We start from the raw sequence: 125898 nt of genomic DNA on the forward strand, positions 1-125898 counted from the left end.
ACGACTAAAATCCAAAACCAAACCTGTTTGAGTGGCGAGGTGCTGCCTGGTTGGGTTGAGTCAGTGCCCACGTTAGACGCCATGACTGCAGGTAACGGGTAAGATTATGTAAAGGAAGGCCGCAAATGAAAATTGTTGGAAAAGTCGTGTAATGTGACCTGGCCTTTAGAGGACAGCATTCCTTCATTGCCTCTCTCTCTCTTGGTGTCACCACTGTGCCCACATCAACATGTCACCATCTCCTTCCTCCAAAGCTACTCCTGTGACAGTTTCTAAATTTACACTTGTGGTGTTTTTATGACACATCCCTTCTTAAAGTAAGAGCTTTACATCTGAGGACACCCTGATGGCCAGTCTTCTTGTAGCCTTGTGCTGCCCAAACTCTTTAAACGGCTCGCATGTTTGCCCGGTGGCTCAAGGGTCCGTGTAGGATCAGGCCCTGCCCAAGCGTTTCTACTGCCCTGTGTGAAGCTGTAAATGACGTCAGTCCTTAAAACACAAATCTCTGACATTCAGATCCGCATTTCCTGCGTCCTCTTTGAGAATTTGAAAGCAATTTTGAATCCATCGTATCAGTGGGCTCGCTGTCTGGTGGTGAGAGGTAAACCACACAGATGACTGCTATGTTGTGTGAGAAGGTTTTCTATCATTTGCACTAATTTCTCAGATTCTTCACATAATAGAATAGAATCCATGCATTTTCCAACCCGCTGAATCCGAACACAGGGTCACAGGGGGTCTGCTGGAGCCAATCCCAGCCAACACAGGGCACAAGGCAGGAAACAATCCCGGGCAGGGTGCCAACCCACCGCAGGACACACACAAACACAAACACATCCACCCACACGGGACAATTTAGGATGGCCAATGCACCTAACCTGCATGTCTTTGGACTGTGGGAGGAAACCCACGTAGACACGGGGAGAACATGCAAACTCCCCACAGGGAGGACCCGGGAAGCGAACCCAGACAGGTCTCCTAACTGCGAGGCAGCAGCGCTACCCACTGCACCACCGTGCCGCCTAATAGAATATAATATAGTAATCTAAAACAGACAGAATATAAAGAGTGTCATGGATGCCAAGTCCGTAAAGGACATACTGTCCCGTTCAGCGATGAGGCAGAACTCCAGCCTCGCAGCATTTGTGTCCATCATGTGGTGAGGATTCACAACAGGCGCATAACAGAAGAAAATATCAATGCAGTTATGGTGGACGCTGGGGGGGGGTTGGGCATTACAGGTCCCTGATCCCGGACCCCACTAGACCCCTCACAGTTCAAACGAACCAATTAATTTTCAACATGACACCTTCTCGCCGGCTTTTCAGACACCGACGGTTCTCCTCTGCTGCACCTCCTCTTCAGGTGAGCTTTGTCCTTTTTCTCTCATAAGTCCAACTCTCCTCAGTGTGGTACAGCGGCTTCCTTCATGCGGTACTTGGGGGTACGTCTGGCCCCTACTGTAGTCCTAAAACTTGGACTCTTCCTCCCAGCAGGACCGCCAATTTGGACTGCAATTCCCATACTGCCCTGCGGGCTTACACATGGGAGGCCCACCAAAGTGATGTTGCCATGTGTGTCAGTCAGTCAGTCAGTCAGTCAGTCAGTCATTTTCCAACCTGCTACATCCTAACTACATGGTCACAGGGGTCTGCTGGAGCCAATCCCAGCCGGCACAGGACGCAAGGCAGGAACAAATCCCGGGCAGGGCGCCAGCCCACTGCAGTGCCATGTATGTGACCCTTTCAAACGTCCATCGTAAAGACCTCCTGGCCCTGCTCCGTGACCGCAAGTGTCCATCATCTGCATCAACCCAATGTCAAAATGAGATGAAGAGTATGGAGTTGAGTCCCGGTGTTCATGAAGTCCTGCACTGTACTGACTCCCCCCCGAGCCCCCCATTGCCATGCTTAGTGTCTGCCTTGTTTGTCTAAACGGCTGAGCTGGCCCTGATTATGATGTGAAGTTCCTGACTTATCCAAAGACGTGCCTCCCTTAGCCTGGAGTTGCTCACCATGTAGACATTTGTAGGACGAGCTGAACACGGTGGTGTTTGTGATGGAAAGGCGCTATATAAGGGCGCCCAGTGACCACCATCAACACAGACTCCATTTGTGACCATGAGATGTGAATACCGTTGCTTAGCTCTGCTTGCTGTTGTACCACAAGTTAACCATGAAATCCCCAATCCATGCCTTCACTCTGTTTGTATCCCAGCCTGGCGAAGCGACCAGAGTTCCGTTGGAGATCGGCCTGATGCTGCTGGTCTCCAGTGACCCCGCCCACCCTGGCGTTATTCAGCTGCTCGACTCCTTCTGCTGGTCTAGTAAAGTTGTGCTGGTCATGGAGCTGCTGGAGTCGTCCATGAGTCTCACGGACTACATGTTGAAGCAGGGTGGCTGTCTGATGGAGCGACAAGCAAACCTGATCTTCTCTGTGGTTGTGAACTCGGTGCAGTATATCCACTCCAAGGGGGTCTTTCACAGGGACATTAAGCCTGATAACATCCTGATTCAGTTGTCCACTGGGCAGGTCAAGTTGATAGACTTTGGTTGTGGTGCGTTGCTGCGCGAGGAGGAGTACACGAGCTATGCGGGTAAGGAAAGCAACACTTGTTTTTATAGCGCCTTTCATGATGAGCGAAGCAATGTAGGAGTCTGTCGTGGTCACGCAGTGCAGGGTGGGATTAAAGGACAAGTTGGGGGCTTTCCAAGGTGATGTTACTTCTGCACAGTCGTGGCGTTTATTAGTTCACCTCATGAAATTGTGTCCTAAAGTGAAGCATATTGCATACATTTTTAAAAAATCCTTCACCTGTCTTTGTTTTCTAATGGAGTCAATGGGTACTGGGGGGTCCCGTTGTGAAAAACGCCTTCAACTTTACCAGATGCCTCCAGTTTGAAGTGGCAAAGGCGTCAATTTAAGAAAATGTGCTTTCTGCGTTTCTGAGGCAGCAAAAGTAAAGTGGAGATGGCACAACGAATCAAATGCACCAGTTCAGCAGTGGGAGGAGTTACGACTGCAAACCGTCCAATCGCCAAGCTTGTCCTGCCTCTCCTGCTTTAGCGTCGTCGGCGGTTGTCTTCCATCATGGCTCATACTCACGGACTGATGCACGCGCTCCAATCTGGACTCTTCTTAACTAAACGGCGGCGGTTACATTCCATCCTGTCACTTTGAGAGTCACGCCAAGTGGCAGCGTGCTGGTCAGCGGTGCACACCAGCGTGTCATCGTACTTTACATACGTCACATTTACTGCACATCGCAAGTCATGTGCTCCCTCGACAAAACGACAAGCCTTAGCAAATGGGAAGGGGGGCACAAGCCGGACAGCGGATTGTTTAACGTGCGATGACATTTCTGAGGGTGTAAACTCACTGGCCCTAAAGCCTGTCAGTCCGTTAATACACGGGGAGACCCCTGGCAGACCCTGGCACTGTGCCAGTGGACCACCCTCACCTCGTCACTTGATTGTGTGCTAAGCATTCCTCCTGCCAGACCACCCAAGCACAGACCTGCGTCAGCAGCAGGCAATGAAATCATGAAATGAGCCCCCCGTATATCGTAAGGGCGACTTTTTTCAGTTATTGTTGCATTTCAGAGTCCGAGTTCTTGTTTTTTTGTCTTTTTTGTTAATTTTACTGTTTATTATTTTTGTATTCCCTATGCCTGTGCTGTATTCAATGTCATTTGTGGGTGGTCCCCCGAAGAGGCGGGGCCATCTGCTCATTACCATAAGAGGACCGCCCTCAGCCCTGTAAAGGAAGGGGCTACCCACAATTCCTTGCGGTTCATTTGTATGCGCTTGGGAGTTGGTGAGTATCTCGACTTGGGATTTTCTGTCCTTTATTTTGTGAATTTCTGGATTTCTTTTGACCTGAGTGCTCTGTTGTTTGTGTTTGCGACTTGTTTGCCTTCGATTGCTTTGCCTTTGCAGGCCCTCCCTGCTGTGCCTCTTTTGAGCTTCATTGTGTAAAAGAGAGGCTTTTTTGAAAATTAAATCTTTTATTTATGAAGGATTCCATGTTGCCCTTTGCCTGGGTTTTTGATGGGATTTCCCCCCCTCAAGTGAACATTTTTAGAGCTGTTTGGGACTTGCGTGCTTTGGGGCTCTTGGCCTTCATTACGATTGTGTTGTTGTCTCGAGCAGGCCATGACAATGTGTTTTAGCGCAGTCGTTCACCACTTGCCGCTGTCTTGTTGTTAAATTTGTAACTTCAAGGGGGACCGAAGTCCCCCATCCCTGCCAGTCTCCAGTCTAACATTAATCGAAATCGACTCTCGGGTTGAAACTCTGCTCACTGGATGCTCCCCTGACAAGGTCCTCCTAGAGTTTCTCACACTTCAACTGCTCCAAAGATGATAAAGGTGTGAAAACTGCTGGTCCGGACACCTAGGTGGCAACATTCAATGTCAATGACAGCGAGGAAGACGAGCAGCGAAGTGAAGAGCACAGCCGCTCCATTTTAAAATCACAACCGTGGTTTGCTTTTTACCTTCTTAAAATGACATGCTGGTGCTGTTTTTGCATGTGTGTGGAATCTCTTGATGCCGATCAGTACTCCGTAGCACTTCGGGATTGAAAAATTGACATATTCAGAAAGTTTTAAGGCTCTTCACAACGGGACCCCAGGAACCCATTCGCTAAATTATAAAACAGACTGCGCTTTCTGTTTACATTTGTAAAACGCAAAGCAGTGTGGCGTAGTGGGTAAGGAACTGGACCTCAAACCCTGAGGCTGTGGGTTCAAATCCTGCTGCTGGCACTGTGTGTGACCCTGAGCAAGTCACGTGACCTGCCTGGGCTCCAATCGGAAAACCGAAAGAAACGGAACCAATCCTAAATGTTGAAAATCACCTTAAATAAATCAAAAGTAAAATATGCTTCACTCTACAGCAGTTTCACGTGACAAACTGCTGTATGCAGTGACTGTGAAGAAAGAATTTTAATGTTTGAAGAATAGCAAACTTAACCTGCAGAGGTAGGAAAGACAGCAAATACCAGGAAAGTCAAAATCAGGCCTTGTGGGGCAAACACAAATGAACGAGCAGGAACAGCAAGAAGGCCGACATGAGAGAATCCAACAGTCAGGCATTCAGGGGACGCTCAGTAAGTGTGGAGTCGGAAGAGAGACGTGGGCTGGGGGCAACTCTCTGTGCCAGGGTGGGGTGTGGCAGGCGGTCTTTGATCTTCTGTAATACCTAAATCTGTTTGTCTTGTATAGCGCCTTTGATATCCTATCTATCTATGTCTAATCCTGCCAACTATGCTACCTATCTAGTTGGCAGGATTTGGTTGATAGATAGATAGATAGACAGATAAAAGGCACTATATCTATCTCTAATAGATAGGTAGCGTAGTTGGCAGGATTTGGTAGATAGATATCTATTATATAGTGCCTTTCATCTATCTATCTAATCCTGCCAACCACGCTACCTATCTAGTTGGCAGGATTTGGTAGATAGATAGATGAAAGGCACTATATAATATCTATCTATCTAATCCTGCCAACTAGATAGGTAGCGATGTTTGGTAGATAGATGAAAGGCACTATATAATATCTATCTAATCCTGCCAACTGCGCTACCTATCTAGTTGGCAGGATTTGGTTGATAGATAGATAGATAGATAGATAGATAGATAGATAGATAGATAGATAGATAGATAGATAGATAGATAGATAGATAGATAGATAGATAGATAGATAAAAGGCACTATATCTATCTCTAATAGATAGGTAACATAGTTGGCAGGATTTGGTAGATAGATATCTATTATATAGTGCCTTTCATCTATCTATCTAATCCTGCCAACATCGCTACCTATCTAGTTGGCAGGATTTGGCAGATAGATGAAAGGCACTATATAATATCTATCTAATCCTGCCAACTACGCTACCTATCTAGTTGGCATGATTTGGTAGATAGATGAAAGGCACTATATAATATCTATCTAATCCTGCCAACTACGCTACCTATCTAGTTGGCAGGATTTGGTAGATAGATAGATGAAAGGCACTATATAATATCTATCTAATCCTGCCAACTACACTACCTATCTAGTTGGCAGGATTTGGTAGATAGATGAAAGGCACTATATAATATCTATCTATCTCTAATAGATAGGTAGCGTAGTTGGCAGGATTTGGTAGATAGATATCTATTATATAGTGCCTTTCATCTATCTATCTATCTAATCCTGCCAACTACGCTACCTATCTAGTTGGCAGGATATGGTAAATAGATAGATCTTTATGAAAAGGCGCTATATAATAGATATCTATGTATTTATCGACTGATTGATCTATCTGAGCTCCTTCAGGTCACTTATGGTCTAACAGCTGACTGTCACCACTGTATGGCAGCGGAGATCTAGCAGTTTAGAATTCGAGCTCCTGAACTTCAGTGCGGACTCTTGGGTCCTTCTACTGTAAAGCGCCAGTCTTGATGCCCTTTTCGTTTCGATGAATGCCTTCCCTGTGTTTCCAGGTACCCTCCTGTATGCTCCTCCAGAGTGGTTTACTTTGAAGAGGTACCGGGCCGAGCCAGCGACTGTGTGGTCTTTGGGAGTGACGCTGTTTGAACTGGTGTATGGGACTGTGCCATTTCTGCAGGAGGAGGACGTTGTGAAAGGAAAGGTGACCTTCAGGAGTGGGGTCTCCACAGGTGAGAAGGGAATTGGTGTTAAAATCTCCTGTTGTCTGGATGTGCGTCGTGCTCTCTAAGGATGAGTGAGTTATTATAAGCCAGTAAGAGTAGGACATGTCACTGTTCACTGCTTATTGTCATTTCACACTGACACAGTTGAATAGGAAAGAATGAAATTGAGTTCCTATTGGATGTTGGTGCAAAATAGAAATTCAAGAGCACACAATAACATTAGCATTACGGGCAAACAACCAATGACGCGGCAGTAATGACCGAAACAAAGAAATCGGCCTGTGTGCTGTCTGGAACTCGGTGGTCCATCAGCCTGTGGCCATTCCTGAGTCCAGAAGGCAGCAGTTTGAAGAGGCCGTGATGAGGGTCAGGGGGCTCGAATGATGGAGTTTGCTCTGATGACGCACGTCTTGGTGGGCAGTGAAGTGCTGATGATGGACTCCCCGTGGTTTGTGTTTTTTTTTTTTTGTGGTAGAATCCAATGTCAGGATTAAGTGCTGCTGTATGTCAATAGACCCCCCCACCTCACCACCCCCCCAAGTTCATTTTCCCTCTGTGACTCCAGGCAATTGGATAGAGTGGCACAATGGGCAGGAGATGAGGTTGCACATCTATTCAGGAATTAATATTTAAAGATAAACAGAATGTGCCTTTACAGAGCAACCCACCTGCTGGTGCCACTTGCGCAGTGTCGGGTGGCACATCAGCTTGTAGTTACTGATCAGCTCTTCTTGGCCGGCTCATCGTCTGACTTTATTCAACTGTCCCCCTTAGTGGCCTGTCCTGGTCACATTTGCTAGGGTTGTAAATCTAAAGCCTTTGTCCCTGGGGTGGGGTGGGGTGGTTGGCTTATAAAATCTAAAGTGGTCCGGTGCACAAGCCTGGTCACCTGACCCCTAATTAAAGGTCTTCACTTACCTGGCAAGTCATAAATGTCCCCAAGGAAGAGCTGGCTCATGAAGCTTCCCTGCATTTTAAAATCGGGTAGTCAGATAATGACCAGAATATTTATATTGTTAATATTTTTTATTATTAGTCGATAGGCTTGTAATTCCCACCAATGCATTTTCTTTTGTAACTTTTGAACTGATCTAATTACTCAGAAGAAAAATACAACTGCAGCCTTCATAGTCGGTGCTTTGGATGTTTTATCCCGAAAGGCGGACCACCAGACGTGTATGCCATTGTTTCCATGTCGTCTGGCGTCACACGACACAGTTTGCAGGTGAAGGGGATGTCAAACCCGACAAGTGCAGTCGCCTGAGTGTGTCAGACTACACGACTGGGGATGTCTGCTTGTGTGACCAGGTGACATCTTTCTAGCAGTGTCTCCTTGTGTACAACACGAGATGTCCGACACACGAGCCCCCGAGGTCCTTGGCACCAGTGCCTCTTATTCCTCGTGCTGATTGGCTCTCGACTCTCGCACATCTCACACACGCACAGAGCCCGTCTACGACTTGAGACAAAAGCAGACCTGATTGATTTCGTGGGGGTGACTGGTCAGACTGAGTCACTCGGGATGTCCGACTGCACAACTGCCGGTCCTGTGAGTGCACCACCAGTGCCTCCCGACTTGCTAAGATGACGTAAATGAAGTCTGCGGCTGACAGTCGCTGGAAATGTCGTGTACTGTGACATGGCCTCGAGTCTTAGCTTACTCAGGCACTGAAGCTCAAACCTCCAGCCTCGGCTTTCCAGATTTAGAAATCTGTATGAAGGCTGACCGCCATGTGCAGCGTATCTTTACCAGGGAGCCCCCTTCCTCTGCAGATCTTGGTGTGGGGTAGAAGGGTGTCAGCCTAGGGGGCTTTAGGCTAAAACGGGTTACCGATGTGTTGGGGAGGCGTATGGGGGGGCTAGTCGAGGATTGTTTAAACTGGGTATGGAGGGGCAGGGAGTTTAGGACAGGCGATGCTTAGAACTGTACATGGAGGAACAAACAAGTGTAAAAACTAAAATGTGTATAATGTAAATTCTAATCCAACATTTAAATGTAAAAGTAAAATGAGGAACACATCAAAAACAGCTCGACCTAATGGTAGAAATATCAAAATGTGAGTTGGAGTTGTATGTAGACGAGCATAATTATGAACATATAGCAATAACGGAAACCTGGCTAAATAAGAAAGATGGCGCTGAGTAAAACATAGAGGGGTACACATTTATTAGGAAGGAAGGACAGAACAGAAAAGGAGGTGAGGTGGTTGTTGTTTATGTCACAGAGAATCTAAATGTAAGCCCCATCTTAGTGAGGACGTCTGGCTTCATCTGGAAAGGGAAAGAGGCCTTATTGTAGGAGTGTGTTACAGACCACCCAGTGCTTTTAGTAATATTAAAAGGGCAAGTTTAGAGGGGGATGTTCTAGTCGGGGGGGGGACTTTAACTATCGATAATCTCACAAATGGTGGATCACAAGAGCAGGAGTTTGTAGACGTAATCAGTGACTGTTGTTCAACTCCGTATGTTAAAGCACCAACACGGGGTGACGCCTGTCTGGATTTAGTGTCTCGTAATAATCAGGATAGAATTGGGGGTCTCGAGGTGTTTGGACCTCTAGGGTCACGTGACCATAATATAATCCAATTCTCAGTGTTTTGTAAGAGTGCAGATGCAAAGGCTAAAACTGTTAAGTTGAACTTTGGTGGGGCAAATTTTGAGCAGATGTGGCAAAGTCTAAGAAGGATGGACTGGGATAAGCTTTTAAATGTGGAGACAGTCGAGGAGCAGTGGAACAGGTTTAAAAATGTTTAAAATGTAATGCAGGACAGATACATACGTACATTTGGAATTAATAAGAAACTCTACAGTGGGTTAATAAAGAGTTAAAAAAAGAAGATTCAAAGGGAAAAACAGACAAATAAGGCGTATAACACTAATGACTCCAAAGTGAATCATAGGGCGTATGAGGGCAACCATTAAGAAGGATATCAGGGAGGCTAAAAGACAGTTGGAGAGGAATAGAGCAGAGAAGGAGAAAGACGACCTGAAGATCAGTAGAAGAAGAGACAAGGAGGAGGTGAAGTGCTTCAGGAATGGTAAAGGGGGATTAAAAGACACAGACAGTGAAATAGCGGAAGCCCTAAACTTACATTTCTCTGAGATGTTCACAAGTGAGCAAGTGGATAACCTCAGAGTGGTAACAGGGACTACTAAGGAGGTACTGAGGGATTTGGAAAGTGTAGAGAGAGAAGAGCTGCTCAGATTAAATAAGCTGAAATCAAACAAATCACCAGGACCAGATCATATTGACCCTCAAGTTCTTAAAGAGGCCAGCGAGTGCAGATAGAAACCCTTGGCACATATTTTTAGAAAGTCGCTGAAGAAATTCAGAAGGATTGAAAATATCATCCCATTATATAAAAAGGGTGACAGGGCAGATCAGAGCAACTACAGGCCAGTAAGCTTAGCATGAAACATGACAGGAAAATTAATGGAAGGAATTATTAAAGAGAAGATTGAGCAACACCTGGCAAGGACAGGACAGTCAGCGTGGGGTCAGAAGAGGGAGGTCGTGTTTCACTAACAGGCTGGAATTCTATGAGGAGGCAACAAAAGGAGACGACCAGAGTGGAGCAGGTGAGAGGATTGATGTGGACTTTCAGAAAGCATTTGATGAGGTGACACCTGAGAGGGTGGGCATCAAAGTAAAAGAAGTGGCAGCTCAGGGTGTGGAGTGTAGATGGGTGCAGAATTGGCTCAGACACAGGAAGCTGAGGGTGATGGTGTGAGGAACCTCATCAGAACTGGGCAATGTTAAGAGTGGTGACCAGCAGGGGGCAGTGCTGGGGCCGCTGCTGTTTATAATAAATATAAATGATTTAGATAGGAATATAAGGAACAAGCTGGTGAAGTTTTGTAGAAGATACCAAGATAGGTGGGTTAGCAGATAATTTGGAATCCATTATATCATCACAGAAGGACTTGGATAGCAGACAGGCTTGGACAATGACATTTAATGTCAAGAAATGTAAATGTAAAGAATTACACATAGGAATTAAAAATGTGAGGTTTGAATACACAATGGGGGGTCAGAAAATCGAGAGTCCACCTTATGAGAAGGATTGAGAAGTCATAGTGGACACTAAGCTATCTACTGCCAGACAGTTTTCAGAAGCCATTTAGAAGGCTAAAATAATGTCAGGTTATATAGCACCTTGATGTGTGGAGTACAAGTCACAGGAGGTTCTGCTCAGGCTTTATAACACACTGGTGAGGCCTCATCTGGAGTCCTGGGTGCAGTTTGGGTCTCCATAAAGACATAGCAGCACAAGAGAAGGTCCAGAACAGAACAACGCAAGGGGACGCCTGTCTGGATTTAGTATCTTGTAGTAATCAGGATAGGGTTGAGGGGACAGAGGTCCTGTTCAAGGGGACAGAAGTCCTGTTTGAGGGGACAGAGGTCCTGTTTCATCCTAAGATGAGTTCAGGAAGCTCAAGGTAGAGAAGCTGCTTTGCATGAATGTTTTTCCAGCTTCCCATAGTCCATCATGTCCCCGAGCCACTGCAGACTCCCAGGTGGCACTGGTTTTTCCAGTTGAGCAAAATTTGAGTACGATGGCAATTTGACAAAAGTGACTTCATCTGAAGGTTGGATTTCAAGCCTGGGATTGCATGTCTCCTGATAGTCCAGAGATCTCTGATATCCGCTGTCAGAGGAGAATCCGGAGTACATCTGAGCCGTCTGATTAGTGGGGAAATGTGCGTACAGTGCTGTGAAAAAGTTTTTGCCCCCTTTCAGATTTGGTCTCCATCCATCCCTTTTCTGTCTCCCTGCCACCTCCTCTGACTCCATTAGGAAGATGCCAAGGCTTTCCCAGACATGATCTCTCCACCTCCAGGTGGGACCTGTCTGAAACGGCTCCCCATGGGGATGTCCAGGTGGCCCCCTGAGCAGAAGGCCTCACCACCTGAGCTGCTTCCTTTCGCTGTGCCCTACTTTTGAGGTCCGTGTCCCTCATGCCATCACCAAGGCTGAGCCCAGGTGCCCTGTGATGGACGCTCATTTCAGCCGCTCATACCTGAGATCTCATTCTTCTGGTCAGAGTCTGCAGCTTGTGACCCCAGCGGTGAGGGCTGGCGTGCAGACTGACCGGTAAATCAAGAGTTTTGCCCTTTGTCTCGGCTCCTCCTTCACCACCACTGACTGATGCCAGGACTGTGGATGCTGCGCCAGTCTGCCAGTCCATCTGCCACCCCCTTTATTCTTCGCTCATGTCAGGACCCTGAGATCTTTAAACTGCTCCACTTGAGGCAGCACCTCATCCCAACCTGGAGAGGACCCTCAGAGGTGCTGACCCTCGTGCTGCCTGATTTGTGTTTATTTGTCAGCCCTTTGGACAAAATGGAATCCAATTGCTGTTTAATGAGCTCACGTCATAAAGTCACCCGGCCTCCGTGTAAAAGTAATTGCCCCCCAAAGTCACTCTCTGTCTCTCTCGAGCAGCAGCAGAGCCGAGTTCATTCATAAGTCACGTCCCCTGACTGCACACGGCCAGCCCTGGAGAATCAAAGACTCGACCCCTCACTCAGGTGGGCTTCAGTTTTTAAAAGCAGTCAAAGATTGCCCCTTAACCTCTCCTCGCCAGTTTATTCAATTTAAAACTCTCTGTGACCCCTGACCCACTCTGTGCTCTCCTGTGTGTTCTGCTCCTCCATTTTGTTTTTACACCTTATTTTACTTCTTTATTTGTTTTTTATTCTGCTGTTTCTCCTCCATCAACACAAACCCTGATCTCAGTAGAGCTGATCAGCTGCTGAGACCCTCCTGGCATCTCCAGTCCTGCTTGCTAAATGCCCGGGGGGCTCATTTTGGGACGGAATCCTTTCAGTCCCTCACATTCGTTTCTCTTCTCCATCCTTTGCTCTCTTTCTTTCTTTCTTTCTTTCTTTCTTTCTTTCGAGTGAGATGTTGTGTTTTTGCTGCTTTTACGTTTTCACCAGCGGCCTTCTCTTTAAGTTTCACACACGCGGCTCTCCCCTCTGGAGACCTGCAGACGCCGCCGTGTTGGGGGTCTTGACGCTGTTGTTGAGTTTTTGTTTCAAACCCGAGTCGCTAACAGAAACGACGAGCGCCGAGTCTTTCGTGGCCGAAGCTGCTGCACAATAAGAGACCCCCATTGCAGTCACCCAGTCAGCTGATGCCCGCTCTCCCCTCGTGTCTCCTTGGCAGAGTGTCAGGACCTGATCCAGCACTGCCTTCACGTGCAGCCCACCGAGCGCATCATGCTGGACTATCTGGAGTTTCACCGCTGGATGACCTGACGGTGCCCCCCGGAGGTGAGTGCCCCACCCTGCGCGCGTATCCTCCTCTCGGAGGCGGCACGTTGGCATGCTGCATGGGCAGTGTTGGGGTCGCCCCTGTCACGTCTGTCCCGTGTGTGTGGGCTCTTGATTTAAACGTCACGCCGTCCGCATTTGCTTTCTTTGGCCCTGCGTGATTTTTGTGCTCCTATTGAAGATCCCTCAGCCTGTCTGATGTCCCCGCGCTGTTTTTGGAGGGCACAACACTTTGTCCATCACGGCCGTCGTGTCCCCCGTCACAATCCCACTAACGCCCTGCACTGGCTGTGGGTTTCATTCGTAACTTCAGCTCCACTTCTGTTCTTGTCCCCAGTGCTGGACATTTGTCACTTGTCCGTGCTACTCGCTCCCGGGGGCTTTGGCATTTTGGGTGGCAATCTACCAGGGCATAAAATGTGAAGTCCACCTGGACGGGTGCCACATGTGTTGAAATTCACCGGGCATCGGTTTAGAGCTCGTTCGGCTGACAGATAAACACGTCAGTCACTCTGCCAGTTGATTTTCTGTTGTTGTGTTTAGTAAAATAAAAGAGACGGACGAGTTCTGTAAAAATCACATTTATTATTCAGTGGCTGAAATGAGCTTTGATCACAAATTAGAAAACGTCCACTCAACAACGGGTGACATCTGCAGAAGAGCGCCCCCTGTGGCCGGAGACGGGCACCACGCCACACACACGTGTTAGCAGCGGGCAGCTTCCTGTGTGGACTGAGAGTATTCGGGCCGATCTGGAAATGCCAACCTTCTGTTGAGGCGGTCGAGACCCCGATGGAGACGCCAGTGGGGTGACATTGGACGACATCTCATCTGCCGCCTTGAGTGAGTCCGTCCCTCCATCTTCTGCCCCAGTTACAGTATGTCATTCTGTGTGTAGGCCGTCATCGGCGCCAGTGGGATGACAGGTGCGAGGACTTTGGGGACCCTGCTCTCATCTGTTATCTCCGTTGTTGATGCCAGTTAAACTAAGGTGCCCACTTTTGGGGGTAGCTGGTGGGATTGTGGGAGCTGAACGCAGCTGGGTTAAGGTGAAGATTCCAACACAGGGCTCTGCGGCTGTGAGGCAGGAGCACTGCGCCCCCTACTGGCAGTCATGGGACTCATGGGGCGGGTTCGGCCCAAATCGGTTCTTTCAAAAGCGGTACGGACACTTGATGTGACACTCGGCGCGTGATGTTACCCTCTCAGTTAAACTGAGTTGTCGTTCACAGTGGGCACCGGAGTCTCTGCCATCCACCATTCCCTTCAGCACTGTTTCTGCAGCCTGGTCTTGTAGTTCACTGATAAATATGGAAGTGCCACCTTCCACTTGTCTCCCGGCCAATAATGAACCTCTGGTCTGGCAAAAGGAATTTCATACTGGGCATCAAAGTAGGCAAAGAGAGTGCAACCATGGGCTGATGCCACTGAGATGAGGATGTGCCTGTGGACAGAGAAGCAGAAGGTGAGGGGGTGGCGAGTGCTGACAGCCCGGGCATCTCCACTGTTTCACCTCCATTAACTTTTATTCATTCAGCTCAGCCATCTTCTTAAACCTGACCAGCACTGTGGGGCTGCTGGTGCCCATCTCAGCATGCACTGGGCACATGGTGGGGTGCCAGTCCATCACAGGGCAAAATATCAAACCATGAGGACAATCGGACAGCTCAATGGACAAACTGGGGGGAGCTTCCCAGTAAGTTGTGGGCAGATCTGGTGACCCTGAGATTTGATGTCACCTGCCTGAGCCACTGGGCACTGCCCTGTGTGCTTCTTTTGCTTGGCACATTTCTGGACTGTTGGTGCCAAGTCAGGATTTGTCTGAAGTGCCCGTGCAGCTCATTTGCACGTTGGACTCAGAGCACCTGGCACTGCTGCAGGTAGGCATGGACAGCACGGACTCCTGACCTCCTGTTCTGGGGGGCTTTGGACTCGAGGGTCCGCAGTGGGGGGACACATTAAAAAAAAAAATAAAAACTAGAATCGAAACTCAGCGTTGTAAATGAAAAGGGTTCAAATGATCAAAGAGTACATAAGGAGCTTAAGTTCCAAAATTTAGTACTGTGAAAAAGTATTTGCCCCTTCCTGGGATCTTCATCTTTATATTCACAAAGAATGGCTTCAGCCTTTTAGACAAAATACAATGTCAGACAAAAGGGACCAAAGTGAGCCCCATTCCTGGAGTGCCACCTGATACTTTCAAGGGTGAAGTTCTCTGATGGGCAGCAGGCCTGTGTGAAAAGGTAATTGCACCCTTGGCTCCTGAACGCGGCCAGCCCTGCTAACCTAAACCTCACCGTGAGGGGGACATCGTCAGCACAACAGCGGGACCAGCATGCCTGGCGGGAGACCTGTGATGAAGCATGGAGGTGCTGCTGGGACGGGCAGGTCCTGGTGAGGCCTAACTGAAGGACCCAGGAAGTGAGCAGATCATCCAGCCATCGGACGTTTGTGACATGAAGCTGAAACGTCTTTGGGTTATGTGGCAGGATGAGGAGCCGAAATGCAAAATCAAGCCGACAAGTCAGTGACGCGACCACCTCGGAGTCCTCACCTGAACGCCTTAGTGAGGGCCTGAGATGAGCGGCCGACACTCACAGACCTGCCGATGTGTCTGACTTGAGGCAAATCGGCAAAGAAGGGTCCACCATTTCTTAACAGTGAAATTAGTGAGAGTGGAAGGCCGACCTCAAAGCAGAGGAAGCGTTTAGCTGCTCTTAACGACGACTGCAGCCCCTTTATCAAGTATTGAAACTACGGGGGCAAGGACTTTTTCACACGGGTGATGGGGGTGCTGGATTACTCGTTCCTTGAATGAAGAAAGACTTGTGTGTCACTCGGGTCCCTTTTCACTAAGACTGCATTGTCTAAAGGCATTCATTGTGTCAAATCTGCAAGAACGGGGCCATCAGCAAGGGGGCAAATACTTTTTCACAACACGATTTTAAGTCCCAAGAGCTCAGCACTTCAACAAGAGGCGCACGCCTTTTCCATTTTTAGTCTAACGGACCTCATCTTGGGGACGTGTGCTGTGTTTGTCACTTAAGGGCGGGTCCCTGACCTCACGAGAGCTGTGAACGTCTACACTGTCTGTCACCGACGAGCTCTCAGTGGACGGTGGGCTTCGATCCCACTGCCATGGCCAGGTGACGTCATACCCTCGCTGTCAAAACGATCGTCTTTGCTCTTGATTTTTTTTTATTGTAGAAATCAACACTTGGGCACTAGGATGGGGCAGCAAAACTAAGTAATTGAGATGTGAGGGGGGCTCGGGGTACCTTGTGTGTGCCCCCCCCCCAAATAGTTTCTTTGGCTTTGGGTGACTCTTTGTATTTTGCTGTTAATGGTGATGGGAGTCATTTCTGTACCGGGTGCAAAGTCCAGTCACATTGTGCCAATTGGCGTGCAACAAGTCGCCAGTGCCACGACATTACAGCCTGACCTACAAAATGCCACCTTCCTTAACTGACCTTGAAATGATGGCATCTCTGCCAAGACCACCTTCTAGCATCTGAGCTCTAGCACTGATAGGGACCCTCAACACATCGTCACCGATTGTAACTCTGCCCACGTCGCCCCCTAGTGTCTGAACTCTGCCCATGTCGCCCCCTAGTGTCTGAACTCCATTATAAATTGGACCACATTGCCCTCTAAGTGTAAGTCTAACCACTTTGTCTGCCCCCTAATATCAGAACACTGTTGCCATGATATCGGACTTCATCGCCCCCTGGTGACTGAACTCCTTTACTAATGGTATCCTTGACTTCATCGCCCCCTAGTGTGTGAACTCCGCCCCTAATTGTAAGACTAACCACATGACTGGCCCTCTGATATCTCAACTCTCTCATCAATATATCTGACTTTATCGCCCCCTGGTGTCTGAACTCAGTTACTAATGGCATCCCTGGCTTCAGTGCCCCCTGGTGTCTGATCTATCATATCGTTTTATCAGGTCCTTATTTTCACACCGGTGAAGTCCAGTAACCCCCCCCCCCCCCCATTGCATGTGCGGACCCCAGGGGTCCTGTGAGTAGAACTTTCCATCCTGGACGTCCTCTGTACCTGAAGCCGCTTCATTCTGTAAGTTGATGGCAGAAGCAGACTGGGCCAGTGCTGACTGAAGTGGCGCTGCTGTGCCCGCCTGAAGTTATTCTTAGTTCTGCCCACCTGATGGCCGACATTTCTGTTTTTTTTTTTATCCCACAAGGAACCTCACTGCGCACTTATGAAGTGAATCCTCCGACAGTCCAAGCAGCGGGCGCTTAACTCGCCACAGCAGAGCCTTTTGAAGACTCCTAACGCTGAGAACCCAAATTGTTCTTTCTCTTCAGTGCCTGGGGGGGCCGGGGGGGCCGCTGACTGTCCTCTTTGATGCCACTTACTGCCTTAGTTAATTAGAAGGCCCGCCAAACATGCTGAAATGGTGACCCCCTTTTTGGGGCCAGTGGGGGGTCCGGAACCCACCCGTGTCACATCTTTGGGGTGGGACGGCGAGAAGGCCACACTCAGATGTTGACCCCGGGATTGGTGGGTCCAGGAGACGGCGGCGACACCCACCACTCGTCACAGTGACGTCAAGTGTGGAGATCATGTGATCGGCGTGAAGACACAAAAGTTCAAAAGAACCCCCAAAGCTACTCGACTAAAGGGCGACCACCGCCACGCGGACCACCCTAATCTGAGAAGGTGCTCACCAGAAGCTGTGCAGGTAGCAGAAGTTGATTCTCCTCCAGAAGCCACAAAGCAGGCGGTCGCTGAGCCAGCAGGAGATGGCCAAAGCCCACCAGGCGACGGTGGTGAAGGCGAGTCGCTGAATCTGAGGGTCTGTGCAGCTGTGAGAAGGAAAAGCAAAGAGAAGGTCAAACTGAGGGGTCCGCCAGCTCATGGTGGGGGGGGACATGGCCATCCAGGGGCCAACGCCGCGGCTCTGAGACTCCCACCTTTTCATTTCCTGGCAGAGGACGTACAAGATGTGCAGCGTGATGGAGTTGAGCGCGTAGGCATTGACGGTGGGCTTAGCGAAGGAGAAGACGGTGCTCAGGGTGGCCGTGAAGAAGACGAGCCCAGCAAAGGTACACCTAAAGTAGGGAAAGAAAGAACACATGGAGGAGTGAGGGGGGCATCAGACGAGCAGAGCTTGACGAGGAGACCACCACCGCTCTTCGACTGTGCCCACCCTCTTCATTTTGGCTTGTCTGGCCCCCTGCCTCACCCTCACCTTAAGCCTTTTGATGAACGCCCGTGGAAGTCTTGACGTTCATTTTTGGTTCTGCTCTTGTGTGGTGAAGCCCGAGCAGCGGGTCAACTACAGGGGTCTGGTGTCACGGGGGGCTTTGCCCACCTGGCCATTTCCTCCTCTTCTCTTGTGCCTCCTCCATTCAGTTCAGTTCTGCAGCTCCATGCCAGTTCAGCCCTTTACCTTGAGTGCCCCTCTGCTCGTGCCCACCCCTCTTTTTGCCCACCTTGTGTCTCCTCATCACAGGTCCATACGCACTTCACACCTACTGGACTTTCTTACCAGTGTCCCCCACTGTTGCTGTGTCCTCTCCTTTCTTTTTTGTAACTCCACACGTCCGTCTCCACATTCTCACGTCTGCCACATCCAGTTTTACTGCCCACTCCTCACTGCTCCACTCTGCCCATCCTGACTGGTCTTACTACTGTGAAGGACTGGCATTTGTATTTAAGTATTGGAACCATGGGGGCACTTACTTTTTCACATGTTTGTTCCTTGAATAATAAAAGTTGTGCTTTAAAAGCTGCTCTAATGCCAGCCATTGTGCCAAATCTGCACCTGTAGCAGATGGGGGCACTTACATTTTCACAGCATGCATGCCCGCCACTCCACTTTCTTCCTTTTGCTCATTTGGCAGATTTTTTTATTTTCATGCCACATACCTGCCAGTGTAGTCTGTGCCATAGAGGCGGTGAAGCTGCTGGGTCCCCCTGGCACGGACAGTGTGGGTAGAGTGTGGTGGGCACTGTAAGCTGACCTCCTGCCACCCCTCCATGTTCATTGTAGATCCTTTTAAATAAATCATCAGGTGGCGCCGTATCCACAATGGCATAGCTCAGGTACAGCACTGTCGCCTGGCTCTGGGATCAAGTCACTGTGCCCTGTTCTTGAACCACTAGGTTGGCAGATGCCAGGCTCTACCTGTTTGAACCTCTGCTGCCACGGCCGAGGCGTGACAAGGCGTTGCCTGCTGCTTGCTGTAAGATGATCTCCTTCATAGCCACAGCTATTGAGTTTCAGCGGGCATTGACCCGCCAACAAAGGCTGTCACACGGCACCTTGCGAAGACAAAGGGACACCTGACCCGGCGCGGCTTGTCAAATGTCTCAAGGGACCAGGGGATGAATCAAGTGGCGCAGGGTACAAGTTCAGCTCATTGGTTGGGGGCGCCGATGCCCGCATGCCAACACCCTGCCGGGATCGTCTGATCAAACGGGCACCCGCCGTCCATCCTCTGACTTGTTACTCCAGTTCAGGGTCACTGGGGGGGTTGGCAGCACTGGGTGCGAGACAAGCCTGGGCAGGGTAGCAGTTCACTGTGTGCCCCACCCACCTAATTCAGAGCCCCCGATGAACCACCGCCATGCAGGCCTTTGGGGTGCAGAAGGAAACCTGACAAGAAGGCGCCAAGCGCATGAAGTCCAGAGAGGCCACGCTTGGTCTGAACTGGGGGTCCGCACTGAGTTTTCATTCTCGCTAATCCCGATCCCTGACCTCATTTTCTGTGTTCCCCATTTTTAATCGTTTCTTACCGAGCAGCCCACCCTCTAGCTGGGGTCCGTTGACACCCGTGTTTGATGTTTCAGGACGGACGACTGCTGATCGGGAAGAGAAGATCGACGAGGTGGGGGACGAGTGGCAGAAGGGGCACAAAACGACGAGCCCACCAGGATCCGAGCCGAGCCCCCCACTCTGAAGCCTCCCCTTTGTGTTTAAAATTCAGTGAGCAGGAGGGGGGCACAACCACAAAAACAAGCCTTAAGGGTGCACCACTTTGGGGGGGGGTGGTCCTCCACGGGTGGTGCCATAAAGCCCCTCGGGCTCCTCACCTGTCCTTGATGAAGAATGGAAACCGGTGGCGTGGAAACCAGAGGGTGTAGCCGATGGCCAGGACCCAGAGGATGGACAGCTCGTCCAGCAGCTGCCCCATGTAGCTGAGGGTCATGTGGTAGTAGGCAGAGAAGACCCCTGTGAACATAAGAGAGACAAGCTGGCATTAGAATGACTGATTGGCAACACACGGACACCGGTGCCCAGCGGCTTAACACACACACGCACACAGAACTGGCTCAGAGCAACCACTGGGGGGCAACAGTGCCAGTCCACAGCCGAGCTTCTCCTCACTGTCTGACAAGATGGGCCAGGAAGATGGCAGCCATCCACAAAGAAAGGGGACACACCAGTCATACCATCATTCATTTTCAAAACCACTTAACGTGGTTCAGGGTCACAGGAAGTGCAGTGTCTACCCAGCAGTACCCTGAACGGAGTGCCAGCCCATCAGAGGGCACATTCTCTCACATCACACTGAGCCACCGTAACTGGACTGTAAGATGTGGCCCATAATCAGGCTGGACTTCGAACCCAGATCTCTCCAGTGGTGTGGCCACAGCACTAACCACTGTGCCACCCAACCTCCTCGTGATATCAGGAGTCACCAGGGGGCACTGCTGATACCCCAAATCTCACATGCCTGTGACCCCAGAGAACAAGTGGACAACATGGCTGGAGTTGTCCAAAGCGGCGGTGATAAAGAATTACCAACGATCATCATCATGAGCCACACCAGGTGCACGGCGTGGGTCCTCTCCTTGGCATACGGGTGCAGCAGGTACATCATGATGGGGGCAAAGATGAAGAAGCTGGCACTGCTGACCTGTGGAGAGATGACAGAACACCCACCATGGTGATCCGGGTTCAACCAGCACATGTGGGTGTGACGATCCTGACTGGACTTCAGCAGGACAACCGCCGCTCCCCAACTCCACCCACCCACCAGAGTGACGGCGGCCCCTTCTCACCGTGTTGTAGAATTCGGCCACTTCCTCAGAAAACTGGAAGTTGTCTTCACACCAGTCCACCTCGGAGCTCTGGTAGGCGAGGACACTCTCCATCTTTGTGAGTCCTGCAAGACACCAACCGCAGCAGACCCATGAAGTGGACAGCTGGCCACAGGTGACCACTCAACTCACTGACTTGGGCCGATGGGCTGACCGCCATGAAGACTCCTTCTACTGCCGCCTGTACCCGTAGTGGCACATCTGTGGTCACTTGTGTGTTTCTGATGGAGACCAAAGTGTGAGGTGCCCACTCATACTGACCCCTGTTGGCACAAGCTGATGTTTGAGCCCCTGGACATTGCCGGCCGGCGGTGGACAGCGTACCTCCAGAAAGTCACCTGACCACAGGGTAAAGCCATCAGTAAAGTCACCCTGGCCTCCTGGTCCCACCTCTGCAGGTCACTTCCATGGACGGAGTGGACCTTACGGGAGACACGGGGACTCCAGTGTAGCACCCCCTCTAGTGGACACTAATTTCCCTTCACCTGAAAAGCACAGCGGGGGGGGGGGGGGGATGGGGGGGAGAGAGACTCCTGCTGGCCACATTTGACCGTTGCACTTGGTGACTACCGATTCTGACATTGTACCCCCTGGTGCCCCTCATGGCACACTGCCAGCCTGCTCCTGGGTCTCCGTGCACTTTCATCGGTGCTGACGGCTTGTCGCCCCCTGGTGGCCCCACACTGTGCTGCTGAGTAGCATCTGCTCGTTTTGTATAAACTACCATGGGGGGCTTTCGCTACAGAAGGCGCTATATTAGACCGGGACTGTTCATCTAACAAGCCCCCCTACCCACCCATTCTGCTGGGTGCTCCTGTGATGGTGGAGATCTGGACAGGGTTGCACATTCGTCCCGGTAAGATGCTGCAGAAGAAACATTTCTATTGGAAAGACCAGCAATGTCCGTCGGACCGGCTGCTCGGGTGGCCGCGCTTACAGCTTTCATTTCCTAATTTGTCCCAAATAAAGGTGGACGAGAGGACTGGCGCAGACCCCCATCCCATACCTGGGGGGCACTTGCCTGTCGCCCGCAGCTTGATTTGTTCTGCTGGGGTGTTGTTACATCCATGATGGTTAGTATACAAGTCGAGCAAAATGAAAACCTTAAAAAAAAAAAAAAATACAACATGCGAGCTTTCGGTTATCGAGGGTTAGAAAGGCGATCGGCGCTCCGGCCATCTGCTTTGTGAACCGGTGGGGGGACCCGGCAGGTGACAACACCGGCAGGCGCCAGTCCAGGCGGGACATCTCCAAGCATCCCCCGTAAAAGGAAAGTCGTCCAAATCCACAAAGAGAAGGCCAGCCGGGGGTCCCACCCTGCCGACATGTTCAATTGTGGACACCAAAAGCAAAAAGGCGTGAGAGAAAGAGACGGAGACGGTAACGACGCACGAGAGCCGAAGAGCAGCAGAACCCTGAAGGTGCGCCCTCCACACCCCGTTAAACCTCCCCGTCGGACCCAAACCGCCGGCTGTCCCGGGACTCCCCGTGCGCCCCTCAGCCTTACCTGCGCCGCCCGCTCCCGGTGTGTAAGCCGCAGCAGCTTCAACAAAAGTGAGCGTCTCCTGGAAACGCCAGCGCGCGCACTCGTGCTACCTGCGACAAGAGGGGACTGTCACCAGCGCGGCGCTCTTAAGCACACTTGGCGTCCCAGCCAGTTTTTCTGGTTTCTTCACAGTAAAGAATCCGGCAGGACAACTTGATGTCCATTCACGAGGACCGGTTCAACGATCAAGCCGTTAATTAGGTGGGGACTGCTGCGCGGACGAGCGGGAAAGTAGACCTGAGGTGGTGGGCACCCTGGGACAGGTTGGGTTTGTTTTTTTTAAACCCACTCCAGATATTTCGATCGCACCAAAGCCAACCCCATAGACCACCACATCAATAAATACTAACAGTAGGGGGGTCAGTCCAAATGATCTGAGGCTGCCACAGTGAACTCCAGCATATTCTGGGCTCCATGTCTCAGGACACATTAGAGTAGCCCTCCTCCTGTTGGTGCCCCCCCCACCGTACATTTCAGAAGTCAGTCCAGTGGGCTCTCGCACAGCCAGCTGTGTGTACTGCCAACAGCACAAGCTGCCATTACAGCAGAGGGTACACTTCACACATTTAATACTCCAGTTAAACTCAGGCCTTGGTTGTTAGACAGATTGCAGGTGGATGGACATTCAGCTACAGAGAAACTGGCATTAGTTCCTTAACAGTCTCTGCTCACATAATTCTTTGAATATCCTCAGAGACCAGTCAAGACCCCACATCAAGATTAGGGCTACTTGCCCCCCCATTCATGACCATCTACCTCCATAAACCACCCTCTCTGAGGTTCCAGCCCAGTGTGAACACACATCCAAAGCAGCAGCGTCTTTACCATCTCCATCCACACACAAGCTGTTGTCCAGACTCCAAGTGAATTAAACTGACAAGTTAAAGAACACACACACACTGGAGCACCGAGGTCAGAGGACGCACCCCCTCAGAAAGGCCAAGAGCCACAATGCCAGGCCAATGACAGACAAAGGAGAAAAGATTCCAGTATTTATTGGTCTAGTCGTGTTGTACATTCCTCTAGTCTACATAAACTTCTAAATGTAATCATTTAAAAACAAAACCTGAAAAATTTATAAATACATGATCAAAAATATGTCTAAGCCTCAAAACTATACACAGGCTGAAGACTGGACCATGGCAACACAGGGCAAGTGCCCGCCGATCCCTCCATCCAGTGTCGGCAGTCCTCTAAAACAGCATTTAACCTGTCAATTTAAAAAACCCCACCACTCCAGAATACTCCTCTGTAAAAAGAGGCAAAATAAAAATAGCACTGGAGACCACCACAGAGTCCTATGTACATACATTTACAGCTGTTGTTAAAAAGGAAGTAAAATACTGTTGTGTGGAATGAAAGGCAGTCTCAATGCACAAACCCCAAATAGCTTACACGGAGGAGACGCGGCTCAAAGTGCTTCAAAACACACTGAAAGCTTTATGTTTATATAGAATCTAAAAAAGTCTCCTGGTTTAAATCAATTACCAGCAAACTAATGGAGTAGAAAAGAAAAAAGGTTATCACATTGAAAAAGCTTTGAACCAGGGGACCTGGTCACCCCAACAAGTCACAGGTAAACTGCAGACACTCCACAGCCACCCACATGCCCACGTCTGACAGTCCGGACAAGACTTCATTCATCATCCTCATCTTCATCCTCTTCTCCATCATCTTCTATGTCCCTTTTTCTTTTCTGACCATGAGCTGCATCTGGAATGAGGGGGGGGGGGGGGGGGGGGGGGGGGGGGGGGAGAAATTAACCATTTTGCCATCTCCACCTCAAATCAGCAGAACCCTCTTGAAATGTCCATTTTAAAAAACCGGTGGGGAGATGATAAACACAGAAAATGACCCTTCAATTACTGAGGCTCCTAGTTCATAGAAAATAGTTTAGTTTTAACCTCCTGCATCCCATAATCAAACCAAATCAGGAACACTAAAGACGTCTGCTATCCCAATATGTGATGGCACAGCTGCAGAAATGGCCTAAAGGAGATTCTCACTGCATGTTGCCAGTTGTGGTCCAGGGCCACAAGCCACAGTTTACAGCTTTAATTCAACAGTTAAAGTATCTGTGGAGATGGTAGGCAATTTACAAAGCTACTACTGATACTTACCATCTTCATCCTCATCATCCTCACTATCATCTTCATCCTCATCTTCTTCCTAAGATAGTTACAAGGATAGACATTTGCTTTCAAGCAGCTCATCTGCAGTCATGTGCACTTTTAGGTTAAATGCCAATTTACTACAGTTTAGTAAAAGCAAACCTTTAAAAAAAAAACTCACATCATCAACACCATCCTCCTCCTCTTCTGCATCCAGCTCATCCTCATTGACTCCATCTTCATCAAACTCCCCTTCATCTTCATCCTCTTCCTCCTCCTCTTCACAATCTTCTTCATCTTCATCTAAAAGTCACAATATTAAAATTTAAACCAAACTAAAATTGAAATCCATGCTACAGGTCACTTACTCCCAGGGGGCCTACCTTCATCAAAATCCTCATCAAGGCCATCTGGGTCAGAGTCTGGAGCCTCTTGATCATCTGCGTCAAAGCCATCCAAATAAGTGAGCTGAGGCAACAGTCCCAACACACTGTCACGATACTCCTGCAGCATGGTCACTTCACAGTTGAACAGATCCAGGCTACGTAGGTTGGGAAGTTTTTTCTATAGAATTAAAAAAGACCCACCATTAAACAGGACATACTGAAGCAACACGTACTGCACGAGTATCAAAGTTCTACAATAGAAAGGACAGAGTGCCAGATCTTCAGTTTGGAAGAAACCAGAATTAAAAAGCTCCACAATGGTCTAACCCCGACCAGGTCTGCAAATGCCAACTCAATGCTTTGCCTTATGGGTCTTAAAGGCTAATTCTAACATCCCTTTAAATGCCCCAAGAGGTCTCCACTGCAAATCCATTGTATTTCATTGATAATCTTATTATCCAGCAGTGATACCAGGTCTTTGCGCAGATGACACACTAGGGGTTTTAAGTCAAATTCTAAAAATTGCCATTAAAAAATGTCTGTTGTGGGTAAAATTAAAGTATATGGTAGCATTCAAAGTGTGCAGCAGTTTGCAAATGCAAAAAAAAAAAAAAAGCGGAAGAGAACATTTAGAATGTTAAATGTGAACAAACTACTCCATGCAGAAGAAAAATCCAGTAATGCCAAAGTTGGGTCAGAACTAAACTGTACAGGATGGAAGAAAAAGCTACTATATATTAAAAAGGTGTTAAAATGCTGAAAATGGAAAACCATTTCAGAAAGGTTAAATCTGACTCAAATGTGAACAAAAATCTTAATTTTAGAAGTATGGTGCAGAATTTTATACTGTATTGAGGATTTGTTCCGAATATTGTATCAACCCCCAACCTACCTGGAAAGGGGTCTCTTTCCCTACAAGGTTTTTTTTGGGGGGGGTTCCTTATCTTCCACAGTCAAGGCTGGGGGGCTGTCAAGAGGCAGGGCCTGTTAAAGCCCATTGCAGCACTTGTGTGATTTTGGGCTATACAAAAATAAATTGTATTGTAAAAAAACTAAGGTTAAAATCATGGGGCTAATCAAGCGTGGTAGATGCTAGTCCTTCTGGCAAAAAAGGTAAGATGCCACCAATGCAAAGGTTGCCACACCCCCCCCCCCCCCCATATTGGCTAGACATCAGTTACCCTACAATACTTTCTGAAGCTTCAATTGACAGCCAGTTCATCTCACCGAATATTTCTGAATTGTCAGGTCTTCTGTTGTACTGTTCCAGATGTTTATGCATCTTATTGTTAAACAGGTGTAAATGTAGCAAGGGCCAATGTATAATAAAGCTAAAGTCAGATGAGTCAGTTTTAAATTCACACATTTGTTCAAAGCATTTAAATTCAAAGTCCAAGTTTACACAAAGGTAGTTTTCACCTCTAGTTTGGGGTGGGAGGAGCCACACACCAAAATGTGCACACAAATGTTTGCTTTTCTAGGAGATGCCTTATTAGTCTTAAATGGTACTTAAGGTTTATAGTGAAAAAGGACGACAAGTAGTAACACTTTTGTATCAGATGCGGACATGTACATTTGCACAGTATGACAAAGCATGTGCAAAGAAGCCTTAAAGGGAATTTCATGCTGAAATAAATGACAACCTGACAGCAATATATCCACGTCTGAAAAGCAGATGTAACGCAATTTCTAGATTAACACAAGACACTAATTTAGTCGAGTGTCAACTTTAATATGCAAAGCATTATAAACGTGCAGAAATAAAATGACTGAAACAGTGGAGGAGTTATTCATCCAGTTTACCTATCCTCATGACAACTTGTTTGACATGTACAGGTCTTCAGATGCTAACAAGGCTATTTAGAAGGTCTCCATTAAAAACAAGCAGCTACAATAAATGGACAGCATAATAGCTATGCTAGAGTAAGAGGAGTGAAAACCAGGTCTTAAAATTACCAATGGATCCAATGTACTGAGATCTTTGATTTTGTTGCCACTGAGATTCAGATGAACCAGATTAGGAGTCTTCTCTGCAAGAACTTCCAAACCACCAGATATTCTGTTGTCACTCAATTCAAGCTGCAAGAAACAAAATACTTGGTAATTTTGTATAAATGTACACTGTACAGATGATTCAAGGCTGGGGTTTTTGTTTTAATTCAATTCAAAAAACCATCACACACCACAGCCCCAAACCTACCCAAGTGCCTACAGAGTGAGAAACAACTCTGTCCTGCCTAACTTGTTAAACATGCAGCTAGGCAACTTTTACTCCGGTATGTTAGCAATTTATACACTCCCATTAAAAAGCATTAATGTAAACTGTAGAGGGAGTTTGTCTTTGGTTTTCATTTGCATTGCAGTATGGCTGGTTGTGGGTGTGGCAATTCTACAAATTCACTCCAAGTGTTTGGATCATTGAAAGTTTAAGTATGACACTCACCTTTCTCAGTTTAGGGAGCTTAGGCAGGTTAGCCACAGACAACAGGTTCACATTGATCATACTAAGGAACTCTAAATTTTCAAAGTCTGCTGAAAGACCAACAATTTTCCCATCATCTGAACGGCAGTTATCCAACACAAGCTCTTTAACCTACAAAGCAAGAGACGACAAGTTAAAATGTTAATATACATCACACTAAACCTGCAAAGCAGATGATTAGTACTACTTAATCCCAAACCCTGACAATAACTCCAAGTCTTCAGTGTCCTAGGAAAATGCAAGACAAACCATTTTCAGGCCGATAAGTTTATTGTATCAGTATGCTGCTGCTGGAGAATGTGAATTTCCCATTGGGATTAATAAAGTATCCGAAACTACATCTTTTTCAGGTCAAAAACTCAACATGTTAATGACCATAAAGTTTACCACACAGCACAGGTTCAAGTGAATCAAACCACTTTAAAAAAAAACAGCAGTTATACTATGTCTTAGTAAAGCTAAGAAATACAACACAGGGAGACCATCAAGAGTACAAAACTACCAACAGGGTGAAACAAGTTAAGGGGTGGGGGGAGGGAGATAATCTACTGCCACATGTCACATAAGGAGGGGATTACAAGCACTGAAATACTGGGGACATTTCATTGTCAAGCACAATGAATGTTTAAAATGGACCTATACTGTGGAATACAAGATAAAATCCAGTACTGACCAACATTAAATTGCTGCATGACCCAACAGGAGTAAGGCTCCTCATCAAACATATTGATAGAACAGAATGGGTCACCTTTAGGACATTTGCCACCTAGCTTAGAGGAAAGGCCTATGGTGACCTTCCTGCAGAAACCAGAATCATACAGGGGGGGGAAAGAAAAAAAAACCCCCACTAAAGTTTTTACAATTATTGGAGGCTATGGTACTCAGGGTTGTCAAAGGAAGTTTTACTATGCAAGCTTTAAATAAAACCGATTGTTGCATAAGACTGGACAGAATGCACCATGCCCATCTTGCACATTGGTGCAGCCCCAATAAATTTAGACCAAGTAAATAAAGATCTCCACTGCGGAACACAAGGCATTCCTACAAGTCACTTTCCACAAAACACTCAATTTGTGGGAAACAGGACCTCAATGCGTCTTACATTTACCACAATCAGGAATAGCGAGTCACTAGTGTTCAAAATTGTCCGTTTTTACCTGCAATTTAATTACTCTTTAATATTGTTTTGTATCAGTATGCTGCCGCTGCTGGAGTATGTAAATTTCCCCTTGGGATTAATAAAGTATGTAGTGTTCAATCAAACAGGTTAATTATGTATATCATGCTTGAGTGTGTATGCGAAGTCTTGGTGTTTGAGAAGTCAGCTGTAGCCATGTTACACTTGAAGCAGAACTGCAGATACACCAAATACAGCTGGTACCCTCAAGTGAAGGTGCAGTGCGGGTTTCATTTGTACTCTGTAGATTTTGAAGTCAGAACATTAAAATACACCTGCGTGAAGGTAACAAAGGATTCCAGAATTAAACATTAAAGCAACGACTCACTTCAGGGCAGCGACTCTAAGCAGATTACCTTACTGAACATGAACGGCTTTTTTAATTTAATCTACACAGAAAAAGGTTCAAAACTCCAATACCTTTAAAGTTATTTTTCAAGTAGAAAAATGCTAAACATACTGGCATCAATCGGGGTGAACGCACATTGCCGTGTACCCCAACAAGGTCTACTGGCGGGCACAGACGCACTCCGAACACACACTGCCATGCAAGGAGCGGGGGCAGCGCGCCCGCCACCACGCGAATAAAAGGTCCACGATAAAAGCTAAGGCCCAAAAGTTGAACAATACCAACGAGCTGTACTCCGACACCACAACTACTCGCAATCAACTGGCCAAGGGCGTCGCACAGCGGCAAATCACTTCAGCCCCCATGTGCCTGCAATTGATATGGCGCGAAGTTTGAAAAGACGAGGCCGTGGCTGTTAGCCATTCCAAGGTGAGGTGGATCACCCTTCTAAACGTTTAGGATAGAATTTAACGCTCGATGCACAACTTATGACCAGAACAGGTACGCGGTGCAGAGGAAAAGGAGAACATTATTCGTGGTCGTTTAAAGCGCATTAAACAAAACAACGCGCCAGCTGCCGCGTGACCTTCAGAAGCATCTCGCGATAGCCAAGAAGCGGGAGCGCGCCCCGTGTGAATAATCAATGGGCGCATAGGTGAAAAAAACACCACATATAACCGTTGCTTGCCAACAGACTATAGAACCGACTTTAGAAAGGGGAAATAAAAACTCAGTCCTCTTCGAATGATTGTAATAATCTGATTAGAGGTGCAACTAAAGAATCGGAAAGCTACAACACGCCCCCATTTCACCACATCTGTTGTTGTGACTGCGCGTGCGCGACCCAAAAGCCTGAAGCAAGCAGCTCCGCCCGGGACGGCCACCTAACCCCCTAATTTAACATACAGGCAAACGGCATACCGGCGCAAGTTACAACAACAGGGGCGTGCGAGAGCTGTCGAAGTTTTACACAGTGACCTATATTTGGTACGCAAGTCTCTTACTTCACCACACTTTTCCTGAACCCAGCGACATCTTAAATGTTTCTTACGTGAAACGCGTCCCCAGTTAAAAAGCGCCTTTCAGAGGGCTTTTCGAGCCAGTAACCGCATAGAAATCGGTAAGCGTAAACGGCTCCGTCCGTGGAATGAATGAGCCTCTTCGGCCCACCATGTGCTCCTCTAAGAGTTCGAAGAAGTGGCCCGGTCTTGACACAATATAACCTCTAGACCTAGAAGTGCTCTCCCACGATGGGAGAATATTAACATTACCACCCCAGACCTGAGACACGGTTTTCATTTTTCTAGAAGATCCACACAACAGCAACTTTAAAACGGCCTACCACGCGCGCTTTCGCTACTTCTCGCGTACTCACCTCCGCCGGCTTTCTGTTTCTTAGTTCCAAGTTGATTCTGTTTTTCATCTCCATCCTTCCTAACTCCGACAAAAAATATACAAGAGCCTATCGAAGTTAACGTTGCACCAGTTTCCTTTCTATTTATGAAACTAAACGAAACACTCTCTTCCAAAACACGAGCCGAGCAAGCGCTCGAGTTCTCTGCGCAAATTCAGGCGCCAAGTCCTACAAAAGAGTTCACTCGAGAAGGACCGGTCCACCGCGTGTTATAAGCAGCTCCTTCACCAATCAGGAGAGGATAAATGGGCGCGCGGCCAGAGAACTTAGAAAACAGCGGACCAATAGAATCAGAGCTTTCCGCCCACTTCCGCTGCGTGGCCGGTATTGGCTAGAGTGTACGTAGTTATGGACGCCATGTAGCCTGGGTATGGAGTGCCCAGATGAGATATATTTCGGTTTGATGTCTTAAGTTATTATTAAGCTTAATTCACCAGACTGTTCTGTACTGTACTAGTATACATTAAAATACATAGTAAAGCATGTTAATTGTTCTGTTTTAACTGACACATTCCATGTATCCAGCCATCTTGTGAACCTGCTTTATTCAACGCAGGGCAGAGGAAGTCCCAGCAGACATTTAAGCCTGAACGCAACGCAGCGCTTTATGTTGTTTTATTGGCTTTCAAAAGCACCTGCGACGGAGCAAGCAGTGAGTGGCGCTTTATAAAGAATGAGTGGCGTGATATCTTTTCACAAATTTTGACATTATCGATTCACGCTTTTTAATGTAAATCACTGATAGGCGCACCGTTTCAAACTTTTCACCTTTTTAGGTCGTATGATGCTTTGGGGTTCGTTTCCTGCCTTGCGCCCTGTGTTGGTTGAGATTGGCTCCAGCAGACCCCCGTGACCCTGTAGTTAGGATATAGCGGGTTAGATAATGGATGATGCTTTGTTAACGCGGGGTTCAATTTTAAAATTCATAACACCTGCTGATCATGTTGATGGAAATGCGCTACATAAGACGACTTGGAACTGGACAATGAGCCGTAGGGGCGCGCGACCCCGCCGCACGGTACGATTTTCGGTCGCAGACTTCATTCACGTAATCTTTGCGAGTCGATGCGCGCTCCCGTGAATTTCGGTCGCGTAATGTGGCATCCCCAGCGACAGAACGGCGGGGGAAAGAAACAAACGAGTCGTAGTTGTGGCCTCTGTGCAGGGCAGGATTAACCGTTAAGCAAAATAAGCAGTTTCTTAGAGCATCAAGGTAAAGGGAGTTGGGGGCACCACAGAAATGTTCCTTTGCCGGATTTACCACGGACTATATGGCACAAAACTGCGAATGATGCAGATGAGCCAGGTTCCACAAAAAGGGGCTCCCAAATTAAATGAAAAAAATTAAATACATATGTATACAATAATAAAATAGTAATAATAGACGTTAATGATATACAATATATTTACTGTTGGGAAAACAACAAAATGTGAATCTGATCATTGGCACACAGTCCACCGAAGCTCAGGTGATCATTCTTGACTTGGTCATGTCGGCTGTCCTACTCAGTCGTCCACTGAGAGGGAGTGCAGTTTATGGGGGCACCAAAATCTCTTTAAGTGCTTAGAACATCACAGGTCCTCAGTGTCTGAGAGGAGCGCAGTATAACATATACAGTTAAGGTGTGAAGTTGAAGTGGGTGTCATGGGCCGTGCAGAAAATTGATGGGCACTTCTGACTGATGGCACATGCTTGTCATGCCACGACTCAAAAAGGAAACTAAAAAGGCTGAAGTTGCAGCTAAAGTCACCATACCTGTAAAACTGTGTCAAGTCGACGCGATCAGCAACTGGAAAGTCGTGTAGTCTGACATCCCCTCTGACTAGATGTCTTGTAATGTGTGGTCGGATTTTCACAGTACATCCTAAATGGTGGTCCAAACCCAAGGCCTTCACTGTATTTCCCTAAAATCTCAGGCAGCTGCCTTCAGAAAGTCCTGTTTGGGTTAGTCTTTCTCCTGAGTCTCCTCCTGATGACAGTGGGCCCCCTCACGTCTGCTTTTTGAGGGGTCTGAATAGACCAAACGGTGACTTTATTCATTCTTTCTACTCCTAGCCCCACCCGCACCCCCTGTTGCCAGCTACCTTCCTGAGGATCAATTCAAACCAGTGCCATCTTTAGTGGGCTCAACAACCTGACCTCAAATCTTGTGTCTTTAATACCTGAAAAATCTGAGAACTCATCTGGCAGATAAACAAAGGAGCGACTGAGTGGTCTTCTCTTGTACCCCAAAACTGCAGTTCTAAACTTGAATGTTTGATGTAGGTGGATGCCAAGCAATCCAATAATTACAAAAGTATTATGTAAAGAATGGGTGAATTAATGGGTGGCACCTTGGTGGTGCTTCTGCCTCGCAACAAGGAGAATGGGCTTCAAATCCCAGGGGTTCCCTGTGTGGACTTTGCATGTTCTGTCCATGGGTTTCCTCCCACAGCATAGAGACTTGCAGGTTAGGTGGGCTGGTTCCTGCTGTGTGTGTGTGTGTTTTCACCTTGCGGTGGGCTGGTGTCTTGTCCAGGGGTTATTCCTGCCTTGCATTCAATGGTTGCTGGGATAAGCTCCAGCTTCCTTCTCCATCAGTGGAGTCCTTCGGGGTCTGTCCTTGGACCCTCCTTACTTTTTCTGGTTTATATTAGTGACATTGACTCTGGTGACAGTAAAACTGGAGGAATAGCAGACACTGAGGAGGCAGCTAAAACAATTCAAGAAGACCTGGAGAAGCTTTAGAACTGGGCAGACACTTAAAAAAATGAAGTTTAATGTGGAAAAATGTCAAGTGAAACACGGGGGGCAAAAAGAGGGTTAGTTATAAAGTCACAGGAAGCCCCTCTAAAAGGATTTATGTTGATGCAACATTTTCATTGACTAAGCAAAGCACAGAAGCAAATTAAAAAGGTAAATAAAATATCAGGTTTTATCATAAAAACGAATAGAAATCACGGGACGTTCTGCTCAAACCGTTTACCACTCTACTGAGACCACAACTGGAGTGTTGAGCGCAGTTCTGGTCACCACAATACAAGAAAGACACAGCAGCACTTGAAGCTGAGTAGAGGAGAGCAGCCAGGTGCATCATGGGACTGAAGGACATGTCCTACTGTGCCAGACTCCGAGAATGAAACCGGTTTAGTGTCGAGCAGAGGAGACGGTGTGGGGACCTAATGGAGGTCTTCAAAACCCTCAAAGACATCAATAAAGCAGATCCAGCAAAGTCCTTTCACCTTAATGGTGAATCAGACACTTGAGGACATCAGTGGAACTTAAAAAGGAGTGTATTTAGGAATGAGGACAATAAAAGCGATTCTTTATGCAAAGAGTGTTGGGAATCTGTAAGAAACTACAAAGTAATGGAGTTGAAGCAGAAGCCTTGAGAACCTTCAAGAAGGATCTGGATGACATGTTGGGACAGTTTAGCTAGGTGCTAAACACACAAGTGGCAAATGGTCTGAATGGTCTCCTCTTGTCATTGTTTTTACAACCCTACCCTAGATAAGTGGGTTTAGGAATTGGATGGATGGGAAGAATGAATGGATGGTCTTCTGCTAAAGAAAACAATTTAATAGAGAACTGTCGTGAATGGCTCAGATGATGGCATCACTCATAAAAGTCTTATGATGTCATTTTGACGCACTTGCTCAAATTCAGGACTATGATGCGTCACATTTATCCATCAGCCTAGGGGACAAACAAGAGAAGGCACAACTTAGGCTGCAGCTCCCAAGGAGTGCCCACCCATACAGGCCCCAAGTGCAAGCCAAGGTGGATCATACTGTCTCCAGCTTGCAACACAGAGAGGTCATGGGGACAGTCCAGATCATGTCTACTGGATTAAGGTGAGGAGCACCACAACAAAGCCACCAAAAAGCAGTAAGGGGCCACGATGCCAGATGAGGTGACAAGGCTAGAGCAGCAGCGTTATCAAATAAAAGGCAGCATGCCAGGGCCACCAGGGAGCCTGGATCTTATGGGATGTGACAGTGAATATTCGCATTAGTTGGGTGGACATTTGGAGGGTGCCACAAACCAGACTTGGCTTTCTGATGTGGGTAGCCTATGACACCCTCACATAATCTAGGATCTTACCCAATGTTTTGGAAGTGTCCTAAGCTGCCCACTGTGTGGCAACATCAAGGCAAGCCTCCAGCACATCCTATTACGATGTAAAATGGTGTTGACCCAGGGATGCTTTAGGTGGCACCATGCCAAGTCCACAAAAAGCTGGCTAAGGTCCTGGAGAGATGTAGGGTAGCAGAAAAACCCACCTTTACAAAGTTCATCAAGTTGGGCACGATGTCACAAGCACCTGCACAGACAGAGACACCACATACTGATTGGGAACAGCATGGCAGATGCTGGTGGACCTCAGAAGGCAGTTGGTCTTCCCAAGGGAGGTCATAACAACACTCTATGGACAGGTACATGATCTGAAGTGGGAAAGAGGGTCCTCATGATCAAACTTCTCACCCTGCCCTAGGAAGAGGGCATGACAGCAGCTCACGAAAGAAAATATCTCAAGTACACAGTCATTAAAGGCCTGGATCTTGGTTTTTATCCAGGCCTTTAATGACCTCTTGGGAACGACCATCAGCAGGGTGTCTGTCTGTGGAGAGAGTGTTGACCTTGTTGAGAGGTTTACTGACCTCGGCAGTGACATTCAGGTCTCTGGTGACTCTTCCTATGAAGTCAGTAGACGGATTATGAGATCATGGGGGGTCATGAGGTCGCTGGAAAGGGGTGTGTGGCTCTCCCGATATCTGCAAAAGGACGAAGGTCCAAGTCTTCAGAGTTCTGGTGCTTCCTGTCTTGCTATATGGTTGTGAGACATGGATGCTAACCAGTGACCTGAGACGAAGACTGGACTCCTTCAGTACTGTGTCTCTCTGGAAAATCCTTAGGTACCGTTGGTTTGACTTTGTGTTGCTCATGGAGTCCTGAATGAGGCACATGACCTGCATGGTGAAGGAGTGTCATTACGGCACTACGGCCATGTGGTGTGTTTCCCCGAGGGTGATCCGACTTGTAAGATCCTCATTGTTAGGGACCCGAGTGGCTGGACCAGACCAAGGGGTTGCCCACGTAACACGTGGCTGCGGCAGATAGAGGGTCATTTCCAGAGGGTGGGACTGGACCGCGTGTCTGCCTTGGGGGTTGCCAACCAGACCGGGATCCTGAGTTGTTTCGACGTGTAGTGGGTGCGGCAACACTCTGTACCAGTGCAGGCTCCCCAACTCGACTTGACTTGTACACAGAGTTGGCAGTGGAGTGCGGAGATGTTGGCTTTAAGGTCAGTGTCTACCCATAGAGGTCAGATGCCTGGGTTTTGTTAGCAAAGTGGTAGTTCAACTGCTCCATACTGCTGGCATAATGGGGTCAAACTTACAGAAAGCTACAAAGGAGCTGTGAGAAGGCTGTGGCTTCAGAGGAAGGACAGTAGGGGGGCCGAATGGCAGCAAATGGCGGTCACCAGCTGATGACGTGAGGGTGGAGGTGTGACACGCAGGAACCAACATCCCACCTGTTCAATGGTGTGGTATGCTGGCTCATAAATAAAAGCCACTTAAAGGAATATGTCACCTAAAAAGGGTCATTTTTTGTGTCTGTTGCTAATGCCACGAGGTTTGTAGCAATGGCTGATAACTTATATCTCACTTTTTCATGCAGAACAGAAATAATAAAGTTTCTGACAGAGGAGACGTGTACACAATATCAAAAACACGTATGACAAAATCTGATGTTACGCATGTCACACAATCCACGCATCTAAGTCATCCAGTCGTGTGCTCACGTTGTCGTAAACGCTTATATTTTTACTAGAATTTTGTAAAACAAACCCAGTCCCGTGCTGGCAGCCTTACAAAGTGCATCTGATGCTGCCCTCCGAATACAAATGTGGCGGTGGGAGGTAAGTCTTCATTTCTTCACGTGCTCAGTTCACATTATGACCGCGTTCTCCTGAAATGCTTTACTTAAACAGTGTTACGGTTTCCTTATTTTACTAAACTAACTGGTGTGGCCTGCCGGTGGTGTGGTTGGACTGGCTGAGGGGTCTGACCCTGAACCTTTCGTTTCTCCTGCCTGCTCCGGATGGCTCTGGGATGCCATTCAACAGGAGAACGGCAGATGGTGCCAGCACTGACCGTCAGGGCGCATACTATGAAGTTGGAGGCTCCATTTTGATTTTTCCCTGTTTTTTTCAGGAGGTGTTCTTTATGGCACCTCAAGCCCATTAACAGTGAACTGATTTTTGTTCTTTTTCTGGCTCTCATCTCCATTATGTACAATTAAGCACTTCATGCCTTTGAAACCTGCCAGGTGTGGTCAGGCATTGCTGCTAAAACAAAAGGAAATCTCGCCATTCTTTTGGACTCAGTGGGCAGTTTTTACGACACTGAACTTTAAAGCTGCGAGTTTAGTTGTTAGTCCTACTCAAAGTCAGACCCCGAGCAAGTTAATTAACATTCCTGTGCTCCATCTATAAAATGTTGTGGTAAAAACTGAGCGATATCTAGGTGCTACTATAGAAAAGACACTCTATAAGGTGAAGTTTCCATGTATTGGTGGCCAAGCACAAACTCGCATTAAAATCCCCGAGCAGCCACCATCTTCTGAGAAGTTAGCACTGCCTCCCTCCTGCTCAGGTGAGCTCTGGTCAGTGGGGTAGGGGTTGTGTCCCCTAATTCCAAGGTCACATCTTTAACATGGAAACATTCAAATTAAGCCAATCGCAAGAATGGAAATTTAAAAAAGGACGACAGCCAGGAAGCCAAGTGGCCACCAGGCCAGGATTCACCTCATAATTTAGAGTACATGGAAAAGTAAATGTAGCGACAATGCAAAAAGGTTTTCTCACAGATGTCCATCCATCCATTTTCTAAAACGCACTTATCCAGAGAAGGGTCGTGGGGAAGCTGCAGCCGATCTCAGCAGTCATCGGGCGCAAGGTAGGAACAACACTGGGACAGGGCACCAGTCCATCCAACACAAGGTGAACACAAACATAGAGGCCTGCTTTGCAACTGCCAGTCCACCTGACCTGCACATGTGTTTTAAAGGCGCACATTCAGTCTATGAAGCTGCCGTGGTTCATTTTCATCCTCATTCTCATCTGAGGACAAATGGGAATGTCATAAAATCAACAGTGATCCACACCTGAAGGCTGACTCACCCCCATGTGAATGACCAGCATCTCAGTTTCTTTGAAAGGTTCATACAAACGGATGAGGAGACCCCAGAGGTCACAGTAAGCCAAGTGCAGTGCAGAGTGGCCGGTCAACGTCATGAACAATTCTGTCACCAGCCAGTGTGGCTGGCATCAAAGCACTATCCAAATGACACGTGGACAGACATCACTTTGTAGGAACCATAAAGAAGTGCTAGAGTAAAAGCTGTATCAAAGCTTACAAACCACACTGGAAACCAGAATCAAAAAAACATCAGAAAAAAGTTTAATACAAAGGTAATCGCTTTAAAATACACAAGTGCTTGGTGGCAAGAGTTCCTTAAGATGCCCTCCCTATGCCATGTCCTTCATCACTTTTACCAAATCCAACTTTCAGTCCTGGATTTCATCAACTTGATGGGCAAAGTGCAGGATCGAGCTGAAGAATGGACCAAGTGAGAAGGGCTTGTTTTAGGGTTGGGGGGTAATGGCTGCCTACTCAGGATCTTTAGATCAAATTTTGGGATGTCCTAAGGGCACACAGGAAAATTAAAGTACAATGCCTTTAGAAGAACATGCAATCAAAGCACATGACAGGAAACAAATATGGGCTGGGACTTAGAGAGAGCCAATTAAAACAAGCGACACCCTGACCCCGCCCACTCGCAGTTAACCAGCTACAAGGGCATCTTTATTTCATTGGGCACTTCTTTTTTTGGCCCCATTTATTGCAAGATGAGTTTCCAGTAAAACATTTTGGGAACATGAGCAGTGCAAGATAGAAAGTGATGGCAAATGTCGAAAAATGGGCCTACCACGTCAGGTGGTGACGAACCATCTGTTACAGTGGGACAGGCTGGATATTGATATTATCAAATATTTAATACATGCTGATGCACTAAATGGTGAAGCTCTTGGATGACAATACATGGCACACGCAGTGAGTGCATTAGGCTTTAATTTAAATATATAGTGAACATGAGTCCCATAAGTCATGGCCACAGAAGGCAGTATATGGCCCTCTTATATCTGATTTATGGGTAATGTCCACAAGTTGACAATAGAACAGGACTAGTTTAACATCGTCCTTCCTGACGCCAGATGAGCCTCGCAGAGGAGATTTCCTCACCCTCGAGGTGACCAGCAACACATGTATAATGCCCTGGACCTACGTATGTGCCAATGACGCCACAGACTTTCCTGCTAATCCCCACTACTTATTTAACTTCCTTCCTGGGATGTGCAATGGGAGCATCTCACATTCACATTAACTGAATCACTTAATAGTTTTTCAGGGTGTTTGGTCTACAGTCACCATTTTATTTCAACAATGCTTTTAGTGCACACCACAAGGTGTCAGCAGTTGAAGTGACTCATTTGTGGTGGCACAGGGACCTGGAGCCATCGATTGTGCCAGTGACCTTTCTAGTCCAACAGGCACGAGCAGAAACTCAACCTAATTAGCTTTTACTTTTCTTACAATATGTAATGTCATATATAATATATATATATATATATATATATATATATATATATATATATATATATATATATATATATATATATATATATATACACACACACACACACACACACGTACAGTGAGGGAAATGAACAGTCTCTAATTTTTATAGTAGTTTCATTTTAATGGAAATAGACAGAATCTTATTTCCCACACTGTACGTACACACACAGTACATACACACACATATATATATATATATATATTTACTGATATGCTGCAAGTGTACTTTCACACATTTTCCTGTCTCGCTATCTTTTCCTATAATTTCTATTTTCTAAATTTCGCATTCCTTTCCTGTCCAGTCACATATAGGGTGGTCCAGATCTAACTATGCAACTTTTAATGCAAGGCAATGCAATAATTGCACAGTTAGATCTGGACCACCCTGTAGATAACTTAAAGCTCTAAGAAAGTCTAATAAATAAAAAATAGCTTTACCCTCATTTTCATTTTAATTTGTCTTGGTCAAAGGTGTCTGCCAAACCATAAGAGGTGTGTGGTGGCCATGTCTCCTTTCCACATCGGTCACATTATGTATGATGCTCACTCCGGTGTGCCATGCTTGAGTTTCTGCTCTGTTTCAATTGGCGTAACTAGTAAATAAACACTAAATCAAAATAAAAAACAAATAAATAGCTCACACGCATCTTCCAGCAAACAGTTGTAACGTGCATTCCAGAGATGTGAATTTGCCGCCTCCATCCTTTGAAAGGCAGGATTGCGAGTGGATAACGTGATCTCCACTTAAATGGAACAAAGTGATGCAGAATTATTATCCTGATGTAACTTGTATAAATGATTTATTTTCAGATAGACATTTAGCCATCACTTTCTACTGTCTGCGCTGCTTTCTATGGTTGATTCTTGACCCTGCATTTGTCCACAAGCACAGGCCAGTTTTAGATCTGTGCCAGGTGAAGAAACTGAACTACATTATACTCTGCTTAGGTCTCGGGCCCAATCAACACCCTCGCTGGCGCCCTAAAATACTTTTTAAAATTTTATTTAAGCATTTAGACTTGAATGCTGGCCTTAATAGGAATGTGAAAAAGGCTATTTTAAAAACATACAAAGAATTTCATTTTCCACTAAACTCTCACCAATCCCCCTAACACAAAAGTCTGTCCACTTTAATCACTCCAACAACTTTGTATTTAATTGGGGGCATCATTACAGTAGGGCAGTTAAAAGGGAAACTCTGACTGGAGAGAGAAAGGGGACCACAAAAAAACCAAAGCGTCAATCACTTCCGATTCCCTACAGTCCTGGCATTGTCCCGGTGTCATTTACACACAACAGAAACAAGGTTCTTGCAATTTACCTAACAGAAGCTAACTCCGTTTTCCTAACTCTCTCTCCTTCTTTCTCATTAAATGTTTCTTTGTCTGCACTTCAAAGCAAGTCGAGGCAGCACAATGAGAGCAGCTCTCAGGAAGTGCTCCAGACGGGACGTTAGCAAAGCCTTACCCTGCACTCCAGGCTGGCACTTCAGCAGGGAGGCGGCTGGTTGAAGTCAACTCAAATCTGAAAGCCCTTTGGTTTTTAGTAAATTCATGCGGGCTTATTCTTGCTGCAAGACAATATAAAACAATTTATTTATTCAAAAGAAAACCAAACATCATCATATAAAGAACAAAAGTTAAGTCTGTGGGTGAATGCACTTTCAATTAAAAAAAGTAGAAATTTTACCCTAAAATGTTTGTGCTTTGTCTTGTGACTTTAAAAAAAAAACACATTTTATGTATTACTTCCTTCACCTTCAACCCCACTAAATCCAATGCAAGCCTGGTGGAGTGAGGGGAGCCTGTCCTAGAATCCATTCCATGTTCCATTTGCATTGGCTTTCCCTACAGTAGCAAAAGCTATAGACACACAAGGCCCTAAATTGTTACAAAACATCTGCTCAGTTCTCATGCATTTGTGTAAATTTCTCATATTCGAATTTCTTCTGTTTAGCATATTAAACACGACAACAGTGAATAATTCAAAAGTTCAATAAACAAGATTGAAACAATAGCTCTTCATTGACTGCAAAACATAACAAACGATTTCAGAAAATGAACAATCCAATGTGAGAAATGATGAATGAAAATGTCAAACTGTAGTGTACAGATGAACTCTAGTGCAACGTTAAGTGTGGGATTTAACAATTCTCTCAGAAGACAACCTGACTGACCGAGAGCTAAGTGCTAGCCACGTATTTTTTCCAATTTCATAATGTAAGGACATTTTTACAGAAAGAAAGTCCATCATTGGAAATCTGAAAGGCTTTATGTAGAAGAACACATGAGGCGGCTCACTTATGACCCACCTCACTCGATCCAGAATGGCATCAAAGGAGCCCAGTGACCTAGCAGGTTCACTCTACTCTGCTTGACTCCTCTTCTACTATAATAGGCTACGGGGACCTGGGCACGCATGGAAAAAGTGTTCAAACTGTTAATCTGAATTATAAATAATTAAAATACAGAATAATGGTTAATTAAGAAAACTAAACAGCTATACAGACTTTTCTGTCTGTATAACCTGATATGCAGAAGACAACTTCCAACTTGAAAATAATTCTGAAGTTCTTCTTTCCATCATGCAGTTAAACCACAAAGGAATCAAGCCGAACCAACGCTGCCCATTTCCAATTATGAATACCATTGAAAAGTAGAATCCAGAAGCCCAACCTCTAATCCCAATAGACACTGGAGATCAATTTTAGAGCATGTTTGTCCATCATTAACTGTAAAGCACAGATCCCCTGCTGAGAAGCTGTCATAGCTGAGAAAACAGGGAGCTCTCCATTTCCGGTGTCAGCTTTGAGTGAAACGAGGGGAGGCCGACTCCAAACTCTGCAACAAAACAACAAAAGAGTATTAGAGAAACACAAATGCAATTGTTCATCTCTCCTCTATCTAATGGCACAATGGCCAGACACACTAGAACAAGACAGGACTCAGCCCTGCGACCAGATTCTACTGATGTAAAGTGATTAACAAAATACCCGGCAAATAAATGGACTACAGAAAGCCCGACATCTTCAGGCCGGACCTGAGGAAGTAATGACCCTTCAGGTGTCTGCAGGCTGTCTGATGGTGAGGGGGTCAGCTGGAGTCGAGTACAACTCTGGCCTTAGCAGTGACGCGAAGCAACACATCAAATATTGGGGACACGAGCCAACAGCCAACACACACTTGGATGGGGAGATCATGCTTTGCAATATGCTAGAATTTTATAATTAAGAAACAAATGCCATTTTATTAGAGTGACAAATACAATTATTATTCTGATTTTAAAAGCTTTTATAAAAAGGTCCCACATAACAGAGTAGGAAGCAAAGTACAACAAAAGCAAATTCAAGGCACAGTAATGCAAATGGATAGAATGTTGGTTTAAAAAGGCAAAGAAATGGGTTATGTGGAGGGGATGTTTTTGTAATTATGTGATATTAAATATGGAGTCACACAGAAATTAGTACTGAGGCCGTAGCTCATTTTAACCTATGTTGTCTACATCACTTGTCACCTTTTTTTCCCAGGTGACAGTCATAATGAATTTTAATTATGAATCTTAATAGTGAATTAATTTCCCCTTTGGATTAATAAAGTATAATAATAATTCTTTGCATTTATATAGCGCTTTTCTCACTACTCAAAGCGCTCAGCAATTGTAGTAAAGGGCCTTGCTGAAGGGCCCAACAGAGCAGAGTCTCCTTTGGCATTTACGGGATTCGAACCGGCAACCTTCCGATTGTCAGTGCAGATCCCTAGCCTCAGAGCCACCACTCCGCCTATCTATCTGATAATCTGTCTATCTAGTGGCAGCTTGCTCATTTGGACAGCGCAGCATGCTCTATCCTCAGGAAATATTCCCAGCTCATCCAAGTAGTACTGGGGTGTTGTACCGTGTTAGCCATTATGAATGTAGTGAGAAGTCAAGCAAAATGACCCCTTTTAATGGCTAACTAGAAAGATTGTGATATGCAAACTTTCAAGGCAACTCAGGCCCCTTCTTCATTCCATCTCTCCTGAAGAAGGGGGACTGAGTTGCCTCGAATGCTTGCATATTGTAATCTTTCTAGTTAGCCAATAAAAGGGGTCATTTTGCTTGACTTCTCACTACAGCTCATCCAAAGGAATTTACAGATTTTCCTAGGCCAGCCAGGAGACATATACTTCCCACCATGTCCAGTGGGCTGTGCCTATGTAGCAGATGACCAGGGACCTTGCCCCACTGGGACGCCTGGAGAAGGGAAGGACTGGGAGAGGGCAACACCCCTGGATAGCATCAGGGCCACGGCCAGGGGGTGCCTGGACAGCTCCGGAGCCTTGGCATACAGCACTTCCGCCACACCTGGAAATGCTGCCGGATGTTAATTAGGAAGCACCTGGGGTACTTCCGGGTGCAGTATAAAGGGGGCCGCCTCACTCCACTCGGGAAGCTGGAGTCGGGTGGAAGAGGACGGAGCTTGCAAGAGAGGAGTGGAGGCGGCAGTAAAGCCAAGACGACTTGAGAGAAGTAAAAAGGACTGAGCTGTTGTGGCTGTGTTGTTGTGCAGAAAGTACACATGTGTGTTCGCACATTGTGTGTCTCAGTGTCTGTCTGTGTCTGGGGCATCTTTCACAGCCTGGGATAACTCTTTCTACCAATACAACACAATTTACTTTTGTAGAGCCCAAAACCACACAAGGAGTGCCACAATGGGCTTCAACAGGCCCTGCCTTTTGACAGACGCCCCCCAACCCCCCTGCCAGTCTTAGAAAGTTAATGCTTTAAGTTAAACTCAAATTTGTGTTTGTTTAATATGAATAGAATAATCTTTCATAGCCATAGTATAGTCTTTGACCCCCTGTAAGTTAATATGAGATGGGACTTTCTTGCTATAAATGAGGAACGGTGTGCTTACTGACTGTTTAGAAATGGTGCAGCAGTATAAAGAAAGATTTATAAGCTTTAAACAGAACTTTATTTTTCTTTGCTATATCATTTTTTTTCTCTATTTTTGTGTGAACAGTTTTACTTTGAAATTTTACTAAAGTTTTTAAAATGAACATATTTTGTCTGTGGAATCATTTCAACACGTCAAGCTTTTGCTAAAATCCCATGAAGCATACTGAAGCTGTGGAACTTTGGTCATTTTTGGTAAACGCAGCTACAACTTCCCACCCCAAAAAACAAAAAAAACCTCAGCTGGCTCTTCATGACCCTTATGGGCAGCACTTCTACCCAGAAGTTCTCACCTCATCGGTTAAACAGCTAAGCTAATGTTCTCACATCAGCTGCTTACACTTGCAATGCTCATTTTAAACCTGAAGGACCCCCAATGTATTACTGGCGACACACCAGTGAGTTGCACATACGTCATCCATTCATGACTTGTTTTTCAACCCTTATTATAGAGCCTATAAAAAGTATTGATGCCACTGGAGGTTCTCACATTTTATTGTTGTATAACACAGAGTACCAGTGGATTTGATTTTCAGTTAAATCAAACATTGAGAAATGCAAAGAGTAGACACAGCTGTAAATCTGCTAGATCAGGCCATCCACAAAAACTGAAGACAACGGGAGAGGGAGGGCACCAAGAGATCTACGAGTAGGAGTTACAAGCTACCCTGGGAGACATTGGCGAGACTGTGCAATCAACAGCTGTTGTCTCACCTGTTGCAGCTTAATGGGATAGTGGCAAAGAGAAAGCTGCGGAGATCTTCTCTGCAGCAAGCCCTGGAAGGCTGGTGAAGGTAAAATGAATGCAGCAAAATATATGGAAATCCTGGAGGAAAAACCTGATGCAGTCTGCAAGAAACCTGCGCCTTTGGAGAAGATCTGCTTTTTAGCAAGACAGAGGCCCCTAGCATAAAGCCAAAGCTGCACAGGAGTGAGTTAAAAACAATTTTAATATCTTGGAGTGAGCAAGGTAGAGTCCAGATCTCAATCTACTGAGACTCTGTGGCTGGACTTGACAAAGACTCTTCACTCCAAAACCCCATGTAATCGTCCAGAGCTAGTAGTTTGGTAAAGGAGTTTGGAAAAAAATGGCAGAGCTGCTAATGGGAGACCTGTGCACAAAAATTCAAGGCTGTCATGGCTGCCATCTGCTAAATACCGACTTGAAGGGGGTGAATGAATACTCATGCGATCGATTATTTTGTGTTTTTGTACCTGTAATGAATCTCTTTGTAGAGATATTTTTTCGCTTTGTTATTCAGTGTCAAAAAAGACAACATCAATCCACTGTGATTTAATGTTGTGTAACAATAAAATGTGAAAGCTTCCATGGGGGTGACAACTTTTTATAGGCACTATAAACCTCACTTTGACTCTTACCTTTAGAGTCAAGCTACCCAGCACAAAAATTCAACACAGACGTAATGATGCAATTAAAGGAAACTCTTAAAGAGAAAAGAAATGCCTGATAAGAGCTGAAGAATCACTTCTAAGGCTCTGGGACTCCACTGAAGCACACCATAAGAGCCATGATCCCCAAATGAAAAACCCTTAGGAGTGCAGTGAAGTCTTCCACATAAAGTGATAATTCTATTACCATTCGACAATTCACTCTGAGCCAAGGTTATTATAGTTTTGCCTTTTTATATTAGTTTTTATTTCTATATTTTTCTGACCTTACTTGAAAATTCAGTTTAGTTTTAGTTTTTCTTCATTGTGGACTTTTAGTTTTAATTTAGTTTTTATTTTACAAAGACATTTCTATATTATTTTTATATTTATTAGTTTTAGTTTTAGCAATTATGGTCTGGTTAAAGAGCTACTACAGAGTTTAGTTTTGTGTCAAAATTAGACAAAACTGTAGACTTAATTGATCTGAATATGTAAGTGGACGCTTACTCCACTACATGGTTTACTATCTGGTTTTGTATTTGTCTGATAAAAGCAAGCATAATCAAAACCAGATACTGAATATGAACAATTTTATAATTTTTAAAATATTTTCTATGTCATTTGTGAACAAATTTGCGCTGATTGTTGGCACTTTTTACCTTTTCCTTTTATTGCCTAAAATGGGCCAATCTATAATGAAATTTAGGTGAATTTGAAGGGTTGAGGGGTCTTTTTTCACTATAAGTGTCTATAGCACACAACATATCCCACTCCAAGACAATGTGCTTATAATGAATGCCTTCAATATTACATTCAAAAATCTCCCATACTGTGCTTTTTATTTTCTACCAGTCATATTTATCTCTGATTCCATCTCAGGCACATCCAATTTATAGACATAATTTTTCCACCTGCAGACCTGAAAAGTTAAAAAAAAAAAAAAAAAAAAAAAAACAGATTCTACTGTGTTCTGACAGGTGTGATCATGAAAATCATGGGGGCTTAGGAAGAACAGAGGTCTTAGGCCTGAATCAATGAGCAGACCCCACATAGCTTATTGAGGGAAACAAAGAAACACAAGCATGTGGTGTGAAGGTTAGTGGCAGTGAGACTTGAATAGCCCACCATAAGAACAGTAAACCCTTAATGAGCAGAGCAAGAGCGGGTAATAGGCGCATGGATGGGCACAAAACAACAGAGAGTGCATCTGAGATTAAGAGCAATATATACGACATTATCTAAACCTGTTTATTTAGAGCAGGATGGCAGGAAACCTGGAGCGTACCCCAGCAGGTCTGGATGCAAGGCAGGAAAAATCCCTGGTATGCAATATGAATGATAAGGCTGATGTTAAGAACAGAAGGAATATGATATTTCAACTATCTATTTCGAGAGAGAGAGGCAGAAAAATTGAAAAAAGGGGGACAAATATTTTAAATCATAATTCTGCTACTGGATTATTTTCACAAAATCAGGTATTTTGAGCTGTAAATATAAACTAAAAAAAAGATAAATTAATAAATATAGAATAAATACAAAAACACATCAGTATGTTTAGTTTTTCACCAGTTGGCTGACTCTCTTTGCCTACCTACCTGTAGTTCAGTAGAGACACTACCAGTTCAGGAATTTTACATGTTTTGTACCGCTTTGTTGTTAAGCAACATTTTTAAAGGAAAAGTGATTGGTCAGCAACAATATACTGATCTTGCACGATGACCTACTCAGTGTCTCGATCAGCGCCGTTTTATTTTCAAGAAGGATTTCTCCTGTGCGAAGTGGCAGGTGAATTACTGTCAACAAAAAGCAGGCACCTGAGAAATAAACTGAAACGTTACTCACTCGTGATTTTTCTATCCATACGGTAAAGGTTTTGTTGACCAGCACATTCCAATTTCAGGCGTTTAAATTACATCTTGATATACAACAACCGCAAAGAAAGGCGGCACAGTAACTTGCTTTCTATTTCACAAACTTTACGCGCCCATATTCAGCTCGCTCTGTCACTGCAAATGCTGCGTGAATAGCCGCCGTCCATCACCAGCCGCTGTTCACTGGATGAATATATGCGGGAGGCTCGTGGTGGATTACTTTCTGTTTTAGAGTTAAAAGCTACAAGGGTTAAAGACTAATGGGAAGAATATTCATTCAAAAATGAAAACTAAAAATATTTTAGTATATTATTATTTTATTTCAGTTAGGCTTTGCAGCTACTTTGATAGTTTTGTTTAGTTTTAGGTTTTCATTTTGGCTTTGTTAATTATTTTATTTCAGTTTATGAAAATGTTTTTTTAATATTAGTTTCAGTTTTGATTTTAGTTTTTGTTAACTATAATAACCTTGCTCTGAGCACTAAAAGACGTGTCAAAAATAAGTTGACCAGACATCCTGCATTTCCTGGTAAAGCCGCTAACATCAGTCTTATGGAACAGTCCAGTTAAGAAAGAAAGAACGTTTTAAAATTAGGTTTGCTGAATCTTGCTTTCTTTTCTTTGTATTTTTATTGTTTTGTTGTTTTCTCTAGATTGAATTGTTGCATCTATTAAGTTATTATTCTAAAACATCGCTTCCACTCACTGCATTTGTTTTAGCAAGCTGAAATACACTCAGACAGAACATGTAAAACTTCAACATTGTTCTCTAAAACTTCATTCATTTTCTAAAGCTCCCACTTCAGGGTCACACTGGAGTCAGTGACCCCCCTCAGGAGAAATAACCACAAGATGTGACCTACCCCAGAAAGGGCCACCTGTCATAAGGTTTACACTAAGACATAACATGCTTCACCACCCAGCCACTTAACATCAAGAGACTGAAGTCCTTGCAGGAAGCTTAAAGCAATTCAGTTCAAGACCCTTAAAAGAATGGAGAGGCAGCTGGATCTGAAGTGACACGCTGCCACTTGTGCCCTCTGTAAGCAAGCCTTCTTTCCCTTACCTTGTCTTCTCATCACCTATTTCACGTGGAGTCTGTCTGCTTCTTGTATTCTACGCTATTACTTGCTGTTTATACAGGATATTAGTTTCACCACAAAACTGTTAGTGGTTAATTTAAAGCCTTTGACTTTTGCCTTGACGCATTATTCACTTTAATTTTCATTGGCTTATGTGCTCAGAGATTTTTGTTCAGGTAAGGAAGACTGAAGTTTTGAGGCAAGGCTATTCAGCTCACTAATCCTGGCACCAGAGAGCGGAGATGTGCTGCGCATTGATCAGCACGTGTAAGACAGAATTTCACTGTACTCTGTCCATGTGACAATAATGACCTACAGTATGAATGAGTATGTCAGAATTACAAATAAGTCATGAAGATACCTGATAAAACTGTTATGTTGTGGTAATGCAGATCATCGCTGTAAGACATTAATGACTGCCGACAGGTTTAAATATGTTACCATTTTCTCCATGTAAAATGAACTAAGAATTTTACCGTTACCTTGCATGTCTTCATGTGGGAGAAAAATGAATAACCCCTGTGACAGACGACCGGCTATGGACTCCGGTCATCACCCCCAGGCCGCTAGGAGGAGCCCTCCGGACAGCATATTTGTGCCCCGAGTTCCAGCAGGGCCTCATGGACTTTGTGGTGTTTTGACACAGCCCTGCTGGATACCTTGGGGGCCGCCAGGAGTCGCTGTAGGGGGGCTAGTGGGCTCTGGCATGCCCTATAACCCGGGAGTGCATCCCAGTCACGTGACTGGAAGAAGCGATGTGCTCCCGGGATGAAGAAAAGGACTTTGCCCTGACCTGGAAGGAAAACGGACTTGTGGGTTTGGCTTGGAGCCACTTCCGGGTCAGGGGCTATAAAAGGACTCTGGGTAAGCCCAGACATTGAGCTGAGCTGGGAGGTAGGGTGGCGACGTGTCTGGGAGTGGAGGAGTATTGTTATAGAGAAGTTTATTGTATGAGTAGTGTGGTGAGGAGAGTACTTTGTGCACGGTATTATAATAAAAACAGAATATTATTATACTTTCACCTGGTCTCAAGAGTGGTACCTGAGGGTTCGAGAGGTGGACACGAGCATCTACTGCTACACTGGCGTAGTCGGCAGGATTCTCTGGCCGTCTGGAGGCAGAGGATCTGCACTAAGTATTAAATTCGTTGTGGCAGAGAACCCTACGAAGGTCCCTCTAGTGACCGCGGAGGTGAAAACTCCACCCGCGACCAAGAGCGCTGCAGCGGGACGCCAATCTCTTCAGCAGGCAAAAATGGGGAAAAAGTCTGGCAAGAACAAGGCCAGCACCAATTGGGTGAAGACCGCAACCGATGCCGAGCTGTACTGGACTTACCTAACTGGGTGTGAGGGGGACCGGCAGCCGATAAAGGCTGAGCAAGTCCGAAGAGCACAATTGCAAGTAGGCTGCCAGCAATCGGCTGCGTCAACAGCCCTGAACGAATCGGGGATAAAGCGGGAAAATCCGGAGGTATGTGCCGGGGCAACGCCCGATGGGCAGGGGGTATTCACTTCCTATTTTGCAGAGGCCTGCCTTCGGAAAACAACCGCTGGATCGGATACCTGCCTCGTACCGTGGCAAGATGGCCGCGATACCCAGAAGGCAAGTCGGGTTGGAAGTCGGATGGAAGCGGCCAACCCATTCGTGGGATCTATCCACGTGACCTCGCGTGACGACAACCAGGAAGAAGGTCAGTTGGGAGCCGTCGGTGAGGTCAGTAATTCCCCAACGCGTCTGCGCTCCCTGAAGGGGAAGGGGGCGGCGAGCGAAGCAGCGCCATCTTTAAATAAAAAGAAAGAGGGACGGGAAGTGACTGTAGCGTCTGCCATCAATAGTAAAAAGGTAGACCTCAGTCGGCTTGTTGCAGCCACCCGTCCCTCAGAAGACTCCAAATCCCAGGAGCCCTTGCGCGCATCAGCAGAGCACGTGCCAGGAGTGGATGTGCTCATTGGTTCCGGGTCGGCAGATGACCAAAACAAGGAAGTGGCCTTACTGCCGGCCGAAACAAATAACTTTACAAACTTGCAGGAGCTCGAGAAATGTCTCGCACCCCTTAACGCTTTCTTCCAGGGACTACAGGAGGTGAAGGAGCGTGTCGAGGAGCTGGGAGCTGCAGCCAAAGCGCCATTGAAGGGACTGATGACGTACCTTCGGCGGTTAGGCCGTGAAGCCCCGGCCTCGATTAATGCGGCGGTGCAGGTAGGTGCTCTCTGTACCGTATATCATAAGGGGACGCAGTGTGAATCAGCCCCGCGTTTAATAAGTAGCGGTTGCCAAAGCACGGTGAACCCGACAAGGGAATGTGGCACCATGACGGAGTGGTTGGGCAGCGATCCGATGGAACCGGGGCGGCGATATCAGACGCCGCTCCGGGATAACGCGGACCGTAAGAGCCCGACCCGCGTGATAAAGGGGTTGCCGTTGGTTAATGAAGAGGCGGGGGAAGCACCGATTGTCCCGGGACAGCTGAATAGTGCTGTTACCCGGAGCGATACGGTACTAATGACGCCGCCTCCGAGTTTACATAGGACAACGGGCGTGCAAACAGCAAAGAGGCTCTCTCTCTTCCATAGAGAGCCTCACGTTGTGCACAAGCCCCAGAGAAAGCAGGAGATCCCCACACAGAAATGCGGGTCTCCTAACAGGGAAAAGAAAAGGGCTGAGAGCAACAAAGTGGCCGTTAAACCCTCCTTGGCGGAGGACAGGGTGGAGCTCACTGAATTCCCGAGGTGCTTCAGGTCTCGGAAAGAGAGGCCACCAGGAGGACGTCGGCGGTGCTACAACTGCCGGCAACCGGGCCATGTGTGGAGGAGTTGTCCACGGAGGACAGGGGAACGGTGGGATTGCAGATACACCGTTCCCCCAAGGTTCGCTGGGGGATCTAGACAGCAGAACCACGGCCCGGATCTCGCGTCCTCCTGGAGGAGGACATCCCTCGCGGGAATCAACGCTCCGCCCCACTGGTCGTCACTAAGGGGGAGGGACTGTGACAGATGACCGGCTATGGACTCCGGTCATCACCCCCAGGCCGCTAGGAGGAGCCCTCCGGACAGCATATTTGTGCCCAGAGTTCCAGCAGGGCCTCATGGACTTTGTGGTGTTTTGACACAGCCCTGCTGGATACCTTGGGGGCCACCAGGAGTCGCTGTAGGGGGGCTAGTGGGCTCTGGCATGCCCTATAACCCGGGAGTGCATCCCAGTCACGTGACAGGAAGAAGCGATGTGCTCCCGGGATGAAGAAAAGGACTTTGCCCTGACCCGGAAGGAAAACGGACTTGTGGGTTTGGCTTGGAGCCACTTCCGGGTCAGGGGCTATAAAAGGACTCTGGGTAAGCCCAGACATTGAGCTGAACTGGGAGGTAGGGTGGCGACGTGTCTGGGAGTGGAGGAGTATTGTTATAGAGAAGTTTATTGTATGAGTAGTGTGGTGAGGAGAGTGCTTTGTGCACGGTATTATAATAAAAACAGAATATTATTATACTTTCACCTGGTCTCAAGAGTGGTACCTGAGGGTTCGAGAGGTGGACACGAGCATCTACTGCTACACCCCAAACTAAAAAATAAAAGCTTAAAAACTCCTCCTTTGGCATGTCTGCTCTTTAACGCAAGCAATATTACAAAAAAAGGAAGATAAAATAGAACCCCCAGTAATTCTAGAATGGAGCGGAGTTGAATGAATGAGCACAAGCGGTGAACTGGCCATACAATACAATACAATTTATTTCTGTATAGCCCAAAATCACACAAGAAGTGCCGCAATGGGCTTTAACAGGCCCTGCCTCTTGACAGCCCCCCAGCCTTGACTCTCTAAGACGACGAGGAGAAACTCCTAAAAAAGACCCTTGTAGGGAAAAATGGAAGAAAACTTGGGAAAGGAAATTCAAAGAGAGACCCCTTTCCAGGTAGGTTGGGCATGCAGTGGATGTCAAAAAGAAGGGGGTCAATACAATACAATACAATACACAGAACAAATCCTCAATACAGTATAAAAATAAAAATTTTACAAGTACGGAGCAGAATTTAACAGTATAAAAGTATGAAAGTGTGGCGAATGAGTTTGCCACATTTTGGGTTCTCCTATAAAATGTAACAGACTTATTCCTGATGGCAAAAATCTGGAAAAAACACATGACATCAAAGTTATAAATTGATTTGCAGGTCACTGAGAGAAATAAGGATCTGATCCCCTACAACCCAGCCGGAAATCTGGCTCCCACAGATTGATAGTAATCTGTGTGCCACAGGGGCACAAAGCCAATCAATCAATTACAGATACCCCTGATCTCAACTTGTGATGTGTATAAAGCACACCTGTCCACAGAATCAATTTCTTCCATTGCAACCTCTGCATCACCATGGGCGAGACAAAGAGCTGTCAAAGGATGTCAGGGACAAGACCTGCACAAGGCTGGAATGGGCTACAAGACCAAATGAAAGAAGCTTGGTGAGAAGGTGTCAACTGTTGGTACGATTATTCGGAAATGGAAGAAATATAAACTGACCATCAATCGCCCTCAGTCTGGAGCTCCATGCAAGATCTTCCTCACAGGGTGAGGATGATCATGAGAAAGATGAGGGATCAGCCCAAAACTACATGCTTGGTAATGATCTGAAGGCAGTTGGGACCGCAGTCACCAAGAACACCATTGGTAACACACTGTGCCATAATGGATTGAAATCTTGCAGTGCACACCCGCAAGGTCCCCCTGCTCAAGAAGGCACATGTACAGGCCAGTCTTAAGTTTACCAGTGAACATCCGGACCGGTATTTGCTTAGCATTTAGTGTTTCTATCCAAAATGACTCACAAAACAGGCCAACATAATCAAACATCAGTCTGGGGGACTGTTTTGGAACAAGTGCTACAGGAGAAGATTACTAAGTTGATCACCACAAGTGAAGAGCGATGAACAATTTCAGCCTTCTGCAGGTCTACACTCTTGTCCCTGACGTCCTTTGGCAGCTCTTTGTCTTGCCCATGGTGGTGGAGAGGTTGGAATGGAAGAAATTGATTCTGTGGACAGGTGTGCTTTATACACATCACGAGTTGAGATCAGGAGTATCTGTGATTGATTGACCGATTGATTGTAATGTGTGTGTGCCACAGGGGCACAGAGCCAATCTGTGGGAGCCAGAATTCTGGCTGGGTTGTAGGGGATCAAATCCTTATTTCTCTCAATGAAATGCAAATCAATTTATAATTTTGATGTCATGTGTTTTTTTCTGGATTTTTGGTTGATATTCTGTCTCTCTCCATTTAAATGAAACTACCATAAAAATTAGAGATCGTTTATTTCTTTGTAAGTGAGGAAACTTACAAATTCAGCAGGGGATCAAATGCTTAATTCCCCCACTGTATACTGTATATTGTCCTGTTGTGCCTCCCTTTCACTCCTTTACTTTGATTTCAGACAGCCAAACAAGAACAGATTTTTTAGTGTACATTGCATGTGTTTCTAATACACAGTTTTCACATTTGTCTGCAGGGCAGATTGGCTACAGCGGCAGGAGATCACGGCAGGTGCCACTCCTGTCAGCTAAGAACAGGCAACTGAGGTACAATGCGTACAGGCTCACCAAAATTGGACAATAGAAGACTGGAAAAAACGTTGTCTGGTCTGATGAGTCTCAAGTTCTGCTGCAACAGTCGGATGGCAGGATCAGAATTTGCCATCAACAACATGAAAGCATGGATCCATCCTGCTTTGTATCAATCTTTCAGGCTGGTGGTGGTAGTGGCGGGGAAATTACCTTGGCACACTTTGGGCCCTTTAATACCAATTGAGCATCATTTAAATGCCACAGCCTACCCAAGTATTGCTGCTGACCATGTCCATCTCTTCAAAACCACATCTTCTGATGGCTCCTTCCAGTAGGATAACATGCCATGTCACAAAGTTCAAATCATCTGAAACTGGTTTCTTGAACGTGACAATGAGTTCACTGTACTCAAATGGTCTCCACAGTCACCAGCTCTCAATAAAACAGAGCACCTTTGGGGTGTGGTGGAAAGGGAGATTCACATCATGGATGTGCAGATGATAAATCTGTAGCAATTGCGTGATGCTGTCATGTCAATATGGACCAAATCCCTGAGGAATATTTCCAGCACCTTGTTTAATCTATGCCATTAAAAATTACACAAAAAGGGGGTCCAACCCGACACTAGCAAGGTGTACCTAATAAAGAGGCCGGTAAGTGTGTATTTATCTTTGTTGTTCTGGTATATTACAATACAAATAAAATCAACTGCTTCACCCACACGGAGCAACTCTTTTTTTCAGACTATCATGAGTCAAGTTTAATTAACTGCTAAAGGGAATGCCACAGTTTTCCCAATTCATAAAGACAAAACACAGAAGTCAAAAATGCTACTAATGGAAAGTGAGGATTTTAAACTTCCTGTCGCAGCAAAAAAGGAAGGCCTAACTGAACAGCATGCTACGCTAGATATCTTACTTATATCTCATTTTCTTGTATGTGATTTCTATTATTTTGTTAATGTGTTTATTGAATTGTAAAGTGTCACTGAGCGTATGAAAGGCGCTACATAAATAAAACTTATTATTATTATCTGCCAACTCATGAGGGTACTGTGAAGTCAGCTACAGCACATACAGTATTAGTTCTCCTTCACTCAGAATACACACCGTTCTTTCTTTACAGATGTCAAGAGCTCAAAGCTCCTCACAAACGTCAGCACTGACACAACACCCTAACTGGAAGTTTGTTTAAAGCAGATATTAAAGAGAACATTTTGCCTAATAGCACTTGTTACGTTTTGTCCTCTGAGGTAGACAGGGATCTACTGAGCAGTTAGAGACATTATGATTGCCTCCTGCCTGACGCTTTTCAAGTGCCCTAACACACATACCCATGTCACTTGACAGGCGCCCGCTGGAGCTCTTTCGGTGTTCTTCAACATGCTGAGTCATCTCCTCACGAGACGGTGTGGAGTGCGTGCACTGCAGGCAGTTATAGCGCCCTCTTGTGTGCTCCCAGACTATACGGCTGTTGAAAGACTGCCCTGTGAATGAAAGGAAGCAGAGGGGTAAGCCTAGCAATTGACCAGCTGGTTACATGTAAAGTATGAAATAAAATAAAGCACAACATTCTCAAGGATTGAAAATTGCTGGAATAAAAATTCAGTAAGAGAATTTATGTCGTCAAGAACTGTGGTAAAATATTATAACTAGCAGAAGAGATACTAAATTATGGTAGTTTTTAACTAAAAGATCAAGCAAGACACACATGAGGAGAAATTAAAACGATGACAGTCGTAATGATGTGTAAATGAAGTTGCTGCATAGCACAAATGACTGAGCTTACAGTAACTCGCGCCGCAGCAAATGAAAACGTTTTTCTGTTGTCACACACGTGCACATGGGAGGCAGCTAAGTGGACCAAAAGAAGGTAGTTCCACTCCAGGCCAGGGGGTGGCGGGGTGCATTAAACCTTCCTCTTTTATTTCTGCAGACCGGACTTGGGAAATTCTGCCTGATTCAGGTCCAAGGACATCACTTCCGGTCCCGGGCCTCAGTGACATCATTTCCACCTGCTGGCCTTAAATACAAGACAACTTCCGCTGTAACTTCAGTTCTGTTTTGGACTCAACTCTGTCCACATCTGTGCTATGTATTGCAGCCAGGCCTCAAGTATACGGGTGGCTGCCCCAAACCTTTTTTGTGTGGCGGAGTGGTGGCTCTGAGCCTAGGGATCTGTACTGCCAATCAGAAGGTTGTCGGTTCGAATCTCGTAAATGCCAAAAGAGACTCTGCTCTGTTGGGCCCTTAAGCAAGGCCCTTAACCTGCAATTGCTGAGCGCTTTGAGTAGTGAGAAAAGCGCTATATAAATGCAAAGAATTAAGGTTATTTATTTCAGTAATACAGTAATTGAAAACCTGCAACTTACAACTGTAAAGCAATCTAGCATCAGTACCAATACCAACAAAAAAGACACCAGCTCACCTTGATTTTTCTTCCATACAGCATTGGATATTGGAAGGCCTCCCTGGTTTGGAACGTACGGTCGGAGACGCTGTTGTGCAGCTGTCTGGGGGAGAGAGTAGGCAGAAGCCTGCACATACGGCAGCAGGTTTGGGGAAATTGATGTGTTCTGGGCCTGGCCTGTAAAGCGCATGGGTGCGGGCGCAAACAGAGAGGGCCCAAGCATCTGGAAAGAGTTTGAGGCAGAGCTGACCAGAGGAACTGCATCAAAAGCAGTAGTGAGGCTCGGTAAGCTACAGGGCAGGACCGCCGAGGAGGTTGCGGCTTGAAAGGAAGCTGGACTGACAGGAGACTGGACCATGTTGGAGGCCGAGACAGGGTCTTTATCCAGATGCTGGATGATGTTTGCCAGTTTTGGTGGTTCACAGGAAAGTGTGCCTGATTTTGCTTTCTCAAGCTTCTGAGGTGTTCTTTGTTTAATAACTTTTGAGCAGATGTGGAGGTGTTTGAAGAGAGCTCTGTGTGTTCGAACCCTCAACCTGCAATTTTCGCACCTGCAACCAATAAGAAAAAAGAAAACTTAATGTATCACAGTTTAACAGAACACAGGAGTACCAAGCATACAAGGCGCAGGCCGGGAGTTATTTTAAAGCATCACCTAACTGGAAAAAGAACCATAGGTATCAAACCCGACTTGATGAATTTTACTTCTGTAAAGCTTGCAAATGGGCTCTAATGCCGCTTTGAAGTGTAACCTCTTCTAAAGCCAGCTTCTGCTTTCTCTACTTTGGAACTCAGTAGATGGATTAAAAAAACAAAAAACAAAAAAACGTGTCAATAAAGGCCACGTTTACAGGATTTCAGCCCAACTGTACTTTCTTAAGAGGCTCTTTAACACCTTTAAATAGACAGCTTAGTTAGGCCTCTCATTTCCTTATTGTCACGTTGATGGGAGCATTTTATATCTGTACTTAATTTTATAAAGAAGTACATACCAGAAATCCCTTACTGCGTGCCTCCTTGACTAGAGGCAGCATCTTTAATTATACTGAACTAATGGAAGAAAGTCAGCTTGCTAATAAAGTGCAGCAGTAAACACACATACAATGTCACATTGGTGGCTGATTAGGAGAACATCACGCACCTACATCTACACAGAGCAATTAAATACAAATAACAAAATGCCACTAAAAAAAGTGCTTCATAAATATGCAGATAACAGAATTTGAAATGGCTAATCAACAACTTTTGGTTATAAACGTATTTTTGCTCATGTGCTACCAACAGTAGTAACCATTTATGAAAACGCTCCAAAAAGGGCAAACAGCTAAGATGTTAAAAGTTGCCAGCATACGGCTGGGTGTATCACTGTACTGTGCCCACGGCCCGACTGCCATTTGTGCCATCGCCGGGTGTGGCCCACAGCCCACATACGTACTTTGATGTTACCTGTGCCAGGATTCTAAATGAAGGGTCCTGAAGAAAACAAACACATGGCTGGTCACCTTGTACACACGGTTTGTTCCCAACAGTCTGTGATTTTAATCAGATGTCTCTTTTACTTTCACATTTTGTTATTCCCCGCTTCCCATCTTGCTGTCTTAATACAGACGCCCCTTATAAACAGCAGATATCACAACTTAGTTCCATTTATTTCTTGTAAATATCTAAGCCATAATTACATATGTGGACATGCTGCTGAAATATACGCTTTTTAGCATTTATTATTGTATGTGCCCGTGTGTTTCACTGTTCCTAACTGGACACAATTAAAGGAGTTAATGCTGCAGAAAAAGAATTATAATTTATAATTCAAAATAAGAAATAGCTACAATTATTAGATAAGGCAAAAATACAAACAACAAACTGAAGGGCATTTCTGGGAAGACCATTAAAGCAGAAACGTCTTCTTTGTTCAGCTGCTCCCATTTAAGGGTCACCACACAGATCATCTGTCTCCATCTCTCCCAGTCTTTGACATCATTTTTCTGCCATACCGACTGCCTTCATGTCCTCCCTCACCTCCTCCTTGTGAATTTCCCATTGGGATTAATAAAGTATCTATCTATGGCAGTCCTCTTTTCTTCTTGCCTGGTGGTTCAATCCTCAGCATTCTCCCCCAATGTACCACTCCATCTCTCCTCTGCATATGCCCAAACCATCTCAGCGTAGCCTCTGTCATTTGGTCATCAAATCGGTGTTATCCCCCTAATATCCTCATTCCTAATCCTGTCTACCCTTGCTACTTCCAGCAAAAATAGTAGCATCTTCAACTCTGCCGCCTGTCTTTTCGTCAGTGCCAACGTCTCCAAACCATACAACATGGCTGGTCTCACTACTGTTTTATAGACCTTCTCTTTCACTCTTGCAGGTCCTTTTCTATCACAAATCACTCTTTGCACTCTTTTCCACCCAGTCTGCACTCTCTTCTTTACCTCTCTGCCACTCTCTCCGTTGTTTTGGACTGCAGAACCCAACTATTTAAATTTGTCTTCCTGTGCCACCTCTGCTCCTTGCAGTCACACCTTTCCACTACCTTCCCTCTCATTCAGCACATGTACTCCTACTGACTCTCATTCCCCTCGTCTCCAGTGTGTACCTCCATCTCTACAGGTTTGTCTAAACCTGCTCTCTACTCTCACTGCAGATCACAATGTCATCTGTGAACATCAAAGTCCATGGAGACTCATCTGTCAAAATGTCCATCACCAAAGCAAACTGAAAAGGGCTCAGAGCTGATCTCTGATGTAATCCCACTGTCACCTTCAACCAGACTGTCATTCCTACTGCACACCCCATTGCAGTCACACTGTCCACATACATGACCTGCACCACCATCACATCCTTTTCTGCTACACCAGACTTCCTCATGCAGCACCAGAACTTCTCTCTTGGCACCCGGTCATTCACTTTCTCTAAGTTCACAAACACGTAATGAAATTAAAGCAGAAACCCCACCGGCTTATTAGCAAAGATTTCAATTACAAGTGCCGCTCATGAACTGTGTCCGTATTACTGCGTTGTTATCAACTTTTTAATCTGGAATGAGTGAATACTATGACCATATTTTCTGATTTTAAATTAAAATAGGCTCTCTCTGATTTAAAATTATGAGAAACCCCACAGAAAATGGCTACTCTCTTGTAATAACACTTCAGATTTAATGAGCACTCGCGGTGTTAAAATTCTGAACACAATCATCTCTCATTGTAAAGGAATCATTTCAGTTTATCATTTGATTACTGTACGTTTGTTTCATTCCTTGCCAATAAATGCTCAATTTTTAGAAAAACTAAGGGACATTTCAGTAACAGTAGTATTTCAAGATTTATTCACATTATAAAAACCTCAATGCAGAGCACAGAAAGAAACAACAACCACAACTCCAAGATAAAAGGACTCATAAGGATCTCATCAGAGCAGACCAAGTAAGTCTTCATTAGTAAAACCATACATTACAGCATGAACGGAGATCAACAAATCTGCATGTTTACCAGTCTTTATGCATTAAAAATAATAAAGTTAGGAAAACTTATAAAATAATAATGCTTACATTTTACTCAGAGCAATAGCTAAAACGTAATAAATAAGAAATCTGATATGTCTGAAATAAATCCACTTCACATTGGTGTAAACGATTTGACAATTTAAATAAAACTAGATCATGTAAGATTACAGATTAAGAGGTCACATCTCACCACCCCAAACAAGTCAGTTTAAGGGCCACACAGAAGACGTATCCCCTCAAATGCGATAATAAAAGGATGTCACAGCACCACAAAGTGTAAGAGATTCACTTAAACAATTTGAGAGGCGCACAAAATCATGCAGGCCATTATTGTACAAGTTTTATTTGACTTCTACACAAGTGGAAAACTGCCCTTTAGCCTGAACCATTTCACAAATGAAAACGGAAGTTAACTAAACACTGAAATCATGCAGGCCATTATTGTACAAGTTTTATTTTACTTCTACACAAGTTAACTAAACACTGAAATCAATGGTGAGCGGCAATTGAACTGCTAATTTTTGGGATGGATAGTTCAGCATTTGCCTATCCTAACGTTTTACTTGAATGCATGAGGCGGGACTCACTTTTACAAGACAAGAGACCCTCTTGAAGATTTTGGAGAAAATGGGTGCGGCAATGACAATTACAAATGGTGTGCTTTCTCCTAACAGAGGAGGAGTGTGAATACTGCTCCACCACTAAACAATTTACCTAAAGAAGAAGGGGAGCAGACTCCAGCCTACTGAACCTTTCAGCTCAGTAAGTGGGCAATTCACACAAACACGCACCTAAAACGAGTGCATTAACACCTAACAGCTTCTTAACACATGAGTGGAGGAAACAACAACTTCAATGTGGCTCATGGTCCATGTATCACTCGGTATAGTTAAGTCCTCACAATCAGACCACAGAGATGCTCTGCTAAATATTGAACAGACTGGCATCAGACTTGCTTATCCCAGATCTAACGGAACACGGGATCTGTGAAAACCGACCAGGTACATGTGTAAGAGCCATTTTCATAGTCATAAATATTTTACTAGATGACAAAGCATAATCTATGGGAGGTTCCTATAACCCCCATAAGTTGAGTAAAATTGGTATATTCTAGCTATTTCTATCTGCTCTGACTAAACCTTATTCTTCAGTTAGTGACCAGCCTTGCCATGTGTAAGGTGTGGAAGGCATATGGTTTTAAACTGTGCCTGTGCTCGTGCCAACGGGCCTTTTGAGTGTGTAAGTAACTCGTAAAACAGAACTTATTTAAATGTGGAGTCGTACGTCTAAAGTGTACGGAAGAAGAAACTAAGAATCTTTAAGTATATAAGAAGTTAAGAATCTATAATTAAAGAAGAAGTAAAGAACTTTTAAGTACAGAAATAACTAAAGTTTCTCTAGAAAAGCTAAGTTTAGAGAAGATACATTTTTCCTTTTTTTTGCCTTTTATTCTATGTGTGTAACTATTTTTTCTTTATTCTTATGTGGATTATTTGCTTTAAACTTCCATGAAATAGTTTTAAAACGAACTTTTGGACTGAGAGATTTCTTTCGGCACGCGTTTTACCCGTGCTTGATCTCGCCTTATACTTCAGCGGCTACAACATGTTTTTGAAATTTGCTCAGTTACTACTTTCCTTACACGTCTAATTTGTGCTTTTCACGTCAGACCAGAAAGGCTTTAGAGTAAAACTAGTTCAATGTTCATGGTAACAAACCAATCACACTAAGCAGTTGATCACAGTAACCTGGTGAGTCCTCATCTCATTGTTGTCAATGAAATTTCACTTTCAAAACAGTCATAAGATTTTAGAGCAAAGCCACTTTACACTATTTACAACTAGTAGAAGCAGTTGTTTTAGCACAGAGTCTTAAACCTCAAACAATGGTCAAGTCTGCTTGCTTATAAACTGTAGCTGTTCCATTTTATAATCTCCAAGTGTAGAGGTTGTGCTGAACTCTCTTCCTGGGTTATGATGCGGCTTATAAATATTTTCTTTTAACTGAAACCACATGGATATCTGCAGGTGACACTTTCCAGCATTTATGGCTTCACCAATGCGTGGCAGTTAAATAAGAAGGAGGGCCGCAGCCACCTGCAACAAAGTACAGATGGGGTGGGAACTGCCAGGACCTCCACAATACAAGACTATTTTAAAATATTCAAGTTAACAATTTCAATCTGCAAAATACTGTAATTGCTTTCTTTTTTGACCACATTTAGAGTTGAAATAATATCTGTATAGACAAAAATATATACATTTCGTAGAGCTTGTAAGAAAACTTTTATTATTTTTTTTAATTATGGATTCAAAGTATCTCAGCAAATATTAAGAATTCTCAGTGACAGTGCGTAACATACTTTGGTACGGGGGATCCCTAGTGAAATAAGCCTTTTACATTTGGAGTAGAATTGGCAAAAGCATAGAATTATTCAACTAAAAATTACATACCAAGCCCATCTGTCTCGCTTAAAACTGTCCAAAATGTTTCCAGGGCAAGATCCAACCTGTGAGCGCTGCAACCAAGCTCCTGCCTCACTGGGTCACATGTTTTGGGCCTGCACCAAACTAACATCATTTTGGACAACATTTTTTAAGTGCCTCTCAGACAGCCTTGGTATCACAATCCCTCCTAACCCAGGGGTGGGCAACGTCGGTCCTGGAGAGCCGCAGTATGTGCAGGTTTTTGTTCCAACCCAGTTCCTTAATGAGAACTCAATTATTGCTGATGAAGCACATATTGCTTAAGTGACATTTGATGCTTCATTTTAGTGGTCTCGCTTGTGAAGGTTCTCCAACCTTAATTGCTTATTTCAATCTTAAACTGCTGCATTCAGTGTTTTAATTGCTCCTTATTAGCAATAAGATGTAAAAGACAAAGCAGCCAGCAGTTCTCCAGATAGCTTTTTTCCAATTACATCTGTGTGTGTTCATCATTCACTGTCTGATTTAATAAAACACTTAATAGAAAAATGTGACAGACTGAAAATGATCTATTTTAGGCTTCAAATCATTTGGATGATATCCTTGGAAAGGAAAAAAAATCTACGATATAAGAGGCTTACATTGCACAGACTAACAAGCCATAAAATTAAATAAGGTCTGAGATTGGCAATGATTGGTTTCTAATTAAGCAATTGGGTTGGAATGAAAACCTGTAGCCACTGCGGCTCACCAGGACCGACATTGCCTACCCCTGTCCTAACCCATTAACAGCTCTGTTCGGTGTTCTTCCAGATGGACTTGAATTGGAGAAGGACAAGCAAACGGTGATTGCATTCTTTTGGCACGCAGACTTATTTTGTTAAATTGGAAGAATCCTAATTCTCCTCTTATAAGTCAGTGGGAAACCGATGTTTTATATTATTTGAAATTGGAAAAAATCAAATTTTCAGTTAGAGGATCTGTACAAAATTTTTTCAAAACATGGCAGGATTTAATCAATATTATTTTAGAATAAGAGAAATAACTATTATCGCATTTAACTCCCTTCTCCATCTCTTATTTACATAGATATTTACTTCTCCCTTTCTTTTGTTTAATGTTGCCTTATTAAAAAGCCTTAAGCAATTTTCCTTTAGCTAAGCTCTCCTTCTCAGGGGTGGGGTTTGATTTGTCTTCAAATTTGTTGGGTTATAAATTGATCTGTTTGTATGGAATGATTACAATGAAAATTAATAAAATAAAAATATATAAAAAAAAAAAGAATTGGCACACAAAAATGAGATTTGAATGTGTCACGTTTCAGATATCAACAATATTTCAGATATTGCTTAATACATACACGTGTATTTAAAACCATGTCTACATAAATCAAAGGAACTATTATTTGGAAACATTATTAAACTTTAATATACAAGCAAGACTTGTGAGTTTCCCCTTGGGAATAATAAAGTTTATCTAATCAAACTGTGCACTTCTCAAATACTGAAAAAAGTCCACCAAGGGCACAGCCTTTGCTCCCTTTTAATTACTCAGCTTTATTGCAGCTCAGGCTTTATTTACACAGAGATGGATTTTGAATCACTACTTGTGGGAATGTAGGAGCAATGCATTGTGCTCTGGAAAAATACCAATAAAATGCACAGCTTCTACAATCCCACGCATCTCACACTGCAAATGTTGGCACTTCTGCAAAAATAAAAGAAAAACAAATGGCATATAAAAATCATAACATTTGTCCTTAGAGCTATCAATGAGATATTATAAATACTGCAACACTCTTAATGTATCTATTCACACACACACACACAGCATACTGCAAGGTATCTCAACAGCCTTGAGCACTGGAAAAGCGCTATATACATAACTTGTACTATTATTATTATTATTATTACTCCTGCACTGGCCACTCATTTGTAATTCAGTTATCTGTGCCATTAAGTGGCTCCTTTGTGTGTATGCAGTATTGATGCAATTCATTAACACATAGAAACCGATAATAGCTTTATATAAGCTAGTATTATGGGTACAACTTTATGTCAGGTGCTGCAAAAATGCATCCATTACACGTACACTGATATGTAGCAAGACATGAATGAAGGTGTTTTTTTACTGATAATCACACTTACAAAGCATCAGTAAACTGTTTGTTTCTCCTGTGCAATGTGGCCGAATAAAATAACGTTACCTTAGAATGGTCACAAGTGGCTTAACTGAGACAAATTTCTCTTGATATTGCTTACTTCAGTGTAAGATCTGTAAAACCTTTATATTCATAAGTCATTTTACCAGCATATCACAGGCTCTTAATATGCCATCCTGCACAGAGATGAATGCTGGTGTTTTACATGCATAATTAACACCAAAAGAAGCCTTTGTTAAGGTTACAGAGGACTAAAGGAGTAAGAGATGCATTTTTGCAGTACCTAAACTAAAGCGTTACCAGGCCAAGGGGTGGCCCACATAACACCTGGCTGCGGCCGATAGAAGGTCATTTCCGGAGGGTGGGACTGGACCGCGTGTCTGCCCTAGGGGCTTGCCAACCGGGATACTGAGCCGTTTCGTTGTGTGGTGGGTGTGGCAGCGCACTGTACCGGTGCATGCTCCCCAACTTGACTTGATTTGTACCTAAATTGGTAAGGTGGGGAATTAGCGAGAATAAAAAGTACTGTACATGCAGTTAGCTTGTTTCTTGTTTAATGTGAGGCTCTTCCTCAGGAATCAATTAACAAAATACTCATGGTCTTGTCTAATTTTACTGGTGAGCTGGGAGACACAATCTGCTAAATAATGAAAGACAAGTGGACAGAGAAGCAGGAGACACAGTAACAAACTAGAATAAAAACTTAACTAAACTCCATATCAGTCACTCAACACCTAAGAACCCTAATATGAACATCACTGAACTCTACTGCACTTACAATATCCCACCATTCAGACGAAGGATGCCCATGAAATTCTGGTCAGGCACGTCAATGCATGATTCTTTCTTATCTCCTGATGCTAAATTCACCCTTTCAGACTAATAAAGTACTAACTATCTATCTGTTATATTATTAATAATAACATCCATCCATCCATCCATCCATTATCCAACCTGCTATATCCTAACTACAGGGTCACGGGGGTCTGCTGGAGCCAATCCCAGCCAACACAGGGCGCAAGGCAAGAAACAAACCCCGGGCAGGGCGCCAGCAATAATAACATGTATTTTTATTACTCCTACACTGGCCACTCATTTGTAATTCAGTTATCTGTGCCAATAAGTGGCTCATTTGTGTGTCTGCAGTATTGATGCAATTCATTAACACATATAACTGATAATAGCTTTATATAAATATGTGAATTTCCCCTTGGGATTAATAAAGTATCTATCTATCTATCTATCTATCTATCTATCTATCTATCTATCTATCTATCTATCTATCTATCTATCTATCTATCTATCTATCTATCTATCTATCTAAACTAGTATTAGGAGTAAGACTTCATCTTAGGTGCTGCAAAAATGCATTTATTACTCGTATACTGATATGTAACAAGACATGAATAAAGGTGTTTTTTACTGATAATCACACTTCAATGAATGATTATTTTTTATCTCCTGATGCTACATTCATCCTTTCGGCCTAATAAAGTACTAACTATCTACTTGTTATATTATTGCCTTTCATATCTATCTATCTATCTATCTATCTATCTATCTATCTATCTATCTATCTATCTATCTATCTATCTATCTATCTATCTATCTATCTATCTATCTATCTATCTATCTATCTATCTATCTATCTATCTATCTATCAATGTCTCTTTGTGTGTTGTTCATCCTCTGATTTATTGCTAAACTGATAAAATGCACGCACAGCCACTTCCTCCAATTTGTGCTCCAGGAGTGTGAATTCCTAGTTTTCATGTTAGCAGGTTGCTCTTTCTTTGAAAAACAACAGTAAATTTTCTTAAAAGGACATTAAAAAAATAAAACTTTCAGAAAATGTTCAGATTTATCTTCAACCAGACTGCTGCACCTACGATTTTCTATCAGGAGTACATTAAATTTTCCAATGAGATCTCATCAATGAATGTAAATATGATGTAAGCGCAGCATCATATTGTAACAATAATGCATTTCTTGACAACCAAGGGTTCTGCAGAAAGACATGTAAAAGACAAACCATTAAAATAAATGTGCTCCTTGACTTGGTATAGAATGTCCTTTGCTCTCAAACATTTACTCAGGTGGCTTCTCTGTCTATTATTCTGGAGCAGTGGGCAGGATTTTAAAGTCCTTGGGGGTCCTCGACACATCTAAGATATACATTTGCTTTGAATCACTGAGAATAAATAAGAAAGGTCTGAGGCTTCATTCTCTTGGCACAAAATAAGCACAGGCATCAGAAAAGTATTTTATTTATTTAATAATAATAAAAGAAACCTTACAAGACAAACACCAGCTCCAAATCTGAGCACTTACAGAAAGTATCGGTTGGGTTTGTAGTGTTGTCGCATGTGGTCCATAAGCTGCTGCATGCTGGAAAATGCTGCCATGCAGTTAGGAGAACAGCAGTTAAACAGTTTACCTGAAAAGAGAACACAGCCAAAAAGTAAATTCATCACTCCATGATTACTGGAATGGTGTAAGAGTTATTAAAATTGGTATCTGTCTGGTATGACACTGACTTTCTCTTTAGAATGTTGACGTCAATCATGGCTACAAAGGCTGGTGGCTTATCTATTACGAGTTAAATTCAAAGCTTCTGATTATTAGACAGAGTTTTGTTGTTATGATGTTCATTTCTCTTGGCCTTCCATTAACATGGCTGCCCTCCCTCAGTCTGGAGGTCTGTTGTGTTCTTCTGCTTGCCTGATTTTCCCATTGTGGCAGGGATAGACTAACCTACCTGTATCCCCATTTGGGACTTGTCAGGTTTGGCAAAAGAACAGATAAGCACGTTTGGCACTGGAAAACCAATACAATCACAATGGAAAGTGAACACGTCTCCGACAGTCAAAAAGGCTTCCCAAAGGCCAAAAGACCTATTTGGAGGTTGACAGGATGGCATGACCCTTTTCTACAGAACTGTTAACTGAGTGCTGCCACCTCCTTGGTCATTGTACCACCTGGCAATATCCTCGCTATGAACAAAAGCCACGGAGTAATGTGCAGAGCTTCTAAACCGAAAGGGCGCTCCCTGACTTCTGTGGATGCACTCTATTTATACAGACTAAAACACAAAGCCGTAAAGAACTTATTTGGCACCATGTGCCTTACTGTGCCACTTTTCTTCTATCTGGTAAACAGCTTCGGTCTACCAGGTGGCACTGTCATACTTAACCCACAAGCTGAGAGATGAATTCATTCAGCATTCTGACCATAGATTCTCTTGTACTCCATGTAGTTTTGATATTTACTGCTGCAAATGTATTTTTCTATTAATGTTTTATTTATGAGATTTCCCCAAATCAAATTATTCTGCGACTGGTGCTATGATGAGAAAGTAAATGACTAACTCTTCAATTCTTACTCTCTTAATGCTCCTTAAATATTACTGAATCAAGACTTAAACCACAGCATTGTGTGTATTTACAATTCTTTCATTTTGAGTGTAACTTGAATATCCTAAATAAACTGTCATTCACTTTATAATGATGTTGTCAGTGCCCTCTTTGAATGATACATTCAAGTTACAGTGGACACCAGCATCACTTATCACTTGTGTGTGTATAAGCACAATACACCAACATTAGTTTATTGACATTTAGGCTTTGAACAACACAGCTAAAACACATTAAGAGAAAATTAATATAGTATACGGACAATGCTTATTCACCTTTACCATTGGCTATTAAATCCTAAATGTGCACACATTAGTGTTCCACTGCCAAATTATCTATGAAATCAGAAGCATCAGCTGTGCACACATGAAGAGGCCACTACACAATTTGCTGTGCAATAACAACCATGGTCTCAGCTTTCTGTTTATTTTCAGTTTAACTTCTGCTCTCAAAGCAGTTTTTTAAAGCAATAAAGATAATTTAAAACAGTTGTCTGGGGCAACAGACTGTAAATGACCCAGAGTACACTTCAATTCAGCCCACGCTATGGTGGACTCTTCTGCAGATTCTCCATATGCATAAGCCCCAGTATTTCAGTGGCCTTAAAACAGCATGGTGAGGAGTCCACAGTCCAGCATTCTAAGAGAACAGCAAACAGTGTGTCCACTTAACAAAAAAGCAAATCCACTAATTAAAATGGCAGACCAATCTGCACATGCCCTAATGATATCTGAACAATGTACATATTACAAAAAAGTCACCCTTTCCAACACAAACAGTCACAACAATAGCTGATATGTCACTGATCAGTAGCACTTAACTCCTACAAGTCAGCCGGGCCAACACACAAGAGACTTTGGTGTTTTACGAATAACTTTGCATCACATGTACAGATCCGCTCAAATACACTGGCCCAATCATGGCTATTATGATCCTGCAGGCACGGGGCAAAATTTACGCAGTACAGTCGCTCAAAGCAGCAGTTGGGGACTGTTATAAATGAAAGCGACAACTTATGAAAACAGAAAATGAGAAACTGTAGTTAGGTGGAAAGACCTGCGCTCATCACAACTTGCTCATTTTTAACTAGCTGGGGTGCCCGGTACTGTGCAGGGTGAGGGCAACAACTACATTTTGGAAAAAAACATGGCCTATGATGTTCTCCAGTACAAATACAAAATCTTTACTTTTTTACTTTTACTTTAATTTTGGCTGACGCCTGTATCCACGGTGACTATTAATGATACTATCGGTTACATTTCTTTTGGTTTTCCAATTGGAGCCCAGGCAGGTCAAGTGACTTGCTCAGGGTCACACAGTGTCAGCAGCAGGACCTGATCCCACCACCTCAGGGTTTGAAATCCAAGCCTTAACTACTATGCCACACTGCCTAAAATCTGTACCAAATTTGATTGAGATGGGTTCAAAAGTGCAGATCTGAACTCTGGACAAATGGACATAAGCACATATTAAACTTTATAGACGTACAAAAATGGCTTCATATATGGCTATGCACCACATGGTAAATACTCTACTTCCTGGTATAAAAGGTTATTGGGAGCACAAGACACAAAGCAGGAAACTAGCTGGATGGGATGCCAGTCAATCATAGGGCCAATTTAGAGTCAGCAACAAACCTAAAAGTCAGATCTTCAATGCTTGAGGAGATCCAAGAGCACCTGGAGAAAACCAGTGAGGGCAGGACCAGGATAGACGCTGAAAACATCACACCGACTCAGTGGAGATTCAAAAACTTACACTAGACAGTGACCGGGCAGCAGCACTGCCCACTGTACTAGCTATGAAAAGTACTTTTACTGCTAACATTTTGTAATCATTGCATCTGGGCCATAAAGTCTCTCCAAAGTCTCTGGCAATGTATAAAAAATAGCTCTGAAATTGTGTGTGTGTGCGCGTGAATATACATACATTATATATTTTGCTCAAAAAAATTAAAGAAACACTTTTTAATGAGAGTATAGCATCAAGTCAGTGAAACTTGGGGGTTACTGATCTGGTCAGTTAAGTAGCCGAGCAGCTTGTTAATCAGTTTCAGATGCTTTAGTGCACTAGAGGGGCAACAATGAGAAGACCTCCCAGAACAGGAATGAATGGTTTAACAGGTGGAGGGAGGACACTGACATTTTTCCCTCCTCATCTGTTTTGTCACTTATTTTTCATTTGGCTACAGTCAGTGTCACTACAAGTAGCATGAGGCTATACCTGGACCCTACAAAGCAAGCACAGGTAGTCAAACTTCTCCAGGATGGCACATCAATACGTGTCATTGCCAGAAGGTTTGCTGTGTCTCCCACCACAGTCTCAAGGGCATGAAGAAGATTCCAGGAGACAGGCAGTTACTCTAGGAGAGCTGGACAGGGCCCCTCGAAGAAGGTCCTTAACCTATCAGCAGGACCCGCTGGTATCTGCTCCTTTGGGCAAGGAGGAACAGGATGAGCACTGGTAGAGCCTACAAAATGACCTCCAGCAGGCAGGCAGAACACTGGTGTGAATGTCTCTGACCAAACAATCAGAAACAGACTTCATGAGGGTGGCCTGAGGGCCAGACACCCTCTAGTGGGCACCGTGGAGATCGACTGGCATTTGCCATAGAATACCAGAATTGGCAGGTTCACAACTGGCGCCCTGTGCTTTTCACAGATGAGAGCGGGTTCACCCTGAGCACATGTGACAGACATGAAAGGGTCAGGAGAAGACGTGGGGAAAGTTATGCTGCCTGTAACATCATTTAGCATGACCAGTTTGGTGGTGGGTCAGTGAGGGTCTGGGGAGGCATATCCTTGGAAGGTTGCACAGACCTCTACATGCCAGGCAACGGCACCTTGACTGCCATTAGGTACTGGGATGAAATCCTTGGACCCATTGGCATATAAACTACAGAGTACGATTTGGAGTTGCTGCAATGAAATTTTGGCAAAATGGACACGTCTGCCACATCATTTTGTTCCCTTTGATTTTTGGGGTGTCTTTGAATTCAGCCCCCTGTAGGTTGATCATTTTCATTTTCATTTATATCCTTTCGTTCCTAACATATCACCATATCAGTCCATAGCTGTAGAGAGAGCCAGCAGAATCTTTTTTTCCCCATTGAGATCTCATGTGTTTTCAAAGTGTTCCTTTAATTTTTTTCAGCAGTGTATATCTATATCTATATATCTCTCTCATATATATATATATATATATATATATATATATATATATATATATATATATATATATATATATATATATATATATACATACACACACACACACACACACTTTGTAGGTCAAAGGTTTTAAAACTCCTCAGTTTTTAGGATAGTCCTGACATAGCCTGGAGGTATGTTTTGGGTCACTGTGTTGCTGTAGGACGAACCCTTGACCTACTAGACGCTCACTAGAAGGTATTGCGTGGTGCTGCAAAATGCTGTGATAACCCTTGTGATTCAGAATGCCAGTCACTCTGTGAAAGTCACCAACTCTGCCTCCAGCAAAAGAACTCCAGACCATCTCACTTCCTCCTCCATGTGTGACACAGCTGGCGTCACACACTGAGGAACGATCGCTTCACCAACTTGACGGCACACAAACACTCCGAGTGATGAACGGAACATTTCAAATTTTGATCCACTGGTCCGTAGGACTTTCTACCAGTCTGCGGTAGTCCACAGCTGGTATTTCAAGGCCCTATTTTGTCCTTTAATGAATGGCTTTCTTACTGCCACTGCCCCCCGTCCTCTTCACAGTAGAAACGGACACTTGCTTTTTTTGACCTGTGTTAAGCTGTGCTTGTAGCTGTTGTGCTAAGAGGTGCCTGTGATCACACAAGCTGGCGACTCTGGGAAACTTGTCTTCTGGTTGGCTTGTGACTTTGGTTCTGCCCGATCTCTTCCTATCAGAGTTTCTTCCATTTGCCTTTGGATTCTGTAGGCCCCTACTGTACTCACTGACACTTTGATTTTTTTTTTTTTGGCAATTTCTCTAAATGTCAGGCCTACACTTCTAACGGTAATAATGCTCTGTCGCAATTCATTTAATGGCCGTTTTCTTTCCATTACCACAGAATACTGTTGAATTAGTACTTCAGAGGATGTAGTAACACAGTCTGTTCCAACTCAGCTTTAAGACAGACAGAGGGTTTTGAAACAATCAACAGAAGTTAGGACACCTGTGTAAATTGTTTGCTTCAACTTGCAAGGCTTAATTTACTTTAACTGCTGCAGAACATCTGTAGGTTGTAACCTATTAGTTGTTCCCTGAAGAAGGCCCGTTTGTAATATTTAGATTTATTTATTTTTTTTGTCTACCTATACTTTGTATTTAAACCACTGACAATTTGCTTACTTTTTCACCATTTTAGGTCTTTCTTTGCATTTCACCTGATTAAATTTGAAGAAAAACTGAGGCGCTCTAAAACTTTTTGACCGGTAATGTGTGTATAAATTCTCAGACCATCTTAATCTGATTCTGGGTTGCAGGGACTGGGGCCTATCCAAGCAGCACTGGGAATAAGAACAGAAACAACCCAAATTGAGCACCACCCATTACAGGGTCCACTCATAAGTACAAGAAAGAAACCTTTAGCTGACATAGAAAAGGGGTCACTCTGCCTAAAAACAAATCTATTTCGCTGCCTTTAAAACTGATGACTACACTTTCACTTTGTCCCACTTCTATTTGTGGTCGAAGTGCCTGATCAACCTTCTCCATTCAGCTCGGCTCTGTACCTCCTCCCCAGTCAGACCCTTTTCCTTCAGAACTTCTTTTACTTTATCCATCCTCCTCGCTTTCTCTTCCCATGGACTTCCATTCCCACCCCTCTTTTGACCACATAGTCCTCGTCTCTCTCCATTGTATTTCCATACCACTTCAAACTACTTTCCTGTACTGTCTCACGTTTCTCTCCCACTTTTGTTGTACCTCTGATTGTCTCATTTCTTATTCTGTCCTTTTTTGTAACTCCACACATCCATCTCAACATTCTCATTTCTGACATATCCAATTTCTTCTCCTGTTCTTCCTTTAAGCTTTCACTGTGTAAGACATATTTATAAACATAAATATTAAAAGAAAACTGCACCAAATGAATAACCAGCCAATTTTCAATATCATCTCAGCTCATCAGTATTGGTCTGACGTCCACTAGCACACTTGTCAATTATTTACACAAAATACAAATACTAAATTTAAACGCATAAATATACATTACATTTTTCACACTTTACCTTTGCAAATGTAATATCCCCCCTTGCAAATATCATACTCTTTCCATTACTTAATCATTCCTTTTTTTTAGGTATATTGCTCACTAATTTTAAGACATTAAGTCTTAAAAATTGCTTCTCCATCGTTATAAAGTGGTTAAACAGAGCCAAACGTCTGACTCAGGAGTTTAGTAGAACATCAGAAATGTCAGCAGTTTAAAATTTCACATTTTCAGTTTCAATCCCATGCCACCAAAGACATACCTGGCAAGGACTGCACGAAGATGTGGCTTTCTGCATGATTCTTCAGTTCCTCATGGTCCTGGAAGGTTTGTCTGCAGCCAGTGAATGTGCACCTGAATATTCTTCCTATGAAAAAGGAAACAATTGTGACAGTAAATATCAATAATGCAGGAACAGTCGAAAAGTAAACTGTAAAGGAACAACTGAAATACTGCGTCTCCAGCCTGTCTTTCTACATTTTTTTAAATATAGATCTTACTTATTTTTCTTGACATTGATACATGTTGACACAGCCATTCACTTTCCATTTACCTTAGATTTCAGAGTTGCGAATGATGTCACACTGTGTTCCAACAAAACATTCACAAAACCAATATGGGCGCATCCAGGAAAACCTTTGTCGTGTTTGCCCCATTAGAATAAATAGTATTTGATAATAACACATTATGCCGTATTTTGCAAATCCAAATGCAGTAGCAACACAGGTAGAATTTGGACAGCGCTGTACGTACGACTGATTTAATGAGACACAAAGAGACAGACGTGCCAATTAACAGTGTAATACTACAGTTCTCAGTAAAGTTTGCGGAGTACTTCCTCATTTTGGATTGACGTTATGAGGTTGGACAAACTTGGACTTGACAGAACAGCCCCAAGTTTCCAGTTGAAAATTCTGATTAGGAACTCAAATATCCTGACTTCCCACTTCAACTTGGAATAATTGCATCACTACTGATAAAGTCTATATTTCAAAGATGTCAAACTACATTAACTGAATCCGTACTCACTTGGTGTAAGGTTTAGGGGCTAAAGGACACGGTCGCTTTTGTACAGATTAGTTGGTCATTTGATGTCTGATGAGACTGGGACGTTCTAATACAACGTCAAAGGCACACAACTACTCAGGGAGGAGACACTCCCACTCACTCTCTAGGGCCGTCCACCCCGAGACGTGAAGTCACGACTTGGGGATTTCAAGCCACCACTTCTACCTCTGCACTAAAGGAAATCTACGTTAGCAGGGCAGCACATGCGGCGGCTTTACCTATGCAGTGCTCCGACGCCTGCCACCATTAACATGTTCAAAACACACGTCAGTGGTTCAAAGCAACCGAAACACACAAACAAAAAGAAAATTAAACAAGAAAAAGCAAACCTTTTCAGTCAATATAATCCCACTCTCACATGCAGTTTGTGATTTTCAGTCTCTGAATGGCCTTGTTATTTTTTTCTTTTTTAACATTGATGATTATCAAAAACGTAACTGAGCAGAATCTCTTCTTTTTATTTAATTAAATTTTTTTTTTTGCTGAAAACAAATAAAAAAATCATTGTGGAAACTGAAGAAACAAAAAAAAAACAAAACACTCAGCAGCCCTTTAAGTCATAGATAGATAGATAGATAGATAGATAGATAGATAGATAGATAGATAGATAGATAGATAGATAGATAGATAGATAGATAGATAGATAGATAGATAGATAGATAGATAGATAGATAGATAGATAGATAGATAGATAGATAGATAGATAGATAGAGTGAAAGGCACTATATGACAGACAGACAGACAGACAGACAGACACAGACAGACACAGACAGACAGACAGACAGACAGACAGACAGACAGACAGACAGACAGACAGACAGACAGACAGACAGACAGACAGATAGATAGATAGATAGATAGATAGATAGATAGATAGATAGATAGATAGATAGATAGATACTTTATTAATCCCAAGGGGAAATTCACAAAAAATTCTCTCAGAGCCTGCTCTGCCTCAGGGGTCCACTTCCTGAATGATCGTGTGGTTGTAGGTAGGACTCTCACTTTTGGTTTGTAGTGAGGCTGAAGCAGCACCAGGTTATGATCTGCTTTCCCAAGCGCAGGCAGTGAGGTGGCGCTGTATGCGTCTTTAACGTTTACATACAGTAAGTCAATAGTCTTACTTTCCCCGGGTGTTACAGTCCACATACTGGGAGAAGGCAGGTAATGTTTTGTCCAGCGTCACATGATTAAAGTCTCCAGCGATTAGCACAAGTGCTTTAGGGTGCTGCGTTTGTAACTTAGCAACAGCAGAATGAATGATGTCACTCGCTGTCTCCACGTCCACCCGAGGAGGGATGTACACGATGACAACAATGACGTGTCCAAACTCTCTGGGCAAGTAATAGGGACGCAAACTTACAGCCAACAGTTCAATGTCCCTGCAGCAAGTGGAGATTTTGACGTTAACATGTCCAGAGTTACACCACCGTGTATTAACATAGAGAGCGAGTCCTCCTCCTTTGTGCTTCCCGCAGGTACTTGCATCTCTGTCCGCTCTAACTGTGCTAAACCCGGATAGCTCCACGTTAGCATCTGGGATGGTGGTAGTTAGCCACGTTTCGCAAAAGCACAACAAACTGCATTCTCTGTAGGTCCTGACATTTGTCACCAGCACAGCCAGTTCGACGATCTTATTTGAGTTTGAGTTCACATTTCCCAGAATCACAGAAGGCACCGAAGGCTTAAAACGCCACTTTTTCGCAAGCCGCTTCATTTTTAGCTTAGTGCCAGCTCTGCTGCCACGATACCGCCTTCTTACCTCGTCGGGTAAATAGGGAACCACACCGGCACTGGCATTTGTTCTCAGCTCTCACAGTAGAGTACTTGAATAGACGAGTCTTGGCGTGTAAAAATCCATGCCCACGTTGTAAAAGTAAATGTGTCCCGGGAATGAATCCACATAAAATAAAGTGATAGGAGTGATCAATAAAAGAGAGAAAAATAAAAGTAGAAAAATAAAGTCGTACACGGAGCTGCTGAAAAGGCTGCCACTCTCGGTGGCGCCCGAGTCATAAACAATATGATATAAATATAAACAAACAGTATGATAACACCATAATTTTAATTGACAGTATCTTCAGCTTCCAATGAAAGTTATTTCTCTAAAAAAAAAAAATGGAATCTTCCCAAAAACTACCAAGCCAAGTATGGTGGAAAGGCCACAAAAAGACTCCTTGTGGTCCATAGCTGACTTTTTAAGAAGCACCAAATTCTGCAGCAGTTTCAATGTAAATTTAAACAAATACACAGGCAGGGCTAACAAAAACCTGAAGCTGTTTTAAAACATTGCTGTAACCTGACAGTTATTAGTTTATAGCACCAAAGAAAATGTTCAAAGTACCTTGCATAACATCAGTAGGCTGCAACGTTCTCTTCGCACTTGTTGATAATTCTGACATTTTGATGCCAGCCTGGGCACCAGGCACATGGTAAGAAAATCCAGTAGCCAAAAATGATGTGATGGCTGCTAAAGTCGGCAAGAGTTTCAGTAAAAGACAGGAGAGCCTGGCAGCTTCAAGCGTAGTTCATAAGTTTTCCTAAAATGAAACAATCAGTACATGAATGTCAGTCACATTTGGGAATGAACCCGTGGCTTCTGCAAGATCTACACAAGGAGTTTGGCTACACAAGATGGGCTGGTCTCTTTGCCCACTCTGTTCATTCTACTTGTGTACGGTCAAGCAGTTTGCTCTCTTCGTTGATGCAATTTTCAAACGTCCCCAAAAACAACAGACACAACATCGCTTTGAAACAGGTCAAACGCTGCTTTGGGAAAGTCACGATTTTCATTTCATTGCCAATTCATATGAAACATGCCAATCAGATGTAAATTATTCTAAGTATTCAAGAATGCATATGAACTTTTTCCAAATCATAAAGGCACCATTTTAATAAATGAATAGTTTTATTTTTCTAATGTGGATCTGTAGGCAGTAGGGGGGCTTCAGTGATCCACTGACAATGTTCTTCTTGCACATTCTGAGAAACTCCCATCAACCACAAACGTGTTAAGTAGACACAAAAGGCACTGCTTGAGAATAACGTCTGTTATCATGGTCTAATGCTGAATGAGACAGCAGCATCTCACTGAGCTTCAGAATTTAAAAAGCTGTGGAAAAGCTCTGCCATATTCTGCAGTTGCTGTCATCATTCTCAGCAGCGCCCATACAGGCATTAAAAAGGAGTTCCTACGAAGCGTTAACGTGCAGTTAATGAGCACTGAAAGCCTCGACTTTAATGAAAATGTTCAAAACAACTGATTTGCTCAAATAGTTTTTCAAACACAAAGGGGTTTTTTCCCCCAAACCAAACCAAACCTTTCTTAGACTTGCTTCATCCATTTCCCTTAAAATTATTTTATAATAAATTCTTGCTTATTGTAAGAGTCATTTGCTAGTTATTTAAGTTATACAGTGATCCCTCGCTATATCGCGCTTCGCCTTTCGCGGCTTCACTCCATCGCAGATTTTATATGTAAGCATATTTAAATATATATCGCAGATTTTTTGCTGGTTCGCAGATTTCTGCGGACAATGGGTCTTTTAATTTCTGGTACATGCTTCCTCAGTTGGTTTGCCCAGTTGATTTCATACAAGGGACGCTATTGGCAGATGGCTGAGAAGCTAGATTGCTTACTCTTCTCTCTCTCTTGCGCTGACTATCTGTGATCCTGACGTAGGGGGATTGAGCAGGGGGGCTGTTCGCACACCTAGACGATACGGACACTCGTCTAAAAATGCTGAAAGATTATCTTCACGTTGCTATCTTTTGTGCAGCTGCTTCCTGAAATGACATGCTGCACGGTGCTTCGCATACTTAAAAGCTCGAAGGGCACGTATTGATTTTTCACTGTTTCTCTCTCTCTCTCTCTCTCTGCTCCTGACGGAGGGGGTGTGAGCTGCCGCCTTCAACAGCTTTGTGCCGCGGTGCTTCGCATACCTAAAAGCCAAACAGCACCATTGATTTGTTTGCTAGAAATTGTTTTCTCTATCTATGTGACATTCTGTGCTCCTGACACGCACTCCTTTGAAGAGGAAGATATGTTTGCATTCTTTTAATTGTGAGACTGAACTGTCATCTCTGTCTTGTCATGGAGCACAGTTTAAACTTTTGAAAGAGAGACAAATGTTTGTCTGCAGTGTTTGAATAACGTTCCTGTCTCTCTACAACCTCCTGTGTTTCTGCACAAATCTGTGACCCAAGCATGACAATATAAAAATAACCATATAAACATGTGGTTTCTACTTCGCAGATTTTCTTATTTCGCGGGTGGCTCTGGAACGTAACCCCGCGATGGAGGAGGGATTACTGTATAAATATTAGTGCATAGTCTATTAGAGGTTCTTACAGCCACCATAAGTTGAATTGAATTGTTATATTCTAACTATTTCTAGGCTCACTGACCACACATTATACTCAGTTAGTGACCTGCCTTGGCGTGTGTAGGGCGCTGAGGACAAGTGGTTTAAACTGGGCCTTACGTGCCAAGTAACATGAAAGACAATGTGCAGCGCCGTACATTTAAAGCATACTGAAGAAGAAGTAAAGCATCTTTAAGTATAGAAACAACTAAAGTTTGACAAGAACCTTAGAGAAGAGACATTTTTTCTAATTTTTTTACTTTTATTCTATGTGTTGTGATAGGTGGCCGGCCATTTATCCCGGCCAATACCCCCAGGCCGCCAGGTGGAGCTCTCCTTGCCGTATGGAGGTACCCCGAATGCCAGCAGGGAATTAGGAACATTGGAGTTTTCCTTTACAACCCTGCTGGATACCACGGGGGCCGCTAGAAGGCACTGTAGGGAGGAGCAGAAATTATTTTCCCTACGCCCCGGAAGTATGTCAGAGTCACATGAACAAGAGGAATGACGTGCTTCCGGGGTGAAGAAAAGGAATATTTTTCTGACCTGGAAGTGTTCCTAGTCATGTGGACAGAGAAGGCGAAACACTTCCGGGTCAAGGACTATAAAAGACTCAGAGAAACACCAGACGTTGAGCTGAGTGAGGAGGATCATTTAGTAATTGATTATTATTTATTTATATGAGTAATATGGAGTGTAGGGTGCTTTGTGCACTGTTTATTGATAAAATAAAGTCATATTGGACTTTTATCTGGTGTCTCGAACAAGGGTTCAAGGGAGCAATAGCACCCTCTATCTGTTATAGTGTGTATCAACCTTTTTTCTTTATTCTTGTGTGGATTATGTGCTTTGAATTTTCACAAAATATTTTAAAACAAACTTTTCGACTGAGAGATTTCTTTCGGCATGCGTTTTACCCCTCTGTGCTTGATCCTGCCTTACGCACCCGCAGCTACACTTATCATGGAAACAGAGAGTGACAACGTTTTACAAGTTGGGTGGACATATAAGCAAGAATGTTGTCGATTTCGCCATCCTATGATTACATAATAATACTACTACTAAAGAACAGCAGGGGTGCAATAATCCTTAGCAGTCCCAGAACTCTCTGCGAAGAGACATGTTTTTAAGAAACACTTACCACATTCATTCAGGAGCCACAATGTTCAGAACTTCGGGTGTCCTTTAAGTGACAGCACATTAATTTTAAGCATTTCAGGTTCTGCAGACGCCATTTTCACCCTGCATTTAGGGTCCATCTGAAATGAGCATCATGAACATCAGAATTATGAGCAGAAGAATGAAAGCTCAGTTTACTATACAAAAAAATGCTAAGGTGTGTGTGTGTGTCCAGTCCCTCAGAGCAATCTGATTGGCCAGTTTGGTGACGAGACAAAAGAAGAAAAATGAGTGTTGTGGACACGTGAGAAGGAGTAAAGGCATATGGCGCACGGTGAGAGAGTCGCCCTCAAAGACAGCAAATATAAAACCGAGGACAGTAGGTGAGAATGGCGCCTCAGAAATAATGAGAGTGTGAGAAACAGGCTTTTACGAGAACGTGTTCGAGAGATGGAGCGCCGGTGAAAAGAACTTCAGACGCACATGGAAACCGAGGAAAGTCGCCTAAGGAACACAAAGGGCAAGAGGTAGCAAATGTTTTTAAATAATTCTTTTATCTGTCATTGACATGTAGCACGGTTAGCAAATAATAATGTCACATTAATGCAAATCATATGTGCCTTGTGCAGAAAAAAAGATGAAAATCCTTTTTATGTGAAACATTTGAATCTTAAATATGTGGTCAGCTGTATTTCACTGAATGTTGCAGGTAACGCTACGTATAATCATTTTCTAAAAGATGTTGAGATCTAAGAATGAATCATATAGATAGATAATATCAGTAATGTCAGGGTCAGGTTGGAGAGCATGCACCGGTACAGTGCGCTGCCACACCCACCACACAACAAAACGGCTCAGTATCCCGGTTGGCAAGCCCCTAGGGTAGACATGCAGTTCAGTCCCACCCTCCAGAAATGATCCTCTGTCTGCCACAGCCAGGTGTTATGTGGGCATCCCCTTGGCCTGGTCCAGCCACTCAGGTCCTCTACAATGAGGATCTTACAAGCTGGATCACCCTCGGGAGAATCGCGCCACATGGCCGTAGTGCCGTAACTGACTCCCCCTCACAATGCAGGTCATATGCCTCATTTGGGACTCCGTGAGCAACATAAAATCAAACCAGAAGGTACCCAAGGACTCTCCAAAGAGACACAGTGCCAAAGGAGCCCAGTCTTCGTCTCAGGTCAATGGATAGCGTCCATGTCACAACCAACTAGCAAGACAGGAAACACCAGGACTCTAAAGACCTTTTGCAGAGATATCAAGAGCACCACACACCCCTTTCCAGCGACCTTATGACCCCCCCAAGCTCTCCCAATCCATCTACAGTCTTCATAGGAAGAGCCACCAGAGACATGAATGTCACTGTCAAGGTAAGTAAACCTCTCGACGAGGTCGACACTCTCTCCACAGACAGACACACTACTGATGGCTTTGTCAATACACATTTTCACTGGAGAAGACGTAAAGGCAAACTGTAAGGCAACTGACACATAAATCTGATATCCATAACTTTCAAATGTAATGAGTTTATTACATGATAAGTGGGGTTGTCAAAAGTACCAAAATATCAGTAAGTATTGATTTTAACATTTAAAATTACTCATTCTATGGAGGAGGAGGTTAGGAGCACGTGCTGATACAGCGCATTGCCGCACCCACCACACGACAAACCACCTCAGGATCCCAGAGTAAGACCCGAGTGCAGCCATGCAATGGGTGACACCTCAGCACCACACGAGTTCAGATGGCATTCATTTTGAATGTCCTTAAGGCTGGCAGTGGTTTATGACAATTAAGCCTTGTAGGCTATCGACTGCCATAGCTGGACGTTCTGTTTCCACTCACTCAGAGGTGTTAATAAGATGGCAACTCCAGTGACGTTGTAGCCTTCACCCCACAGGCTTAAATGACAAAGAGGGCAGCAGGAGTGGCATCTGGAAATACACCCAAGTCTGTACACAAAATTTGCTACCACACAATACCACCTAGAGGGGCTTACACACCCAATTTAGGCAAACACTTGAAGGACTGACATGCGAGTCAATATAAAGAATCTTATTTCTAAATCACTGAAACAACATTAAATACAAACTTGTACACTGTTGCATTTCAAGCAGGGATGGAACATTTATTTATTTTTTTTTTTTTCTACGAGTTAAAAACGTTTTTATAGTCAGTTAAATGTTTAATGTTTCAAGACTGGGGCTCTGCAATCATTTTTACCTCCAGGACACTTTTATTCTGTGCTGTTCATTCAGCACTCTTTAGCACTGGAGCTCCGTCACACCCTCAATTCTAAACCCCTCACTGCAAAGTGTGCTGTTGTAGTGTATTACTCCTCCTATTTAATTACATACAAGTTTAAATTTTACTCATCCCATTTTCTATATAATGTGAGACGCTATAACTTTTTCAGTACTTAACTGCATAAACAGTGGTGCCACTCCTCTGTCTGTGTGCTCGTGTTCTTCCAGCGGTGCTTCACAGCGTCTATTTAGAACGTCAAGGCTCAAACAAAAGCGCACCGCGGCTTCATGGGAAGAGGAGCAGGTCGACATGCCAGTCTTTCTAGCACAATACATTTGGAAGTTATAAAGACATCGATATGCAAATGTGTGCTGTTAGCATTGATGCAAAGCCTTCAAGTGTGTCAGTGGTCTGTCTGTGTGCGACTTTCTGAAGATAACATTAATGTTCGTTTTACTTGTATGTTTATTTAATGTTTGTTTTAATACTTTTATGTATATTGTTTACAAAACATTGCATTGCCTATTCAATTAATAATTAATGACATTTACAATGTTTCATTGTGTTACCACAATAAAAGAATTGGCTCTCATCAACAAAAAAAAAAGAACAGTTGACTGGATTTTAAAAACTTTACTCTTACCTTTTATAAAAGATTGCACAACTTGAAGTATTTGCATTGGATAAAATTTCTATTTGTTTCCAGCACTATAAAGATTTTAATGCGTATAGAATTTCAATTTATTTCAATTGAGTTACTTTATATACGGTACTGGGTATCAGAAATAATATCAAATTTCAGTACTTTTCTTTGTATCATATTAGAGTTTGAAATTTGGTATCAATAAAAACAAACTGTTAGTAGAAACAGTGAAGAAAGGAGCAAAGTGAAAGAACAGCAATTAGAACTAAGCTCCATGTACTTGTGCTCACAGCCCTTAACAAGAATAAGGGAAGCAAAAAAACACATCAAAAGACACAGAAATACCAGTTCAACACTCACTGTGGTGCAAATACATTCAAAGGGTTTATTGAGTTTATTCTTTCTTTGAAAGTGTACAGCTGTGTTTTTCAACCAGTGTGCCACGGCATAGTGGTGCGCCTTGAGAGCTGCCCAAGTGTGCAATAGAAATAATAGTGTGGTGCACTTGGGTCTGAACCCGAGAGGGACAAGCACCACAGCTAAGGCCTGTCTGAGGAGCACACGACTACCTGGCATAAAAGCAGCTCCGTGAGTGCTACGATGCAGACACATCTCTAGGCTGCCAGTGTCCATCTGCCTGGGTTGGTGGTCGCCAGCGAGTCTCACAGGACCAGTGCATAGTAGGCATACAGTACAAGTTGCCTCTGAGGCAGAGAAAGGTGGGCAACGAGACGACGCAGCTGGGAGATGTCAGCTAAGTGCTCAGTAAGAGCCGTGCCTCTGACAGCTGCATTTTTACTGGCTTCTCCGGTAGTCCCAGCCCTTTGGACAGTTGAGCATGCGTATCTGATATATAAACGTCTACGCATAGAAGTATGTGTGCCTGTCCAGCCTGGAAGTGACAGGATACTGTAAAAGGCGCTATATAGCGCCCGACCCGGCACAGACTCAGGCAGAGTAACGTACTTAAATAAAACAGTTTTTATTTCTCTTCAGCCGTGGGGCACACCTTCCCCGTGTCCCACAGGCCCAACACAGTCCCAAATACACTTAGCACAACAAACCACACTTCTCTCCACCTCAGCACCACCACCCTCCTCAGGCTTAGTCCTCCTCCTCCTGACTCTGGCTCTCTGAGTGGTGGTGGCTGGCCCTTTTTATATCCCACCCGGAAGCGGTCCAGGTGCTTGGACACCTGGTCCTAATTGCCCTTCCGGGTGGGGCTGAAGGTATGACCAGCCAGGCTGCTGACTCCACGCAGCTCCCCCTGGCGGCCATCCGAGCCCCCAACCAGGCTGTGGAGGACTCCATCTCCCATGGAGCCATGCGCTGGGCTAGGGAATCATTGGCTGCCAGGGAGGCTGCCACCAAGCGTCCCGGAGGAGATACTGAACAGTCCATGGCTGCTCCCCCGGAACAGATGTAGAAGAGGCGTCCCTGCCGGGCATGGGACCCGGCTGTCCTTTACAATACGCAAGCGAGGCCAGCATGTTGGCAGAACGAAACATCTGCTATTGTAGAAGTGTGGTGACCACATCAGCAAAACGGTATCTCTTTTACTTTTCCTCCCGCCACTAATACACAAGCAATGCGAGCACGTCGGCAAAACGAATCATCCTAGGAGAGAGACGCCCAGAGTCGTTCCTTTCAATTACCTTGTAACGGTGCTACATGAATAATGTATTTTGTGCTGAGTCCTGTCTTTCATCGTGTTGTCCTGTTTACATGGTGTGAGTGTGTGTGTGTCTATGTAAATATGATCCCCTGGAAACAATGGGGGGAAAGGATGACACTGTGGAACTGTGGCCCCTCATGATAACTGGTCCTGTCAATCCCATCACCTGCATCCGATCATTCGCTATTTAAACGGACGGACAGAAAGAAAAAAAAAAAAAAAAATCCCGTTCTACTAGACCGCCATTTCACTACAGAGACAGAAGAAAGCACCGATCCAAATCATCCACCCCTTTGTCTACCTGCCACTTTCAAAGCCCGGCAACAACACCTTTGGACTACAAAACCCCGGGATTCTGGATTATGCTGCATACTGAGGATAAGCACGGCGAGACTGTTTCTTGTTGTTTGGGGAGAGGAGTGAGCCCTCATTTTCATCCGTGTAATTTCCGTAGGACAATTTTTCCAACTGTCCCAAGTTCACAAACATTCTCCATTTTCCGTTAAATCTTCTGGACTTTAATGTGCGTTTCGTGCTCTCTGAGTGTCTTATTGAGTTCGTGTTCAATGTGGGGTCAAAGGTGGGTTTGTATCGGATATTAACTTTGTGCTACACTTTATCTTTTTATTATTACTTTCCGCTGGACACTTTCGGGTTGAATGTTATGTCGGGATTGGTTGGGGTGTGAGATACATATATATATATATATATATATATATATATATATATATATATATATATATATATATACTGTTTGGAGTTTGTTCATTTCTTTTTTTATCAATATATACTCACTTTATTATTTTACATACTGTTTTTTGCCTTACTTTTGATCGTCGATTGGGGGAAGTTTATTTGGAAGAAGTACGGCTTGTTGGGTCTAACGTCCTCAACTGCCAGGCCACAGGTCTTAGTGGTGTAGCTGCTGGTTTTGGAGAGCGAGTCAGCCGTTACAAAATCATTTGTAAACTCTCAAAAAATGGCGTCTTAAACGTTTTATTTGAATTAAGACACTGATTTTTTTTTTCTGACAATTTCAATAGTTTCTAGGACCTCGGGCTTACACAGCTAGTAAGAGATAATGGGTTTGTGGTTAGTAGAATAGTGGTGTGCCTTGGGATGTTTTTGGTTACAAAGCTGTGCCAGCATAAAAAAAGGTTAGGAAACAATACTGCAGAGGAAAGTTTTACTTACCAACTTTAACAGCTACTTTGGAATTTGGATTTGCGATCCCTGTTTCTGTAAGAGATGAAATAAGAGAGGCACAAATCAACAAAGGGAAACCAGTTTAAAAATGTATGCATGGTGCATTAGTCAAGTACATTCAGGGACTTTGTGGACTGTTTTGAGAGGTACAGCATTTGAAATTTTTCTTTACTAACTTTATCATTGACAGAGATATCAAATGTCATTCTTTTCCAATTTTTTGTAGCTATGAGTCACATTCAAGACCAGCTGTGATATCATCTTTATTTTTGCTTCCATACCCAGTTTAACAAGTTCAATATCCATTCAGATTGCAACAACAAGCACCTCCATACAGTTTTCTTGCCAGCCGCACCACACGGTTCACCCTTCTCTGTTTCTATATGTGACATAAGGAGGACATGAAAATGAGTTCATGTCCAAAAGGCCTCCTATCAAGATTACATTTCATGGCATATTTTAAACACCATAGTGACAAACTAGCCAACATCTTCACTATTTCATGGGGAGAATTCCCACCAACTTCCAAAGGATGACAATTATCCCTGTGCCTAAAAAAAAAATACAAATTGTACAGTCTAAATAACCACAGACCGGTGGCACCCACTCCAGTCATGACAAAGTATTTAGACATACCATATATATATATATATATATATATATATAGTGACGGATGGCCGGGGCCCATGTCTGGCCGGGACACCCCTGCAACATATGTACCAGGGGAGCAAGGATGGGAAACCCAGTATCTCCCCCTGGACCCTAGATGGCACCCTCCCTGGGTTGCTGCGATGCCTCGGACTCCCCCAGGCCTTCATGGGGGTTGGAGTTCTGTGCAGCCCTGTTGGGTTCCACAGGCGCCACTAGGGGGTGCTGCAGCAGGAACTGCTGGACCCTTTTGGGCACTGGTTTTACCACACCCAGAAGTGCAGCCGGATGTCGGCAATCAAGCACCTGGAGAACTTCCAGGTACCCAATAAAAGGAGCCAGCGACCACCACTCAGCGGCCTGAGTCGGGTGAAGGAGGACAAGGTTGTCTGGGAGGAGTGGTGGTGAAAAGGAAGAGTGCTGTATTGTTTGTTAGTGCTTTGAGACTGTGGGGATTACGGGGAAGACGTGCCCAACAGGTGAAGAGAAATAAAGTCTTTGGTTTTTACACGTGCCTCCGTGTTCATCTGAGTTGTGTCAGGTGCCTATATAGCACCTTATTGTTACTATATATATATATATATATATATATATATATATATATATATATATATATATATATATATATATATGGTTGAAATAGTTTACTGTCAAATAAATGCAAAGAGAACGCGACACATGTTTCGCCCTCATTCTGGGCTCATCAGGCGTACACACTCCACTGCACTCCCTCTCGGGAATCGAACCTCGGACATCAGCGCCAGAGGCGATGCCCCTAACGTTGCGCCACGGCGTGTGGTTCGTTTATTTGACAGCATGTAGATCGGGGTAATTACATTCACGGCATTCGTAGTCTGTGTCACAATCTGATTGTATGGGTGGTTACCTACCAGGTAACGCTTGTGGTTGGCCAGCAATCTGCTAACATCCGCCACGGTGCCCTCAGTTTGTGAGGAGCAGATCATAGAATGGTTGAAATAGTTTACTGTCAAATAAATGCAAAGAGTACGCGACACGTGTTTCGCCCTCACTCTGGGCTCATAGCAGATTGCTGGCCAACCACAAGTGTTACCTGGTAAGTAACCACCCATACAATCAGACTGTGACACAGACTACGAATGCCGTGAATATATATATATATATATATATATATATATATATATATATATATATATATATATCACACACACACACATACACAGGGGGTCCTCAGATTACGACACAGTTCCGTTCCTACGACAGTGATGTAACCCGAATTTTGGTGTAAGTTGAAACACACCCTAGCCTAAGTCACTTACCTATCCTAACACGTTTGCAAAATCATAATCTAGAAAATAAAAACACAGCTAAGCCACAGAAAAAGGACCTAAATATACTGTACTGTACTGTAGTAACTTTAAAGTAAAGTTTTTATGGGAGCGAGTGTTGTAAACTTGAAACGTCGTATGTTGAGACGTTGTAACCCGAGGACCCCCCCTATATATATATATATATATATATATATATATATATATATATATATATATATACTCACGTAGGTCAGGTCTTGAAACCCGAAAAATCAATCATAAAATCAGACCCCGACTTAGACGCCCGTTCACAAATGCGACACTCTATTTTATTTTATTTTTACATCTTCTTGCCTCCTCCAATCTCACACCAGTTTCTCAGGTACATCGAATTTTGTGGCAACAGCGCAGTTACCAATTTCTTTCAATTTAAATTTAAAACCACGACTTATAATTTAAAACCAGCATCATATTTCTGATCGAACGCTCCATCGTAGATAAGGGATGCTCTTACAATAAAGGTGTGTGAGATACAAAAAACACAAATCAGTGCAAACGTCTCTTCGGAATAGTGCGGGTATTACCGTGTGGTCACATAGGCACAATACATAGAAAAAAAAGGCCGTGTGCTCCGCGGTTACTCTCTCAGGTGGGCGTTTAGCAAATCATAATCTCTTGGACCAATAGAGTTTTCTGCATTTGCCTTCTATGACTGACATTATAAAATACAGGAAATTATACGGTAAAATCAAGTTCCAGCTTGTCCGCGGGAGAACTTAAACGTGAGTAGATATGGTAAATAAACAGAATATTCCAGATAGTCTGGACCACGGCCATATTCCTTACACTTAATACCATCCTCACAAATCTGGATAAAAAAAAAGGTCACACCCGAGTCCTAGTTATAGACTACAGCTCAGCTTTTAATATTGTGGTACCAGCAAAACTGTCCACCACACACCTCAGTTTTGGACTTGAGGCTGTCCCCTGCCACTGAATTTTGGACTTCCTAACCAACAGACCTCAGAATTTGCTGATGGGCAGCATCACAATCTCCATGCTGGGCCTCAACTTGGGTACTCAACAGGGTAAGGTACTGAGCCTGCTTATTTACTCCTTGTTTGACCAAATTCTGTGGGGCCAGACTCGGCTCCAACCCCATCATTAAAGCTGCTGATGACTCCACCATCACAGGCGTAGTCACCATCAATGCTGATATGGCTTAGATAGAAGACCACAGTGGTGCCAGGTCAGCAAACCCAAGGAGCTGGTCATAGATGTCAGAAAGCAGACAACACTGAAATCTACATCAGAGGGGATGCTATTGAAAGAGTGAGCAGATTTACATTTACAAACTGAAGTGGGCCCAATTCTTTTCAAGTTGTCCAAAATCCTCATTAACACCTCTACTTCCTTAGGCATCTATCCATGGGCAGCCTCCATTTCACCTTCTGTTTTCACAGACTTCTAAACGTGCCCGGGGGGTCCATCTTCACTGGCAGAGTAACATCCTGGTCCAGCACCTGCTCAAGCTCAATAGTGTAGAGGCTGGTGTAGGACAAAGTTGGCTCTGCCCATTCTGCTAGGTTTTCATGGCACACCAGGTCTGTTAAGAAAGCAGATTTAATAAGGGTGCACAAAACCCCCACTAGCACTCCAAACTAAGTGACTGGACCGCAGCTTGTACCGGGATCTGCCTGGACTTCATCTGATAACAAAGATAACAGAGATGATCTGACATCTGTCTAGAGGCCTCTCTACAGACCTCTTGAGACACAAAATGGAGCCAAGCAAGAACAAAGACCTAAAATTCAAGGGTTGACAACTAAAATGGACAGAAGAACTCACCTGTTACAAGATAGTGATTTTTATACTGGAAGCTGTACATGTAGATCAAACTCACCATTACATTATAGGTAGACCCCTTTTGTTAGGAGGACTGTTAGACTCATTGACTTGACATTGAATCCCTGCATGTGTGTGTGAGTAGCGTAGAGTAAGCAACATCTAGAATAGCATCGACATCAGGCAAGACAGCGAAGTGAATGTGCAAAATGAAATACTGTGTGTATTATTGCTGACTGATTCTGACTTATCAAACTCCAATTTTGATGTAACTGATCTGGAGATTGAAAATCAAAGTCCAGTACCTGCATCAACTGATCAGTCCTTAGCTGAACATGCAGCTGACACCCCTATGGCAACGTTCAATTGGGAGGATTACAACAGACACTTACTGAACTCCGATTTTGACGCAAACAATCTGGAAATTGAAAACGAAAGACAGCTACCTGCATCAGCCGACTGTTGTGCTTGTGAAGCTGACACGCCTATGGCAACATTCGTCCTGCGAGGACTACAAAGACATTGATCTGTGGGTGGCAAGTTGGCTACTGGACTTCAAATGGCACAGCAGGCCAGTGGGCACCACGGATTACCAGCCACTCAACTACATGAAATCGCCTTTCGGCTTCAGTGAGGACACAAACAGGTATGTAATGAGCTCGTAAAATGTATGTGAATTTACATGGAATGTAAACCAGAGTGACGTCTGATATAAATAAGTATCTGATGTTATGTGTGAAACCATTGCTTTGTGCGCTTTTTTGAAAACTGAGTTTTCAGCCCTGTGACAAAATTAATAAAAAAAAATAATTAGCCCTAAAAGAATGAATCCAATTAGAAGAAGGTTCAACCTTCCTTTAAACCTCCATGGATCACATCTCTGAAAGCAGAAGAATATATTCACTGAACCCCCTTGGGGATTCTCTCAAGGAAGAGGAGGAGGAGGAGGAACTCTCCAGAATGACTGAAGACACCTGAATCTGATCACTGAACCAAAAAACTACAAGCGTCTTAATGGAGAGCCGACTTCGACAAACTCTTATCTTTGCAGACTAGAAGCTGAGACCCAGTCTGTCAAGCCAAAGCTGTGTGCCAGCAGTCTGACGAGGCTGAGAAGTCATCACTTGGAGAAGGGCACTTCAGGATCTAAACTCCGAGGACAGAATGAGTGAGGCTTTTCAACACGAAGTGGCAAAAGACAGCAGAAGACAACACGAGGAGGCAGCAGCGCAGCACTGACAAGGATCATGCAACAATGAGAAAGCATGAAGAATCTTCTCCTTGAACCCGGACCCACAACTCCACACAACACTGGACACCATCCATAAAGACTTGGCATCATAAAACTATCTGTGCCAAGATAAAGCAGAACTCTAAATAGCAGTGAAGAGCCAGCCTGTACGTTATGGTTTGTCTGTCTAGTGTGTCTGCGTCCAGTCTTATATATCAACATATACATGCAGTCACCATTGTCCTATAATCCTTGAGTTTATCAATAAACTTTATTATTCTGCTTCTAATAACGAGTGGGCCTCAGTGACACTGAATCAAGTCTAAAGGCCAGAGACCCCTTCCTACAAGAGAGAAAGATAAGGTAAATACATTAGGACCTTTACCAAATTATTGGATTAATCCCACATTATTATGACATCCACCTTATTAATTATTAGTCATCAAAATTCCTACAGTGGTGAAGGTGGCACAGAACATTAGCAGCAACCAATTAAACTGTCTGGTATTCAGGACAACACGACACCCACTGTGTTTGCAACGGGACAATTAAAGAGCTCAGCCGTTCTGCACAGTCGCTCTTCTCACTCCTCCATTCAGGGCCACTGGCACTCACAGCAGTGGGTTCAGCGACAGTTTCTACCCACCGGTGGTAAGGCTGCCAGACAGTCAATCACAAGAATTCAAATACTGTATATATGTGAGGCATGCTATGTCTGCTTTTTATTTATGCATTGATTTCTTGGTATTGTACTTTGTAAAGGTTAAGAGTTTTATTGGACTGATATGACAATAAATGTGACTTATTAATAGCATGTAAAATATTATTAATAGTATTTATAGAGTACAGAAAATGTATGTTTTAATAGCATTTCACAATTTCATGCAGATAAAAAGACTTGTGGTTGCTACGATTGTATTCACTGACTCCACATTCTAATTGATATAAAAATGATGTTAACTGACGAGCTGCAGTTGGTTTGGTGACTCCAAGGCTAATTGTTGTTTATTTTTTTAATAAATACTAGAAAACAGTTCTAATCTAGTTGACATCAGCCAGCACGAGCGCCTGTTGCGAAGGAGAGGCCCTGGCTGCACGCAGGACTCCATTGGCGCGTCCATAACTCGTATTGGGGATTTCTTTTGGCATCAATAATGGCGATCAGCTGTGTAAAAGAGGAAAATATACGAGTGAAAATAAATAAACTCTCTCAAGGTAAATTTGAAAAAGTAAATTAATTAGTGTCTTAATTCACATAAAACGTGTAAGACACCATTTTTTAAAAGTTTACAAATGATTTTGTAAAGGCCGACTCGCTCTCCAAAACTGGCAGCTACACCACTAAGACCCGTGGCCTGGCAAGTTGAGGACGTTAGACCCGACAAGCCGCACTTCTTCCAAATAAACTTCCCCCCATTGACGATCAAAAATAAGCCAAAAAACAGTACGTAAAATAATGAAGTGAGTATATATTGATAAAAAAAGAAATGAACAAACTCCAAACAGTATCTACAGTGGGGCAAAAAAGTAATTTAGTCAGCCAGCAATTGTGCAAGTTCTCCCACTTAAAGATGAGAGAGGCCTGTAATTTTCATCACAGGTATACCTCAACTATGAGAGACAAAATGAGAAAAAAAATCCAGAAAATCACATTGTCTGATTTTTAAAGAATTTATTTGCAAATTATGGTGGAAAATAAGTATGTGGTCACCTACAAACAAGCAAGATTTCTGGCTCTCACAGACCTGTAACTTCTTCTGTAAGAGGCTCCTCTGTCCTCCACTGGTTACCTGTATTAATGGCACCTGTTTGAACTCATTATCAATATAAAAGACACCTGTCCACAACCTCAAACAGTCGCACTCCAAACTCCACTATGGCCAAGACCAAAGAGCTGTCAAAGGACACCAGAAACAAAATTGTAGACCTGCACCAGGCTGGGAAGACTGAATCTGCAATAGGTAAGCAGCTTGGCGTGAAGAAATCAACTGTGGGAGCAATTATTAGAAAATGGAAGACATACAAGACCACTGATAATCTCCCTCGATCTGGGGCTCCACGCAAGATCTCACCCCGTGGGGTCAAAATGATCACAAGAACAGTGAGCAAAAATCGCAGAACCACACGGGGGGACCTAGTGAATGACCTGCAGAGAGCTGGGACCAAAGTAACAAAGGCTACCATCAGTAACACACTACGCCGCCAGGGACTCAAATCCTGCAGTGCCAGACGTGTCCTCCTGCTTAAGCCAGTACATGTGCAGGCCCGTCTGAAGTTTGCTAGAGAGCATTTGGATGATCCAGAAGAGGATTGGGAGAATGTCATATGGTCAGATGAAAAGAACTCTACTCGTCGTGTTTGGAGGAGAAAGAATGCTGAGTTGCATCCAAAGAACACCATACCTACTGTAAAGCATGGGGGTGGACACATCAGGCTTTGGGGCTGTTTTTCTGCAAAGGGACCAGGACGACTGATCCGTGTAAAGGAAAGAATGAATGGGGCCATGTATCGTCAGATTTTGAGTGAAAACCTCCTTCCATCAGCAAGGGCATTGAAGATGAAACGTGGCTGGGTCTTTCAGCATGACAATGATCCCAAACACACGGCCCGGGTAACGAAGGAGTGGCTTCAAAAGAAGCATTTCAAGGTCCTGGAGTGGCCTAGCCAGTCTCCAGATCTCCACTGCTCTAGAGGAGATCTGCATGGAGGAATGGACCAAAATACCAGCAACAGTGTGTGAAAACCTTGTGAAGACTTACAGAAAACGTTTGACCGCTGTCATTGCCAACAAAGGGTATATAACAAAGTATTGAGATGAACTTTTGTTATTGACCAAATACTTTTTTTCCATCATAATCTGCAAATAAACTCTTCAAAAATCAGACAATGTGATTTTCTGGATTTCTTTTTCTCATTTTGTCTCTCAGAGTTGAGGTATACCTATGATGAAAATTACAGGCCTCTCTCATCTTTTTAAGTGGGAGAACTTGCACAATTGGTGGCTGACTGAATACTTTTTTTGCCCCACTGTATATATCACACCTAAACCAACCCCAACATAACATTCAACTCCAAAAATGTCCGGTGGAAAGTAATAATAAAAAGAAAAAGTGCAGCACAAAGTTAATATCCAATACAAAGCCACCCTTGACCCCACACTGAACACGAACTCAATAAGACACACAGAGAGCACGAAACACACATTAAAGTCCAGAAGATTTAACGGAAAATGGAGAATGTTTGTGAACCTGGGCCAGCTGGAAAAATTGTCCTACGGAAATACACAGATGAGGGCTCACTCCTCTCCCCAAACAACAAGAAACAAGTCATATATGACTCAGGCGCCGCCAAGACTGGCAGCCTTTTCAGCAGCTCCGTGTACGACTTTATTTTTCTACTTTTTTTTTCCTCTTTTTTATTGATCACTCCTATCACTTTATTTTATGAGGATTCGTTCCCTGGACACACTTACTTTTACAACGTGGGCATGGATTTTTACACGCCGAGACTCGCCTATTCAAGTACTCAACTTCGAGCGCTGAGAACAAATGCCAGTATCGATGTGGTTCCTTATTTACCCGACGAGGTAAGAAGGCGGTATCGTGGCAGCAGAGCCGGCACTAAGCAAAAAATGAAGCGGCTTGCGAGAAAGTGGCGTTTTAAGCCTTCGGTGCCTTCTGTGATTCTGGGGAATGTAAACTCAATCTCAAATAAGATCGATGAACTGGCTGCGCTGGTGAAAAATGTCAGGACCTACAGAGAATGCAGTTTGTTGTGTTTTTGTGAAACCTGGCTAATGACTAACATCCCAGATTCAAACGTGGAGCTCCCCGGGTTTAGCACAGTTAGAGCGGACAGAGATGCAAATACCTGTGGGAAGCACAAAGGAGGAGGACTCGCTCTCTATGTTAATACACGGTGGTGTAACTCTGGACATGTTAACGTCAAAATCTCCACTTGCTGCAGGGACATCAAACTGTTGGCTGTAAGTTTGCGTCCCTATTACTTGCCCAGAGAGTTTGGACAAGTCATTGTTGTTATTGTTTACATTCCTCCTCGGGCAGACGTGGAGACAGCGAGTGACATCATCCATTCTGCTGTTGCTAAGTTACAAACGCAGCACCCTGAGGCACTTGTGCCAATCGCTGGGGACTTTAACCATGTGACGCTGGACAAAACATTACCTGCATTCTCCCAGTATGTGGACTGTAACACCCGGGGAAAATAAGACTATTGACTTACTGTATGCAAACATTAAAGACGCATACAGCGCCACCCCGCTGCCTGCGCTTGGGAAAGCAGATCATAACCTGGTTCTGCTTCAGCCTCACTACAAACCAAAAGTGAGAGTCCTACCTACAACTACACGCTCATTCAGGAAGTGGACCCCTGAGGCAGAGCAGGCTCTGAGAGACTGGAACTACAGACTAGGATATCCTGCAGGGATCACATAGTGAGAACATTGAGGAGGTTGTTGACTGCACTACCGATTACATCAACTTCTGTATGGACATTGTAGTTCTAGTAAGAACTGTACACTGCTATGCTAACAACAAGCCATGGATTACAAGTGACATCAAGGGCCTTTTGAACCAGAAAAAAAGGGCTTTTAAAGGCGGTGATCAGCATGAGCTCAAGCGCGTGTAGAAGGAACTCTGAGTCCAGCTCAGAGCTGCGAAGGTGCAGTACAGGAGAAAGCTGGAGCAAAAGTTGCAAATAACCGCATGAAGGAAGTGTGGGATGGGATGAAGATCATCACTGGCTGCAGCTCGAAGCGGGGTGCCACCATCGAGAGAGACGTGAAGAGAGCAAACCAGATGAACAACTTCTTTAACAGGTTTGACCACCCTAACCCACTCTCACTGTCACCTCGGAGTACTGCACCTTCCACACATCCTTCTGCTGATACCAGCATAGGAGAGACAACCCCACCCATAATTACAACAGCGCAGGTGAGCAGAGAGCTGAGGAGACTTCATGCCAGCAAAGCAGCGGGTCCAGATGGAGTATCGCCACGACTGCTGAAGGTCTGTACATCGGAGTTGGGGGGTCCTCTACAGCGCATCTTCAACCTGAGCCTGGAACAGGGGAGAGTCCTGAGGCTTTGGAAAACATCTTGTATCACCCCAGTCCCAAAGGTATCACGTCCTAGTGAGCTGAATGACTTCCGGCCTGTTGCTCTGACATCACATGTGATGAAGACTATGGAGAGGCTGCTGCTTCACCACCTGAGGCCACAGGTCCGTCACGCCCTCGACCCTCTGCAGTTTGCATATCAGGAGAAGGTGGGAGCGGAGGATGCCATCATCTATATGCTACATCGATCCCTCTCTCACGTGGACAGAGGCAGTGGTGCTGTAAGAATTATGTTTCTAGACTTCTCTAGTGCCTTCAACACCATCCAACCTCTGCTCCTTAGGGACAAGCTGACAGAGATGGGAGTAGACTCATACCTGGTGGCATGGATTGTGGACTATCTTAAAGACAGACCTCAGCATGTGCGTCTCGGGAATTGCAGATCTGACATTGTGGTCAGCAACACAGGAGCGCCACAGGGGACTGTACTTTCTCCGGTCCTGTTCAGCCTATATACATTGGACTTCCAATACAACTCGGAGTCCTGCCACGTGCAAAAGTTCGCTGACGACACTGCTATTGTGGGCTGCATCAGGAATGGGCAGGAGGATGAGTATAGGGACCTAATCAATGACTTTGTTAAATGGTGCGACTCAAACCACCTACAACTGAACACCAGCAAAACCAAGGAACTGGTGGTGGATTTTAGGAGGCCCAGGCCCCTCATGGACCCCGTGATTATCAGAGGTGACTGTGTGCAGATGGTACAGACCTATAAATACCTGGGAGTGCAGCTGGATGATAAATTAGACTGGACTGCCAATACTGATGCTCTGTGTAAGAAAGGACAGAGCCGACTATACTACCTTAGAAGGCTGGCGTCCTTCAACATCTGCAATAAGATGCTGCAGATGTTCTATCAGACGGTTGTGGTGAGCGCCCTCTTCTACGCAGTGGTGTGCTGGGGAGGCAGCATTAAGAAGAAGGACGCCTCACGCCTGGACAAACTGGTGAGGACGGCAGGCTCTATTGTTGGCATGGAGCTGGACAGTTTAACATCTGTGGCAGAGTGACGGGCGCTGAGCAGGCTCCTATCAATTATGGAGAATCCACTGCATCCACTGAACAGGATCATCTCCAGACAGAGGAGCAGCTTCAGCAACAGACTGCTGTCACCGTCCTGCTCCACTGACAGACTGAGAAGATCGTTCCTCCCCCAAACTATGCGTCTCTTCAGTTCCACCCGGGGGGGGGGGGGGGGTAAACGTTAACATTATATACAGTTATTATCTGTTTTTACCTGCATTATTATCAATCTTTAATTTAATATTGTTTTTTGTATCAGTATGCTGCTGCTGGAGAATGTGGATTTCCCCTTGGGATTAATAAAGTATCTATCTATCTAATCTATCTATCGAAACAGTCTCGCCGTGCTAGTCCTCGGTCCGTGGTGTAATGCAGAACCCCGGGGTTTTGCGGTGCACAGATGTTGTTGCCGGGCATTGAAAGTGGCAGGTAGACAAAGGGGTGAATGATTTGGATCAGTGCTTTCTTTTGTCTTTGTAGCAAATTGGCGGTCTAATAGAACGGGATGTTTGTTTTTTTTCTTTCTGTCCCTCCGTTTAAATAGCGAATGATCGGATGCAGGTGATGGGATTGACAGGACCAATTATCATGAGGGACCACGGTTCCACAGTGTCATCCTTCCCCTTTTGTTTCCAGGGGAGCATATTTACATACACGCAGACCATGTAAACAGGACAACATGATGAAAGACAAGACTCGGCACAAAATACATTTATGATGACATTAATCATGTAGCAGCACTACAATTTTTATTTCAAAAGACTATAGAGTGTGCTCTATTTGAGTTAACGGAGCAATAGCTAATGGCTGTTGCAAACACCAGGGGTTTATTCCATTGAGTAGGCAGGCACTGCTAGATCAAACAAGCCAGGCTTATTCAGGCCTAATTCAGGTTCCACTAAAAAATAATTACGGCCACACCTGGCAACTGAGGCAGCTAAGCAACACCTTGTGGCATACAGAGTACCATCTGGCTATTACAAGATGTGCACAATGAAGGGTTTATTTTTTTTTAATTTGCTGGTAAGTAAAACTATAAAATACATTTACCCTTAATAAAACGTTTTCTCAGTGACAAAGGCTAATGTTCTTCAATCCTCCAAAACGTCACTGGTGCCGCAGACTGCACTCCACTTTGAGTAATGGCACCTGTAGGCTCATTAGAAGCCTGCCATCTAATCAATTCCAAACAACAACTTACAGGCCGGTCCTTGTTAAATGACACCCTCCCGTCATCCTCACCCACAGCAAAATCCTCCACGGGAGTGAGGTTTGACCCCAGGGGCCTTCCAACAGGGGCTGAACTGCGGCTTTATTTTTGAATATTGAAAGTGCAATGCAGGGACAGCGTAGCTACTAGCTAAACAAACGGGCTTGATGGTCTCCTCTCCTTTGTCAAATTTCTTATGTTGTTATGCGTGTTGCCATATAAATCAGGACGTGGATTTCATTTGTGGCAGAGGGAGAGGATAACAATAGGCTAACAGCAAATGGGAGGATTTTAGAATGACATGATCATCGTGGGCAGCCCAATTTATTTTACCACGCACACATACCCAGCATTATCACTTAACAGTTTCTCGTCATTAACTGAACAATAGATACGAATTAAAACAAATATTAAAAAAATAAAATAGTCTTAAATGATTGCGAAATGAAATTGTGAATAACAAGACAATTCAAAGTATTGCTGATTTTATCACAGCACACATTTCCAATCAAGTTTGTCAGGAAAATCACTTTGTCAAGTTTGTGTCGTGCTGTTCGGAGATGACGTCAGCATATGGAGTAGGCATCAGCTGGCTATTAAAAGACAGGTTCAATTTTTTTCAAGCCAAAGTTATTTCTTCACAAACTTGTTATACAGAGTAACTCACAATGAAGTACCACATTTCTTAAGGTCATTAAGCGAGGTAGTGGGGTGGGGTGGGTGGTGGTCCTTTAATAGGCGATCCCATGTAGCTTTCAGTCAGCAACATGCCCAGGTCCGGTACGCACTGTGCTTTCACTGTTGAAGCGTTCTTCAAAAACGACACATCCATCATCACTATGCCACACGCCTTCCAAACACACTTCAGCATTCCTCCTAATGGTGACGTCCCAAATCAGAAAACAGTTCTACAGTGGGTGGCTTAATTTAGACAGATGGGTACAACATTGAACAGAAAATCTCCAGGCCGTCCTCAGACTGTACAAATGAATGCCTGAAAACATCCAAGCTGTAAGGGCATCCATTTTGCAGTCTCCTAGAAGTTCAGTGCGCTTCTGCCATCAGCACTTCCAACACGTCTTTGATTCTGCACGAGGACCTTCATTTCCATCCATACAAAATGATGGTAGTGCAGGAACTCACTGAGAGAGACTGGGAGAGCCGTAGAGAGTTGCGCGCCAACATTCTGAAAACCGTTTATTGAGATGCCATCGTCATGTGACATCAGTGACGAGGCACATTTCCATTTAAATGGTTGCATAAATAAGCAAAACTTTCACTACTGGGCTGAAACCAACCATCGTGAACTTCAGAGACCCCTGCACAGTTTGGTGCACCATTACAGAATTTGGCATTGTAGGTCTTTTTTTGGCTGGGGGGCAGGGGAGCAACAGTTACCGTCACTTCAGAATGTTACATTGGAATGCTAGAGAACTTCATGTGGCCCCAGCTGGAAGAAATGGAGGTGATGGATGCCTGGTTTCAACAGGATGGAGCGACAGCTCATACGGTGTGGAGATCCATGCAAGTTTGGCGGGAGATGTTTCTGGGGAAGAAGATCTCCCTGTGCGGCGATGTCAGGTGGCCTTCACGCTCGTCTGATCTCGCTCTGTGCGATTTCTTGTCAAGTCAAAGGTATCCACACACAGTGACCTCAAAACCCTGAAGCCCTCAAGGACGCTATTTGCCGCTATTCCTTTTCAAATGGCCAAACGAGTCATGCAAACGTTCAGAAATCGTCTCAAAGAGTGTGTCGCTAATGATGGCCACTACCTTGAAGACATCATTTTGAAAACACAGTGAAAAAAATCAATTGTGTATCCCCTGTCTTGTGTCGTAATGAAATTTATTTTATCTTGTAATGTTTTTGTAGAATAAACATCTGTAAGGCGGTACTTCTTTTTGGCTCAACCTGTATATGCCCTGCCACACACAACTCTAACTAAATAATTTTAATAAATATTAATGATTTACATAGGAATATAAGTAACAAGCTGGTTGAGTTTGCAGATGATACCAAGATAGGTGGATTAGCAGATAATTTGGAATCCGTTATATCATTACAGAAGGACAAATCTTGGGCAGATTTGTGGCCAATGAACTTTAATGTCAGTAAATGTAAAGAATTACAGATAGGAAGTGAAAATGTGAGGTTTGAATACACAATGGGGGTCTGAAAATCGAGAGTCCACCTTATGAGAAGGATTTAGGGGTCACAGTGGACTCTAAGCTATCGACTTCCCGACAGTGTTCAGAAGCCATTAAGAAGGCTAACAGAATGTCAAGTTATATAGCGCCTTTACGTGTGGAGTACAAGTCACAGGAGGTTCTGCTCAAGCTTTATAACACACTGGTGAGGCCTCATCTGGAGTCCTGGGTGCAGTTTGGGTCTCCAGGCTACAAAAAGGACATAGCAGCACTAGAGAAGGTCCAGAGAAGAGCGACTGGGCTGATTCGGGGCTACAGGGGATGAGTTATGAGGAAAAATGAAAAGGGCTGAGCCTTTAAAGGAGATGAAGAGGAGACCTGAGTGAAGTGTTTAAAATTATGAAGGGAATTAGTCCAGTGGATCGAGGCAGTGACTTTAAAATGAGATCATCAAGATCACATGGACACAGTTGAAAACTTATTAAGGGTAAATTTTACACAAACATTAGGAAGTTTTTTTTTTACACAAAGAACGACAGACACTTGGAATAATCGACCAAGTAGTGTGGTGGACAGTAAGACATTGGGGACTTTCAAAACTCGACTTGATGTTTTTTTGGAAGAAATAAGTGGATAGGACTGGCGAGCTTTGATGGGCTGAATGGCCTGTTCTTGTCTCGATTGTTCTAATGTTCCTAATGTGTGTGTGAAATTTACACTTAATGAGTTTCCAACTGTGTCCCCATGTTCTTGATGAATTTATTTTAAAGTCACCGTCTCGATCCACTAATGTTCTAAAAAAAAAAAAAAAATATATCTTGAACGCACTGGTGCTTTACACATTGTCGGCTATGGGGCATGAAGGAAAAGCTTAAAAACTTCCCAAATACGTCCATTTTTCAAGCCAATTTGACATGATTGTCATCATTCTGCTTTTCTGGGTGTTCACCTGTCATTTCCTAATCAGTACGTTATCAGGTAGGAACTCAAGTAGCTGTAGCCTTTCAGCATTCACTGCTGTTTGCCAAGGTGTCTTCTCTGCTTGTCACTAATTGTCTTTACTAGGATATAATTAAGGAAGGAAACTGCAAAGAATAAAAAGTGAAATAAAAAAAAAACGACAAAATAAGAGTTCAGCTTTTAAAGTTATAGCAACAACGGAACTATTTATAAATCTCTGTAGCGACAAACCACTATCTCTGGGTTTTATTCACAGCGTTGGCTTCCAAACCACAGACTTGAAAAACTGGTGCACAGGAACTTCTCACTGTAAGTCTGCTTTTGGACATTAACTTTCTGCTTTGACTGTTAGCTCAGGTACAGAATGAGGGGCGTGAAATACGGCAGTCTGGTCCATCAAAGAAAACCGAGTCTCTCAGGCCGTGATGGTTAGCACGCTTGCCATTCAACCAAGAAAGAAATCCAGGCCTACTTCTTACCCATCTTTAATAACCAAATCAATGTGGCAGGAATCTCAGAAGCACAAATTAGAAATAATCTATTAAAATGTAAAGAGAGGTATAAAAGTAAAAAGGTTTAAATAATGAACTGTCAAACCACACACACAAACACATATTAGATATAAGACAGCACATTAGTTGTGTAAAGGTGCCACACTGCCACAGGTGAGGCCATTTTGTCTCTGGAGTGTGTAATCTCTCATCAACTCACTGACATCACAACTTTCCAGACCCCAATTCTCCATCTTATCTGAAGCTGCTCAAGTCAGGTTTTTGAGACCCAGGTTTCGGCTCGACTCCACTACCACCACCACCACCACCACCACCAGCCTCCTGCAGCTTAGAAATGGGAGCACACGACCACAACCACACAGCTAACTAAAATCTCATAAACAAATGGAATCACCAAGCAAATTTAGTTTAATAACACAATCCTCCTTTCCCCCACTTTACATTTACACTGCTCTTTTAAATCATAAACAGACAAGAGAGCAACCGTTTCAAAACAGTGAGTGGAAGGAAACACTACAGTGTGATCTGTCGACAGAGACGCGGTTAAGATGGCGGGGTGATGTTTAGCATGCTTGACTTTCCACTACGAACTCCACACTCGATTCCTGCCCATTACATTTAACATTTCTGCCAATCAAACATTTCCGTTACTATTTCTGTCGAGGTCCCAAGCTGCCCTGGGACATAACGACACTTATTTACTAAATGCAAAAGCATCATGGGTAATAAAGCTTGGTACCATATAATTTGTAATTACTTTTTACCATTCCACGTTCTCACCTGAGCAAAGGCAATACTTTCTTATAAAAGTAAATCTCACACTATTGCATTTGTCTGAATGCTGAATGACCAAAAATAAAATGAAAACAACACAACTATATAACAATGTGCTCAATCAGAGGTAAAAATGGCTCACTGACTGTAAAACAGTTTAAGACAAAAAGCGCAGCTGCAAGGCTCTCCTCTGACTGTGCCAAGTATGCCTACTGAAAAATAATATACTTTATTTTTTTAATCAAAGATATAATAAACATGACTGAGTGGTGCCTTTAATAAGCCCCGTGTGAATTATTTGGGCCAAGGTGCACAAAAGTAGAATCAAATGGTTTCCTCCCATATTTTACATCAAGAAAGTCAAATAAGGGCAGAATTTGGTATCTATAATCAATTTAAAACTGGTACGAAGGCTTATCACTGACACTCCAAACATAAAGAGGCTGCTTTATTTTACAAAAGGATTGCATTTTTCCACAATAACCATTGTGATCTTTCACAAAAAACTGCATTACTTTGCAATAATTATTGTGTTATTTCTCTAAGCATTATGCTATTCTGCAAATATTTCACCCGCTGCAGGTACTAACATCATGCACGTGCGTGTTTCAGTTCTCTAGTGACAACTAGTGAGGACGCGTGCAATCAAGTGACAAGAACTGAACAGACGGTGTAAGGACACACTTAATCCTACATGAGAGGAGAAGCACTTTTAATGCACCCAGCCGAGGGTCACAGGACGTCCTTGATTATCCCAACAACACCGGGTGTAAGGCAAGAAAAAAAAAAATGGGCGGATGGCCCACCAGCACCATGCAGGTCATGATGGCATAGCCAGTCAGAAAAGAATGCGCTACATGCAATACAGTAACAGAAAACTACAAATAAAGTTGTTTTATTTTTTTCATTCAATCCAGTTATTTACTATCGATATCTTGAAACTGTGTACTCTGGTGGCACAGCGGCCATTATTCATACCTCAAATCTCAGTTATTTACTTCACAGCACATAAAGGACTAATGTACTTTAGTGATTGAGAACTACTGCTGACACATTTCCAGTATTCAGTAGTAAAACAAGTAATCATCTACAGTTAAGCATACTTGCCACTTAATACACAGAGAGAACATGCAGACCCCATGTAGACCCTGGCGCTGTGAGGCACCACCATTCAAAACAATTAGACACACAGGAATCCAAGGCAATATACAGTGCATCCGGAAAGTATTCACAGCGCCTCATCACTTTGTCCACATGTTGTTATGTTACAGCCTTATTCCAAAATGGATTCAATTCATTTTTTCCCTCAGAATTCTACACACAACACCCCATAATGACAACGTGAAAAAAGTTTACTTGAGGTTTTTGCAAATTTATTGAAAATAAAAAAACTCAGAAATCCCATGTCCATAAGTATTCACAGCCTTTGCTCAATACTTTGTTGATGCACCTTTGGCAGCAATTCCAGCCTCAAGTCTTGTTGAATATGATGCCACAAGCTTGGCACACCTATCCTTGGCCAGTTTGGCCTATTCCTCTTTGCAGCACCTCTCAAGCTCCATCAGGTTGGATGGGAAGCGTCGGTGCACAGCCAATTTAAGATCTCTCCAGAGATGTTCAATCGGATTCAAGTCTGGGCTCTGGCTGGGCCACTCAAGGACATTCACAGAGTTGTCCTGAAGCCACTCCTTTGATATCTTGGCTGTGTGCTTAGGGTCGTTGTCCTGCTGAAAAATGAACTTTCGCCCCAGTCTGAGGTCAAGAGCGCTCTGGAGCAGGTTTTCATCCAGGATGTCTCTGTACATTGCTGCAGTCATCTTTCCCTTTATCTTGACTAGTCTCCCAGTCCCTGCCGCTGAAAAACATCCCCACAGCATGATGCTGCCACCACCACGCTTCACTGTAGGGATGGTATTGGCCTGGTGATGAGCGGTGCCTGGTTTCCTCCAAACGTGACGCCTGGCATTCACACCAAAGAGTTCAATCTTTGTCTCATCAGACCAGAGAATTTTCTTTCTCATGGTCTGAGAGTCCTTCAGGTGCCTTTTGGCAAACACCAGGTGGGCTGCCATGTGCCTTTTACTAAGGAGTGGCTTTCGTCTGGCCACTCTACCATACAGGCCTGATTGGTGGATTGCTGCAGATGGTTGTCCTTCTCAAAGGTTCTCCTCTCTCCAGAGAGGACCTCTGGAGCTCTGACAGAGTGACCATCGGGTTCTTGGTCACCTCCCTGACTAAGGCCCTTCTCCCCCAATCGCTCAGTTTAGATGGCCGGCCAGCTCTAGGAAGAGTCCTGGTGGTTTCGAACTTCTTCCACTTACGGATGATGGAGGCCACTGTGCTCATTGGGACCTTCAAAGCAGCAGAAAATTTTTCTGTAACCTTCCCCAGATTTGTGCCTCGAGACAATCCTGTCTCTGAGGTCTACAGGCAATTCCTTTGACTTCATGCTTGGTTTGTGCTCTGACATGAACTATCAACTGTGGGACCTTCTACAGACAGGTGTGTGCCTTTCCAAATCATGTCCAGTCAACTGAATTTACCACAGGTGGACTCCAATGAAGCTGCAGAAACATCTCAAGGATGATCAGGGGAAACAGGATGCACCTGAGCTCAATTTTGAGCTTCATGGCAAAGGCCGTGAATACTTATGGACATGTGCTTTCTCAATTTTTTTATTTTTAATAAATTTGCAAAAACCTCAAACTTTTTTCACGTTGTCATTATGGGGTGTTGAGGGCAGAATTCTGAGGAAAAAAATTAATTTAATCCATTTTGGAATAAGGCTGTAACATAACAAAATGTGGAAAAAGTGATGAAGCGCTGGGAATACTTTCTGGATGCACTGTATACACTGGCAGCAGAGAGACAGAACGTGGTTTACAGCCCACCATGTGGCTCCTGCCCAGATCTATACGTAAGACCAACATCAAAAACACTCGCAACTCGTATATGAGAACATTGCAATGCTGTAAAAAGGAAGGACCTACGGTCTGTGATTTACACACATACAAGATTGACCGGACACACATTTAAATGGGACTCAGTGCCAGTAAAATTCAAGGAGAACACTACAAGTGCCAGAGAACTGGCTGAATCGCGGTTATCCAATGAAAACACCATTAACAGACATTTGGACATGAACTCAGCATAAGCAGGCTTAAAAAGAGGAACATGCACATAATAAATAAGACTTTATGATCAATCCCCCCCCCATATTTGATATATATTGCCTAGGATTCCTGTATATCTAATCATTTTCCTCTGATGATGACTCCTGATAGGACTTGAAAGCTTAGGAATAAAAAACTATTTTAAGATACGCAATTCTTTTTCCCCCTTTCTGGATTTCCAGCTACAAATATGCAGACCGCATCCCAGACCTTCGTTTCCATAAACTATGTTCATCTATCATTCAGTTCTTGTCACTTGACTGCAAGCACACTTAATCACCCCCCTCGAACAGCTGTCACTGGATGACTAAAGCATGTATGTGCACAATATCAGAAGCAGCTGGTAATATCTTCACAGAATAACACAATACTTTTGCAAAATAATGCAGTAAATAATGTTTGAGTGGCAGGAATAAGCTTCTGTAAAACAGTTTTACCGTATGTTCAGACAGACGCAATTGCAAGAAAAACTAACTGAAGCTTTTGGAATTCCCTTGGTTTCTGCATTGATTCCTACTAAAATGTGGTCTGATCTTATTTTTGTATTTGTAAAGCACTTTGAGCTCCATCATTTGTATGAAAACGTGCTGTACAAATAAATGTTGATCTTCCAAGTCACAATTCCAGACAAACATAATCTGCCTAAACCAGGGGTCTCCAACATGTCGCTCGCGAGGTACCGGTAGCCCTCCAAAGAGTTAATGAATCCTACATAAATTTGAAAACTTGATTAGTCACATTAGGGGTGGGCGACCTTTCCAAAAAATCAAATCACGATCCACAATCTGAATTGCAATCTCTTTTTTCAATGTGGCATACACTTAAGAGAATATCCGGACTCAAACTCATCAAGACCTAAGTCACACTTTATTTTAAACTAGCCGACGCCCGCCGTAGCATAGGGCGGTGTAAGAATAGGAACGGAAAACGGTGAGAAAGGAATTCAGAAATCAAGAAGAAATAAATACTTCTTGAAAGACGCAGTTGTGAATAGGTGTTTTGGTGGAGACGACAGATAATGAGTCGAAAGATCTAACCCTAGAAAAAGCCACGTACAACTGACCGTGGCTGAAGACTGGTTGTTGTAGATTAACGCAAATCTTTACAAACGTTTGTCCTTGGGACTTGTTCATAGTCATGGAGAAGGCGAGTCTGAGTGGGAATTGTGTGCATTTAAATTTAAAAGGGAGACTGGTGTCGGAAGAAAGGAGAGAGATTCTGGGAATGAAGATTGTTTCAGAATTTTGGATAGCGATCAGTTTGCACTCAATAATATTTGTATGTATTCGGGTAATGATGAGTCTTGCTCCGTTGCAAAGACCTTTTGATGGCATAATATTTCGGAGGAGCATAACTACAGCTCCTACCTTCAGATGAAGGATATGGGGAGGCATGCCAGTTGGTGTGAGGGTGTGTAAAAACTCCTGTGGGTACGTTAGTTGATCATTAGGATCGTCACTGACTACTGTATCTACACTCTTGAAGGTCACTTTTCCACCCTGTATAAGATCAAGAACTCTGTTGTTAATATGTAGAGAATCGTTGTTTGTGACGCTCAGTATTGGTCTTGTAGCAAGTTCTTGGGGAGTCACAGTCGAGAAATTAATATCACCGTAAAGTTGAGCAACTGGGTCTTGTTGTTGTGGTAAACACTGATAAGGTAGTTCTGCTGTGTCTCTAGTTTTACCTTCCCCAACTTGAAGAAGCTATTGAACAAATTAAGTTTCACTTTCAAGTGCTTTCATATTTTTTGTGAGTTTTAGGACTTTCATTTCGTTCCACAGCCTGTGTTTGTTTACGGAAGAGGCAACGGTGAGGGCTCGAGAACCACAGAAGATGACAGGCAGTATTTGGCGGAAATTAGGGATACTGTCGTTCATTTTATAACAAAGGCTTAGGAAACAACTGTCACAGTATAACGAAAATAGGAAGAAGCGAAACCAAAGCCAGTGGTCAACAAGAGTAACCTTCCTGTAGCAGGCTACGGAAAAGACTCCCAGGAGCACACGTGGCTGAAGTGAAAGGTGACACAGTCAGGCTAGATATAGGGTGGTGATGTGACACCAATGGGGTCATGAGAGAGAAGCGGGGAACGCGGTAGTCCAAAGGAGGAATACGAATTGAGAAAAGTGGCGTGGGGGTGTATGGGAGGCTTCGAGCAGCGTGGAAAAGGGTTTGGAAGAGCAGGAATAGGAATCGAGAAATGCCGTGTGGGCGGGACCGCTTTTGAAGAGGAAGCAGGATGAACCAGAAGAGAAATATAAATAAGAGATATCAAACAAAGTTGAATTCAACTGTTCTCTCATTTGCTAGCTAAGCGGAGTTAAGGTATACGCACCGAAGCTGGCGAGTGAGTGAGGACAGCCCCTTGCGGCCCGTTGCGTAGATCTTGGATTCGTTCAAATAAATCGGCACCGCAAACAAACTCTGATACATAGTGAAATGAGAGAAGTTCCAACGTCAACTGGAATGATCAAGCAAATTACAGAAAAAAACCCGATCTAAATCCATTAAGTAGTTCTCTCGTGAAAAGCGAACAGACAGATAGAGAGACATTGGATTTTATCTATACAGTAATCCCTCTCTATATTGAGCTTCGCCTTTCGCGGCTTCACTCCATCGCGGATTTTATACGTAAGCATATTTAAATATATATCGCAGATTTTTTGCTGGTTCGCGGATTTCTGCGGACAATGTGTCTTTTAATTTCTGGTACATGCTTCCTCAGTTGGTTTGCCCAGTTGATTTCATACAAGGGACGCTATTGGCAGATGGCTGAGAAGCTACCCAACTTACTTTTCTCTCTCTCTCTCTCGCTGACTTTCTCTGATCCTGACGTAGGGGGTGTGAGCAGGGGGGGCTGTTTGCACACCTAGACGATACGGACGCTCGTCTAAAAACGCTGAAAGATTATCTTCACGTTGCTATCTTTTGTGCAGCTGCTTCCTGAAGCGACACTCTGCACGGTGCTTCGCATACTTAAAAGCTCAAAGGGCACGTATTGATTTTTCTCTCTCTCTCTCTCTGCTCCTGACGGAGGGGGTGTGAGCTGCCGCCTTCAACAGCTTTGTACCGGCGGTGCTTCGCATACTTAAAAGCCAAACAGCCCTATTGATTTGTTTGCTTTCCTCTCTCTCTCTGACAGACTCTGCTCCTGACACACACTCCTTTGAAGAGGAAGATATGTTTGCATTCTTTTAATTGTGAGACAGAACTGTCATCTCTGTCTTGTCATGGAGCACAGTTTAAACTTTTGAAAAAGAGAGAAGTTTGTTTGCAGTGCTTGAATAACGTTACTGTCTCTCTGCAACCTCCTGTGTTTCTGCGCAAATCTGTGATCCAAGCATGACAATATAAAAATAACCATATAAATATATGGTTTCTACTTCGCGGATTTTCTTATTTCGCGGGTGGCTCTGGAACACAATATATTTCAATATATTTCTATATATAATCCACCAAGTCGTCCGACCATGGGATACAAATGACAGAGCACCGCCTAACAACTCAAACCGATACAGAGACATGCCCACCAACTCTAAGAACATGGGACGAGAACGCCTACCCGCCTGTTACCAGCGTTCACCGCAATGTACTGGAGTGTAAAACCATCACAGGTGCTAACTCACAAACTGCAAAAATTCACCAAACACCGCATCAGATGCTTTCTATATCTAAGAAGATATATACTTATTATTCCCCGGCACGCGTCCACCCACGCTCTCAAGGCATTCACAGTGCCTGCTCATGTGCCCAGACGCAACAACTCACCACACACAAATTTTGCTTAATTTGACTCAACACGGGAAACCTCACCCGGCCCGGACACAGGGAGGATTGACAGATTGATAGCTCTTTATCGATTCTCTGGGTGGTGGTGCATGGCCGTTCTTATTTGGTGGAGCGATTTGTCTGGTAAAATCCGAAAATGAATGAGACTCCCTACTGATAAATAGTTACGCGATCACCAACTGGTCGGCATCCAACTTCTTAGAGGGACAAGTGGCTTTCAGCCACGTGAGATTGAGCATTAACACGTCTGTGATGCCCTTGGATGTCAGGTACTGCACGCGCGCTACACTTAATGGATCAACGTGTGACTACCCGGCGCCGACAGGCGTGGGTAAGCCGTTGAACCCCATTCGTGATGGAGACCGGGGCTTGCAATTGTTCCCCACGAACAAGGAATTCCCAGTAAGTGCGGGTCATACGCTCACACCGATTACGTCCCAGCCCTTTATACACACCCTTCCCCCCCTCGCTACTACCATGGTCGGGTGACTTGGTGGATTATATATAGAAAAGCAGCCGGAACCGCAAAGGACAATAAAAAGACAACTTGGCTCAGAGGTGCATGTGGACTGTAGCAGAAAAAGCGTTGGGGGCGGCACATGAGCAGGCAGTGCGTACTGAACGATGATTGTATGTTGGTTCGTAGCGTGCATTGTTGCAATGTTATTTTTCTTGGTGGTTTATTAAATTATGGATTTTTCAAATGTTCATTTTTTTCCCTGTGCTTAACAATCATTAAAAAAGCGGCGTAGTTGGTTAGTATATTATATATTAGTAAACCTTCAAAATAATGTGCAGTTAAAGTCTCACCAGCATTCTCAGCATTTCTGGAGCGTAGTAGAGCCAGATAACTATAAGAATCTTCACCAAGCAGCTCTGAAAATGTCTACCTTATTTGGGTCTCCATACCTCTGAGAGTCTGACATGAATGTCATGAAATCAGAGTTCAGAACACAACTGACAGACAAACAGTGAACCTAAGGGGCTCCACTCCATCATACACCTCAGTGCCAGTCATGTCACTAACTAAAAAACACATCACACATGCAACTGGACATGTAAATAAAGTGACACAGTGACATGTGACAGAATGACAAATGAATAAGTCACATCTGTGGATTTGGAATTGCATTGTTTGGTTTTGACAGCATTCATGTTTGAATTCAATAGTGTGAGATACACCAGAAAATGCATACAGACATACAAAATGCACTTGCAGGTGAACTAAATATTTTTTGTGATGTTCTAATGCAAAATGTGAGTTGTGGACACCAATATTTTGTAAATGTTCAGGCAAAACGAGCGTATTCAGTTTGTTTGGGTTGAAATATGCAATGAGAAAGAAACGTTAGAAAACACGAGGAGCTCTCTGCAATTTTCATTTTGTAAAAGTAGCTCTCAGGGGAAAAAAGGTTGAAGACCCCCCGGCCTAAACTAATAACACCCAACAGCTGGATGTTTTATGTCTTTATTGAGTACACTGAGCCATCATTCACAGTGCAGGCCAGACAAAGTAAGTGACCCTTTGTGTTAAGGGCTTCTCTCAAAGGCGTTTCAATGAAGGAGACAAGACTGGAAGTGTGGGTTGTACAGGTGCCTTGCCCATTAAATAAAGGCGTACAAAGCCTGGCTATGGATAAATCTGACTGGTTAGTGTGGACCATGCCTCGATCCAAAAAACTGTCAAAGGACCTTAGAAGATGCATTATGGAGATGCATGAAGCTTGAAAAGACTGCAAAGGCATTGCTAAAAACCTGGGTGTTCATCGCTCCAGACAAACTGTCAAAATATGGGAAATACTGAGGAATGCAACTCTCTGCAAAAGAACAAAGGGCAAACCTGAAAGTATGGAAGATAACAATTATATCTCAAATATGTATTAGCATGTATTAATGTGATCATAGACAAGAAATAAGGAAAATGTAGGCTGAGTGGTGGATTAATAAAGGCATGTGCCCATATTTCTTTTAAAATAAAGGTTAAGGAAAAAGCCACCAATATTTAACTAAGCTGAGGGGCCAGGGACCTGGAGACAGATGAATGGAGGTCAGCTTGAGGCCTGGTGGAGGGAACGTATACAGGTTAAAAGATAAGGGGGGCAGAAAGACAAGGCTAGGAGGCAAGGGTTTAAGAAATATTGGTGGCTACCTGAAAGCTTAGAAAATGACAGCTACGGTCATGGAGTCAGGATAAGCAGCAAATGAGGTCAGGATGATAAGAAATGGTCATACATCTAGTGACTCTGGGCTTAGGCGGGTCTGTATTCTTGCATACTGCAATAAAGCTAATTTCTCTGTTTGCCTATCCTCCGACTCCTGGAGCCTTCTTTCAAGGAGAGAATCTTCAGCACACAACAAAAGAAGATCCCCAAGGGTAACAGCAAAAGGCCTGAAAAAAAAAGCGGTGGGTGTTCATGGAAAGACACTACAAAAGAAGGCACTGGTATCAAAACAAAAAAAAAAACATTACAGCACATCTCAAGTTTGCATACCTGGATATTCAACAACACTTCAGGGAAAATGTTCTGTGTACAGATAGGACACAAATGTGGAGGAAAACGGGCTCTCTGCACACCAACACCAAAACCTCATGCCAGGTATGTGAATACGGTGGAGGGAGCTTCAGGGTTTGCACCTACTTTGCTGCCTCAGGGCTTGGACGCCTTGAAATCATCGAGGGAACAAAGGAGTATCAAGACATTTCCAAGAGAATGTAAGGGCAGCAGACCATGACCTCAAGTTTAAGAGAGGTTGGGTGATGGAACAAATCAATGACCCAAAGCTCACAAGTAAATCAACTTAAGAAAAAGAATGGCCAACATCAGAGTCTTGATGTTAATCTGATCGAGACGCAGTGGCAGGACAGGATGAGGGATGTGCAGTCAAAAAAGCCCAGATATACTGATGAAGTGAAATGGATTTGTACTGAGAAATGGTCCAGAATTCATCGTCAACATCGTGCAAGTCTTAGAAGAAGCTACAAGAAATGTTTGGAGGTTGTTGCTGCTAAAGGAGGATCTGCACGTTAAAATGCAAATCACGGGTTCACTTACGTTCTGTAGCCTGCAGCGTGAATGATAGCTCAGTGTGCTCAGTAAAGACGTGTAAAGTTCAACTGTCTGTGTGTCATTAGTTTAGTCAGCCTGCGTGACGTTGATCACGATCAGACCACATTTGTTTTTTCTTGCAAATACAGATAGGTAGCACTTTATTTGTCCCCAGGGGGAAATTTGGCCTGTAATCTATTATACCTTTATATTTATGCATTATATAATTAGTAAAGCTTGGTAATTGTATTTTGTGTTCATTAGAATTCTTTCTGAATGCTTTGAAATCACTTTGTTTTGCTTTTTGTCTAGTGCCTACTGACTCACACATATGCTATGCCTACCGACTCGTCTTGATGTCTAGTCAAGCAAGACGCTGAGCTTTTTGTGCCCCCACCCGCCTATCTTAGCTTATATTTTTATGCCACCTCAAAGCACACCAAGGGCGCACCTGCGAATGGCATATAAGAGGTCAAAATTATTCACTTTCACAAAACTACAAAAAAATGGGGATCGGTAATACAGGCAAGTGGAGTGACGTTTAATGCTGTTTTGAAGTTACCGATTACAACTATGCTTTGATAGTTGATTCTTCACTGGTGGTCTGAGCCCTTGAAGCGCCATTCCCAGAAGGTTAAACATTTCAAATATAAGCAAGCAGAGTATTCATTTTAGACTACTTCAGGGTCAGTGATTATGAATAAATACTGTGTTATCTTTGATCTAACTCTCTACAGATCTCTATCACAGGGTGACAAAAAAAATACATTTCTGTTACAATAAAGAATCTTCAGACTAAACACTTGAACTGAAGCATGAATATCTGGTGCGACTATTCTCATTTAATATGTACTTCTACCTCCTATTACAATTCAAGTCTCCCTCTGTGTGTTTAACAAATATTTGAAGACGGTCTTATTTGGTGAATTTCTGTCTAATTGTTATGTTTTTGTAACCGTGAAGTAAATTATTATAGTTCTTATGAACACCCTGAATTAGGGAGGCTTACAATAACTCAAGTCTATTTTGTTATGTCCATGATGATTCTTGATGGTGCCCATATTGTTTTTTTGCTAAGCATGATGCTTTATTGTGATAATTAATCTGTATCCTCACAGGTGGCGCAGTGCTAGTGCTGCTGCTTTGCAGTAAGGAGACTGTGGATGATTGTGGGTTCGCTTCCCGGTTCATCCCTGTGTGGACAGCGCTTTGAGTACTGAGAAAAGCGCTATATAAATGTAATGAATTATTATTACTTTAATTTAGCTGCTTCACAGCGAACCACATAAACAACCTTAAGTACAAGTGAATGGCTGCTTCAAGTTAAAAGACTTTCTAGCTTGGCACAAACAGACCCAACAGTTGTCTTCAGACCTGAGCTACACCTGTACCACTCACCAAAATAATAATAATAAAAAACTATTTACATTTATATAGCACTTTCTTGCTACTCAAAGTGCTTAGACACAAGGGAACCACTTCAACCAACACTAATGGTTCGTTCCTCTGTAAATTGTATGTCCTTTTCTGACTGTACCATTACCCTCTCCCCTTCTGTTGCAAATCTGGGTGTCAAGTTAGACTCCCATCTGTCATTTGATACACATATCCATCACCTTTGTAAAATTGCATTCCTTCATCTCCGAAACATAGCCAAACTCCATCCCTACCTCTCCCTCTGTGATGCTGAAAAGCTGGTTCATGCCTTTGTCTCATCCAGACTGGACTATTGTAATGCACTCCTCATCGGGATACCCAACAAGAGCCTTCAAAAGCTCCAACAAATTCAAAATAGTGCTGCAGGAATCCTGATGATGGTGCGGAAATATGAACACATCTCACCAATCCTTTGGTCACTTCATTGGCTCCTTATCCATCTCCGTATCGAATACAAACTCTGTTTGTTTACTCACCAGTGTACCCATGGAAATGCTCCACAATATCTTAAAGAACTCCTTATATTACAATCCACTACAAGAAACCTCCGTTTTACAAATACCCACCGCCTTTGCCCCCCCTTTGACCAAACTTCATACAATGGGAGACCAAGCCTTTGCAGCCGCTGCTCCACGGCTCTGGAATGTCCTACCGGAGAGCCTGAGAACACAGCAGATTGTAAAAAACAGCTAAAGACTTTTCTATTTAGGAAAACATATTAACAAGAATGCTATCATTATTGTTGTTTTATCTCTGTTTTTATCTTGCTTTGTCTTTGTTTAAACTTTTTATGTTGCACTTTGAGATTTACTGCTAATAAGCGTTCAGGTTTTTGGGTATTGAGCTGGAGGATGACCTGACCTGGAGCGCCAACACCAAGGAGCTGCTGAAGAAGGCACAGCAGAGACTGTATTATCTGAGAATTCTCAGAAAGAACCATCTCCCCAAAAATCTACTCCTTGCATTTTATCACTGTTCCATCGGGAGTGTGCTCACATACGGACTGTGTGTGTGGTACGGCAGCTGAACTTCCTCAGAAAAGAAAGGACTCCACAGTGTCGTCAGGACAGCGGAGAGAACAATTGGTTGTACCCTCCCCACTCTGGAACAAATCTACACCTCCCAATGCCGCAAAAAAGCAATAGACATTTCACAGGATTCAGCACATCCCGGTCATTGTCTCATCCAGCTTTTGCCATCGGGCAAGAGATACAGAGCAATGAAAACCAGGAGAACCCGCCTTAAAAACAGCTTTTATCCAAAAGCAATCATGACCCTGAACTCAGAATTAAACTGCTCCGTATCATTCTACCAATGTACAATACAGACCTTAAGTCAACAAGTGCAATTTGTATATTTTGTAAAGTACTTTTATTACTATTCGGTTTGTTATTATTATCTTTTTAACTCTTATTCCTCACACTGAGTCGACTGCACCTTCAATTTCGTTGTTCCTTTGTAAAAGTGACAATGACAATAAAGGTCTATCTATCTATCTACAGTGCATCTGGAAAGTATTCCCAGCGCTTCATCACTTTTTCCACATTTTGTTATGTTACAGCCTTATTCCAAAATGGATTAAATTCATTTTTTTCCTCCGAATTCTACACACAACACCCCATAATGACAACATGAAAAAAGTTTACTTGAGGTTTTTGCAGATTTATTAAAAATAAAAAAAATGAGAAAACACATGTCCATAAGTATTCACAGCCTTTGTCATGAAGCTCAAAATTGAGCTCAGGTGCCTCCTGTTTCCCCTGATCATCCTTCAGATGTTTCTGCAGCTTCACTGGAGTCCACCTGTGGTAAATTCAGTTGACTGGACCTGATTTGGAAAGGCACACACCGGTCTATAGAAGGTCCCACAGTTGACAGTTCATGTCAGAGCACAAACCAAGCATGAAGTCAAAGGAATTGTCTGTAGACCTCCGAGACAGGATTGTCTCGAGGCACAAATCTGGGGAAGGTTACAGAAAAATTCTGCTGCTTTGAAGGTCCCAAAGAGCACAGTGGCCTCCATCATCCGTAAGTGGAAGAAGTTCGAAACCACCAGGACTCTTCCTAGAGCTGGCTGGCCATCTAAACTGAGCGATTGGGGGAGAAGGGCCTTAGTCAGGGAGGTGACCAAGAACCCAATGGTCACTCTGTCAGAGCTCCAGAGGTCCTCTGTGGAGAGAGGAGAACCTTCCAGAAGGACAACCATCTCTGCAGCAATCCACCAATCAGGCCTATATGGTAGAGTGGCCAGACGGAAGCCACTCCTTAGTAAAAGGCACATGGCAGCCCGCCTGGAGTTTGCCAAAAGGCACCTGAAGGACTCTCAGACCATGAGAAAGAAAATTCTCTGGTCTGATGAGACAAAGATTGAACTCTTTGGTGTGAATGCCAGGAGTCACGTTTGGATGAAACCAGGCACCGCTCATCACCAGGCCAATACCATCCCTACAGTGAAGCATGGTGGTGGCAGCATCATGCTGTGGGGAACTGGGAGACTAGTCAGGATAAAGGGAAAGATGACTGCAGCAATGTACAGAGACATCCTGGATGAAAACCTGCTCCAGAGCGCTCTTGACCTCAGACTGGGGCGACGGTTCATCTTTCAGCAGGACAACGACCCTAAGCACACAGCCAAGATATCAAAGGAGTGGCTTCAGGACAACTCTGTGAATGTCCTTGAGTGGCCCAGCCAGAGCCCAGACTTGAATCCGATTGAACATCTCTGGAGAGATCTTAAAATGGCTGAGCACCGACGCTTCCCATCCAACCTGATGGAGCTTGAGAGGTGCTGCAAAGAGGAATGGGCCAAACTGGCCAAGGATAGGTGTGCCAAGCTTGTGGCATCATATTCAGAAAGACTTGAGGCTGGAATTGCTGCCAAAAGTGCATCGACAAAGTATTGAGCAAAGGCTGTGAATACTTATGGACATGGGATTTCTCAGTTTTTTTATTTTTAATAAATTTGCAAAAACCTCAAGTAAACTTTTTTCACGTTGTCATTATGGGGTGTTGTGTGTAGAATTCTGAGGAAAAAAATGAATTGAATCCATTTTGGAATAAGACTGTAACATAACAAAATGTGGAGAAAGTGATGAAGTGCTGTGAATACTTTCCAGATGCACTGTATCTAATGTAAAGTGCCCTATACATAAAATGCATTACTAGTATTATTTATTAATGTGTGGCATCCACCTATATACAATACAATTTATTTCTGTATAGCCCAAAATCACATAAAAAGTGCAGCAATGGGCTTTAACAGGCCCTGCCTCTCAACAGCCCCCCGCCTTGACTCTCTTAGAAGATAAGGAGAAACTCCCAAAATAAACCCTTGTAGGGAAAAAATGGAAGAAACCTCAGGAAAGGCAGTTCAGAGAGAGACCCCTTTCCAGGTAGGTTGGGCGTGCAGTGGGTGGCAAAACAAAGGGGGTCAACACAATAAACAGAACAGAACACAAGTCATCCTCAGTACAATATAATAAATAAAAATATTACAAGTATGGAGCAGAATTTAACAGTAGATGATATCACATAATAAGATTTGGATTTGTTTGGAGTCCTGGAGACCTCGGCCATCAAGCTGCTTCCTCCAATTGCCCATTCCACAGCTGAGACTGGGCCAGCCAATCCGATGAAAGGACCCCTCTACCCGACGATTCATGCGATCCTCCATCAAGGATGACTTTACCTTACGCAGGCAAAACAACCTGGCAGGTGGGCCGTGGCACCAAGTGCCACTATATGATGCAACGGCAGCCATTATTGCACCAGTACGCTCACCACTCACTTGCTGTTAGGTGTGGAGCCTGAAAACAACGAGGACTGATTGAGATCATTGATGTTAGGTAGAATGCCCAGAGAGGGGGCTGGGTGGTCTTGTGGCCTGGAACCCCTGCAGATTGTTTTTTTTTTTTTTCTGTCCTCCCTGGCCATCGGACCTTACTTTTATTTTAAGTTAATTAATATTGCCTAATTTGATTTCTGTATTTTGTCTTTTTTCATCCTGTAAAGCACACTTTGAGCTATATGTTTTATATGAAAATGTGCTATATAAATAAATGTTGTTGATGTGAGGGGGTAATAGAGATAGCAAATTAGAGACTGGTGCTGATTACGGGGCCAGAATGACTAGGCCATGGAGGGCAATTTAGCCTGGGCACTGGGATAAACCCTACTCTTCTCAAAAGATGCCCAATGATCTTTTATGAGTACAGAGAGTCAGGACCTCGCTTCTACGTCTCATCCAAAGGACAGCACCATATTCACAACACAGTGTCCCCATCACTGCACTGGGGCATTGGGATGCACATACAGACCTCAGGGTCAGCGCCCCCTGCTGGTCTCACCAACACCTCTTCCAGCAGCAACCCAAGCATTTTCCTAGATCAGGGGTGTCGAACTCCAGGCCTGGAGGGCTGCAGTGGCTGAAGGTTTTCATTCTAACCCTTTTCTTAATCAGTGACCTGTTTTCACTGCTAATTAACTTATTTTCCCTTTCATTTTAATAGCCCTGTTTCTATGGATTCAGTCCTCTGAATTTATTCCTTTCTTCATTAAATGGCAGCCAAACAGAAATAAGATGTGAAACTAGCCAACAGATGACCAGCTAAACTGAGTTTTCAAACTCCAAACCAATCTCTTAATGAGAAGCTGATTCTTGCTGTTAATTAAACTCCTTCTTTAATTCCATGGCGTGTTGCTGCTCTCATTCTGCCACAACAGACATTTCCAAAACTGTTGATTTTTCTGTTTTTTTCTAAGAACATCGTCAAAATGTTCTGGTGACCTGAGAGTTCGACCTTACCGAGGCCATCACCTTTATTTTCAGAAACTGTGTGATTGGCACAGCTGGTCACGTGGCAGCTTGTTTTGTGTCTCATTATTGTTTGGCTGCTAATTAAAGAAAAACAGACAACTAAGGGGCCTGACTCATGCTAATTAAAATTAAGGCAAAAGAAGTTAATTAGCAGCAAAAACTGGTCACTAATGAAGAAGATGGTTAGAATGAAAACCTGCAGCCACTGCGGCCCTCCAGGACTGGAGTTTGACACCCGTGTCCTAGATGGTCTCCCATCCAACATGTGGTATGGCTGCTGAACCAAAGCCAAGTGCCCCTAACCTGTGAGGTCCAATCCTGTTTCTCGACCACTCAGAGGTCTGCTGGAGCCCAATGCCACCTCTGCGTGGTATTAAATCTCAGTCCAGACCCCCAAACTATGCGACTCTTTAATTCCACCTGGGGGGGTAAACGTTAACATTTAACATTATACATAGTTATTGTCTGTTTTTTCACCTGCATTATTATCATTCTTTAATTTAATATTATTTATTGTATCAGTATGCTGCTGCTGAAGAATGTGAATTTCCCATTGGGATTAATAAAGTATCTATCTATCTTCATATGTAGCTCCTAGCTGGTGGAACGAGCTGCCCACCTCGATTCGGATTTCCCTCAACGTGTTCAAGAAGCGTTTCAAGCCTCTCCGGTTTAGTGAGTTTTTTTGTCACTTTGAAGTATTTCATCTCATTTCTTAGGAGCTCCCCGATTGAAGGCGGCTTACGCTAATTTAGACTTTTTGTGAACTTGCTTCAGAGATCTGTGCCTGATCTCTGTGAAAAGCGTTACAATAAAATAAACTGCGTTTAAAATAAACGGAATAATCAAGAAGTGAAAGGGGCGTAGGGTGCTGGGGTGTACATCGGCAGTAGAGGGCACAAGTGTGGAATCGGCCCTGGACGGGACGCCATTCCTCAAGAAGTGCCACTGTCGCACGCCCCATTGGTGTCACTAACAGCGCCCTCGTCTACTTTCTGTGGTGTCTTCCTGTCAATCCACCCCCCGTTTTCTGGACTTTCCGAAGCTGCTCTCAATGTTCTTCTAGCTCCGCTTTAACTTTACCGGGCTGCTGACCCGACCTTGCGCACGGATGATTACGGGGATCCCCTCTGTGCTGCGCAGATCGCTTCGTTCACTCGCCTACGTGACGTTCTGACTGAGAGCAGCGAGCGGGACACCCCGCTGTGCGGACGCCTACCGCCGCCCCTCTTCTTCTTGTTACGGGGGTCGGCGGATTAACCTTTTCAAGAAACAAAACAATGGAAACACGTGCGGCGGGCTGTTTATCTGCGAGCGCGCCAGTTGTGCAGTCACGCACATTTTTATTCTTACATCGCAAGTGCTGGCGGATCTGCAAACAAAACCCTCCTTCAGCATTCATGTGACTTTGCGTTGGCGCTCCGCGACACAATTACATTTTTTGTTTAACTTATGTGCATAACCCCTCACGCCTCCAAAAAAAAGAAAAATCTTCGTTACTCACCCAAAGAAATCTGGAAACGGAGGAGCCAAATAAGACGGGAGTTTGTATTCAAAGTACGTGCGGAATATGGAACTCACAATCCAAGACAAAAAACGTCAACAAACACTGGACACCAACCTCCTAGTCGTTCAAAGAATACGTGGACGACATTTTGGAACGCTGCTGTCGCGAGACGTCAGTGCGCGCGCGCGCGCGGGCGGGCACGAGCAACCTCCATTCTGGGCATTCCTAATCGCGCATGCGTGAAAGCGTTCTTCTCGGCGGGGACTCCGTCCATCTGGCGCGAGGTAAGCGATGGAGGGCAGCAGCGGTGGTTGCCCATTCTGTCTTGCTCGACATAAAAAGTAGGCATCACCCTTTTGATACTGTATGTCATATTTAAATTAAATCTGGAATATTGTTGAGTCTTGATATCATTTTGAAATTTCGTATTAGACTTTACAGTTCCAACAATTGATGTTCCAACAATGATGGATGGATTAAAAGCCAGAAGTCTGTATAACCATCAGCATCAAGTGACTCCGTGAGAACCCTAACTACAAAGAGGACTATTTCATTTATGTTAGGTAGAATGCCCAAAGGGGACTGGGCGGTCTCGTGGCCTGGAACCCCTACAGATTTTATTTTTTTCTCCAGCCTTCTGGAGTTTTTTTTTGTTTTTTCTGTCCACCCTGGCCATCGGACCTTACTCCTTTTTATGTTAACTAAGGTTGTCTTATTTTAATTTCTTATTTGTCTTTTATTCTTGTTTTCTTCATTATGTAAAGCACTTTGAGCTACTTTTTGTATGAAAATGTGCTATAGAAATAAATGTTGTTGTTGTTGTTACAGAAGGGGTGCAGAGAAAAGCCTGAAGAAGGGGCCTGAGTTGCCTCGAAAGCTTGCATATTGTAATCTTTCTAGTTAGCCAATAAAAGGTGTCATTTTGCTTGGCTTTTCTCTACATTAATAATGGCTAACACGGTACAACACCCTAGCACTACAGAAGGGGTGCCAAACTCAGATCCTTGGGGGCAAGAGCGGCGTTTGGGGGTGGCAAGTGGGGCGACCGCCGCAGGCCCTGCACCTAAACGGGCCCCGCTTTTGAGGTCCGAGCGGATTTGTCAAGTTATATTCTCCAGTAAGTATATATATATATATATATATATATATATTTGAGATGCTTCTAAGAGAAACCCTTTTAAAATCCCTCTTCAAGGTCAAATTCCGTACATGTACATCTTTGAAGACATTCCATAGTCCACCTTCATCGCCCGAGAAGGGTCACCAGTATAATCTGTTCCTAAAATAGGTAGAGCCCATTAGTCCCTAATGGCTTGACTTCTCCAATCTATAGAAAAAGACATTGCATCCAGATTAGACTACAAAGATGTCATCCACAACTTTTCCAATCGGAACGTAAGAAAAGTGAATTTTCGTCTCTGAACCTAGATAGATAGATAGATAGATAGATACTTTATTAATCCCAAGGGGAAATTCACACACTCCAGCAGCAGCATACTGATACAAAAACAATATTAAATTAAAGAGTGATAACAATGCAGGTGAAAAACAGACAATAACTTTGTATAATGTTAACGTTTACCCCCCCCCCCCCCCCCCCGGGTGGAATTGAAGAGTCGCATGGTGTGGGGGAGGAACGATCTCCTCAGTCTGTCAGTGGAGCAGGACGGTGACAGCAGTCTGTCGCTGAAGCTGCTCCTCTGTCTGGAGATGATCCTGTTCAGTGGATGCAGTGGATTCTCCATAATTGACAGGAGTCTGCTCAGCGCCCGTCGCTCTGCCACAGATGTTAAACTGTCCAGCTCCATGCCAACAATAGAGCCTGCCATCCTCACCAGTTTGTCCAGGCATGAGGCGTCCTTCTTCTTAATGCTGCCTCCCCAGCACACCACCGCGTAGAAGAGGGCACTTGCCACAACCGTCTGGTAGAACATCTGCAGCATCTTATTGCAGATGTTGAAGGACGCCAGCCTTCTAAGGTAGCATAGTCGGCTCTGTCCTTTCTTACACAGAGCATCAGTATTGGCAGTCCAGTCTAGTTTATCATCCAGCTGCACTCCCAGGTATTTATAGTTCTGCACCCTCTGCACACAGTCACCTCTGATGATCAGGGGGTCCATGAGGGGTCTGGGCCTCCTAAAATCCATCACTAGCTCCTTGGTTTTGCTGGTGTTCAGGTGTAGGTGGTTTGAGGCCTCACCAGTGCGTTCTAAAGCTTGAGCAGAACCTCCATGAACTTGCACTCCACACATCAAAGTGCTATATAACCTGACATTCTGTTAGCCTTCTTAATGGCTTCTGAACACCGACTATCAGTTGATAGTGTCGAGTCCACTGTGACTTCTAACTCCTTCTAATATGGCGTGCTTTCAATTTTCAGACCTTCCATTGTGTATTCAATCCTCACATTTTTACTTCCTTCATGTAATACTTTACATTTACTGACATTAAATTGCCACAAATCTGCACAAGCCTGTCTGCTATTCAAGTCCCTGTGTGATAATTCAGTCCACCTAGCTTGGTATCTTCTGCAAACTTAGCTATTAAGAAGAGCAGTGGCCTCAACACTGACATCTGCTGGACACCACGCTTAACATCCCCAATTCTGGTGAAGTTCCTCACACCATCCTTCTCTGCCTCCTTTGTCTGAGCCAATTCTGCACCCATCTGCACACCACACCCTGAACTCCCACTTCTTTTAGTCTGATGCCCAACCTCTCGTGTGGCACCTTATAAAACACCTTCTGAAAATCCAGATAAATAATATCAGATGAGGGCGGCACGGTGGCGCAGTGGTGGCGCTGCTGCCTCGCAGTTAGGAGACCTGGGTTCGCTTCCCGGGTCCACCCTGCGTGGTGTTTGCATGTTCTCCCCGTGTCTGCGTGGGTTTCCTCCGGGCGCTCCGGTTTCCTCCCACAGTCCAAAGACATGCAGGTTAGGTGGATTGGCGATTCTAAATTGGCCCTAGTGTGTGCTTGGTGTGTGGGTGTGTGTCCTGTGGTGGGTTGGCACCCTGCCCAGGATTGGTTCCCTGCCTTGTGCCCTGTGTTGGCTGGGATTGGCTCCAGCAGACCCCCGTGACCCTGTGTTCGGATTCAGCGGGTTAGGAAATGGATGGATGGATAATATCAGATGCTCCAGTTTCGTTGCCTCCTCATAGAATTTCAGCATGTTGGTAAAACACGACCTCCCTCTTCTGACCCCGTGCTGACTGTCCAGTCAAACTCCCATTCTTGCTATGTGGAGCTCAGTCTTCTCCTAATTCCTTCCATTAAATTTCCTGTGATACCATTAAGCTTACTGGCCTATAGTTGCTTGGATCTGCACCGTCACCCTTTTTATATAATGGGATAATATTTGCCATTTTCCAGTCCTTTGGAATTTACCCAATACACAGGACAAACATCTAAGAAACTGGGCGGACGTATTCATGACTTATTAAAATGCAGTGAAGAGGAACGACCCAAAATCAATAGTGTTCAGCCACATTGACTCATCTGGAGATAATTTTACTTGGACTGCAGCTCGAGTTAGGACAAGAGGACGCTCAAGAAGCAGTCGAGAGTTTGCTGAGGTGAGGGTCACAGATGAGACCCCAATTAACGTGTGCATCATTTGCTTATGCCTGACTTTTGAGTTAAAGCCACTACACTATCAATGACTCGCACCCCCTTCTGCTTGAATTGCTGTCCTCCCCTTACAGATGTGGAAAGCTCAGGAATAAAAAACTTTCATATGTCCTTCTGTCTTATCTCCACTTACTGAGAATGTATACATTGTGGCAGACCCTGCTGGTACGCCTGGAAGGACCGGGAGGCGATCTGTACGTTCCCCGGGTCACAAGGGGGCGACCGCCCTTGATAGCAAGGGGACCACGGGGAAGGAGCAGGGAGGGGGCCTGGGAGATCTGCACTTCGCTTCACCTGGGAGGGTGGAGGAAGGACCTTCCAGGGACACCCGGAGTGTTTCCGGGTGCTCATGCGGCACTTCCGCCACACCAGGAAGTGCCACCAGAAGAACGTCAGCAAGCACCTGGAGCACATCCGGGTGATTATAAATGGGGCCGCCATCCTACAGTCGGGTGCTGGAGGTGGATGAAGCTCCAGCGACAGAGTGAAGAAAGGCGGCCCACAGACATTTGAAAGGCCCGTGATTTGGGGATGTTTAGTGTGGGATCACTGTGTGCTGTGCGGGACTTTGGTGAAAATAAACGTGTGTTTTGTACTTGTACTGGTGTCTGTCTAATGGTGTTCAGGTGACCTCTCACAACATGTAGATACCGAAGTTGACAAACATAGACATACAGTACAGACTTAGGAGTACATCATTGGACAACAGATCCAGAGAATGTGCCGGCTTCAAAACGTTTACTGGTTACTGTCTGCCACTAGATGTCACTGTGGTGTGATGTTTCAAATGTTTTAAATCACCGACTCTTTTTGTGAATCAGTCATTTCCGTTGATTGGGTCTCTTGTGTGCTCTATTGGTGCCATCCCCAGTTGCCAGCTGACCTGCACACAGAGCCACCTCCACGACTTTAGACAGAAATCAAACCTACGAGCCGCGTTAGCAGTTTGACTGAGTCACTGGGTATGTCAGACTACACGACTGCCAGTCACAGGAGCGCACCACACCTGCCTCCAACTCGCTAAGGTGAAGTCAACGACTGAAAATCCAGTCAAGTAATGTGACCAGGCCTGAAGCTGGTCATCTGGTGAAACAATGGAGGGTTATGAATCTTAACAAGTGAACAGCTTAAAATTTAGGCAAAAGAAGTCTGCTCAATTAGACAGTAGTAATTAGTTACTAATTAAAAAAGAGGTTGCTGTCAAAATGAAGAAAAGAGCAGATCATTAAGGTTTGGGGTCCCCTTGTTTATAATCTAATGATGATTAAAAATAAATGAAAGAAAAACAGCACAATTACTGGATATGGCTTTGCTACTCAAAGACGAGTTTCCTTCTAGAGGTCCAACCACCTCAGCCGCTACTTCTCAAATGAACATCAACTTCCAGTCAATGCCCGCTTCTGATTGTCCCCCAGAAGTGAGGTCAGGGTTTTTTTATCCTGCAGCAGTTCCTCTGCTCTTAAGATAGATAGATAGATAGATAGATAGATAGATAGATAGATAGATAGATAGATAGATAGATAGATAGATAGATAGATAGATAGATAGGAAAGGCACTATATGATAGATAGATAGATAGATAGATAGATAGATAGATAGATAGATAGATAGGAAAGGCACTATATGATAGATAGATAGATAGATAGATAGATAGATAGATAGATAGATAGATAGATAGATAGATAGATAGATAGATAGATAGATAGATAGATACTTTATTAATCCCAATGGGAAATTCACATTCTCCAGCAGCAGCATACTGATACAATAAATAATATTAAATTAAAGAATGATAATAATGCAGGTAAAAAAACAGAAAAACAGACAATAACTATGTATAATGTTAAATGTTAACGTTTACCCCCCCTGGTGGAATTAAAGAGTTGCATAGTTTGGGGGAGGAACGATCTCCTCAATCTGTCAGTGGAGCAGGACGGTGACAGCAGTCTGTCGCTGAAGCTGCTCTTCTGTCTGGAGATGACATTATTTAGTGGATGCAGTGGATTCTCCATGATTGACAGGAGTCTGCTGAGCGCTCGTCGCTCTGCCACAGATGTCAAACTGTCCAGCTCCATGCCAACAATAGAGCCTGCCTTCCTCACCAGTTTGTCCAGACATGAGGCGTCTTTCCTCTTAATGCTGCCTCCCCAGCACACCACTGCATAGAAGAGGGCGCTCACCACAACCGTCTGATAGAACATCTGCAGCATCTTATTGCAGATGTTGAAGGACGCCAGTCTTCTAAGGAAGTATAACCGGCTCTGTCCTTTCTTACACAGCACAT

The 125898-nt window shown here is 44.0% G+C and overlaps 3 protein-coding genes across 3 annotated transcripts; all 3 read right to left on the bottom strand.

The window, feature by feature from the left end:
• Nucleotides 1–13505: 13505 nt before the first annotated feature.
• Nucleotides 13506–21244, bottom strand: acer1 (alkaline ceramidase 1). Its single transcript, XM_028816657.2, has 6 exons — nt 20978–21244; nt 20718–20832; nt 20006–20144; nt 17881–18018; nt 17635–17772; nt 13506–14384 (listed from the first exon to the last, which is right to left on the bottom strand). Exons 1-6 carry the CDS (start codon nt 21068–21070, stop codon nt 14207–14209), a joined length of 801 nt encoding a protein of 266 aa, XP_028672490.2. The 5' UTR covers nt 21071–21244; the 3' UTR covers nt 13506–14206.
• Nucleotides 21245–23541: 2297 nt separating this feature from the next.
• Nucleotides 23542–30701, bottom strand: LOC114662918 (acidic leucine-rich nuclear phosphoprotein 32 family member B-like). Its single transcript, XM_028816658.2, has 7 exons — nt 30443–30701; nt 27503–27652; nt 27016–27138; nt 25057–25237; nt 24855–24976; nt 24683–24731; nt 23542–24275 (listed from the first exon to the last, which is right to left on the bottom strand). The coding sequence occupies exons 1-7, from the start codon at nt 30494–30496 to the stop codon at nt 24199–24201; spliced, it is 756 nt and encodes a 251-aa protein (XP_028672491.1). The 5' UTR covers nt 30497–30701; the 3' UTR covers nt 23542–24198.
• Nucleotides 30702–37904: 7203 nt separating this feature from the next.
• On the bottom strand, nt 37905–120160 carry znf414 (zinc finger protein 414). The gene is made up of 9 exons (XM_028816659.2): nt 119983–120160; nt 85423–85467; nt 79683–79800; nt 76522–76717; nt 73372–73476; nt 66819–66924; nt 56414–56946; nt 55320–55472; nt 37905–42006 (listed from the first exon to the last, which is right to left on the bottom strand). Exons 4-9 carry the CDS (start codon nt 76577–76579, stop codon nt 41930–41932), a joined length of 1032 nt encoding a protein of 343 aa, XP_028672492.1. The 5' UTR covers nt 76580–76717; nt 79683–79800; nt 85423–85467; nt 119983–120160; the 3' UTR covers nt 37905–41929.
• Between the last annotated feature and the right edge of the window lie 5738 nt (nt 120161–125898).

This window comes from Erpetoichthys calabaricus, chromosome 12, assembly GCF_900747795.2.
Source record: "Erpetoichthys calabaricus chromosome 12, fErpCal1.3, whole genome shotgun sequence".
Taxonomy (NCBI): Eukaryota; Metazoa; Chordata; class Cladistia; order Polypteriformes; family Polypteridae; genus Erpetoichthys; species Erpetoichthys calabaricus.

Excerpts from the sequence above, each read along its gene's own strand:
- LOC114662918 (XM_028816658.2), bottom strand. The coding sequence starts at position 30,496 with ATGGAGATGAAAAACAGAATCAACTTGGAACTAAGAAACAGAAAGCCG. Across the intron at positions 25,238-27,015 it reads TCAGTACATTGGATCCATTG|AAAAAACTTCCCAACCTACG; the intron begins GTAATTTTAAGA and ends TTAATTCTATAG. Across the intron at positions 24,977-25,056 it reads TGATGAGGATTTTGATGAAG|ATGAAGATGAAGAAGATTGT; the intron begins GTAGGCCCCCTG and ends TGTGACTTTTAG.
- znf414 (XM_028816659.2), bottom strand. The coding sequence starts at position 76,579 with ATGTCAGAATTATCAACAAGTGCGAAGAGAACGTTGCAGCCTACTGAT. Across the intron at positions 66,925-73,371 it reads CTTCGTGCAGTCCTTGCCAG|GTAAACTGTTTAACTGCTGT; the intron begins GTATGTCTTTGG and ends TTCTCTTTTCAG. Across the intron at positions 55,473-56,413 it reads TGTATGGAAGAAAAATCAAG|GGCAGTCTTTCAACAGCCGT; the intron begins GTGAGCTGGTGT and ends TTTCATTCACAG.
- acer1 (XM_028816657.2), bottom strand. The coding sequence starts at position 21,070 with ATGGAGAGTGTCCTCGCCTACCAGAGCTCCGAGGTGGACTGGTGTGAA. Across the intron at positions 20,833-20,977 it reads TGGCCGAATTCTACAACACG|GTCAGCAGTGCCAGCTTCTT; the intron begins GTGAGAAGGGGC and ends ATCTCTCCACAG. Across the intron at positions 20,145-20,717 it reads GCTCATGATGATGATCGTTG|GGGTCTTCTCTGCCTACTAC; the intron begins GTAATTCTTTAT and ends TTATGTTCACAG.